Source organism: Podarcis liolepis (assembly GCF_965112155.1).
Source record: "Podarcis liolepis genome assembly, chromosome: 15".
Lineage (NCBI taxonomy): Eukaryota > Metazoa > Chordata > Lepidosauria > Squamata > Lacertidae > Podarcis > Podarcis liolepis.
In genome coordinates this window covers 4,841,338-4,957,905 of record NC_139566.1, presented here as the reverse complement: position 1 = coordinate 4,957,905, position 116,568 = coordinate 4,841,338, and the positions used below count along the sequence as shown (strand labels likewise).

General features: G+C 49.2%; 2 protein-coding genes, 2 long non-coding RNA genes and 1 pseudogene across 8 annotated transcripts; 2 read left to right on the top strand and 3 right to left on the bottom strand.

Annotated features, from left to right (window-relative positions):
- Positions 1-1,306: 1,306 nt before the first annotated feature.
- Positions 1,307-4,077, bottom strand: LOC310694401. Its single transcript, XR_014519664.1, has 2 exons — positions 2,518-4,077; positions 1,307-2,187 (listed from the first exon to the last, which is right to left on the bottom strand). It is a non-coding gene; the product is annotated as an uncharacterized lncRNA (long non-coding RNA).
- A 3,417-nt stretch (positions 4,078-7,494) lies between these two features.
- PI4KB (phosphatidylinositol 4-kinase beta) lies at positions 7,495-58,488 on the top strand. Of its 2 annotated transcripts, XM_083477032.1 has the most exons (13): positions 7,578-7,911; positions 10,855-10,977; positions 23,331-24,313; positions 36,188-36,232; positions 43,422-43,649; positions 44,439-44,666; positions 45,737-45,846; positions 46,027-46,131; positions 46,356-46,479; positions 47,446-47,711; positions 50,164-50,296; positions 51,816-51,936; positions 54,532-58,488. In XM_083477032.1, exons 3-13 carry the CDS (start codon positions 23,360-23,362, stop codon positions 54,711-54,713), a joined length of 2,496 nt encoding a protein of 831 aa, XP_083333158.1. In that variant the 5' UTR covers positions 7,578-7,911; positions 10,855-10,977; positions 23,331-23,359; the 3' UTR covers positions 54,714-58,488. The 2 variants fall into 2 exon arrangements, with proteins under 2 accessions (XP_083333159.1, XP_083333158.1); XM_083477033.1 differs by lacking the exon at positions 36,188-36,232 and having other exon boundaries at positions 7,495-7,911.
- On the bottom strand, positions 28,158-28,659 carry LOC310694312 (small ribosomal subunit protein uS19-like; annotated as a pseudogene). Its single transcript has one exon. The product of its transcript is annotated as a small ribosomal subunit protein uS19-like (transcript).
- Positions 32,926-35,283, bottom strand: LOC310694426. Its single transcript, XR_014519690.1, has 2 exons — positions 34,864-35,283; positions 32,926-34,450 (listed from the first exon to the last, which is right to left on the bottom strand). It is a non-coding gene; the product is annotated as an uncharacterized lncRNA (long non-coding RNA).
- Positions 58,489-61,668: 3,180 nt separating the features above from the next.
- Positions 61,669-114,626, top strand: LOC310694158 (unconventional myosin-Ie-like). 3 transcript variants are annotated; one of them, XM_083477006.1, is made up of 28 exons: positions 61,669-62,113; positions 76,749-76,886; positions 79,372-79,461; positions 81,946-82,040; positions 82,643-82,730; positions 84,021-84,110; positions 85,528-85,659; positions 86,713-86,847; positions 90,365-90,497; positions 91,280-91,476; positions 93,234-93,314; positions 93,747-93,833; positions 94,999-95,085; positions 95,971-96,138; positions 96,971-97,056; positions 97,383-97,464; positions 97,814-97,920; positions 99,867-99,965; positions 100,260-100,404; positions 101,286-101,400; positions 102,185-102,354; positions 103,462-103,607; positions 106,472-106,618; positions 108,807-108,964; positions 110,392-110,472; positions 111,645-111,837; positions 112,978-113,159; positions 114,038-114,626. In XM_083477006.1, the coding sequence occupies exons 1-28, from the start codon at positions 62,111-62,113 to the stop codon at positions 114,112-114,114; spliced, it is 3,312 nt and encodes a 1,103-aa protein (XP_083333132.1). In that variant the 5' UTR covers positions 61,669-62,110; the 3' UTR covers positions 114,115-114,626. The 3 variants fall into 3 exon arrangements, with proteins under 3 accessions (XP_083333132.1, XP_083333134.1, XP_083333133.1); XM_083477007.1 differs by lacking the exon at positions 61,669-62,113 and adding an exon at positions 72,039-72,478; XM_083477008.1 differs by lacking the exons at positions 110,392-110,472; positions 111,645-111,837; positions 112,978-113,159; positions 114,038-114,626 and adding an exon at positions 109,145-109,179 and having other exon boundaries at positions 61,794-62,113; positions 108,807-108,997.
- Positions 114,627-116,568: the final 1,942 nt, after the last annotated feature.

Sequence of the window (116,568 nt, the reverse complement as noted above, 5' to 3'; positions counted from 1 at the left end):
GGTGGGTGGTTTTGGTCCCCGAGGCCTGTGAACTTGCCTGAGACAAAGCCCAGATGGGGAAGGAGCTCTCGACCCGATCCACGCCACCCCGGCCAGTAAAACCCCGCCAGCTGTGGCAAAAAATGGCTGGTGGGTGGACCGGAACTCGGAGCCCTTGCAGTTCCACGCGCTCCCTTCCAGAGGGCAGCACTGAGTCTGACGCCTCCCAGCCATATTGGCTTTGCTCTAGTATTTCCTTAAGGAAGCGAAAAATATGCATTATTTTTTTTCCTCCTGAAAATATACAGTATTGGTGCTACTTTGGATTGTGGGGAAAGCTGATTAGCAGCCGAGCAAGACGGTTTCTACAATCTTGCCACTGTTTCCCAATTTACAGTAGGAAGGGGGGACCTGCAGACCCCCAAAGGTCACTGGACTCCAGCTCCCCGCAGCCAGCATGCCCAATGGTGATGGAAGTGGTCAAGCGACCAGCCTCAAACTCCCGCGGTCCAGAATGGACCTGGATTCCCTCGGTTTTGAGGAAACAACACAGAAGGGCAAACGCTTCTGTAGAAAGACGGATCAACTCGCAAGTCGCAGCTGGGTTTTCCACGCAGTTCTTGAGGTTGCCAACTTTTTCCTCCTCCCCGTGCTCCTCTGTCATCGACATCAATTCTGCTCCTCTCCATCCCTAGAGAGAAGCACAGCGGGTTTTTGTTTTTACACATCAAGGTGTCCCTTAAAGGCACAAGAGCTTTGGTTTTTGCTGAAGTTGGCAACCTTAGCACTCAGAGAGGTTTCCTTCCTCCTTCCTAGCCCGGGCGGTGTTGCCAAGTGACCAGAAAACCCAGCCCGGCCTGCTGTCGTGTTTCCAAGAGGAGCTTTGCCTGCAGAAATGTGGAAGCGAAGCTCCTCTTACAGCCTAGAGATATATTTTTTTTAAGCGGGTTGACGATGTCTGTAGATGACGCCGTGGCTGCTAAACGCACAGGCGCAGGTCTCAGTAAAACAGTTGGCAACCCTCACCTCTAGAAACAGGAATATATTGCCTCCCCTTCTTTGCAGCTCAAATCAACACACTTTTGTTTTTCTCTCTGGCCTTCCCCCTTCCGAGGGTAGCTTCTGTAAAGGGTTGCCAACTTATTTCTGGGCAGATTTCCTGCGTCGCTAACACTAAATCCAGTAGGAGCAGCCGTTGCCATGTCCATTCCTAGGAGGGGCCCGATCTGTTGGATTTCTGCCTGTCACTGAGCCATTGAATGCACAAGAACCCTGGCAGGGTGGAAGAAAAGTTTGGAGGGCACACAATCGTAGCAGGCATTCTGTAGCTGTGAACCCTTAAGGCTTTGTGATGGAGAGTGTGGGGTGAAGCTTAAGAAATCAACAAGGCCCTGCAGTTAATATTTGGACCTGGAGGCAGGGGCAGAGCAAGGTGGGGGCAGTGGGGGGGCAGACAGCCCCAGGTGTCATGTCCGGGGGGGGGGGGAGGAGCTGCGGAGCGCTAACCCTAACCTCCCCCCCCCCAAAATGCTCTACAACAACTGACAATGACAGTGATCACAGCCAGTCTTTTTATACTGTGAGTCGATCGCAGTCTCTTGGGATTCCAACTATATTTCAATGGGGGGCAAGAAATTTTCTGCCCCGGGTACCACCTGACCTTGCTACGCCACTGCAGGGAGGGCAGGTAGGGGGAGACACATTTCCGGGGGGGGGTTGGACTAGATGACCCCTGAGGTCCCTTCCAACGCTGCAATTCTGTGATTTTAGATTGACAGAATATCCTAAATCCCATAGTTGACACCTGGTGCTGAATTTGCTGCCCACACTAGCTTCTCACAGGCCCAGGTGACATCTGAGGACAGATGTCATCACCTTGAGTCCTTTGCCAGGGGCCTTTCTTAAATGACAGAAATTCAACAGGTGAAGAGGCATATTCCTCCCTGTAGCAGCAGCTGTGTCATGATGGGGGAAGTACCGTATTTTTCCGTGTATATCACGCCCCCGTGTATAAGACGTCCCCTATTTTGGGGGCCTCAAAATTAAGAAAAGTGGGGGGAGATTGCCCCTGTGTATAAGACCAACCCCCCCTTTTAGCATTATTTTTAGTTAAAAAAAACAACCTAGTCTTAATACCCGGAAAAGTATGGTACATCTCTCGAATTCCATCTTCCCATGCAACCATTATAAACATACATACAGTGGTGCCTCGCAAGACAAAATTAATCCATTCCGCGAGTCTCTTCGTCTAGCGGTTTTTTTGTCTTGCGAAGCAACCCTATTAGCGGATTAGCGCTATTAGCGGTTTAGCGGCTATTAAAGGCTTAGCGGATTAGCGGCTAAAAGGCTATTAGCGGCTTAGCGGCTTAGCAAAAGGGGGGGAAGCGGGAAAAAATCGCAAGACGTTTTCGTCTTGCAAAGCAAGCCCATAGGGAAAATCGTCTTGCGAAGCAGCTCAAAAACGGAAAACCCTTTCGTCTAGCGGGTTTTCCGTCTTGCAAGGCATTCGTCTTGCGGGGCACCACTGTACATGCGCACAGTGCCAGATTCACGTATAAGCTAAACAAGCTATAGCTTAGGGCCCCACTCTCTTGGGGCCCCCCAAAACATGTAAAGGAAAAAAAACACTGGATGTACATTTCCAAAATATTAATATACTTCTTCTTAATTGTATTTCAGTTCAACAATTACTTGGATAAGATACATATTTTGTCATGTGCAGATGGCTTTAGATACTTATTAGGTCCATAAATAAATAAATATAGCATATATTCAACACAAAAAAACGGCGACAATTTGTTGCTGACAAAGGACAGCTGGACATATAAAGGGTCCCATCACCTTCAGGAGCTGAGGGCCTCATCCAACCTCAGTCCGGCCCTGCATGCGCACATACATAATTTTATTTGTATGCCGCGTTTCAAACTTCCGACTCTACAATTCTATGAAACTTAGGCTCAAGGCAGCTTACAACATGGGGGGAAAATGCATAACTGCAACATTGCAAAAGTATAGTCGTACCTTGGTTTTCAAACAGCCTAGTTCTCGGACGTTTTGGCTCCCGAACGATCGAAACTCGGAAGTGATTGTTCCGGTTTTGGAACGTTCTTTTGGAAGCCGAACATCCGACGGGGCTTCTGATTGGCTGCAGGAGCTTCCTGCAGCCAATCGGAAGCCGCGCTTTGGTTGTCGAACGTTTTGGAAGTCGAACGGATTTCCGGAACGGATTCCGTTCGACTTCCGAAGTACGACTGTAGTCCTGTACGATAAATAGAACATTACAAAAACACACAGTCAAACTGAACAGTTTCCACATAAATTACAACAAGCCCTAAAACGAAGATACAAAAAAATACCGACAAATGACACAGGAGCCTTTCTGGAAGAAAAAGTTGGCAACGTCCTGTCTTTCTGGTAGGCCAGATGGTAGAATGAGCCACAAGGGAGGATATTGGGCAGTACCAATGTGCAACGGGCTCTTGTGCATCAGGAAGAGAGAAAAAACAAACCACCCTAAGTGGTTTCCCTGAAGCACACTGAGGAGAGGAAAGAAACAGCACCTGTTGAATTTCTTCCTACTACACCACTCTTAAAAGGTACAGGAGCCCTCTTGGAACCAGGCCTTGGCTTCCCACTGAATTGCAAATAGCTGCATCAGATTATAAGAAACGGACAAAAAAAAAGGAAAAGCATTTATAGGAAAGACTTTTTATAGAAACGGCTCAGAGTGCTCAGATTATATAAATATATATAAAATATATATATTATATATAAATCTCTATGATAAAGCTGAATGTATCTAGGTTTGGTTTGGTTCCCCCTCCCCCAACCCCCTTTTTTTTTCTTGGTCCAAATCTAATTTATTTTTTATTAAAGATTTATTTGAGGTTTTATGCCTGGAGTTTTCTCTTTATTTCTTTAGATGCACTTTTCTAAAAAAAAAACTTCACTGTTGTTGTTTTTCCTCTAATCCGCCGGCATCGCAACAGAAAACCAAGGGAACGGTATTCTTAAAAATGGGAGATTCCAACCCAAGTGAAAACAGTACTATGGATACAGGAATCTTGTAATCTGGAGAGCCAGTGTGACACAGAAATTAGTGCTGAACTAGGAAACCACCACCCCCCCCCCCGCTCCAAGTAAACCACAAGTAACCCCCCACCCCACCCCAATGATCTAAGTAATCTTACAGGCCTACACAGGGGTAGCTGATCGGCAGCCAGTGCTGCTGCCTCAGTCGACACAGCTGTAGAATGGGTGCATCCAGGCAATGTGGCCACAGAATCCTGCACCTGATGAAGCTTCCAGACCAGTCTCAAGGGAAGCCCCGAATCCAGTATATTACAGTAGTCTATCTGTGGGGTCACCAATGCATGGAGGGGCCAAAGTGCCAATTCCCACTCCCCACCCCACTTTTGCTTGTAAATAAAGGAAGGCACATGACCCATTTGACTACATCAAAACGGCGTTTTACTGATGTATTTGGGTGAGGCATGTACCAGACGCCTTTGCAGCGGAGTGCAAATTCATTCCAGGTATGGGAAGATTCCCCCTTAAATTGCACAAAAAATTGGAGTCCAAGAGGACTAGTAACTTGCATGGACCAATCTGCAAAGTGCAGTTGGAGTTTTCTGTCTGGGCTGCAGAGATCAGTTTGGTGTTGCTTCATGGAAAAAACCCCAAAACCTGCTACTAAGAGAAATCCCAGAGGATCTGCTGTGTTTTTTCTGCTGCAAGAGAGTCAACCAAGACACCACACAGTCGCTGCTTTAGGAAGTGAGATGAGAGGTGCAATTTTGCCTGGGCTCCCAATTTGCTTATATTCTAATATTATCCACCCTCCAGCAGAGGGCAGCGATGGCCTAGTTCAGCATTCCCTAAGGTCACAATTAGGATAGTTCCTCAAACAGCATTAAAAAAACACAAAACACCACCCAGAATTAAATGATAAAGGCTTTGAAGGGCTGGTGTTTTGTTTTGGGATTTTATTTTCCTTAAGGCTTTCTGTGTATGGAAAGCTGGGAGATTTATTTATGTGTTTATTGTTTCCATCAAAATTAATTCCAAAAATCTTGTACGTTGCCACCATAACTGATAATGCACCGAGCTTATCGCAGTCCCTCCAGCCATTAGGTGATGCAGAAGAGGACATTTTTGACATTTGCAATACAGTTGTACCTCGGGTTAAGAACTTAATTCGTTCTGGAGGTCCATTCTTAACCTGAAACTGTTCTTAACCTGAAGCACCACTTTGGCTAACTGTTCTTAACCTGAAGCACCACTTTGGCTTAACCTGAAGCACCACTTTGGCTGTTGCCACGCCGCGATTTCTGTTCTCATCCTGAAGTGAAGTTTTTAACCCGAGGTACTATTTCTGGGTTAGTGGATGTCTGTAACCTGAAGCATCTGTAACCCGAGGTACCACTGTACCATTTTTGACTGCAATACCATCTGCATAGTGATTGCAACCTGGTGGGTGTGGCTGGGTGTAATCCTGCGCTTTTTCTCAGCGCCTGACTCACCTGCAAGACAGCAACTGCCTGGGGCAAAGGCGTTGGCAGAGGGACGCTGAGGTTTCCTTCTTCCTAACTCTCTCTTCCCTGCCAGGACATCCTACCTGCCTATAATTGCCCCAAATCTGCCAGCTGCCCTCTTTCTCCTCCATAAACTGCACCCAGAACCAAAACAGCCGCATGGGGAGGGGACAAGCAAAGTTCAGTTCTGCAGCTGGCGAGCACTGCAAGGAATACCGTATTTTTCGCTCTATAAGACGCACCAGACCATAAGACGTACCTAGTTTTTGGAGGAGGAAAACAAGAAAAATATTCTGAATCCCAGAAGCCAGAACAGCAAGAGGGATCGTTGCGCAGCGAAAGCAGCGATCCCTCTTGCTGTTCTGGCTTCTGGGATAGCTGTGCAGCCTGCATTCGCTCCATAAGACGCACACATATTTCCCCTTACTTTTTAGGAGGGGAAAAATAAAAAAATTCCTTCCAGTAGCATCTTAAAGACCAACTAAGTTGGTATGAGCTTTCGTGTGCATGCACACTTCTTCAGATACACAGGAGGAGGGGAAAAGTGAGTCTTATAGAGCAAAAAATACGGTAATCATAGAATGGTAGGGTTGGAAATGAACCTCAAGGATTGTCTAGTCCAACCCCCAGAAATGCAGGAATCACAGCGTAAAAGATCCCTGACAAATGGCTATCCAATTTCTGTTTAAAAGAGAGTCCATCACCTTCCGAGGGAGCCCATTCCATTACTGCACAGCTCTTAATCTGAAGCTCCTTGTCATCTGAAACCACCGACTCGGGTCCTGCCGTCTGGAGCAGCAGAAAACAAGCTCGCTCCATCTTCCACCGGACGTCCCTTCAGATATTTGAAGAGGATTTTAATAAGGAATGGGGAGGGGGAATTATAATTTATCTTAAAAACCATTGCAAACAGTTAAAATCATTAGTAGGATTGGAATAGCACTTGCAGTGAATTTTGCAATGGTGAATTTTGGATATACAGTAGTGGCAATGTAAAAAAGAGTTGATTATAAAAGATGCAGGAGGAAATGATTAACAAGAGGACCTGAAGAAGGGAAGTCTAGGAGATTCTTTGGAATCTTGCTTTTATGTTGTATGTTGGATATCTGATTGCAAAACATTAATCTGAAAAACCAAACGAATAAATTTATTTAAAAAGAACAAGAAGAGGATGTCACCTCTCTCTGTCTCTTTCGCGCTAAACAGCTGACCCAAAAACTGTATGCTTTGCATTAAGTCTCAGGTTGCATCCCCACTGACTGGCGTCTCCAGGTACTCCTCTGAAATTCTGACCTGTAGAGAGCCGTGGTCTGCCTCCATGCAAGGCAGCTTAAGGTCAATGGGTCTCCTCTGAACAGCTGCAAACAGATTCGATTTTGGAGATTGGGAAATGTGGGCTATAAATATTATTATTTATTAAATTTGCATGCCGCCCTCTACCCACAGATCTCAGGGCAGTTAAAACCCAAAATCCCAATATAAAAACATTCAATGCATAATACAAAATTAAAAACAACCCAATAACACCCCCAGTTAATAATAATAATAATAATAATAATAATTCTTTATTTATACCCCGCCCTTCCCGGTTCAGAAAACAGGGCTCAGGGCGGCTAACAACAAATTTAAAACACTTAACTGATGCAACAAAAAACAGCGTAAAGTGCAGTATAAAACGTGAATAACAATAAATTCAGAATTCATACTAATACATAATGCTATTTAAAAATAATAAATTGTATAAAACCAATTGCAAGCCACTTAATACTGCTTTTAAAGGAAAGAAGTAGAAGGGCCGCTTTACTCGGGAATGGCCCGCAATGACGATCGGGCTTGCAAGGGCAGCCCCGATCCCTGACACCTCCACGCAGCCACTGACGGCACCGCACGCGACTCACAGCGGGGAAACCCGCTGCGCATGCGTGCGTCCCCGGAGCGCCGGCCCCGCCTTCTTTTTCCTCCTCCTCCTCCTTCCCAATCAGGCGCTGGCATAGCCACCTACGGCCCTTCTCTCCATTGCCGCCAACGGGCCCTGACTTGGGGTCCTTCGCCTTCTCCGGGGAGAGAGGGAGGGGGTCGGTTAAATGAATAAAAAATAAAACGAACCCCTCCCCATTAGCGTGTGAGGAGAAAGTTAATCTGAGGTGGGGGCGGGAGTTTTTAAAAAAATGTATTTATTTACCTCACGGCGGGGCGGATAGGGAGAAGAAAGAGGCCCCCTCAGGCGGCGGCGAGGGCAGCCCCGGAGCTGGGCCCGGCGACGGCGGCGGCTGGAAGAGGCTGAGGCGGCCGGAGGGAGAGAGACTGAAAGACTGAGAGAGAGAGAGGCCGCGGCGGGGCGCCGGCTCCTGCCTCCCTCTCTCCCGCCGCCGCCTCTCTCCCATGGACACGGCGTGAGGTGAGTGCGGGCAAGGCAGGCAGGCACCTCCGAGGGCACCCCTGGGGGGTCCTCCGTCCCCTCCCCCCTCAACGCCCCCTCCCTCCAGGGCCCCTGCCCCTCTCTCCTGCCCCAGGGGCCCATGGGAGATTTCGCGCCCCCTCCCCTTCACGCCCCCCCCCGCACAAGGCCAGGAACTGCCCCCCCGTCTTTTGCCCCAGGGGGGCTCAAAGGCTCTCCCCCCCTTCCAACCCCTGCCCCACTGACTCCTTGGGTCTGCCCGCCCTCTCCCCTCTCCTGCCCCAGGGGCCCATGGGAGATTTCGCGCCCCCTCCCCTTCACGCCCCCCCCCCGCACAAGGCCAGGAACTGCCCCCCCGTCTTTTGCCCCAGGGGGGCTCAAAGGCTCTCCCCCCCTTCCAACCCCTGCCCCACTGACTCCTTGGGTCTGCCCGCCCTCTCCCCTCTCCTGCCCCAGGGGCCCATGGGAGATTTCGCGCCCCCTCCCCTTCACGCCCCCCCCCCGCACAAGGCCAGGAACTGCCCCCCCGTCTTTTGCCCCAGGGGGGCTCAAAGGCTCTCCCCCCCTTCCAACCCCTGCCCCACTGACTCCTTGGGTCTGCCCGCCCTCTCCCCTCTCCTGCCCCAGGGGCCCATGGGAGATTTCGCGCCCCCTCCCCTTCACGCCCCCCCCCGCACAAGGCCAGGAACTGCCCCCCCCCGTCTTTTGCCCCAGGGGGGCTCAAAGGCTCTCCCCCCCTTCCAACCCCTGCCCCACTGACTCCTTGGGTCTGCCCGCCCTCTCCCCTCTCCTGCCCCAGGGGCCCATGGGAGATTTCGCGCCCCCTCCCCTTCACACCCCCCCCCGCACAAGGCCAGGAACTGCCCCCCGTCTTTTGTCCCAGGGGGGCCCAAAGGCTCTTCCCCCCCTTCCAACCCCTGCCCCACTGACTCCTTGGGTCTCCCCTCTCCTGCCCCAGGGGCCCATGGGAGATTTCGCGCCCCCTCCCCTTCACGCCCCCCCGAACACAGCCAGGAACTGCCCCCCCCGTCTTTTGCCCCAGGGGGGCTCAAGGGCCCTTCTCCCTCCCCTTCCAACCCCTGCCCCACTGACTCCTTGGGTCTCCCCTCTCCTGCCCCAGGGGCCCATGGGAGATTTCGCGCCCCCTCCCCTTCACGCCCCCCCCCCGCACAAGGCCAGGAACTGCCCCCCTGTCATTTGCCCCAGGGGGGCTCAAGGGCCCTTCTCCCCCCCTTCCAAACCCTGCCCCACTGACTCCTTGGGTCTCCCCTCTCCTGCCCCAGGGGCCCATGGGAGATTTCACGCCCCCTCCCCTTCACGCCCCTCCCCCGCACAAGGCCAGGAACTGCCCCCCTGTCATTTGCCCCAGGGGGGATCAAGGACCCTTCTCCCCCCCCTTCCAACCCCTGCCCCACTGACTCCTTGGGTCTGCCCACCCCCCCACCCCACTGCCAGGCTGCCTCTGGATCCGGCCCTCCTTGCCCCCGCCCCAGTTCCTCCTCCTCTTCCCCCTTTCTTCTGACACGTAAGAGCTCCCACCGTTCAGGTCTCCCTGTTCTCCCCCAAAACTGCCCCACTGGCTCCTGGGGTTTCTTTCCTCGGCCCCCTTTCACCCCCTTCTCAGTGTCCTCAAGCGGATCCCACCAGCCTTGATTTCCTCTCCCCTCCCCCCCCCCGCACCCCACTTCCACCTACCCTCTCGCCCCATTGGTTTCTGGGAGCCTTTGGCTTCCCAACACCCCCCTCCAAAATATTATTTCCCTTATACCCCCTTGTTTTGCATCTCTCCCCACACCCCAGCCTCCACTTTCTTGTCCCCCTCTCTTTGCCCCACTGATTCCTGGGATTTAGTGGCCTCTGTCCATCCCACCCCCCTTTCTGCAAATTAATACTGGCCCCTTTTCTGCTACCCCCTCACTTCGACTCTTTCCACTCCATTCCCTGACCCCCGTTTTCCTTTCTCCCGTCCTTGGATATGAGACACCTTCCTCACCATTGCTCCTCTATTACCTCTGACCCATTTATCTGTAACGTTAATGTCATGCAGCGGCTTCTAGGGTTTAAATCAGACGACTTCTTCTAAAACAAAACATATTTGGGAGGCTAGTAACTTTTTGCAGGCGTATTTCCACACCGGTTGTATCCCACAACTCCTCAAGACTGCCATTTTTTGTTCTTAATGTTAAGGAATGCTGGGGTTTTAATACCTCGCCTTTTCCCTCTTCCCCACCCCACTTCCTCCGGGATTTTTCAGAGTCCTTTTCACCCTCCTCTTCGCTGAGTTGCCAAGGAGCAAGTTTCTCTTTTAAAAGCTCTTTTAATTATACACTTGCTTCCTTGTAGGGACGGGAAGATGCGGCTTTGCCTGTGGTGTGGGGAAAGGAGAGTCAGAGCAAGTTTGCCAGCAGTCCTCAGAGCATTTCTGAGTCCTTGCTGGTTTTGCAGCTGAGTGGGTTTTTCTAAGCTTCAGAGACATCCGATTCCATTACATTCTTACTTTGCAGTTTCTCTGCCTCTTCCACCTCTCCTCTTCCGAGCATTTCCACTTCAGATTGTATTATAAACCTACCCACCAAGTTTATGATGGTTTTGACATCCCTATATCCCTGCCCACCTTTCCCCCTTCTGAAAACAAAGTATAGGGTTTGAGCCAGGCTTTGCGCTTGAACCATAGTGTCCCGAATGTGTATACCAGCTTCCGTTCTGACATTTCAGTCTTCGAGGATGAACGCTACCCTTCACCCCTTCAGAAATGGAATATGCTTTTGAACATGAAGGGATGCGTGGCATCCCTCCAGATTTCTGCAAACACCTTCCTGGTATTTCAGTGTTTGAGAGAGAGGCTGTGTTTAAAAAGCAGACCAAAAACCCTTGCAACTGAAAGGTTGAGCGAGACGCTTCCTCCATTTCCCCTCCCAACACACCTCGCTTTTCTTCCTACAGCTGTGAAGGATCATCGCAGAGAATCCCTTTGAGTCCCCATCTCCAAAGATGGCTGACTCGGCTGGCATTGTGGGCGAGCGTCTCAGCAGGGGCAAGCTGCCTGGTTGGATGGGCACGAGAGAGGTGAGTGGTGGATGGGCCTCCTTCTCTGGGCATGTGTGATGGGCCTCCTTTGTGGTGTATTGGGCTGTTGTTGTTGTTTAGTTGTTTAGTCGTGTCCGACTCTTCGTGACCCCCTGGACCAGGGCATGCCAGGCGCTCCTGTCTTCCACTGCCTCCCGCAGTTTGGTCAAACTCATGCTGGTAGCTTCGAGAACACTGTCCAACCATCTCGTCCTCTGTCGTCTCCTTCTCCTTGTGCCCTCCATCTTTCCCAACATCAGGGTCTTTTCCAGGGAGTCTTCTCTTCTCATGAGGTGGCCAAAGTCTTGGAGCCTCAGCTTCAGGATCTGTCCTTCCAGTGAGCACTCAGGGCTGATTTCCTTCAGAATGGAGAGGTTGGATCTTCTTGCAGTCCATGGGACTCTCAAGAGTCTCCTCCAGCACCAGAATTCAATATCGGGCTGGTACTTCCCAATTCTTGGATTTCCAAGAAGAGGAGGAGGGAATCATGATTAACTGCAAGTGTGGGGAACCTCTGGCCCTCCAGTTGTTGCTGCACTACCGCTACCCTCATTGCTCAGTTGGTTAGAGCATGGTGCTGATAATGCCACAGTTGCAAGTTCAATCCCTGTATGGGACAACTTCATATTCCTGCATTGCTGGGAGTTGGACTAGATGATGCTCAGGATCTCTTCCAACTCTACAATTCTATGATCCCTGACCGTTGCCCATTCTTGCTGGGCTAATGGGGGTTGTAATGCAGCAACATCTGGAAGGCCAGAGATTGCCCCGCATCCGATTTCCTTCTTTCTTACCTCTCAAGTCTGGGCTGTTTCCTTCCCTTTTTATCCGGTGCTCCAATCCGAAGCAGACACACACTCCTACCTCTTTCAGCCAATGATTCAATGAGCCTGTTTTGCCAGTAAGAAACGGGGGGCCCTCAGAAGCCTGTTTATTTACAGACCGGTAACACACGAAAAGGCTTCTTAAAATGTTTAAATAGCAGTTCTATTGAATGGGAATAGTTCAGGGCTAGGAGGCTCCTGATGGAGCTGGTCTTTCTGCGGAGGCGACAGAACGAGCGCTGCTTTCTAACCTGGCTGGCTGAGGCTCCTTCCAGGTGGGTGTTGAGGGGAGAGGAGGCACGATGGAGCTGGTCTCCCAGCAGAGCTGAAGGGCTCCCCTGAGGTTCCCATGAAACACCCTGCCTGGGTGCCTGTTGTGTCCTGTGCTGGTACTGCTGTTCCCTTCTCACTGTTTAGTTACTTTCGTCATCCTTTCCAGAGGGTGCAGCTATCTCTTGCATTAAGAAGGACGGAGCCTTGCAGCACCTTAAAGGGCTAACAAACTTCTTGTGGCAGGAGCAGAGAGGGCTCTTGTTCTTGGATCCTGCTTATGGGTTTCCCACAGGCATATGGCTGGCTGCTGTGAGAAAAGGATACAGGATGAGATGGGCTCCTGCAGCGCCCATCTTCCGTTCTTAGGTCCATGTTACCACCATCGGTCCTCTGCATTTCATTTGCCTCTGACCTTGCCGCTTACAATTCTCCCCCACTCCTGAAACTGCATACAGTCATACCTCGGGTTACAGACGCTTCAGGTTGTGCATTTTCGGGTTGCGCACTGCACCGAACCCGAAAGTACCGGAATGGGTTACTTCCGGGTTTCGGCACATGCGCAGAAGCACCAAATTGTGTGTGTGCAGACGCAGCGCTGTGGGTTGCAAACATGCCTCCCGCATGGATCACGTTCGCAGCCTGAGTGTCCACTGTATAGCTTAATATAACACTTTGTATTGCCTGCCGTACTTTGCAAGAGTTTATGTCACACACAAAAACCATTCATCTTTTAAAGTTGCCAAAATACTTTGCTCTTGTTTTTAAATTGGAGCAGCAGTGGTTTGTGTTAGGCATTCAGTTTTAAACACCCAGAGGACTCTGTGCATGTGAGCCTTCCCCACCCTGATGCCCCCCAGATATTGTTGGATTACTGTACCATATTCCCCGAAAGGAGGAACACAGGAAGCTATCAAGTTAGGGGTGGGGGGCGCTGCTTTGCAGTGGTTACATTCCTACTTGGGTGGTTGTTTCCAGAGGGTGATGCTTGGGGAGGGCTCTTTGGCACCACGGAGCCTTCAGTGTGGAGTTCCTCCGGGTTCAGTTTTATCCCCCATGCTGTTTTAACATCTACATGAAACCGCTGAGTAGGGTCATCCAGAATTTTGGAGTACGTTGTCAGCAATATGCTGATGCCACATAGCTCTTCTTCTCCTTTACATCTGCAGGTGTGGCAGTGGATGAGCTGAGCCGTTGTCTTGCCTCAGTAGTAGTAGTAGTAGTAGTAGTAGTAGTAGTAATAATAATAATAATAATAATAATAATAATAATAATAATTTATTATTTGTACCCCGCCCATCTGGCTGGGCTTCCCCAGCCACTCTGGGCAGCTTCCAACAAAGAATAAAAATACATTATGCGCTGGATGAGAGCCAACAAATTGAAGCTCAGTCCAAATAAGACTGAGGCTCTGTTAGGGGGTTACACTCCCCCTGAAGGAGCAGGTACGCAGCTTGGGGGTGCTCAGCTGGCCTCAATGGCATGGAATGCCTTCCATCAGCTTTGGCTGGTTGCCCAGCTGTGCCCCTATCTGGACAGGGCTAGCCTAATTTCTGTCACCTGTACTCTGGTCACCTCTAGCTTAGATTACTGCAACACATTCTACATGGGCCTGCCTCTGAAGGCGGTTCGGAAACTTCAGCTGGTGCAGATTTCAGCGGCCAGGTTGCTCGATGGGGCAAGGCGGTTTGAGCATATTACACTGGTCCTGGTCCAACTGCACTGACTGCCAGTTAGCTTTGGGGCCCCATTCAAAGTGCTGGCTTTGACTTAAGAAGTCTTGAACAGCCCAGGACCATAAGAGCTCAAGGACTGCCTATCCCTATATGAACCAACTTTTAGATCGTGCGGCTGTCATTTGAGGGCCTTCTTTGTGTGCCTTCTCCACATGAAAATGAGCCTTTTCTCCGATGGCTCCCTGTTTATGGAATGGTCTCCCCAGAAAGGTTTGACTGCCACCTTCGTTACATATCGCTAGTTAAAAACATCCCTCTTAAGTCTTTGGCCTATATGTTGCTTAATTGGCTAAAGAGTTACGAGGAATGTTTTTGCCTGGCGGCTAAAGATATGTAATGGGAGGAGAGGTATTATTATTATTAATAATAACATATATTACCAAGTCAGACCCTTGGACTGTTTAGCTCCATATTGTCTACACTGACCGGCAGCAGCTCTCCTCTCTCAGCCCTACCTCCAAATGCCTGGGACCTTCTGCTTGTAAAGCGGGTGCCCTATGTCACTAGCTTTAAAATTAATACTAAGATTCTAGTCCTCATGGTCATGATCCAAGATTTGACTTTATACTCAGACCCTTAGTTTAGGTAGCTCTGTATTGTCTATGCTGGCAGACAGCATCTCTCTGGGTTTCAGACAGAGTCCCTCCCAGTCCTGCCTGAAGATGGCAGGGATTGAACCCAGGACCTTCTGCATGGAAAGCAGGTGCTCTACCACTGAGCTACCACCTTTCCCCAGGTTAGATCAGTTAGGCAAATGATAGACACATAGAACTGTAGAGTTGGAAGGGACCCCAGGGGTCATCTAGTCCAACCCCCTTTCATTGCTCACAGTGATCCTGTCAGGCACGGGTGAGGAGACTGTGGCCCTCCAGCTCTTGCTGGACTACATCTCCCGCCATCCTCCCTGACCTTTGGGCATGCTGGGAATTGGAGTCTAGCGAAAGACTTCCGATATGCCCCGCCCTTCCTGTAAGGTAGACCAGCCTCATTCATCGCCCAGCGCAGGCAGGTGGTTGTGAACCGGGTGAGTCAACTGCGACAGAATGGTGTGGGATGGCGAAGTGGTTTTCCAGCGCTCGTGGCCCTCTGTGTGTATGTGAGCACATGGCTGTGATATTCCAGCCTGCAAGAACTCTGGGAGCAATGACTCTTGTCGCCGCTGCTTCAGAAGCAAAACCCCGGCAGTTGCCACCATCTCCGTGTGACTCAGTGGCTTGGTTCAGACTTGCCTCTTTGTGTGTGTACATTAAAAAAAAAAAGTATACTCATCCTGCTAAATTGCCCTTGCACAAGTTCAGCTGTCTGCTCTTCCCCGCCCCCTGTTGATGCTGCAAAATTCCCTGGGATCACCGCCTTCTTGGGTAGAAATCTAGGGCCTCCTTTTCAGCCGTATTCATTTCAATCACTATCATACCACTTTGTTCTGTCCAAAGAATCATGGGAGCTGTAGTGTGTTCAGGGTGCTTAAAGCTGTTAGGAGCAGGCCTCAGTTCCCCTTACAGCCGACAGAGTAGTTTAACCACTCCTCACTAGCAAGACATGGAAGGGTCCCCCCCCCCCTTCTGTCTTATCGTTTGCATCATTTTTCAGTTTGCAAAACCTGGTTTAAAACTTGTTTGCGCAAACCCGTTTGGAGGTGGTTTGCAAAAGCCCATTTCCCTGCTGCTGCGGCCCCCCAAGGCATCCTGGGAATGTTAGTTCTTTGGAGGAGCTAGGAGTGACTGACAGCAAGAGCCCTGGTTCCCTCAGGAAACTACAGGTTCCAGGATCCCTTGCTGCAGCTATATTTTCCAATCCCCAGAGAGAGGGATGGATTGTTAAACCGCTCTATTAATTGCCGCTCTGTGAGGGGGAACAAGCGTCTCCTGCTAATAATTTTCAGCACCCTGAACAAACTACAGTTTGCAGTGTGTTTTGGGGAAAGCCACGGCTGTTTAATGTGGAATTATAGTGCATATGGGGCCCTACCTATTGCAAAAGCCCTCTCCAGCCTCTGGCATTTCAAAGGCAGACTGCCTCTGCAAGTGGAGGTTGCATGTAGCACCGTGACTATTAGCCTCTCCAGGATTACAGGCTTCCAAATTATTTTCCTGGCCTAGTTCAAGGTCTGGGCTTTGAGCTTTTTAAAGCAGGGGTGTGGGGACCTGTGGCTCTCCACATCCTGTGGTTGGGCTCTCAGCTCCCATCAGCCCTAAGAGCCAGTGTGGTCAGGGGGGATGATGATGATTATGATAGCTGGAATGCTGCAACACCTGACGCGCCACAGGATCTCCACCCCTGTATTAAAGCCCCAAAACAGCCCAGAGGTCACACCAGAGACGCACCACCTCCAATCATGTCCTTTTGTGTCCTTTAAGGCCCTCTGCAGATACCCTGCTCTCTGCCGTTGGTGGCAGCTTCCAAGAGCAGAGCCTTCTCTGCAGTGACCCCCCCCCCACCAGCAGCACCCTTGTAGAATTCCTGTCCGAAGGAAGAGGGGACAGCAGCCAAGGAGAGAGATGTAAGAAATTATTGACTTATTGAAGACTAGAGGGAGAAGGGAGGGGAGGAGATTACAGGCAAGGACCTTGAACAATGAGGACTAGAATCTTTATATTTATGCAAAGCATCAGCACAAGGGGCCTGGGGTTGATTCAGAGGACTGAGAGACCCTTCCTGCAGCTACCAGAATCTGTCAGAGTGCGCAAGTTTCTGACGCGTCCAAAGTGCTTTGGGCTGACCGGACAGGAGACTTTTAATTTATTTATTTTTTAGCCTTCCCTGGCTCGGCCTCTGTGGAAAAAGCCTAATTCCCGTCCAGCGAGTCTTTCCTCTACGCCAAGAAGAGTCCCATGCTTGAAACATGGTGGGGTTTTTCCCAACTGCCCTGTTTAATTTAGGTCTTGGATTGGTGCTGGCTTCATAGACAGGTGTAATCCTGTTCTTCACCTGCCCTCCCACCCCAAAGTCCCTGCTTTTCTTGTTGTCGACTTCAGGCATTCCTTGACCTTTGAAGCGATTTCTTGACATGGAGTCGGAGAAGGGATGGGGGCTGAGGGGAGGTTGCGGTGTTTAACGTAGGCCTCGTAAGCGAAACTTCAACGAGAGCCACGTGTTCTGTCCTTGGGAGGTGGGTGGGCAGCAAATTCTGCAAAACGCTCAGCCTTGGGGAGGAAAGTAACACCGTTTAATAGCCACCAGATGTCTGGAGCTTATCCTGGCGCTATCTGGGCTGGTTCCACAATCCCAGCTTCCATCTTTCATGCAAAGCGTAATTAACTTGGAGAGATCGCTAATCCTCTGCCACGGGGTGCAGCCATTGCCTAGGACAGCTCTTTAAAGCAATATAATAATATTTATTTTTCAGTTTAGCTCTCCTGGATGGCTGTAAAAGAGCTTTGGACGAATACAGGAGAAGGCCACGAGTCACAATGGCTGTGCGCTGCCTCCACGGTCGGATGCAGTAATGCTTCTGAATACCAGTTGCTGGAAGCCACGGGAGGAGAAAGGGTTCTTGCACCCGGGTCCTGCTTGTGAGTTTCCCACAGGCCCCTCCCTGGGTGGCCACCGCTGGGATGGGCCGTTGGCCAGCAGGGCTATCCTTGCGGAGGTCTGTTGTGACAGCAGAACCTCCAAGCCCAAGGATAATCTGCCTCTGAATACCAGATATTGTGGAATGGCAATTGGAGAATACCGGGGCAGTCCGATCTCACTTGGGGGCTTCCTATTGGGGCATCCGGTTGGCCACTGTGAGAATAGGTTCCTGGGCTAGATGGGCCCCCTTTGGCCTGATCCAGAAGGCAGCTCTTAGAATCCTAGAGTTGGAAGAGACCACAAGGGCCATCGAGTCCAACCCCCTGCCAAGCAGGAAACACCATCAGAGCACTCCTGACATATGGTTGTCAAGCCTCTGCTTAAAGACCTCCAAAGAAGGAGACTCCACCACACTCATTGGCAGCAAGTTCCACTGTCGAGCAGCTCTTACTGTCAGGAAGTTCTTCCTAATGTTTAGGTGGAATCTTCTTTCTTGTAGTTTGGATCCATTGCTCCGTGTCCGCTTCTCTGGAGCAGCAGAAAACAACCTTTCTCCCTCCTCTATGTGACATCCTTTTATATATTTGAACATGGCTATCATATCACCCCTTAACCTCCTCTTCTCCAGGCTAAACATTCCCAGCTCCCTTAGCCGTTCCTCATAAGGCATCGTTTCCAGGCCTTTGACCATTTTGGATGCCATCTTCTGATGTTCCTAACTCCTTTTGGATGGTTTCACAACCTTAACTTTGTGTTTTGCATCAGGTTGCCTCCGATGCAAAGACCCGTCAAAATGAAGGTGTGTGACTAAGCTAGGATGATTAATTTCAGTGTGTCTACTTGGAGAAAAATTTAGCTGGGTACAGCCCATTGACTATGCTGTCACCTCCCCCTTCATATATATACAATGGTACCTCGGGTTACATACGCTTCAGGTTACAGACTCCGCTAACCCAGAAATAGTACCTCGGGTTAAGAACTTTGCTTCAGGATGAGAACAGAAACCGTGCTCTAGCGGCGGCGGCGCAGCAGCAGAAAGCCCCATTAGCTAAAGTGGTGCCTCAGGGTAAGAACAGTTTCAGCTTAAGAACGGACCTCCGGAACGAATTAAGTACTTAACCCGAGGTACCACTGTACAGTCATACCTCGGGTTACAGCCGCTTCAGGTTGTGTTTTTTCCAGGTTATGGACCGCCGAAACCCGGAAGTACCGGAACAGGTTACTTCTGGGTTTCTGTGGTTGCGCATGCGCAGAGGCGCTGAATCGCAACCCGTGCGTGCACAGACGCGGGTTGCGAACACGTATCCCGCACGGATCACGTTCCCAACCCGAGCGTCCACTGTATATATTTAAAGCACAATCTGCTTTGGAGACTCAGATGAGCAAGGTGAAGAAAAATGTGGTTAAATGTGACAGGAGGAGGGCCTGTGTGGGAATCCCCTGAGAGATCTTGAGCTGCCTCATCCTCTGGCAGTGGAGAGCTAATTGGCTCTTGGCCTCAGGCTGAGCTCCCTGTTGGAATTCCCCTCCCCGTCCTCTCCTGCTTCCTACCAAACAGGAGCTGGGAATTTGGGGAGCGACCATGGGCAAACTGCTTCTCTTCCTCGCCAAATCCCCCCCAAAACGTGGGGATGATCCTGGCCAGCCTTGTAAGGCTGTTGTAAAGATTTGCAAGAGAGCCCTTGAGGGAACGGATATACAGTGGTGCCTCGCAAGACAAAATTAATTCGTTCCGCAAGTTTTTTCTTCTTGCGAGTTTTTTGTCTTGCGAAGCACGGTTTCCCATAGGAATGCATTGAAAATCAAGCAATGCGTTCCTATGGAGACCGTCCGGGGACAGAGGGGAAGCGCCGCGCGCCTTCCCCTCTGTTCCCGGACCTGTTTAAAGAAAGGGGCGGCGGGGAGAAGATTGCTTCTCCCCGTTGCCTGCCCTGCAATCTCCGGGGAGAGAGGGGAAGGCGCGCATGCCTTCCCCTCTGTCCCCGGAGATTGCGGGGCTGGCAACGGGGAGAAGTGATCTTCTCCCCGCCGCCCCTTGCTTCAAAAGAGGTCCGGGGACAGCGGGGAAGACGCGCTGCGCTTCCCCGCTATCCCCGGAGCTTGCGGGGCAAGCTTCGTTTTGTGAAGCAAGCCCAGAGGGAAATGCGTCTTGCGAAGTGGCTAAGAAAACGAAAAACTCCTTCGTCTAGCGAGTTTTTCGTCTTCCGAGGCATTCGTCTTGCGGGGTACCACTGTATAAATATTATATAGCAGGGGGGCTGGGTAAGGCTGCTCTGCAGGGTTCTATGGTAGAAGTTGCTGTGGGAAGGGTTCTCTGATTCTCTTTGGGCTTGTTTACTATGGAAAGCTGCTGCAGTCGTGGATCCTGGACTACAAATCCCCTGGTGCTAGTCCCTGGATTAACCTGAGTCTGCTGAAAGCAGCAGCTCTTCCACATTTATTTTAAGCATTGGTGTGGGAGAGGGGGAGAGGGACAAAAGATCATAGAAGGCAAAATTCCTCTGGGGCTTTTGATGAGAGAAGCCGGCCGTGCCCAGGGCCCCACCTTCCAGTGGTTACATCACACGCTAAGCAGATAAAACTGGGTATTCATTCCATCCTTTAATTAGTAGGGAGTCATTTAATTTCGGACCCTGTGACCTGCTAGCGTGTTCTTCGCAGGCTGCAAATCCTCTCTTGTGTGGCGCTTTGAATTTGGGAGTGTTATTGGCAGGAAACTCCTCTAAGTGAAAGCTTCCCTTTTTGGAAAGAAGGGATTAATTCTCCAGCGCTGTGTGTGTGTGTGTGTGTTAATCTCTGGGTGCGTGAGGAAGCATAGCTCTGCTGCCGTGACTCTTAACATTTGAAGATCACAAGGGAAGGGATGACGCTCGGGGCCAGAGCATCTGCTCAGCGTGCAGAAAGTTCAGCCCCCGCCATCTCCAGGACAGGCTCCTTACCTGAAGCCCTGGAGAACCACTGCCAGTCCGTGTAGACAATACTCAGCCAGGGCGACCAAGGGGCTGACACTGTGAAAAGCATCTTCCTGTGTTTTCCTGTTAAATCAGCCCTTTATTCGCAACCATGAGGACTACAGCCTTGAATTATCTTTTGGGGAAGGACAGCAGTCAGCACCTGCACCGAATGCAGAAGGCCCTGGATTCAAAGCCCTGTGACTCCCTCTTTAAACCCCCGGAGAGACTCTGCCACTGAGTGTCAGCAGCACTGAGCTTAGTTGGACTCTAGGGTCTGAGTTGGTGCCGGGAGCTTTCTGCATCCCAGGGACTCGCAGGTTCTGGCTTCAGTCAGTAGCCAGCTGTTGACTTCTGCTTGCCACAGACCCTTTCATTTTCCTGATAGATTTGTGGCTGTCAGGTGGGGCCTCTCCGTCCTCTCCTCTGGGCTTACTGCCATCCTGCCCAGATCTCCCCACTTTCTTCACCTGCGTTCGGTTCACCTGGCTCTACATTTGCACCTGTCCTTTGGCGCTCTTGACACTTCTCCACGTGTTGCCCAAGTTCATTTTTTCCCTTCAAAATATAATCCGGCCCCCCAAAAGGTCTGAGGGACAGTGGACCGGCCCCCTGCTGAAAAAGCTTGCTGACCCCAGACCTAACCTGTTGCTGTAATTTCGTTTAGAACTTTTTAAATGCTGCGTTTCAAAGTGTTGCAACCTGCCCTGGAACCTTAGCTTGAAGGGTGGGCAATAAATCAAATTATTATTAATTATAATATTTATTTATTCATTGCATTCATATCTCACCTTTTTTTTTTATCCAAGGAGCTTGAGGTGGTGTATGTGGTTCTCCCGTGCCCATCTCATTTAATCCCTGCCACAACCCTTTGAGGCAGGTTAGGCTGAGGGAGGTAGCATCCTGCCCCCAAAGACACACCCAGTGAGCTTCATGAGGCGGGGGGGGGGGTTTTTGAACCTTGCTGTCTCCCAGGTCCTGGTCTGACACTAACCACTATGCTGCCACCAGAGGCTCTTGCGGACGGGGCTGGGGTTTCGGCTGGGTCCAGTCAGTAACGCAGCTCCCACCAGGAAATCAAAATGGCAGGCCGTTAGACTACAGATCCCTTAGACACTTGCAGCGAACAGAGACTGCTGCCTGTCAACCTACATGCTGTTCCCGTTCTAGTACCATTAAACTAATCCTGTTAACGACTTCTCGGTCCGGTACGACCTGTGCTGGATCTACGGAGCGGTGGAGATTTTAGTATTTTAACAGCACCTTCTTGCTGCACAGTCAACATTCTTAGTTCTGGGACAACCACAAGTTGAGTCACCAGATTCCAAAACGGCACAGCTGCTTTCGTAAGGCTGCTCTGGGACCAATATTACTACGTTCATTTTTTTACATCCCACCATTTCCCCATACTGAGACTGCAGGCAGCTCACACAGAAATTAAAACAATACAGATAAAATACACTGAAAACATATTTAAAAATTGTAAAAATAAATTAAAGCATAATAGAATTAACACAACATCAAAACAGATATGTTAAAATATAGATAGTAAATTCATCACAGCACTATTTAAAATCCAGTCAGTTCCCAAAGACCTGTTGGAATAAAACAGTATTCACCTGTTGGCTGAAGGACAGCAAAGAGGGTGTCTGTCTGGCTTCTCTAGGGAAGGAGTTTCAGAGTCAGGGAGCCACCACCAAAAAGGCCTGCCTTCTCCCACCAAATGTGCTTCTGACGGTGGCAGGATGGAAAGAAGGATACAGTGGTACCTCTGGTTACGAACTTAATTTGTTCCGGAGGTTCATTCCTAAGCTGAAACCGTTCTTATCCTGGGGCGCGCTTTCACTAATGGGGCCTCCCGTTGCGCACATGCCTCTGGTGTGCAATTTCCATTTGCATCCTGGGTCAAAGTTCACAACCAGGAGCAGCTACTTCCAGGTGAGCAGAGCTCGTAACCTGAAGCATTCGTAACCAGAGGGACCACTGTATGTTATGAAGAGGTAGCAGCCCGCAGCCTCTGCCCACATCGTGAGAGAAGTATTCCCACTCTCTCCCTGCCTTCCACACTCCAGGAGTCTCCGGCAGTTTCCCAGAGGTTAGAGAAGCTTTAAGCGCACATATGTGGCCAGCGGTAAAAAAAAGGAGGGCAGCCTCTTTATGCTCTACAGTTAATTTTTTAAGAAGCTTCTGCCGTCTTCTGCTGTGGCGTCAGGACTGGAGGTCACAAGCAGGCCTTGGAACTGGTGACTCCGGGGATCTTGGGCCGGGGTCAGCCCAAGGTGACCACCTCTGGCCAAAGGAGGGAGCCGCAGTGAAAACTCAGGAAACCAATAGTATCAATAGCGTTGATACTGCATGGGAGCAGGGTTGGTTTCTACCTTCAGAATGGGTGTCAAAAGTGGGATTTGAATCCTAGCCGCGCTCTGTACATTGGGCCACAATCTCTCTCGTCAAGTGGGAAAGCAAATCTGCTTTAGGCAGCCTTGTCAAAACGCTGGTCACCTGTGGTGAGTCAGAAATTGTTTCTGGTGACCAAGGAGGAGGAACGTTGGCACTCATCCCACCCCCCTTTTTAGTCTACAGATGACTGGCATAGCTCTATGCCCTAGCAATCTTGTGGCCTTTTCCCAGCCTGTATTTGCTGCAAAAGAATCCTCTTTCTATGAATAACCAAGGTCTTGGTGGTGGAATGTGAAACGGGATCGTCCGTTTGTTTGTTTTTAAGCACTGAAATACAGGCTGTATTTAGCAGGGCCACAGCTCAATGATAATCTGCTTTGTGTGCACAAGGTCCCGGGTTCAATCCCTTGCAGCGTTTCCAGGCAAGGCTGGAAATGTTCCCTGCCAGTCAGCGTAGTCAATACTGAGCCAGGTGTACCTATTAAACCAGGCTGTTATTTGCAACCATGAGGACTAGAGTCTTAGTTTGCCTTTTGGGGAAGGACGCAAGTTCCTCGAGAGAACACCTGCGTTGCTGCGTAAGGCCAGCACTCTGTGCTCCCAGGCCGCCTGATGAGCGCACCTTCTCTTTTAATTCCCTCTCCCGGTTTGCTTTCCAGCTTTGAAAGAGCACAGACCCGCCTTGGATATGAGTGACTCAGACGCAGACGTGCCGCCGCCAGGGGAGGAGGAAGAGGAGGAGGCGGCCCTGGCTGCAGCGGTGCTGCCGCCCCCAGGAAATGGCGGGGTGGCGGCCCTGGGGGTCATCACGGAAGGCGTGGGCGAGCTGGCGGTCATTGACCCCGAGGTGGCCAAGAAGGCCTGCGAGGAGGTGCTGGAGAAGGTCAAGCTGATGCACTGCATCTCTCCCGACGGGTCCATCCAGCTGAAGGACGGCAGCGCAGGCGCGGCTCGCCGGCCCGGCCTGGCCCTGCTGAACGGCAGCCCCGGCGAGTGCTGCGAGATCAAGTGCCTGGACGACCCTCCGGACAAGATCCAGGAGGAGGAGCAGCAACACGCGGCCAACTCGGTCAAGAGCGCCCGGCGACGCCAGAAGAACAACTCGGCCAAGCAGTCGTGGCTGCTGCGCCTGTTCGAGTCGAAGCTCTTCGACATCTCCATGGCGATCTCGTACCTGTACAACTCGAAGGAGCCCGGCGTGCAGGCGTACATCGGCAACCGGCTCTTCTGCTTCCGCAACGAGGACGTGGACTTCTACCTGCCGCAGCTGCTGAACATGTACATCCACATGGACGAGGACGTGGGCGACGCCATCAAGCCCTACATCGTCCACCGCTGCCGGCAGAGCATCAACTTCTCCCTGCAGTGCGCCCTCCTGCTGGGCGCCTACTCCTCGGACATGCACATCTCCACCCAGCGCCACTCCCGCGGGACCAAGCTGCGGAAGCTCATCCTCTCCGACGAGCTCAAGCCGGCCCACCGGAAGAGGGAGCTGCCGGCCCTCGGCCCGGCCCCCGAGGCGGGGCTCTCCCCCTCCAAAAGGACTCACCAGAGGTCCAAGTCGGACGCCACCGTCGGCATCCACCTCAGCAGCAACCTGAAGAGAACCGCCAGCAACCCCAAAGTGGAGAACGACGACGAGGTAAGGTGGGGCGAGGGGGGTCCCTGGATTCACAGGGCAGGGGGATAGGTTACTGGGGTATTCAGCTTTTAATCCTTGTGAAAACATACGTATCAGGAGAGGGGAAATTCTGCCTAGGGTGGGCTTCCAGCTCTGTGGCAAGTTGGTAGGCAGAGGCCATTCTCATGCCACAGAGCTGGGCATAAGGTAAGACATGTGCCAACCAGGTTGTGGCTGCTTTCCTGGCTCAGCTTTGTCCTCCTCCTTTTGGAGTCCGGCCTGATTTTGCTGCCAGCTTTCATGCGGATCCAACGTGGGACAGGGCGGTTCCATTTCTGCTGCTTATCAAGGGACCGCTTGATCTCGAGCATCTCTTGGGACGATGTAATCGGGCGTTGCCAACCAGTCCCCCCAATAGCGGTAGAGGAAAAGAGAAAGGCCAGGGGGCACATGTGTGTTGCCCTGATTGCCCACCATGGCCTCCAATCCCATGTTTACAATTTTTATATATGTACCCTGTTCCTCAAGGGTCTTACGGTCGAAAATCCACACGTATCGGGGCAGCCTTGGGAAAGGGCTGTGGGCCTGGGGTGGAACACCTGATGGGCATGCAGAGTGTCCCAGTTTCCATCCCTGGCATCTCCAGGTAGGGCTGGGAACGTCCCCTGCTTGAAAACCCTGGAGAGCTGCTGCCATTCAGCATGCTGGCAGGACTATGGGTATAACTCCTTCTAAGGCAGCTTCTTGTGTTCCTTCCCCACCACGACACCTTCCAGATGTTTCAGGCTCCCAGCCGTATTGTTTGCTCCAGGCCAGTGGTGCCGGCTGGGTTGATGGGAGCTGTGAGCCTGAAACATCTGGGGAAGGCCGTGCTAGATAAGGAGATGCTTACAGGAGTCGGCGTGATTAATATGACATATTGGGAATATGTGGGCGAGGTTCTAGGCCTCCCGCTCTGAGGAATGGGGTAAGTGGACCTGGGGGTGGGTGATGGGGAAGATGGCAATCCCAGGGGGCAGCCGCGCTCACCATCCGGAGAGTCTTCTAGCCCCTGGCTAGCCACTGATTGACAGTGCCATGGGACAGTGGGCAGGACCTAGTTTTAGCTCCGCCTCTACAGTCGATAAAGCCGTCTTGGCTCCAGTATTTTGTTCTCTCCATGAATTCTCTCTTCCACCCGGTGGTGTTGGCGGTGTGATTTCTCTCTTTCAGGAAACAAACAAAAAAATGTGCAGAAAAGAAACTTTGAAACCCAGAGTATTAATTTGCTTGGATTTCCTTGCCAAAAGTGGTGATAGATCTTGACTGAGATAGAGAGAGGGAACATAAGGTCCTGTGTGTTCCATGGGGAAATCCCGCCACAAATCCTCTTGGGTTTTTACGGAGACAGGGATGGCGGGCATCTGTGGCCTTCCAGGTGTTCCTGGACTGCCACTCCCACCGTCCCTCATGGTTGGCTATGCTGGCAGCTGGGGCTGAAGGGAATTGGGGGTCCCAGCCACACCTGAAGGTTCCCCAGTCTTGCAGTAGAGGGGAACAAATGTATCCAGGGGTATTCATGGAATTATGATCTAGTTTTGCATGTTGTGGTTTTTAATCCCAAGCTGCTTCCAAGGAGCTTGGGGGGGGGTATGTGGCTCCTCCCTATCCTTTCATGTGGATCCTCACAACAACCCTGTGAGGTAAGCTAGGCCTAAGAGGTCCTCCAGGGAGCTTACTGGCCAGGCAGGGGTATAAACCCACGTCTTGCTGGTCCAACGCTCTCGAGCAGCTGATGTGGTGCCTTTCAGATGTTGTTCGGCTACAACTCCCATCATTCCTCACCCTCATTTATTTTAATTAATAAAACGGGCTCCCAGCCCGACCCAGAGCAAGATCCTTTCCGCCGTCTGCCTTTATTAAAGAAGAAAAACTGGTGGAAGAATTAAAAAGTGGTGGAAAGAGATTGTGGTGGGGGTGGATACCCAATGCTACACCAGCTGCTGAATCTCAATGGGTGTGGACATAGTGAAAGACCTTGGGGATTCCCATGCTTGTGGGGCGGGGGAACAAAAATTGGAGAGCTTTAAATCATGGGTGGGGAACCCTTTTTTGGCTCCGCGGACCAGATCCTTATCAGGATCAGCCTCCAGGGGCCAAATTTGGTGTCAAATACGTGACATCATTTTGGCGTCATGTGATTGACAAATGGGAGCTGCAATGCATCAGGCCTGTACGGTGCTGCTGGATGTGCCTGTTCTGGCGTCCAGATGTGCTGCTGTGGTTGTCTCTGCCAGACCGCAATCTCTCTTTCTTTCCAGCCCTCGATCTGGCAAAACATTGGTCCGTGAACTCAGCCACCAGAGGCGAGCCAAGAGGTCTACTTTCACTCTCCCTTTCTTTCTTTCTCTCTCTCCTACCCCCTTGGCGCACGTTGTTGGAGATCATCCGAGCAGAAACTCTGGGGTGGAATTTCAGTATCGCCAGAGCAGCCAATGAATACTTAATGCGCCAGAACTTTCCCTGTCTCTCCGTAGACTCGGGCTTGCGTCAGACGCGGTTGCCGAGTGCTCTTGGCGCAGCTGTTCTTTGGGCGTGGGGCATTTGAGAGATGTGGGGGTCCCATGATAAAGCCTAGGGGGAAGTAAGGGGATAGGTTCGCTGGGGTTTTGTGACAGAACTGGGAAACTGTGCGGTATCTACTTAGGACCTCGTGGTTCCATAAGAACATCAGAAGGGCCTGGCTGCTGGATCAGGCCAAAGGGGGCCTATCCTGTCCAGCCTCCTTCTCTCACAGTGGCCAAGCAGATGCCCCAAAGGTGCAGCAGCAGCAACTCTCCCCGCCTGCGAATCCCAGTTACTTTTTGTTAATCCTCATCCCGGAGTGGGGCGTACACAGCCATCGTGATCAGCAGCCTTTGATAGCCTTATTCTCCATGAATTTGTCTAATCTGCTTTTAAAGATGGGGAACGTGCTTGAAATGCCGAGTTAGCAGGAGCCGGCCTCAAGTTTTTTAGCGTGTGCAGTGAATAAAAGAAATTCCAGAAATTTCTTTTTCAGGCGTTGAGCTGCATGGAATTCTTCTGAGCCTATGCATGTGGAGAAACCGGGCTTCTTTCCTCCCCTCTTCTCGAATGCATAGGCCTCTTCTCTCATTTTGTAAAATCATGTTTCCACCCATGAAATCTCAGTTGCGTGCATGGGAGAGGTATAGCTGATCCTGCCCACACAACAACCTTGCGAGGTAGGCGGGTATGAGAGATGCGCAGCCGATTGGCTTCGCCTTCGGAAGCCGGCACTCTGCCCGGTGCTGCATGCTGACTTGGGGCGCGAAGGCGATCTTCCCCAGACCGTCCCGGCCAAGCCAGAACAATTGACCACCCTATACGCTCTCGATTCCCAGGCTTGTCTTCCAGATGGCTCCAAAGGCCGCTCGCAGAGCCCTTCCCACTCCCTGCCGCTTCATTGTTCACAGGGGAACAATGGGCTGATAGAAAGCCAGGAGCTCGGAGGCCGCCGGTTGCCCAGGATGATCCCAGCCACTCGCCAACTGGAAACCGGAGCCCGGAATGCTTATTAATTCACGCAGGGCTGGATTTCTCCTGGCGACGTGTGGAGAGTCTTCTGGGCCCGAAGTGCCGCAAGGGATGTTCCGAGGAAAATGTGGGAAATGCTTTGGCTGAGGCTGAGCACTTCTTAAAATCGCAGTTCTGGTTGCCTCACCTCAAAAGGGATATTGTAGAGTTGGAAGAGGGAGAGGAGGGAGCAACTCCCCTATAGAGAGAGGTTGCAGTTTGGGGACTTCTGAGTTTAGAGAAAAGGCGAGTAAGGGGCAACATGATAGAAGTTTATAAAACTATGCATAGCATGGAGAGAGAGAGAAATTTGTTTTGTGTTTTGTTTTGTTTTGTTGGGAAACCCTTTTATTTACACGCGAGACACAAGCCTTCCCAAATCCCCTTACTTCAGAGGAATGAACTGAGAGGAGTGGGTGGCCCCGATTCCAGGTCAGCCGTGCTTAACGGGCTTGTAAGTGATGGAGAACTCTCCCAAATTGTGGCCAATCACTTCAGGCTTGATTTCCACCTGGTTGAAGGTCTTCCCATTGTACACGCCTACCATGCTGCCCACCATTTCCGGAAGGATAATCATGTCTCGCAGGTGGGTTTTGACCACCTCAGGCTTCTCCATGGGCCTTGCGCAGCCGCTTGAGGAGGGAGTGCTGCTTGCGGTTGAGCCGCCGGCGGTGGCGGGCGCTGTACAGCTGCATCAGCTGCTCATAGGACATGTCGAGGAGCTGGTCCAGGTCAAGACCCCGATAAGTGAACTTCCAGAAAGTACGCTTCTTCTTCTTCTGCTTCACTTCCGCCATCTTGTCCACAGTCTCCTCCAGGAAAAAAAAAGTGTGTGAGAGAAATATTTTACCTCTCCCATGACACTAGAACTCAGTGACACCCTGAATGCTGGAAGAGTCAGGATACTTAAAGGACTTCTTCACGCAGCACTGAGTTAAACGGTGGAACTCCCTGCCACAGGAGGGAGTGATGGCCACCAACCTAGATGGCTTTAAAAGAGCATTGGACAAATTTGTGGAGGAGGAGAGGGCTATTGATGGCTACCAGCCATGGTGGCTGTGCTCTGCCTCCAGTCGGAGGAAGCAGCGCTTCTCCATACCAGTGACTGGAGGCCAAAGGAGAGGAGAGGGCTCTTGCGATTGGATCCTGCTTCTGAGTTGTCTATTGAGGCATCTGTTTGGTCACTGTGGGAACAGGATGCTGTGCTAGAGGGTGTGGGAATGTTGAGGGTGGCAGGAGAGGATATATTGATTATTAATATCCGTCCTAATTCACACTGGCAAGTTACTTTATATAGCAGAGTGCGTTCCCCTTCTTACGCAGCAGAAAGCTGGTTGCAAACTTGTGTGAGTCTCTTAAGACAACAAACAATTCAATCTGGCTTGCCCAGATTGAGATATGTTCTGTTATTCCTGGTAAGACCCCTTTGATCCCTCCTAAAAGAATAAAATGGGATGTGGGTGGCGCTGTGGGTTAAACCACTGTGCCACTTGGGCTTGCCGGTCGAAAGGTCGGCGGTTTGAATCCCCACGACGGGGTGAGTTCTCGTTGCTCGGTCCCAGCTCCTGCCAACCTAGCAGTTCAAAAGCACGCAGCGCAAGTAGATAAATAGGTATCGCTCCAGCAGGAAGGTAAACGGCGTTTCCGTGTGCTGCTCTGGTTTTGCCAGAAGCGGCTTAGTCATGCTGGCCACATGACCCGGAGAAACTGTCTGTGGAAGCGGACAAACGCTGGCTCCCTCGGCCTGTAAAGCGAGAAGAGCGCCACAACCCCAGAGTCGTTCGCGACTGGACTTGTCAGGGGTCCCTTTACGTTTACCTAAAAGAATAAAGACACAACAGTCTTATTTATAAGTAACAAAAAAAGTAGTTTTACTCGTGATCAGGCAGAGCACAGTGTGATCCCTGAAGCAAAGCTTTAGGCTTAAAGTTACAAACATGTACAAACAGGTTTACCCCATATGGGAGATAACCTGGGGGACTGCTGGAGGCCAGCAGTCCAGTCCAGGTGAATTAGGAAGTTCGCAGGACGAAAAAGAAGATCAAAGAGAGGGAGGTGGCTGTGTGACTTGGCCTTTTACAAGGTCTGAAACGTCCCGCCCACCTACTAGTCACACGCAAGGAAGGATGCTCCAGGCCAGGAGGAACAGGAAGTTTTGACTGGCTGGACCAACTCTAGCATGACCACTCTAGCAAAACAGGTAATGTTGCACTTGACTGCTCCCAGTGGATTACAACCCACAGATGGGACATTCGCCTGATCCAGCCGCCTCTTCTTACGTTCTTATGCTTTGGCTGGTCTGAGCGCCTCTTAATATTACCCCTTAGTCTCATCGCCTCTTAAAATGCACATTTTAGCACGCAGATTGCTAACTCCATTAGCATTGACTACTTTGGCAAGAGTCTGCCTCTCGCTTGAGCTGGACCTGGTGGATCTGGAGGCTTCCTTTTTCCTAATAATCTACCATTGTGGCAAGGGATCCTCATATGACTTGCTTCGGTTTATGACAGGGAGGGAATCCCTGCCCACTGTACTGGCTCTTCTGTTACATATATGTGTGTCTGTCTTGCCCCTACGAATGCACCCTTCCCCTCCTCTGACAACTTTCCACCCAGCTAGTGAAACCCTTAGCCAGAAAGCAGTAGGCTTGCCGTGATTTAATTCAGTGGCCGGACCTCTGGGCGCGTCATTCCCCTCTCTCCAGCCCTTGGACCTCTCCCCGGCCCCCCACTCTTCTCGCTGGCACTGCTGTGGGTCGCCCTTGAGTGCCTTCACTTAGCTGGAACATGTCCTTGAACTACGATATTTGGGTGGAGAGGTGCGTCTGCATGCAGGGGAAGTAGGAAAGCCTCTTAACTTTTTGCACAGCTGGGGTGTAGGCCTACTGTGCAGAGGTAAGAGCTGCCTCTGTCGCCCTGCCTCCTTTCTCCTCTGGCCCCCGCCCACCACTGGCACACGGCCTCCCAAAGCTTGCCAAGAAGGAAATGCGGCCCTCGTGACTGAAAAGGCTTCTTCAGTCCCTCTCAGCCAGGAGCAAAAGGCAGATGAAGAGTCTACCAGGAGATCTCTGGGCAGTTGGCAGCTGAAAAGCTCCTGCTTCAGTTGTGAGCGAATACCAGGCGTGGGGTTTTCCTTCCACGGAAGGGCTTGCATGCCAGGCTCTGGGCTCAAAAGGCATGCTCTGCCCCTCAGCGCCAGCGGTGCATGTGCCCATCTGAGCCACAGTTTTGAAATCTGCTTCTCGGCAGCAACAGATCCTGCAATCCTGATGTCTGCCCACTTTAAAGTACAGCAGTACCTCAGGTTACATACGCTTCAGGTTACATACGCTTCAGGTTACAGACTCCACTAACCCAGAAATAGTGCTTCAGGTTAAGAACTTTGCTTCAGGATGAGAACAGAAACCGTGCTCCTGCGGCGCGGCAGCAGCAGGAGGCCCCATTAGCTAAAGTGGTGCTTCAGGTTAAGAACAGTTTCAGCTTAAGAACGGACCTCCGAAACGAATTAAGTACTTAACCCAAGGTACCACTGTATTGCAGAGTTACCAAATGAGAACGGTCTATTTTTCTTCACTTTTTAAAAAAAGCCTTAAAAACAGAAACTTGAGCTTCTCTTTCTTTCTCTCTCTCTCTCTCTCTCTCTCTCTCTCTCTCTCTCTCTCTCTCTGTCTCTGTCAGTCTCGCTGTGGCATTTGCACCTGGGCAGGTAATCTTGCAGGGGGTGCTGGAGGAGGAGCCAGTTGTGTCCTGCCAGGAAATCCTTGCTGTGTAACATGAGAGCGCTTCGGAACCTGCTTTGTGGTGACACAGCAGGCAGGCGTTTTGTGTGTGTGTGTGTTTGGCAGAGCTGGGCAACCTTTGTGCAAGGAGCGCTCCCCTTGCTCTGAGGTCTCTGTGGCAACTGGGTGAGAGTGACTCAGGATGATTCAGACACTGACAAGTGGAGACCGGGGGAATATCGACATCACTGCAGAGGTTTCCTGTTTGGGTTTGGAAACCAGGTGAAATCGGACAAGGGCTTCTGCCGTCTCTGATCCCTTGTGAAGAGGGCTTTTTAATGTCAAGATGGGCAGGCCTGCAGCCAATCAGCTCAGCAGGGAGGGATATACACCTCCAATCTGTTCAATCAGAGAATCATAGAATTGTAGATTCCTGATGAGCATTCTTTAACACACATTTTCTTACAGATAGGTAGCCGTGTTGGTCTGCCATAGTCAAAATAAAAAATTCCTTCCAGTAGCACCTTAAAGACCAACTAAGTTAGTTCTTGGTATGAGCTTTCGTGTGCATGCACACTTCTTCAGATACACTGAAACAGAAGTTGCCAGATCCTTCTATATAGTGAGAAGGTGGGGAGGGGTATTACTCAGAAGGGTGGTGGGAATGGGTGATTGGCAGATAGCTGAGATGAGCCTGTTTCTTACACATTTTCTTACGCATTCATTCATTCTTTCACATGCAACAGCATTAATCCAAGGGAAGAAATGGAAGTGATAAAAAATGGTTTAATAATGGAAACTTGATAGTACATATTGCTTTCCTGATATACATAAAGCCTCCATATCATTATACAAGAAGGCATTATGCTATGCCTAATCAAGTGTGTGGGTTTGCATTTTCCTGTCCTTTATTACACCAGTTCAAGATAAAAAGCTTTTTTCTTTTTAACCATACTGGTGTGTTTATTTATTTGTTTATTTTATTTCAGGACATTTATACACTGCTCGATTGTAAAAACAAAAACCCTCGCAGTGGTTTGCCGTTACGAATGCATTTGCCTCCTGGGTTCCTTCAGGAGGAACGGTGGGATTTATTATTATTTTAAGGGGTTGGACTAGATGATCCTCAGGGTCACCTTCCAACTCTGATTCTGTGACATAAAGCTGCTATCTATGAGAGGTCTCAAAGTCCTCTGTGGGGTGTCATACACTGTGTGGGCTTTGTGTGTCTGTGAAGGAAGCACAGTGTTCCCTCCCCCCCCCCCTTTTTAAAGTCTGATCATTTTACATTTTTCTAATGGGCCCAACAGCTACTCCTTTCTCCTGGCCTCGTTCAATTTAAAAAAAGAATTAAAATAAATTGGCCCTTTGAACATAAAAGAAGAATTCCAACCATTTCTGTCCCCTCGGTGACTTGGCCAGACTTCCTCCGTCTGGCTTCTATGCCTGCTTCTGTTTTCCATAAACTGGGGGGGAGCGGTCCTCATCGCGTGATTTGGCCCAGTTTTTGGTACTCTTGGAAATAACACCATCTTCCTTGCGCACGCATAACAAAGCCTATCCCTGTGCTGGGGAGAAAAGCATCGTCAGCGAACCTAGAGCCACGATGGGGGGAGCAGTCGGCCATTCATCTCCTCTCGACTCGCCCCCACAAGGACTGCAAGCGGAAAACCATCATTAATAGAGGGCCGTAAATGTGGGCCGAAGTCCATCCAGCCATTGCTGCGTCAGTTCTGCAGGAGATAATCTTAATACATAGGCCAGGCTTCCTCAAACTCAGCCCTCTGGATGTTTTTGGCCTACAACTCCCATGATCCCTAGCTAGCAGGACCAGTGGTCAGGGATGATGGGAATTGTAGTCTCAAAACATCTGGAGGGCTGAAGTTGAGGAAGCCTGACATAGGCTCTTTGGATGAGAGAACGATGGATATTGTGGCCGGTCCATATGAACAGGATGGACTGTCCCATCCACAGAATGGGTCCCTTCCAACCGTTCAGTGATTCTATGAATTTATTAGCTGTGGATGGAGAGAAATCCTGTCTTCTGTGATTTCTGCATTGGACTAGAGCAGGCATAGGCAAACTCTGGCCCTCCAGATGTTTGGGACTACAATTCCCATCATCCCTGATCACTGGTCCTGTTAGCTAGGGATGATGGGAATTGTAGTCCCAAACATCTGGAAGGCCAGAGTTTGCCTATGCCTGGACTAGAGGACCTTTGGGGGTCCCTTCCAACTCTACAATTCTATATATATAAACACACCTTTCCTCTTGGCATCAACACTGTCTTTTCCTCTCCCTTTTCCCTATGCTGGCTTGCTTCTTACTCTCCTCACCATTTCCCGCATTTGGAAATAGCCGTGCTTAGACGTAGCATAGTTTCCCCCAGCCGTCTCAAATAAAAAGGTAATGGCGAGCTTAAAGGGATGCAGAAAAACACGCGCATGTATGTGGAATGCCTCCCCAGTGAGGAAAGGTCACAGTTTCTCCCCTGCATGCTCAGGTTGGGAAGGGAGGAAGCGACTGGAAGATTGGAGAACACAACAGAGGTGTACAAAATTATGCCTAGTGAGGAAAGCGTGCAAAGCCCTTCTGTGTTGGATTGCCTGGAGGCCTTTGAGAGTCGCCCCAGGTGACCAGGCGGGCCTGACTGTTTGAAGCCTGTGCTAGATAGCCCCTGGTGTTGGTTTCAGCCGAATGACTCTGGGTTCAGAGGTGGGGAACATTTCTGGCCCTCCAGATGTTGCTCAGCTCCCAATTCCGATCAGCCCTGGCAGCCAGCATGACCAGTGGTTGGGGATGGGAGCTGCAGTCCAGCAACAGTTTCCACACATCTGCTGTAGGCTGGCAGAGAGACAGAGTCCTTTCCAGGGTGGTTCATCCTACTGGGGAAAAAAGAAGTGATGTGATTAAGGGAAAGTTGTCAAAACAACCACTCTGCCCACTTTTGGTTTCACTTTGGCTTTCTTAAGGTGAGTTCTCTCTCTCCTCCTCTTGTTTTTATTGTTATTACTGGTTTTACATCTTAGTAAGCTTTGGCTCGGATGAAACCCTGGCCTCTTTTCGTAAAAAAAAAAGTGACTTGCCCTAAAAGGCTTTTAAAACTCCCTTTTTTGCAAAATGGGAGGGGGTGTGAGATTTACGATGGGGAGGATATAACACAGCCTGAGAATCTCCCACATCTCTTTGTCTGATTTTGTAGAACTCCCCCCCCCCATCCTCCTGCTAACAGAATTTCTCCCTGTTCAGCACCGACCTGTTCCACCTGTTGCAAACGGGTTATTTTATAGTTTATTACCTTGCTGTCCATCCAGGGTGTTGCCTGTGTTTTCCTCCCCGAAACCCACCATTCTGTTCTCACAAGCGACTGTCCCAAGGACACCCGGTGGGCTCTGCGCCCTGCCTTGTATTAAGCTGAAGGATCTGTCCCAAAAGAGATCCTGGGAGCTGGTGTTCCAGAGTGGATCTGGGTATCTAGTCTCTAAAATCCTCAGCGCCTCTGCCAAGCCTCCAGTTTCCAGAGGCGTTTTGGAAAGCAGGCAACCTCTGGAGAGAGAAAAATTACAAGTTCAACCTGTAGGCATTAAGCCAGACCTCTGCCTGCTGCCTTCCATGGCATCCAAGTGTCTTAATTATTCCGCATTAACTTAAAGAATTTGTGGGCTCCAGGGAGCACTTCTAGCTCTGATAATAATAATAATAATAATAATAATAATAATAATAATAATAATAATAATAATAATAATAATATATTATTATTATTTGATCCCCAGCCACTCTGGGCGGCTTCCACAGAAACGAAAAATACACTAAAATGTCACACATTAAAAACTTCCCTGAACAGGGCTGCCTTAAGATGTCTTCTGAATGTCAGGTAGTTGTTTATTGCTTTGACATCTGATGGGAGGGCGTTCCACAGGGCGGGCGCCACCACCAAGAAGACCCTCTGCCTGGTTCCCTGTAGCTTTGCTTCTCGCAATGAGGGAACCGCCAGAAGGCCCTCGGAGCTGGACCTCAGCGTCCGGGCAGAACGATGGGGGTGGAGACACTCCTTCAGGTATACTGGACTGAGGCCGTTGATAATCTTCAAATAAGATCATAGGACAGGTTTGCCAACTGCTTGTAGACCGGATGGCTAAAATCAGGGATGGGGAGCTTGTGGCCTTTCCCAGATGTTGTTAGTCGGAGAGACGCAGCTCTGCAGCATGCAGAAGACCACGCAGTTGCACTGGCTTCCAGAATGTACCTCTGAATACCAGGTGCTGGAGGAAGCAGCAGGAAGAGGAGTTGGCTTCCTCTGGCTCTCCTGCGTCGGAAGCAAAGCGCTGTTTCTCTGAACCTCTTCCTCTCCTGAGCAGGAGGACAGAATATTCCGTCACTGAGTTGTTTCACCTGTGGGGGGGGGGTTGTTGTGCCGTGCATAGCGCCTGCAGTTTGTTCTCTGTGTTGAGATGGGGCAGGTGGGGAGGGAATGTGCAGAACTGGTTTTTTAAAAAACAAAAAACTTGCCTTTTCTCTCCTCGACTTTCTCCCTCCCTCTCCCTTCCTTTTTTACATTTTTAAAAAAATGAAAACAAAACCCCACCCCACCCCTTTCCCCCTCCCTCTCATTCATTTCTCAGGAATTGTCATCGAGTACGGAGAGCCTTGATAGATCATTTTGCTCCGTAAGTGGCCTGCGTTTCAGCTTTTTTTGTTTTTCTCCCCCACCTCTTCCAACTGGGCTGCCTGCTTCCCTTCCCGTGATTTATCAAAAATCAACAACAAATAATTTCTTTCGCAGCAGCATTTCCTCTCTGTTGTCATCTTAAGCCACTTTGCTAAGCCCGCCAATCACCCTTGGCAAATGCATCTTGCAGAGCATCAAAGGCAAAATCCATTCCTCTCTTCTCTTCCACCACTTTGGGAAAAAATGAAATAAAATCACCCCAGCGAGCCCAATACCACACTGCTGTTAGCCATTTTTGACTGAGCCTCTTTGGCTAACCGACTTCCTTGGCTGTCATGCCTCTCTCTCTCTCTCTCTTCCATCACTCATGCGCCACCCGCGTGCATGTTGAGCTTGGGAAGGGGGTTGTGGAGCTCTGCATGGTATGAGGCTCCCCAGCAGGTTTGTCTTGTTTATACTAAAGTCGTGTCAAGTGCAGATTGGCAGCCAGCGGTCTCTATGGCACATAACGCTTAACCATAGTTAATAGAGGCACAGTTGGAGCCACGCCATTGTTTAAAAAGCCTTGGTTTACTGTGTCACCGAATACAGTGGTACCTTGGTTTACGAACTTAATCCGCTCTGGAAGTCCTTTCTTAAATGAAGGCGTTCTTAAACCAAGGCGTGCTTTCCCATAGCAGCGGGGAACTCAATTTACAATCAACAGGAAGCAGAACATGTTCTTAATCCAAGCAAAGTTCACAAACCAAAACACCTACTTCCAGGTTTGCAGCGTTCTTAATCCACGTTGTTCATAAACTAAGCTGTTCTTAAACCAAGGTACCACTGTAGTTAAAAAGTGTTAAATAATACAGGCAGATTCCAGGCAGAAAAGCTCTGATAACACTTCACAGAGCAAAGCTGAACAAAACCACTGTATAATTTGAGGAGCTAGGAACACAAAGGCTTTTTCTTCCTTGGTTTAAGCCCTTGTACAGAGCAGCGAGATGGTGGACCCCATATACAGAGGGGGAAAACTCGATCACAATGACACAGCCAATCAGGGCGTGTGCTGCCTTAGTGAATGCCATGCCATTCTATTTCGTTGCTATGCAAAACCTCCACCCCATCCCCCTTTGGGCCAGTTAACTTGAACGCTTGACAGATTTAACCCTTAAGGTACAAACTAAATGAGCCTTCTGTTAACTCATCCAACAAAATGTACCAGCCAGTAGCTGCTGAACCTTGAAGCAATTTGGACTTTTAGCTACTCTTCACTCGTAAAGCTTTGGGGCAGCAACAGCTCCTAACCACAGTTGAGGTGGTCTCTGTTCACACGTAATGCTCACCTATGCTTAACAGTAAGTTTAATAAATCATTTCCCTTAACGAGCAGCCTCTAACCATAGTTAAGCTGCTGGGCAGCATTCACGCATAGCAGTAATCCCTGGTTTGACAAACCCTGGTTTGGTAAACCATGGTTTAGTGCTCACATGGGTGGGGGGCAGTGATCCAGACAGACAGTGGAACGGGGAAGAGATATTTCGGAGTTTTGATGGCCCCACAGAGATCTATACAGTGGACCCTCTGGATACGAACGTAATTCGTACTGGGGGGTCCGTACCTACCCCAAAAAGTCTGTATCCGGAAGCGCCGCTTCTGTACACTCGCGCAGTGCGATAGAGCGCTCCTGCGCATGCGTGAAGCGAAATCTGGAAGTATACACTTCCGGGTTTGCCGCGTTCGTAACTCAAAATTACGTTACCCAAAGGTAACGTAACTCGAGGTACCACTGTACTCCCAAACAGGCAGTGATGTTTCACAACCATAGTGTATCCCAGTAGTCCCTTTTTATATGTTTCCAGCCCTTGCCCTGTGCCATTCTCCCAGGTCTAGCAACACACACACACCTCATAACCCTCAAGCAGGTATTTCAGGCTCTGTAAATTGTGAGAAGCAAACCCGTTTCTACAAGTGCACCCAGTTTGATTTTCCTGAAATGTTTATAAGTGGAAGGAAGCCTAGCTGCTGCTGCTACTGCACTATTACATTTTATCCTCTTACAGCTAGAGTTCTAGGCCTCCTACAAAGCAAGTACAGTAGTTAATCTCGTGGCCTTTCTTCGTGGTCTTACACGTGGCATTTTATAAGCCCAAAGGGCCTTTTATACATAGGACAGCCCATTGTTAATTCATATCACTCATGAAGAGTTCAGCATTCCAAGAGCTTTGTTTGCTTAGCATTGCATTTGCAGTGACTTACCATTTTATAATATATATGAAGCATCTGAACCCAAACACACAAACATTTAAAAAAACAAGATAATCTTTACTTCCTGTTGGCTTGCATTCTAATATACACAGCACCAAAGGAAAATGAATGGGGAGGGGAGAGGAAGCTGAGCAATTTCAGATGCTAATTTTTGATGAAACAAGAATTGACTCCTCCCTTGGGCTCACGGAGATGGAGTCGGCTTTTCAAATTGGATTACACTGCGGAATATTTCATTCTGAATTACGCACTCTCTTCTTATTTTGGGAGCAAAGGGATTTTTGTGTTTCATTTTTCAAAGTCACGTTCAGCGTATCCACAGCACTACCTCGGGCTGCACAAGGCTGGTGGTGGTGGAAGTCTTGCGGCAAGTGACCTGCCTGCTTTGAAGATACGGCCTGAATAAGGAAAACATTTGGAAGCACCATTGAATTGTTCGTCGCAGGCCTTCCGTATTCATATTTTGTTTCTCTTTGCTCAGATGAGCAATTAAAAGAGGAAATGCTGTTCTCTCTGCTGCCCTTCAATTATTACATATATTTTTAATTTGGCGCGCCTTGTGTTGAGTAGAAATTTTCATTTGCTTGTCTTCTTTCTTCCCTCATCTGTCTACAAATAATTTCTCCCCTCTTTTTGTTGAAATTTTTGCTTTTAGCAGTTATACCTGATTCTTCTTCTCCCCTAAGAATACCCGACCCTCTTCTTGATAATGGGTGGAATCAACGTATGAGCTCGTGATGAGAACATAGGCTTGGACTTTGGGGAAGATCCTTCAGTTCCTCCAATCGAAAACTCCTCCCTGTCTTTAAATCCATTCTGTCTTGTGTCAATCAACCCAGCCTTTCTCTTCTCTCAAATCCATCCCACCTCCCTCTTGCTTCAATACGGGACAAGGGGAGGGGAGGGGATATCAATTTTGGTTCATGTTTAATGCTTCCCAAAACCCAGTACACAGACACCCCACAGTTCTGGGTTTTGCAGTGCAATTCTCCAAAGTTGAATTTATTTATTTTTGTAAAATAAAATAAAAAGTAATGCATGTGCATATTAGGGGAAAGTGTTTACAAAAACAATTCATTTAGAAAACAAGCATGCAGGAAATGTGTATGTTTGGGGGGAGATCGCATCCGAAAATCAGTGTATTAGGAATTTGTGAGTGCTTTAAAACTATCATCATTCAAAGACTGGCGCGGAAATGTGGCAGGCAGAATTTCAGGTGGAAAAGAGGTTGAGAAATTGAAAGAAAGTGGAACGGAAAGATTTGCCTTGCTTCATTGGACACCATCTTGCTTGCTTGTCAATCTGTTTGGCCACTTCCAAATGTAAGCAGTGCCTTCCCCCCCCCCCTTCCTTGGTTGGCCCTCCCCAGCTCAGGAATAGCTGTAGGAATAGCTGTAAGGCTTTGCTATAATGTGGGTGTGAGGGTGAGGGACTCCGACTCCCATCAGCCCCTGCCAGCATGGCTAAGAGCCAGGGATGATGGGAGCTGAAGTCCAACGACTTCCAGAGGAGCTGTAGGTTCCTACAGTGTTGGTTTTTTTAGGGGTGGGGGAAGAAGAACGGATCTTCACCTGCTTCCTCTTTGGGTTGTGGCTTATGGTGCTATCTAAGCACTAGCACTTAACAACAGGCATAGGCAGACTCTGCCCTCCAGATGTTGTGGGACTACAACTCCCGTCATCCCTAGGTAACAGGTCAGGGATGATGGGAGTTGTAGTCCCAAAACATCTGGAGGGCCGAGTTTGCCTATGCCTCCTTAACAAAGTTAAGTGCCAGCCCCAAGGAGCCTACAGTCTGAATTTAGAAAGGAGACGAGAAGGGATGATTGTGAGCAAACCATAGCTATACATTTGGCCTGGCCTGCATGTAACACTAAACCGTGGTTTATTTCATGGAGGGCAGGAGCAGGAGCCTGACTGCAGAAGGCGGCTGAAGCCAGCCCACCCTGATCAGACACTTTCAGGCCTTAGTTTTTTTCCAGGATCTCAGGCGGTTGATCTTTTCCAGCTCCCACAAACCATACAGATCCTCTCTACGGGCTGGCCTACAACTCTGCTTCGGACCCTTGCCTTTTCCCCTCCCCTTTGCTGGAAAAACTCTGGAATCTGGAAACCCAGAGTTCTTTGTTCCAAAATCTTTTTACAGAAACATTAAGAGATTTCCTATGTTGTTCTTGGCTGCGGTCCTATAATTCCGATTAGGCCAGGGGCAAGTCTCAGCGGGGCCAGGGCTTCTTGGTAAACAGCGCTGCTGAGAACTGAATCCCAGCTACCCTAATTTGCTGCTTTGTGGGGCTCTGTAGCAACCCAAGGTGGGGTATTACCTGTTCTGGTGGGGAGACCCCAACAGGGAATCCTGGTGGCTCCTTAAGGCGTCTTAACGTGGCAAAAGTTCCAGTTGCATCAGGTGTGACCTGATTCCCCCAGTGTGGGAGAGATGGGAAACTTTGTGTTGGCAACACAGCAGCCCCAAAGTCCCCCCTTTTTTCCCACACACCCCAAAGCTGTCAGGGAATCCCTTCCTCCCTCCAACCAGGGCAGTCTCTCTCCTCTGTGCTCAGTGCCTTCATTCCCCCTCTTAACATTCTCTCTCCCCCCCAAAAAAAAACCCTTTCCCCCCTCTTTTTTGCGTGCTCTCTGCTTCATCACCAGCTTCATACAGTTAACACCCTTCTCTTGCTCCCCTCCCCTTTATTGCATGTCTCTTTGACCAGCGCTTGGTTTTGGTGGTGGCAGGAATGGCTTATTAATTTCAAATTATCCTTTTTTTAAAAAATAATAATAATCCTTCCCTGTGACGGGAGAGTAAACTGCTGAAGTGAAGCTGGTTATTTTTGAAGAAGGGAGGTGGGCAGGGAGCAGTTATTTAGGAAATGGATTTTTCTCCCCACTGCGGTGTTAATAATCACCATCATCAGTGGAAATAATTAGCTGCATATAGTTTCCAGTGCCTAAATCGGTCCAGCGTCTCAGCATCCCGATGGCCCTGAAAGATAGTCCAATGTGGCTTTATTGCGAGGGTGACGGGGTCCGAATGCCTTTCTGGAGTGCACCCAAGAGGTGGGCTGACTTCTGGTGCCCTTTGGGTTCAGCCTTCTGTGGTTTTAACCCCAAGGGTGATGGAGGCATCTGTGTCCGTCCAGGTGTTTCTTGGACCACGCAACACCCTTCCCTAACCATTGGCCATGCTGGCCGCTGGGACGGGTGGGAGTTGGAGGCACAGCTGTGGGACTCTGCAAGTGTTCCTCATCCTCTTTTCACAGGTGACGGTTCCTGTGGGTGTCTTCTTGACATTCCTAAGCATTTAATCTCTTAACAATTATAAATCATATAAATTCCTTGCTTAAAAAGCAAACAGGAAAACACAGTCTCTTCTCTTCCTTGCTAGGTCGGTTTCATATATAAATACTGTACAGTCGTACCTCGGAAGCCTTGCGAGTCAAACGTTTTGGCTCCCGAACGCCGCAAACCCGGAAGTGAGTGTTCTGGTTTGCGAACGTTCTTTGGAACCCGAACGCTGGGTCCGATTGGCTGCAGGAGCTTCCTGCAGCCAATCAGAAGCTGCGCCTTGGTTTCCGAACGTTTTGAAAGTCGAATGGACTCTCGGAACGGATTTCGTTCAAATTCCAAGGTACGACTGTATATATAAAGCTGGCGTTGCTCACAAACGCTTGTCAACAATTTGGACTTTTTAGCAGCGAGGGCAGCAGCTTCTGTGCAGCACTGCTTGGTGTTCTTTCAAAGGATTCCTAGCTTTTCGCACCCTCTGCTGGCTATTTGAGAAAGAGCAGCCTCTCTGTATTTTTTTTGGAGAGGGAAAGCTGGTGTCAATCAAGAGTAAAAGGTTAAATGTTTTGCTGGGGTTTGAGGTGGGTGGCTTCAGGTTTCAAGACATCTGCAAGAAAATGAGAATGCTGCAAGAGGTGGTGGTGGTTAAAGAAGACTTAAATGTGGATTTGTTGCCTTTTTGCAGTCTTAATCACATCCCCACCATCGTTTTAAAGCACATGGCTTGCCACCAAAGAACTCTTAAGTAGTATAGCGTGTTTAGGATGCTGGGAATTATAGTTCCATGGGGATAAACTACAGTTCCTGCTTCTCAAATGTTTAGTGTGGATGTGACCCAATAGTGGGCAGGGAGCCTATGTTGTTTAGGCAGCCCGTGTCACATTGAACCCTCATTGCCGTTACTAACCTGTGTAAAAAGGGGGGGAAAGATAATCTTTCAAAGTGAACTCAAAGAATTGTGGCTCTGTGCAGAGAAGGCAGTAGGGTGTCTTCTAACCACTCCCAGTGCCCTTACAGTTCCCAGAATTCTTTGGGGATTCCATGACTGTTTAAAGCGATAATCCTATTGCCCCACCTGCGCTTTCTATTTAAAGCAACTTCATGCTGCTTTAAAGTGTCATGGCTTCCCACCTACCAAAAAGAATCTTGGGAACTGTAGTTTGTTCAGGGTGTGGAGTGTTGTTGGGAGGCAGCATAGGAGGGGGAGAGAGCTACAGTCCCAGAGCTCCCTTTTAAACCACTTTGGGAACTATAGCTCTGTGCGTGGAATAGGGGATCTCCGAACAACCCCCCGTGCCCTTAAACTACAGTTCCCAGAATTCTTTGGAGGGGGAGCCATGATTGTTTAAGGCTGTATCATAGTGCTTTAAATGTATGGTGCGAATGTGGCCTGGGTTAGACGTGAGCTGGATCCCACCCCCAGAAGGCTGGACTAGGCATCCTCTCAGCCCGGCCTAATCCTGGTCATTCAGACGGCTTTAATCAGAATAGGAACCTTTCTCTCATTTGTCAGGCAAAAATTGGCAACCTCCTGTAACTCTTGAGGGTACTGAAGGCAGGCACCCTCTGTGCAAAAACCGCTTCCAACTTCTGTCTCCTTCTCTCCCTCCCTCTAAAATTGGGGGCGGGGGAGCCCCACAACCCTGCGCAGCCCGTCCGCCTGGCCCCGGAGCGAGAGTTCATCAAGTCTCTGATGGCCATCGGGAAGCGCCTGACGACGCTGCCGACCAAAGAGCAGAAGACGCAGCGCCTCATCTCCGAGCTCTCCCTGCTCAACCACAAGCTGCCGGCCCGTGTCTGGCTCCCCACCGCTGGGTTTGACCACCACGTGGTGCGGGTCCCACACACCCAGGCCGTCGTGCTGAACTCCAAGGACAAGGTAAGAGGGCTGAGGAAGGTACGGGGGCAAGAGCTCCAGTGGAATCGGGTTGCGCCCAACTAAATTATACTCAGAAGTAGATCCCAAGGCTGAAAACACATCAGCTGTGTGCGGGAGAAATTGTAAGGTCACCGGCTCATGGATCCGCCTGTGGTGGCAGTGTCCGAAGTCTTTTTGTTTTGGGCAGAAACGGGGAACGGCACTTCTGTCCTACTGCTGGAAAACTGCTTGACATCTTTCCCATAAGGATCTCATTTATCACCTGGTGACTGCAGCACACCTTGCTACTGCAGGGCATTAGAGGACTGAACACAGACCTGCTTGAAATCTGAAACTCAAAAATCTGGGACTTAGTATTAACGGACAAACCAACAACCCACACATGAGTCAAACAGACAAGAAAAGCACTGCATTTCTCAAATGCATGGCTGATCAGTTTTTAGTCGTTTCGCTCAGTAATGGTAGATATGTATACCATTGATGCGTAACTTTGAATGCATTTTTCTGGATCCATGCTGAAACAGTTTGAAGGGAGCTTTTCCCAGGGACATTTCCAGATTCCCCTCCGAAAGTTAATGATGATGGAGGCAGAGGCAAACTTTGCAATTAGCAGTAGGAGCCAAGTGTTAGGAAGACCAGTGCACTGAGCCTTCCTTCGCCCAGAGTAGAAATAAGCTGCCTGTCCCCAAAACATCACCACAAATCTCCCGTCCTGTTTTGTCAGACGTTGTAAACTTGTCCAGTCAGAGTCCTTCTTTCTCTTTCTCCCTCCCTCCTCCCCGTCTCCAGGCTCCTTACCTAATCTATGTGGAAGTACTTGAATGTGAAAACTTCGACACCACTAACGTCCCGGCCCGGATCCCAGAGAACCGTATCCGTAGCACGCGGTCCGTGGAAAACCTCCCAGAGTGCGGGATCACGCATGAGCAGCGGGCCAGCAGCTTCACCACTGTCCCCAACTACGACAATGATGACGAGGCTTGGTCTGTGGACGACATCGGGGAGCTGCAGGTGGAGGTATTTCGATGAAATTATTAACATTTAGCTTTGCTTTGCAAATATGAAAAGGTTGACTTTTTAACATTTTGGTGGAATATTTCCAGTCACTTTAAACTTGTCTTATTAAAACCTTCTGTGCGAAAAAAGGGGGGAAATGCATAAAAATCATTAAGAATTATCGGAGCACATCAGATTAGCTTGCCAAATCTCCTTTATGCATAACAGGCATGTAAAAAAGGAGGAGGAGCAAGAAGACAAGAGAAGAAGGGTTGATAAATATAAGCAGAGAAGTCAGCAAGGGGCTTCAGTGCCGTCCAGTGAAATAATTTTCTCTGCTGATGAAAACGAAGGACAAATAGCTGGTGCCTAAGATGAAAATGGGGACGCGGGTGGTGCTGTGGGTTAAAATGCAGAGGTTAGGACTTGCCGATCAGAAGGTCGGCGGTTTGAATCCCCGCAGCGGGGTGAGCTCCCGTTGCTCTGTCCCTGCTCCTGCCAACCTAGCAGTTCGAAAGCACCTCAAAGTGCAAGTAGATGAATAGGTACCGCTCTGGCGGGAAGGTAAACGGCGTTTCCGTGTGCTGCTTTGGTTCGCCAGAAGCGGCTTAGTCATGCTGGCCACATGACCCGGAAGCTGTACGCCAGCTCCCTCAGCCAGTAAAGCGAGATGAGCGCCGCAACCCCAGAGTCGGTCACAACTGGACCTAATGGTCAGGGGTCCCTTTACCTTTAAGATGAAAATGATGGAAGTTATGAATTGGCATTAATTACACCAAGTACGTACCGCTGCTGCTGTCACCACTTTTATGTGTGCTGACGTGATCACTGATGAAGATAAGAGGCTTATAGTTGGTCACAATAAAGCCAAAAAGGCCCAAGAAAAATCCCTGGATCAGGAATACGATTACTTTTGTCAAAAGGGTGAAATGGGCTGCATCTCTTTTTTTTATGGTCTTGAAGGTACAGCTAAAGCGATGCTGAAAGCAGGGCTTTTCCTTCAACGATGTGCCACAGAAACGGATGAAACCTCTCTGCTTCCACTGAGCTCTTCCTTCCTTCCTTCCTTCCTTCCTTCCTTTGTTCTCCAGCTTCCAGAGATTCACACCAATAGCTGTGACAACATCTCCCAGTTCTCTGTGGACAGCATCACCAGCCAGGAGAGCAAAGAGCCCGTCTTCATAGCTGCTGGAGATATCAGGTGAGTGGGAGTCTAGAAGAAATGTCCGCTGCTTGGCAATGAGGGGTTCAGGTCTAGGAATATCACATCCCTAATAAAAACCCCAAGAACCTGAAAATAGTATAATCCAGTTCCGCTTCCGTGTGTAGCAAAATCCCACCCCCACCCCCCAAAAATTAACATTTCTCTTCCCTCTTGCAGGAGGCGCCTCTCGGAACAGCTTGCCCACACTCCAACGTCCTTCAAGAGGGACCCCGAAGACCCTTCTGCCGTCGCCCTGAAGGAGCCGTGGCAGGAGAAAGTCAGGTGAGGGCACTGCGGGGTCAGAGCAGAGGGTGGCGGGGCCCCAGTTGTGTCTCCACGGCCTGACGTGCTAAGAAGCCAGGCATTGGCTGCAGATGGCGAGGCTCTCCCCATCTCTTGCGTGGGGCAACGGGGCTGTTTGGGTTCCTCAGGGCTCGGCAAGGGTGGCCTGAGTCTCCCGCGCCAGGCCAGGGCGGAACCAACTTCTTCTTGCTGCTTTTTTGCAGGCGGATCCGGGAGGGCTCTCCGTACGGCCACCTCCCAAACTGGCGCCTCCTCTCTGTGATCGTGAAATGTGGCGATGATCTCCGGCAAGAGCTGCTGGCCTTCCAGGTGCTCAAACAGCTTCAGGTAGGGAATACCACACAGCAGTGGCTCAAGGTGCTCTTTCTCTTTCTCTTTCTCCATTCTCTTTCCTCCCTCAAGGGCTTCTGAGTTTGCTCAAGTTGGATGCAGTGCTGGTGTAGTGTTTAGAGTGTCAGGCTAGCACCTGGGAGAGTTGTTGTTGTTTAGTCGTTTAGTTGTGTCCGCCTCTTTGTGACCCCCTGGACCAGAGCACGCCAGGCACTCCTGTCTTCCACTGCCTCACGCAGTTTGGTTAAACTCATGCTGGTAGCTTTGAGAACACTGTCCCACCATCTCGTCCTCTGTCGTCCCCTTCTCCTTGTGCCCTCCATCTTTCCCAACATCAGGGTCTTTTCCAGGGAGTCTTGTCTTCTCATGAGGAGGCCAAAGTCTTGGAGCCTCAGCTTCAGGATCTGTCCTTCCAGTGAGCACTCAGGGCTGATTTCCTTCAGAATGGAGAGGGTTGATCTTCTTGCAGTCCATGGGACTCTCCAGAGTCTCCTCCAACACCAGAATTCACAAGCATCCATTCTTCGGCGATCAGCCTTCTTTACGGTCCAGCTCTCACTTCCATACATCACGACTGGGAAAACCATAGCTTTAACTATGTGGGCCTTTGCTGGCAAGGTGATGTCTCTGCTTGGGTTCAAATTCCTGCTCAGCTCTTGGGGGCCTAACCTCCCTTGCAGGGTTGTTGTGAGGATAAAATGGGGTGGACGAGAATTAGGTGCGCCACGTTGAACTCCCTGGAGGAAAAAGGTGGGATATAAAGTTGAATAAAAATCATAATACAGTGGAACCCCGGTTTTCAAGCGTCTCCTCCTGTTTGGGACATCCCTGTAGTCTGTAGATGCCCGTTAAAATTCTGCAAGGGACATTTTGCGTGCTGGACTTCTCCCCCACCCCACCTCCGAAAAACACAAGGGTTTCCTGTTGCAAAATGCCTTTATTTTGTTTTCTTTCCTCCTCCAGTCCATCTGGGAGCAGGAGCGCGTCCCCCTGTGGATCAAGCCATACAAAATCCTCGTCATCTCTGCCGACAGTGGCATGATCGAGCCGGTGGTCAACGCCGTCTCCATCCACCAGGTCAAGAAGCAGTCGCAGCTCTCCCTGCTGGACTACTTCCTGCAGGAACATGGGAACTACACCACCGAGGCCTTCCTGACCGCCCAGCGCAACTTCGTGCAGAGCTGTGCCGGCTACTGCCTGGTCTGCTACCTGCTGCAAGTCAAAGACAGGTGAGGGGGCGCTGGGGGAAGCTGGGGGGACACAGTGGGCAGAGAAGGAGTGCTCAGCACATTGCAGAGAGAAGCCTCGCTGCTGCCAGTTTCAGAGCAAGAGGGAGCAGCCCCATAGTGCATCAGTGACAGGGGATGGAGGTGGAAAGAAAGGGGAAAGCCACTTTCTGACAATTAAGCCTAGAGCCTAATTAGTCTCCACAATCCCTCAAGTTAAACGCCAATGGTTCCCAAACTTTTTCAGGCAGCGCCAACCTTTCAGTTCCAGAAATTCACCCCCAGTGCACCCTAGGTAAAGGTACCCCTGCCCGTACGGGCCAGTCGTGTCCGACTCAGGGGTTGCGTGCCCATCTCAGGCAGTGCTGTCCGAAGACACTTCCGGGTCACGTGGCCAGCGTGACAAGCTGCATCTGGCGAGCCAGCGCAACACATGGAAACGCCGTTTACCTTCCCGCTAGTAAGCGGTCCCTATTTATCTACTTGCACCCGAGGGTGCTTTCGAACTGCTAGGTTGGCAGGCGCTGGGACCGAGCAACGGGAGCTCACCCCGCCGCAGGGATTCAAACCGCCGACCTGACGATCGGCAAGTCTTAGGCTCTATGGTTTAACCCACAGCGCCACCCGCATCCCCCAGTGCAGCCTACCCTGCCCTATAAGAAACATGGTTTGGAATAGCGGTTTGCACAACCCACTAAGGAAGGTAACAGCACAATAAAAGTCAAAATGGCAATGATTACAGTGGTACCTCGCAAGACGAACGCCTCGCAAGACGGAAAACCCACTAGACGAAAGGGTTTTCCGTTTTGGAGGCGCTTTGCAAGACGAATTTCCCTATGGGCTTGCTTCGCAAGACGACAGCGCATAGGGAAATATCCGGGACAGCGGGGAAGCGCAGCTCCGAAGCCGGGCGGCGGGGCGGGAACACCTTCTGAAGGCGGGCGGGGGCGAAAGTCTTTGTCCCCCCTGCCTGCCTTCCCAGGGGCTTTTAAATCGCCCCGGACAGCGGAGAAGTCCTCCGCTGTCCCGGGGCGATTTTAAAATGCCGCCCGCCAGCATTTTAAGATCGCCCGGACAGCGGAGAAGCCCTCCGCTGTCCCGGGGTTTTTTAAAATGCTGGGGGTGGGAAGAAAAGCCCTTGTCCCCCCCCCCCCCAGCCTTCAGAAGAGGTCCGGGGACAGACTGTCCCCGGACCTGGTCTGAAGGCGGTTTCCCTAGGAACGCATTAATTGATTTTCAATGCATTCCTATGGGAAACCGTGCATCGCAAGACAAAAAACTCGCAAGAAGAAAAAACTTGCGGAACGAATTAATTTCGTCTTGCGAGGCACCACTGTAATTGCACATTCATTCAAAGCCCAGTTGAAATTATTTAGCTTAGTGAATTCAGCATAGTGGATGAACTCCATCCAGCGATCTCGGCTTTTCGAAGTCTGAGGATCATTGACAGCTCCAGTGCCAGCCCCTTGCCTCTTAGTGACCCCCCAGGGAATCCCATCAGGCCCCAGTGGGTGGCACCACTGGGGTAAGTTAAATATCCCCCTGTACCCTGGACCTCCACTAGGGTGGGCCAACTCACAACAGACGTAAAAGCCCACGAACCCGCTCAGTAAAGCTGCCTTCTACCTGGGTGCCAGAAGTGGGTTCAGGCATAATAATAATAATAATAATAATAATAATAATAATAATAATAATAATTTTTTATTTATACCCCGCCCTCCCCAGCCAGAGCCAGGCTCAGGGTGGCTAACACCAATAAAATTACAATAAAACATAATGGGGGGGGGGGGACAAACAAACAAACAAACAAAAAACCAGTTTGTTAAAATACAATTTAAATTGCAGCCTCATTTTAATAGTAGCCCATAAATCGGAAACATAAGGGTCAGACTGAGTCCAAACCAAAGGACAGGCAGAACACCTCTGTCTTGCAGGCCCTGCGGAAAGATGTCAAGTTCCGCAGGGCCCTAGTCTCTTGTGACAGAGCGTTCCACCAAGTCGGGGCCAGTACTGAAAAGGCCCTGGCCCTAGTTGAGACCAATCTAACCACCTTGCGACTTGGGACCTCCAAAGTGTTGTTATTTGTGGACCTTAAGGTCCTCCGCGGGGCAGACCAGGAGAGGCGGTCCTGTAGAACAACGTGGGTGTCCCTACCTTCATGGTCTCCCTCCTCCCAGGAAAGGATGGTCACAATAAATCTGGTGCTCCCTGAATCACGTCCGCTCCGGGCAGTTGCCTGGGTCCTGCTTTGCTGCCACGTAATCTGTGAGAAGGGGAAAGTGTTTGGAAAATTTACAAAAAGCCATGCGGTAGATAGTTGACCTTTTCCAAACAAGGAGGAGGAAAACCACGTACTCCTCCTTGAGCTGCTTGTAGAAAATGGCAAGATATGAATGCAATAAATAATGTTTTTTTCTGTCCCTTCTCCTCCCACCCTGCAACACCCCCCCAAAAGGCACAATGGCAATATCTTGCTGGATGCAGACGGACACATAATCCACATAGATTTCGGGTTCATCCTCTCCAGCTCACCCCGGAATCTTGGCTTTGAGACATCAGCCTTCAAACTCACCTCTGAGTTTGTCGATGTAAGTTGGCGGTGGGTGGAAGGGAGAGAGAACTCCTGCCTTGTTTTTTGTCTGCAGTTCTTTGCGAGAAGTTTCTTGGATCAAGCAGTTTTTGAATATTCTAAAGAAGGGGCAGGGAGGACAGGAAGAAGCAGCCTGTGGCCAAGAGGTCTAGTTAAGGTGTATTTCTTATTTATGCTTCTTTGAAGCCGAGGAGGCTGGTCAACCCACACGCTGTCTCAGGCGCAGGCAGCCTTTTGCTGAAGCAATCCCATTGAAAGAAATGAATCTCCTCAAGGAGGAGAGGGCTATCGATGGCTGCTAGCCATGATGTCTGATGCTTCAGAACCCCATTTGCTAGAAACGGCAGGAAGGGAGAGTCGCCCTTGTGCTCATTTCCTGCTTGCAGGATTCGCACGGGTATCTGGTCGGCCACTGTGAGGATAGGCTGCTGGACTAGTGGGCCATTGGCCTGATCCAGCAGACTCTTCTGGTGCTATTTGTGGGGTCCTATTGCGGTTGCTCGAGAGCAAGCAGGCAGGACTCTGACCTGTCTTTTACAGGCTTTATTTTGATGCAAACTATTTACAGTGAAGGGACGCGGGTGGCGCTGTGGGTTAAACCACAGAGCCTAGGACTTGCCGATCCCCGTGACGGGGTGAGCTCCCGTTGCTCGGTCCCTGCTCCTGCCAACCTAGCAGTTCGAAAGCACATCAAAGTGCAAGTAGATAAATAGGTACCGCTCCGGCGGGAAGGTAAACGGCATTTCCGTGCACTGCTCTGGTTCACCAGAAGCGGCTTAGTCCTGCTGGCCACATGACCCGGAAGCTGTACGCCGGCTCCCTCGGCCAATAAAGCGAGATGAGTGCCGCAACCCCAGAGTCGGCCACGACTGGACCTAATGGTCAGGCGTCCCTTTACCTTTACCTATTTACAGTGAAGAGCGTCATAAGTTCATGTCTGGCTCAATCGCTAGCAGAATCCAGGAGTGGTCGGATTTTGTACCTCCCCCAGCATAAAAGTCATGTCACCCCCCAGCCTTTTCCACCCCTCCCTGCGCCAAAGACTACTGCGCAGAATGGGCGACGGCAAGGGCGTGCCTCCCCCCTCTCCGGCTTGCTCAGGTGCGATGTTAAGGCTCTCCCTAGCATCCTCTGGTCCTTGCACCTCTTCTCCACTGGAGGTGGGGCTTTCCTCCTCCCCGGAAGAGGAACTGCTTCGCAAGATTTTTGGAGGCTTCCTGTAACACAACTGCCCCTCCATCTCTTGTCTCTGAGCCGATGGCAGTTCCCTGACAGCTATTATTATTATTAATAATAATAATTTATTATTTATACCCCACCCATCTGGCTGGGTTTCCCCAGCCACTCTGGGCGGCTCCCAACAGAATATTTCTAGGCTTTGCCAGAGTTTTTTGCATGCATGAAAGCTTTGAGCCTCCCAGTCCTTAGGGAGGTCTCTGCAATCTCCTCCCTGTTCCTCCAGCCCTTCTTTGGACGCCCATCTTGAACTTTCCTCCTTCCCCCTCGCCCCCTTTCAGGTCATGGGAGGCTTGGATGGCGACATGTTCAACTATTACAAGATGCTGATGCTGCAAGGCCTCATCGCCGCTCGGAAGCACATGGATAAAGTCGTCCAGATTGTGGAGATAATGCAACAAGGTAAGCTTTTGTGGGTTTGGGGGTACCTGGGCAGCTTTGGGGTTTCATTTTTTTTAATGATATTTATTGGAATTTTACAGACAATAAAAGGTTACAAGATTAAAAATTAAAAATAATAATAAAAGAAAATGAGATACAACAATACAAAAACAAAACACATAATAAGTAAGAAAAAATTAAAAAAGAAATCAATATTTTCATGTCTTATATTTCACTTACTTGTTTCCTGACCTCCTCACACCCCCCTTTTTTGTATTCCAGTTCACATAGTTAATTCAGCAAATCCTTACCCTCTATCATTTATCTTTACTCAATATCTTAACCTATTAAAACTATATATTTTAAACCATTGTCAATCCGTATTCACATATTCTTGTTAATCTTTTTACCAAAACCGCTTATTTTCAATCCAACATCCCTTTAACATTCATTAATTTTACAGTATTTCTGCAAGTAGTCTTTAAATTTCTTCCTGTCTTCTTCCACCACCTCTTCTCCCTGATCTCTGATTCTGCCAGTCATTTCTGCGGTTTCAGGCCAGGCCGCCAGGTCCCAAACAGTCCCACCCCAAGCCAGTAGAGTGTCTCTTCCACCACATATGAGAGGCTCCCGGTCCACCCATCCACAAAGGGGCACCTGCACTGCCAGGCCCAGGATTGCTGGGACGCTGCAAAGGGTTCTGGGAACACCGGTCTCCAAACCCACCTGGGTAGTTTTCTCCCAGCGCACACACACAAACTCAGGTTGTCGTCTGATTTCAAAGAACCGCCTTAGCTGCTGAGCCCGCCACCCGGTCACGTGGTCCTAAATAACCCCGTAACACAGGCGCCCTCTTGACAGAAGTGCAAGGAAACTTGCAAGCCGCTTTAATCAGCGGCCTAAAGGAGGCACAGGCCTTTTAGAAAGGACAGGGCTTTTTTTGTTTCTCTTAAAAAAAGTAACCAGAGCGCTTGTTATCAGTTTGTCCTGCAGGTTGCCAGTGTTGCTTGGGCGAAACGCAGGAGAGTCATGCCCCCGCAGTAGCTCAGGTCATCAGTGAGTGTCGAGAGCAGCGTATTCGGATAAGTTGCTAGTCCATAAGAAAGTAACACAACTGCCTTGCTTGATCAGGTCCGCCTGGTCTGGTGTTCTTTTTGCCGCAAGAGGCTGGCACCCCTCTCTGGAAGTAGTTCCCAGAGACAGTGGCGGCCAGCCCCTTTATTTATACCCGACCTCTGCAGCACCTGGCATTTGGAGGTAGACTGCTCCTGAGCTTTCAGGCTTCCCTTTAGCTACCTACTGCAAACAGCAGCTGTTGGTACTTTTATCCTCCATGAATTGCGTAATTCCCGCAGGGTGTTTCTCCCCCTTTTTTAAAAGCTTACCCCTTCCCCAGAAGATTTCAGTGGCCTGTTGGAGCAAGGCAGTACAAGGCTTCCAAAAAAGGGCACCGCCGGCACATCCTTCCCGCCCCCCTCTACGAAAAATGGGCTGCAATTGGGCAGAAGAGCAGGGTCGCGAGAGTGCCTGTTTGGCATAGTTCTGCGGGGTATCGTTTGGCATTTACCATGAATGAGCCAGTTTTAAAGCCCACGACACAGCCTTCGCTTTCCAGGCAGTAACCCACGCCATCGAGTCGAATGGTGGCTACAGAGGGGCCTTCACAGTGGTGGCGCCACCCTTTATGGGTGGACACAGTGGGAGGCAATCTGTTGCCCCTCCCTCCCCAATCATAACAATACTCAGATATAGAAACTCAGATATATATGCTAGGTCAGGCACCCCCAACCTACGGCCCTCCAGTTGTCCTACAACTCCCATGATCCCTAGCTAACAGGACCAGTGGTCAGGGATGATGGGAATTGTAGTCCAAAACTTCTGGAGGGCCCGAAGGTTGGGGTTGCCTGTGCTAGGTGCTAAACGACAGCTTACCGTATTTTTCGCTCTATAAGACACACTTTTTCTCTCCTAAAAAGTAAGGGGGAATGTGTGTGCGTCTTATGGCGCGAGTGCAGGCTGTGCGGCTAAGCCAGAAGCCAGAACAACAAGAGGGATCGCTGCGCAGCGACCCCTCTTGCTGTTCTGGCTTCTGGGATTCAGAATTTTTTTTTTCTTGTTTTCCTCCTCCAAAAACTAGGCACGTCTTATGGTCTGGTGCGTCTTATAGAGAGAAAAATATGGTGAACCGTGGTTGCCATCATGGAGTAATAATAATAATAATAATTTTATCATTATTTCTGTGCCATCCATCTGGCTGGGGTGCCTGAGCCACTCTGTCTATTCTCCCGGGGGTTGGACTGGATGCTCTCTGGGGTCCCTCCCAACTCGACCATTCATTGAGTCTTTGTTGAGATTCCTGTGCGTGAGGGGCTCGGAACGTATTCCCTGCGTAAGGGGGCGGGGACACCTGCAGTTTTATCATTTCGTTCTCTTTGTAAAGCGCTTGGAGGGTTCAGGCAGTGCGCAAACCTTGCGAGATTAAATAAGACAAACACTTCCCAGCCTTCCCGGCAGACAGAGGATAGCTGGATCGTGTCCTCTCCACAGTGGCGCTACGCTCCTTGGGCCAACTTGGGGCTCCAGAAGGCGCTGACTCTCCTCTCTCTCTCTCCGCAGGCTCCCAGCTGCCCTGTTTCCACGGCTCCAGCACCATCCGCAACCTGAAGGAGCGATTCCACATGAACATGACAGAGGAGCAACTCCAGCTCTTGATCGAGCAGATGGTGGACGGCAGCATGCGCTCCATCACCACCAAGCTCTACGACGGCTTCCAGTACCTCACCAACGGCATCATGTGACCGCCTGCCGCGCTCCCCAGACATGCCGGCGCAACCGCCCGGCCCCCCCATCCACCCCCACCACAGCCAGAGACCCTCACAAAGTCCTTGTCGGAGGGAGCTGGATGGCGGAAGTAGGGAAGGAACCGAGGAGTTGCCTTCCTCCCGAGGCGTCTCTCGAACGCAGCGCCCCTTTTTGCCGGATTCTTTTAGACACTGATGGGGGTCGGGGTGTAGGTTGGGGGCTTCGGAGTGGGGGAGAAGGACCTCTCGAACTAAGCCAGAGACGCTTTACTCTCTTCCCATGCGAAATTTTGAAGGATCATGTAGGAAAGAAAATCTTGAGATCTTTGCTTTTCTTCCCCCAAGAAAAGCAACGAGCAAAAGGACGGAGCCTTTGTTCTCTGGACGTCAGAAAGTCACACACGAAGAAGAACCATGTTTTGCCCTTGTCCTCATCATCGCCATCCTTCCTCTTCCCCGGCCCCCGAAACTCGAAAATCATTTATTTCAGTATTATACCTCGTCTTTGTCCTCTGAACTGTCACTCTCTCGCAACAATCCCGCAAATGTTTTATGGGCCCAGGGAAGAACAGGAGTGGGTTGGATGGGGTTTTTTGGGGGGTGAATGGGGAATGGAGAGAGAGAGAGAGAGATGGACCTTTGCAACAGCTCCGGGAAATCATGCATTTCTGAGCCTCCCGTTTCCAAGACCCCCTTTTCTTCCTCACTTCTCAAATGTCCCCCTCCCCTTCCACCCCACTTCCCAACCCATGCATGTTTCTTTCCGTTGGTGTGCGTGTGCGTTTCTGTCGAGACAATTAAACTCCCCGCCATCACCAAACCCCTGTATTATTTCCTGCACAAGTTTCATGCAAAGGCGCCACCGTTTGCGAGTTGCACAAAGGCCGGTGTTTTCATGATTCCACACCGCTTCTCGTCTAGAGCACAGTTTTGGGGGTGGGAATTGGCTGCCGGTGGGGCAGGAGAGCACTCAGCCTTTGCCACCACCCCCCCCCACCCTGTCCCCACAGTGGGAGTTCTGTCTTGCACCTCTTTCTACTTTCAATATATATATATATATATTTTCTTACACCATCCATGGCATGGGAAGCATCTGCTGAGCATTTGGCAATACTAGTTGCAGTTTTTTTAACTGTTCCCTTAGTTCGTGTTGCGTTGAAATCTCCTTAGCACTGCTGCAGAAAACCTCTTGCCGCTGTACGTCCTGCCACAACCTCCTTCGAGAACGAAAACATTTCTTTTCTTCCTGGGTGTATTTAGTTCACTTATTTCCCACTGGGCAGCCAATCTCTCTCTCTCTCTCTCTCTCTCTCTCTCTCTCTCTCTCTCTCTCTCTCTCTCATAGCCATTTAGAGTATTCCTCTCCCCCAAGTATCTTCTTCTCTCCTCCCTCTTTCCCCCCTCTTTAACAAGTTGCCCCAGTTTACAGCTCCCAGCATAGTGCAGCCGAGACGGGGCCTGCTCCCAGGGAGCCCCACGCCTCTAGGGTTCCCAAGGGTCAACGTTCCCTTCTTTGGCCGAGTTTTGCCCTCCTGCCCAGTCCTCTGGGTCTTAGTCAGTGCCTTCTCCTCCATCTCTCGCGATCGCAAACACGCTGGGATCTGGCACCTCTTCAAAGCGGCCATCATTGAGCCTGGGAGGTGTCGCAAATGATCGCTGGGACACAGCTCCCTGGAGACATGAATGTGTGTTTTGTTTTTTTTGCAATATTAATTTTAGAAACGTGTGTGTGTGTGTGTGTGTAGAGTGGAGCTGTCCTTTGCCCCCTTCCCCCTTTAAAAAAAGAAAAGTTACGTGGTTCTGTTGCGGGAGGAAAGGGAGCCCATTTCCATGTATTCAAATATGAAATTCTGGTTTTTTTTGGGGGGGGAGGCAATGCCATGTGAATGTGCATTTGTGTGTCCGATACCTCATTGCGTGAGGTTTTTGTGTTGTTGGGGTTTTTTTTTTGCTTTTCCTTCCCTGTCCAATCTTTTGGCTGGCCTCTTCCCCCAAATCTCCTTTCCCGCATATGATTTCCCCATGCTATAACCAAGTGTGTGTACATAGCACTTAAAATCATGCCGTACTTAAAAAAAAAAAAGCAAAGAAATATTTTTTATTTTTTACAAGAGACCCTATATTGAGTGGAAGGGAGCTTGGAAATTGCTGCATAAAATGCGAAGAGGTGGTAGCAGACATTCCTTTTCTCTGTATAAAAAATGTGTGCGCTGTTTTTAAATGTGCAGGTTCACCTGGCCCTTTTTTAATTTAAAAAAATAAAAAGGTTAAAAGGGGGTGGGCGGGGGGAGGTGTCAGTCTTGATGCAGCAAACTGCGTTATCGCAGGCATCTGTTCAGAAACATCTGGACAGGGGCGGGGGGAGATGGCAGCATCAGGTCTGCAAGGGGCGGGTGATTTAACAAGTCTCTTCCCCCACCCCAATAAGCCCATGCTCAGGTGTGTGTTTGCGTGTGAATTCCTCCCCCCCAGCGGCAAATTCTATTTACACCTTCTGTTTACAAAGTTTTTGGTGGTCTTCGCAGCAGAGCAGCTTGTCATTCTCTCGCCCCCCCCCCCCCATTTTAAAAATCTGAACTAAGGTAACGAGAAACACAATCTCAAAAAGATTCTTTCGCGGTGGGTGCTGTCAGCTTTCATCTGTCGCATCTGTCAGTTCCTTCTTGTTAGATAACCCCTTTTTTTAGGTAGGGGGCTTCACAGTCATCCTCAGCCACTGTCTGGAAGGGGGAGAACACCGGGGGGGGGAGAGAGAGGGCAAGGAACTGTGCACCTTTTTAAAAACCTGCATCCACACGCAAAAGCAGAAATGGGGAGGAATTATTATTTTTTGGTACCCTCCTAACCTTACAATTGTACAGGTTTTGGGCAGCGTTGACTGAATCTGGTAGAAAAGTGATGCGTTATGAATGCCTTTGTGAAAAGCACGGTTTTAAAGGAGGGAGAAATTTAGCAGTGTTTTGTCGTAACAACGGCTACATAAATCCCTCTTCCCCTTGCCAGTTCCCGCGAGGAACTTAGGCGCCGCCGCGCCTTTTCTGTGCCTGGAAGCCTCCGAGTGACTGTAGCAGCTTTGCTTCCTGCTCTCTTTCTGTGACGGTGCCTGCTGCGTGCAGCGCCTTTTTCGGAGCCTCGTGGATGACTTCCTGCAGCAACAGAGAAGGCGACGAGCATGCAGGGAAACGGATAGCAAGTGGGTCGGGAGCAGCTGTCAAAAGCAGCCACTACTACAGTCACCAGGAGACTTCCGGGCACCCAGTGGCTAACGGGTGCTTGCGCGAACCAGTTTATTGAGATCCCAAATAGGTGGCTGTTTCTCCCAGCACCCTCTTGATTTGAATTATCTGAACGAGGTCTTTTAGGGCAGGTAGCAGGAAGTCACAGGTCTGAATTATAGCTGAACTGGGCTGTCAGCAAATGAGACAGGCTTCTCTGCCAGCAAGGGTCGAGAGGCTTATCACTGTTCATAACACCAACCCTACAAAAGTGGGGGAGAGCTGTAGGAAGAGGGTAAGCCATTAACAAGCGAGGAAGCAAGCAGTCTCTCTTAAAATGCGTTACAGGTTTCATTTTACACATGCGCGCCCCGCCAGCCCCGTTAAAAGTCCTCCCCCATTTTCAGGAGAGTTGCTGATGGCTTCCAAAAAGTTTGTGCATGACCATTTCGTGTGTGTGTGCGTGCGTTTTTCTTTTTCTTTTCCTTCCTTCATTCTTTCTTTCCCTAGTTGGTAAGGATGGGCCAAAACTCCAAAATAAAAATCTATGAAATGAACTTACATTTCTAATAAAAATGTCCTTTTTTATAAATATATATATACATATGTAAAGAAGAAGAAGAAAAAAATGCAAGCCGAATATTTGCAGAGAAGTTGTTGACCTCTGTCTCATTTCTTTGGGGGATGAATACAATCTTTGTGAACAAAGGGTGTGTTTGCGGGGAGGTAATTCCGTGGCTGCGGTGCTAGTGATAGTGGCTCTGGTGGCGATTGGCTGAGCTGCCCTGATGTCACCAAAAGGAAGAAGCAGGTGCGGTCACTGGTTCTGAAGTGCCTGTGGTGGTTCTCCATCGCTCCACACTCTGGGAGATTTCCCATGGGTTTTAAGAGCAGAATCGACCCTCTTCTAAAAGGGGCGAGCGGCTGGCAGAGTCTTGCCATGGGCATCTAAAGGGGATTGCAGGAGGGCCCCAGAAAGCAGAGTCTGTAGCGGTCAAGTGGTCAAAGTCTCAGAGCATAGCCTTACGAAAATGTCGCAGGAATGAGCCAAGAAGGTCCTGGCCGGATTGGAGAGGGAAAGAAAGGCTTGGTGTTTTGTACTGCTTTTAAATGAATGGCTCAGCCATTTGCCTTCCATCTGCAGACTTTATTTTGTCATTTGGTAAAGCCATACTTTTTTAACTGGAGAGAGGGTAGTCATTAATTTTAAAAACATAAATAGATAGGTGGGGTTCTTGGGGAGGCCAAAAACACTTTGTGGGGCTGGATACAGTCTGTGCAGCACAGGTTAGCCATCCCAATCTAGGGGCCTATCCCTTCCAAACATCAAAGTTGTTCATCCAGCTGAAATCTTGCCGTCGCACTGTAACTTAAAACTGCAGCCCTTAAAACAAGGCTGCCGCAAAAATATTAGTCCTCCATTTAACTGCATTGAACTAAACCACAGCCTTTGGCATTTCAATCAAGAAATGCTGACCCCTTTGCAAAGACGTGCATCTATTTAAGCTGCTACTTATGAAGTAGGAACTCCATCAAAGAAAAGGAAAGATGTATCTAGCCTTTGCGTTTGGTTCGTTCCCCTCTTTGCCTGACTTCCTCTGAGCTAATCAGTACCAGACAAACTTGAAAGCCATGATATCACCTCATTCCCTTCCTAGAGCAAGTAGGGGGTCCATCCTTTGCCATGGGGCTCTGGGAAATGATGCCATTGCTCCTATGGGAAAAAAAAGTATTGGAGCTGTGCTGTGGTGTGTTTTCCCTCCAGCACACCACACAACATCTCCCACACACTGCCAGGGAAAAGATATTCTCCTGTGAGTCCATCAGTGCTTGGGACACAAAGTCAGCCATGCTGACGTAATTAACACTTATTCAAAAAGGTGAAATGTCTCATGCGATGAAGGAAGAGTTCCTCCTAAAAGCTGTTCTGACCTTGACTGGCAAAAGTGGGGGCTTAACGGGACCCCTTTTCAGGGTATCTGGAGCCTAGTGAGGTCTGTGGAAGGCAAACGCAATTTCCCAGCAATTCTTCCACATTCTCTCAAGATCCACACATGCAGCAATGTCATTGCCTTATTCCAGGAGTAGGCAAACTAAGGCCAGGGGGGCCGGATCCGGCCCAATCGCTTTCTAAATCTGGCCCACAGACAGTCTGGGAATCAGTGGTTTTTTACATGAGTAGAATGTGCCCTTTTATGTAAAATGCATTTCTGGGTTATTTGTGGGGCACAGGAATTCATTTTTACCCCCAAAATATAGTCTGGCCCCCTGCTGAAAAAGTTTGCTGACCCCTGCCTTATTCTGATGGGGAGTCTAGGGATATACTGAATATTTAAATAGGAACATAGAAAATTGCCGGCTGGGATTGTGGCGGAGCCAGTGACCTGGACTAACATTGATGCATCAAAATAATCCCATGGATGTCTTAAGAGAGAATTTTCTAAAAATGCAACATTGATGGTATCTAACACCTTGGAAACTGTCGTGAAGATGTACAAAAGTGTTCCAAGCAACTGCTGGATGTGTGGAGACAAATTGGGCACTTTCTATCACATGCGGTGGCTATGTAAGAAAATCCAGGCATTTTGGGCGAGTATCCACTTAGAATTACAAAAAAATGATAAAGATTTCCTTTAAGAGGAAACCAGAAGCTTATCTTCTGGGGACTACAGATTCGGATATCCCGCAAAAAATGAAAGGTATCTTTTATACACTACAGTGGCAGCAAGAGTTCTTATCGCTACAAAATGGAAGAGTGATGAAATTAATGAATGGATCCAAAAGCTAACAGATTATGCGGAGTTAAACAGTTTATCAGAAAGAATAAAGAACAAACCAAAACAGGAATTCGTCTCAAAATGGGAAGTTTTCAAAGTTTATTTGAAAAACAATTACAGCAGTTTAAACTCTGTCGCAGCATTTGAATAATTTCAGTAGTATCTTTAAGAAAGATATGAGACCTAAGATAAACCAGTAATTATTTAATTTAAGAAAAAAGTGTGTACTGGCAACAAATAATATATAATTGAAATAAGGAATAGGGACGCAGGTGGCGCTGTGGGTTAAACCACAGAGCCTAGGACTTGCTGATCAGAAGGTTGGTGGTTCGAATCCCCGCGACGGGGTGAGCTCCCGTTGCTCGGTCCCAGCTCCTGCCAACCTAGCAGTTTGAAAGCACATCAAAGTGCAAGTAGATAAATAGGTACCGCTCCGGCGGGAAGGTAAACGGCATTTCCATGCGCTGCTCTGGTTCGCCAGAAGCAGCTTAGCCATGCTGGCCACATGACCCGGAAGCTGTACACCGGCTCCCTTGGCCAATAAAGCGAGATGAGCGCCGCAACCCCAGAGTCGGTCACGACTGGACCTGATGGTCAGGGGTCCCTTTACCTTTACCTTTAAGGAATAGGTGGGAGGTCGGGTCTATAGTCCAAGGGCCATTTTTTGCTTTATTGATTTGTAATTAAATGATTATCACTGTTTTTTTGGTGTATCAGAAAACAAAACAAAAGCCCTATGCAGTTAAACGTTCACAGGACTGCGTGCCCTCCCCGCCTTCCATTATTTCACAGTTCACATAATTACCGTTTTTTGCCCCTCCGTGGTGAGTCTCCTAACCCGCCGCCGCGATTCCTCCTTCGCCCAGGAGAGGGCAGCCTTGCATAAGCGCCTCGCCCGCAGCTGCGCGCCTTCGCCTTTCTGCTCCACCAGGGGGCGCCTGCGAAACTCACCGCCACCACCTTTCCTTGCCATTTCAATGCAAAACCTCAACCACTCCACCCCTTAGCCAGCCTTGCAAAAAAAAAAAAAAGCAAACCTCAATTTCACAGCTTACCTGTCTCTGCCTGCCTGCCTTCCTCCTCCTCCTCCTTCTCCTGGCCCAACCCATCTTGCAGAGGAAGAGGGCGATCAGGTCAGGAATGTTTTGAAGGGAGCAGTTGATTTCGCTCGCTCGCTCGCTCTCTTCCCTCCCCTCCCCCTCCTCCAGCCCATCCACTTTGGGAGCACTTTCGCTTTGCTGGGGAGAAAGTGCCCCCAACTCCCGAGGAGAACTTTCCCTGCGCCTGGGAAAAGGAGTTTGCAACGCCGCCGCGGTGAGTTTCTGATGGGCGCCACCTGCAAGACGCAGTAAGAATCAGGAATTGCCTGCGCGGGTGAAGATCTTGCAGACAAGATTCCACCATGGTGAGTGTTTTCGCTTTTCCTTAGAAACAGATTCTGGATCTCTGCCTTTCCACCCCCCCCCTTCCTCGTTTTCCTCCCTCCTCCTTTCGTTGGGTCAAGTTGAGCGCCCAGCCAATTTCCCTCCAGCCCCCCCCCCCGAAAAAGTCGGATCAAGTTTCTTTTTCCTCTCTTTCCGCAGCAAATCCTGAACTTCTTTTAATTTTCTTTCCCGCCTCCCTATTTAAAAAAAATAGGCCCCGATTCTCATGTTCAACTTGTTTGCAGGACGTTCCGGTCCTAAAATGCGCGCCTGAATTAAATTAATGGGCATCTTGACAGTAGATCTTAGGGACACTTCTAGAAAGAATGTTGAAATGGGCCGATTTCGATTTAGCCTCCGATTTAGCAACAGGTGACCCTCAGAATTGGGGTTCTTTAAAAATCACAGCCAGCGTAGAACGAATGCAGTTATATTTTACAGCACAATCCTATGTACTGTCTACACAGAAGCAAGTCCCACTACATTCAATGGAGTTTACTCCTAAATAAGAATGTGTATTCTTATTCAAATCATTGACGGTAGATCTTAGCTGTTGGGGGGAAATGTTTCTATTGTTTCAAAAAGGTATTGTTTGGAAATGGAAATAATCTTTGCAATTTAAGAGAGGGGACAGTATGGAGGCAACTGCTTTCAAGTCCCCTGGATGCACTTTTGATATAATTTTAATTGATAGGTGCTTAAATTTCATTGGAATGCCTTCTGTCTCAAAGTCTGTCTTTAGATTTCCCCAACAAATTCAGACTCCATGGCATATCCTTCAGATGATATTTTTGGGCTGCATTTATACCATACATTTAAAGCTAGCAGAGAGAGAGAGAGTGAAATAATCCTGGGAACTATACTTTACTCCTTACTGCTCTATAGTTCCCAGCATCCTTTACGAGCTACATTTCCTTGGATTTTTAAGAGTAGGAAAATGTGCTTTCATTAATTAATAATAATAATAATAATAATAATAATAATAATAATATTTTTTTATTTATATCCCGCCCTCCCCAGCCGAAGCCGGGCTCAGAATGAAGAGTTCTCCAGAACCTTAAAATAAAAAACTTGCTCTTTTGTCACATTTTAGTTGGCCTAATCATCTTCCTCTTTCCCCGGGGGCTTCCTTAAACTGAGGCTGAATCACCTTCCGAATTGCAGCTTAGAGAAACTTCAGATCAGAAATAGCTGAAGAAGAAGGCTTTAGGTTTCCTATCGGAGCAGTTCTTGGAAGCAGTGGCACTGGGGCGGGAAGTTTCCCTCTTGCAGTCAGCCCGAGAGAGGTGATAATCCAGAAAGGACCATCTCCCTCCTGGCTTTTCTTGTGGGCTAGCGAACTGCCCATCAAATTGATGGCTGGCAGACTTCTGCCCTCCAGTTTCCCCTATTTACCAGGAAGAGTTCCTGTTTTCTGAGCCCTGTTCCTGGTAAATCTCTGTTTATTTTTGGTGGCGGCTTTTTAGAACAAAGTTGTGAATGCTTAACCCATCACCCCTCCGCTTAATAACTTAACCCACACCCCTATAACCCAATAACTGCCTATCTACAACGTTGTTGCTGAAATAATAATGTTTCAAAGCTTCCAGAACCCCAGCATATGAGAGTATGTATTCCACAGAGTGCTGCCTTTGACTGAATCAGATCACTGATTCTTGAATTGCATGGGGTTGGACTAGATCCCTTGGGATCCCTCCCAACTCTACATTCCTATGATTGGTCCATGCAAAATCAGTGTTACTTACAATGGCTGGCAGCTGATCTCCTGAGTTTCTGACAGGGGTCTTTCCTAGGGAAATGCTTGTCATTGAACCTGCCCTACCATTGAGTTGCAGTCATTTCCCTAAAAATAAAGCGAGAGGCTAGTCCTCATTGTTCTGAAGAAAGGACTGATTTAAACAGGAACAGAGGGAACTGCTTTACAGTCATACCTCAGGTTGAACATGCTTCAGGTTGAGCGCTTTTGGGTTGCGCTCCGCGGCGACCTGGAAGTAACGGAACGCATTACTTCCGGGTTTTGCCACTCGCACATGCGCAGACAGTCAAAATGACGTCACACCCATGCACAGAAGCGGTGAATCACGACCCGCGCATGCGTAGATGCGCAGTTGCAGGTTGTGTTCGCTTCAGGATGCGAACAGGGCTCTGAAACGGATCCCGTTCGCATCCTGAGGTACCACTGTATTAGGGTGTGGAACTTTATTTTTTCAGTTTTTTTCAGTGAGGAGTCTTAAAAATATGTTTTTGGTTGTGAGGGATTCAAATTATTATTTTTGCGAATGGACAACATTTAGCTTGGCAAATCTACATTTGATGAAGAAGCACATAATTTGCTTTCGGGAAGCCAAAGAATTTTCATTTTACCTTTTGAAAATGTCAGGTAATGCTAAATAACAAGAAGAGGAGGAGAACTTCAGTCGTTTTCAATAATTTCTGTGCAATTCTGCACACATATTACTTTTGAAGCAAAACTAAATTATATCAATTCAACCAAAATTTCTTGAATTCCCAAGTCATGCTACAGCTTTTTAGCAGCGTTCATTTTTGGAAGTTGAAAGCTAAAAAATCCAACACACCCTCCTGCTGTCGTCGCTCACTACTGTCAACACTGACAGGCAGCGTTTCCTGGGGAGACAAGGAGCCTCTCTCTCTGCCCTACCTAGGGATGCCAGTAGGGACTGAAGCTGGGAGAGCAGAGATCCTCACCAATAGGGGCAGGTCTGTAGCTCCGTGGAAGAGCCTCTGCTTTGCATACATCTCCAGGTGAGATGCTGGGGCGCGGGTGGCGCTGGGGGTTAAACCACAGAGCCTAGGACTTGCCGATCAGAAGGTCGGCGGTTCGAATCCCTGCGACGGGGTGAGCTCCCGTTGCTCGGTCCCTGCTCCTGCCAACCTAGCAGTTCGAAAAAACGTCAAAGTGCAAGTAGATAAATAGGTACCGCTCCGGCGGGAAGGTAAACGGTGTTTCTGTGCACTGCTCTGGTTCGCCAGAAGCGGCTTAGTCATGCTGGCCACATGACCCGGAAGCTGTACGTCGGCTCCCTCGGCCAATAAAATGAGATGAGTGCCGCAACCCCAGAGTCGGTCACGACTGGACCTAACGGTCAGGGGTCCCTTTACCTTATACCAGGTGAGATGGGGAGGGGCATGAAAAAGACTCCCTGTCTGAAACGCTGGAGAGCTGCTGCCAGTCAGTGTGAACAGTATTGTGCTAGATGGGCCCCAGTGGTCTGACTCCGTAGAAGGCGGCCTCCTGCGTTTGTACACAATTCAGCCCTCTGTTCAGAACCATGAGGACTAGAATCTTGCTTAGTTTTTAGGGGATTGGCTGGAGCACCTGGGAATGTCCCTGGCCTGAAACCCCGGAGAGCCGCTGGCAGTCTGTGCAGACAATACTGTGCTAGATGGGCTGGTGGCCTGACAAGGCAACTTCCTGGGAATTTGTGGGCATCCCTGTGGGTTTGCCGCAAGGATTTGCGTACCGGAGGCGACACAATCTTGCGTGCGGATGCATCAGCAAGTGAAGGAGCCACTGGGACCGATGGCAAGCCGTGTGTGCGCCCCACCAAGTCTCAGTTTCCGGCCACATGGTGCGTGGTTTGGGAGCTGCACAGTCAGGGAAAAAACAATGCTGTCCAGGGTTGTATAGACTGCGGAGAGAATAATTGGGTGCACTCTTCCCACCTTGGATCAAATCGATGCTTCCAGGCACCATAAGAAAGCTGCAGAGATAGCGCAGGATAGTGCGCACCCCGGAAATGATCTCTTTCAGCTTCTGCCTTCTGGAAGAAAGTACAGGGTTATAAAGACTAGGACTAGCTGCCTGGGAAACAGTTTCCATCCAAATGCGATTTTGGTTTTAAATGGAGTCTCTATGGGAGTATATTGTATTTAATTATGGGGTATCAGGACGTGGGTGGCACTGTGGGTTAAACCACAGAGCCTAGGACTTGCCGATCAGAAGGTCGGTGGTTCGAATCCCCGCGATGGGGTGAGCTCCCGTTGCTCAGTCCCTGCTCCTGCCAACCTGCCAGCTTGAAAGCACGTCAAAGTGCAAGTAGATAAATAGGTTCCGCTCCGGCGGGAAGGTAAACGGCGTTTCCATGCGCTGCTCTGGTTCGCCAGAAGCGGCCACATGACCCGGAAGCTGTACGCTGGCTCCCTCGGCCAATTAAGCGAGATGAGCGCCGCAACCCCAGAGTCGGCCACGCCTGGACCTAATGGTCAGGGGTCCCTTTACCTTTATCTTAACCAGGCTGGGATAGCTCGGATAGCAGGCTTGTTGGTTTTTGAATGTTGTTTTTTTCTTTTCAATTTCGTTGTTCTGTATGGGACAATGACAATCAAGATTCTCGTATCGTATGGGTGGGAGGCAACTATGAGGAAGCGAAATTGTACTATGCCCTTGCGACTCTGTTTCGCTCCCTTTCCCCTTGAGTGAAGCAAACCCCTCGTAGCCATGCCAGCGGGGTTAATGGTTAACTTCTTCTGCGGGGGTGTGATTCTGACACCCTACCTGGGTGTGTTTAGAAGTGGGTGGGGAAATCCCTCGTGCCACCCTGCCCAGCGGAGCCCTTGCAGGAAAAATTAGGCAGGACCAGGCTTGATGGAGAAGCCTTTGGAATGCCCTCCCCGGGGGGGCACTGAATCAGCCTCTTTGGTTCCTCCTCTCTCCCCCCCCCCCACGTGCTTCATTTATTCCTTCCCCCACAACTAGGTGACCATGCACGATGCCAGCCCAGGTCTGATTCAGCGGGGCGAGGCCTTCTCGATACCGGTGGGTGATGTCAGCTTGTTTGAGGTTGCCTTCTACGCTGCCTGTTTCCCGAGAGGTGATACTCTGGGTGACCCATAGGCAATTTGGCCTCCTTGGATCAGGGATTGTGCCCACGCTTGTTTGGGGTTTTTTTAACGCAAAGAAAGAAAAACTACATTTTGATTCTGTTGTAAACAAAATCTGCCCTTTTGGGGTATCCAAAAGCCCGTATAGAGTCCTTACTTCTTTTTACTTCTGTGCTTAAACAGGTAAATCTACTCCTGAGTAAGCTTCCTTTAACAAGGAAACTGCAAAGGGGGGTGTTTGCTAAAGGTACCCCCCCCATCTCACTTTCCTATGTGTGGTTATTTTAATTCCTAAAATAGGCTTAATATCCCTATTCAAGTACAGTGGTACCTGTAGTTTACAGACGCTTCAGGTTACAGACTCCGCTAGCCCAGAAATAGTGCTCCAGGTTAAGAACTTTGCTTCAGGATGAGAACTGAAATTGTGCAGCAACGACAAGGCAGCAGCAGGAGGCTCCATTAGCTAAAGCAGTACCTCATGTTAAGAACAGTTTCAGGTTAAGAACGGACCTCCAGAACGAATTAAGTTCTTAACCCGAGGTACCACTGTACAAAAAAATTGTTCACTTTTGTATTCCTTTTAAATCACTTCTTTTCTGGGAAAGGTCCCCGAAAGAGATTGGGTGGGCCCACGCTCCATCCCATACCCTGGAATCCCAACTCCCACATTTAAAGCATCCCAAACCATCTTGGGAACTGTAGTTTGTTTGCCATGCTGGCAGCTGAGAATTGGACGCCAGCAATATCTGGGGGGCCACGAATGTTCCTCTTGAGGGCCATGGGGCTATCCTCCCGAGGCCTGACAAGGAAGGAAAAGAGCTGGTCACATGTAGATGTTTCAGTAGGGGGTTCCTGTCCAGAGGGGGCAACGAGGAATATTGGGCATAGGGGCCGAGAGTCTTCCAGTGTCCTGGAGTTTCGCAGGCAAATGTGATGGGGAGAATGCCAGCGATAAAGGCAGAAAGGTGATTGTTACCCACATTTGTTAAGCATAACCTCCATGTCCTCCCGCAGTATACCAGATGACATATCAGCCCGCGTGGAAGTAGGTTGTGCAGGCGCTGGGTGTTAAATCATTGCAGTCTACAGATGTCGTCAGGGTGGAGCTGTGTTTGCACGGCAAATAACGCCTTACATTCCTTCCACGCAGGCCTGGAATTTGGAGGGAAGGACACTTCAGACTCTGAATTCCTCTGCCGTGGTTCGGAAACGGTTTTCGTGGCACAAGTTTGCAGTCTCCACCTGGAGACGGGGTCTCGTGTCCCGGAATGCTCTTCTGCCGCAAGAAGAGCAGGCGGTCGAGTTTGGTTTGGTGTTTCACCCCATCGGTATCGCTGCCAAACTCTTTCACCTGGGAGTTTTCCCCCTGAGGCGGAAAGGGAATCTTGGAGACTCCCAAACTGAGTTAATGAGCGAGAGAGAGAGCTGACGGAGGAGCAGGTTTCGCAACCGAGACAGAGAGTTCCGCGCCCAAGTTGCGCGGAAGGAAATAAGGGGTTGCAGGCGATCGCTCGAAAGGCAAGAAACTATGGAGGCCCAGTGTGCTTTGGGAAGGGAAAAAGACTTGATGATCATATTGTTACACATTCACAGTGGTACCTCGGTTTAAGAACAGCCCGGTTTACGAACTACAGTCATACCTTCGGTTACAGACCCTTCGGGTTGCGCACTGCGCCGAACCCAGAAGTACTGGAATGGGTTCCGGGTTCTGGTGCTTGTGCATGTGCAGAAGCGCTAAATTGCACTTTGCACATGCGCAGAAGCGCCTAATCGCAACCCGCGTGTGCACAGACATGGCGCTGTGGGTTGCGGACGCTGCGGGTTGTGAATGTGCTTCCTGCACGGATCTCGTTCGCAACCCCGAGCGTCCACAGTATTCGGTTTACAAACTCTGCAAAACCGGAAGTGGTGTCCCAGTTTGTGAACTTTACCTCGCTCTAAGAACAGAAGCCGAACGGTGGAAGGGCACCGGTGGCGGGAGGCCTCATTAGGGAAAGTGCGCCTCAGCTAAAGAACGGTTTTGGTTCAAGAACGGACTTCTGGAATGGATTAAGCTTTTCCATTAGGATCCAGTACAGATCAAGCATGTCTCTGTGTCTCCTGCTTCCAACCTGCTTCCAGCTCGGCTGTCACTCACTAGAGACACTTCAGTGGAGACCTATGGTCATTGCCTTACAAATAAACTTGTCTGACTAGTTCAGCGGTAGAATCCTCTGTTGATAAACCTCACTGTGGAGAGGACCCCAAGAATTGGGAGGAACTCAGGGCATCATCCAGACTCCCCCCTCCCAAAACCCCACCACCATCCCTGTAACAATCTGTACATTTACTCAGAAATACGTCCTGTTGAGTTCAATGGGGCAGGCTTACTCCCAAGCGAGTGCTGCATAGGATTTTATCCTGAATTTCCAAATGGAAAAGTTTGGGAGCTAAAGGGAGTCTCGGTCTGTTGTTCTTTAGTTGTTTAGTCGTGTCCGACTCTTCGTGACCCCCTGGACCAGAGCACGCCAGGCACTCCTGTTTTCCTCTGTCTCCCGCAGTTTGGTCAAACTCATGCTGGTGGCTTTGAGAACACTGTCCCACCATCTCGTCCTCTGTCGTCCCCTTCTCCTTGTGCCCTCCATCTTTCCCAACATCAGGGTCTTTTCCAGGGAGTCTTCTCTTCTCGTGAGATGGCCAAAGTCTTGGAGCCTCAGCTTCAGGATCTGTCCTTCCAGTGAGCACTCAGGGCTGATTTCCTTCAGAATGGAGAGGTTTGATCTTCTTGCAGTCCGTGGGACTCTCAAGAGTCTCCTCCAGCACCAGAATTCAAAAGCATCCATTCTTCGGCAACAGTGGCGTAGCGTGGGGGGTGCAGGGGGGGCCGGCCGCACTGGGCGCAACATCTGGGGGTTAGGTTTAGGGGGTGCAAATCCACGGGTTAGGGGGTGCAAATTACTTGCCTTGCCCTGACAACCCACGCTACGCCACTGTTCGGCAATCAGCCTTCTTTATGGTCCAGCTTTATGGAGTCTCAGTCATGCTGCCTTAAAGCCCCAGAGGTAGCTGGATGGAGTGTGGGATCTTAGCAAGGATGGCGCATGTAGCAAATGAATTGTAGTGTCATGTCGGGGTTTGTGTGTGTGTGTGTGTGTATGTGTGTGTGTGTGTGTGTTTGTTCCAAACTTATCACAGCTGACATGCATGCAGACAGCGCTTTATTTCATCTCCCCGACATAACCTTACCTGTTAATTGCTGCGTTTCTATGCGATCTTCCACGCGGCGTGAAAAAAATCCCCTACTGGAAATCTAGCAGAAAGCCCTAGCGCTCATTTCCGTGTTGATCGTTTCCAGACAAGATCTCTTTGTGAACCTGGAATATTGCAGGGGTTTTGTGTGGTATGTTTTCTGCAGTTTTTTTCCATGGCTCCCCCCTGCTGTTCACATGATAAAATTTCGGGCGAATTGCGGCGGAAGAGAAGTGGGCCTGTGCAGAAAGGGTGGGAGAGCGGCGGCATAGTTAGACTGTGGAACTCCCTTCCACAGTAGGCAACGATGGCCGTCCTCTTGGATGGTTTTGAAGGACGATTGGGCGAATTCACGGACGAGAGCAGCTAATGATGGCTGCTTCTCTGTCTGGAGACAGCTGGAGGCACCGATGCTTCTGAAAACCTGTGGCTGGAATGCGCAGGAGGGGAGTGCACTCTGGTGTTCGAATCCTGATTGTGGGTTTCCCAAAAGAGGCATCTGGTTTGGCCAATGTGAGTACTGTATATACACAAAGCATCAAATGTGGTGACAGTAATAATAATGCAACAAAACACCACCACCACAAACTGGCTTATAAGTATAAAACCAAATTTACTAGAATAATAACTAGAATAGACTTGTAACCATTCAAGCAACAAACATACTAAGGTGCCATGTGCAAGACAAAGCGTGGAGATACTGTAAACAGGGAGTGGATAAATGTACAACTGTTACATGTGCAATAAATGTTATAAATGTTCTGCCCGGACACTGAGGTCCAGCTCCGAGGGCCTTCTGGCGGTTCCCTCGCTGCGAGAAGCCAAGTTACAGGGAACCAGGCAGAGGGCCTTCTCGGTGGTGGCGCCCGCCCTGTGGAACGCCCTCCCACCAGATGTCAAAGAGAAAAATAACTACCTGACATTTAGAAGACATCTGAAGGCAGCCCTGTTTAGGGAAGCTTTTAATGTTTAATAGGTTATTGTATTTTAGTGTTTTGTTGGAAGCCGCCCAGAGTGGCTGGGGGGACCTAGCCAGATGGGCGGGGTATAAATAATAAATAAATGGATAAATGAACCTTTCAACAAGTAGTCCACTTGCTTTGTGTTTCCAACTCAAGACCTATTGAAGAACATCTCATCCAGTTCAAGCTTTGAAAAACAGCTTTGAAAAACTTCTCCATATTCTCCAGTGTGCTACCCTTGCCATTGTGGCGGCATGGGATTGCCGTTCTGTGATTGGACTTGCGCTACTTGTTGAACGGTTCATTCATCCAATCTGTATAATGTTTATTGCACATGTAACTTGTTAAGATACAGTTGTACATTTATCCACCCCATGTTTACAGTATCTCCAGGCTTTCTTTTGCACATGGCACCTTAGTTTGGTCAATGTGAGGACAGGATGCTGGACAAGATGGGCCTGATCCGGCAGGCCTGCTTGTGCGAAGGAAATTTAGCGCGAGAGAGGCCTACAGTTCCATAAGCCTACAGATAAAGGTAAAGGGACCCCTGACCATTAGGTCCTGTTGCGGCGCTCATCTCGCTTTATTGGCCGAGGGAGCCGGCGTACAACTTCCAGGTCAGTGACCAGCATGACTAAGCCGCTTCTGGCGAACCAGAGCAGCGCACGGAAACGCCTTTTACCTTCCCGCCAGAGTGGTACCTATTTATCTACTTGCACTGGTGTGCTTTTGAACTGCTTAGGTGGGCAGGAGCAGGGACCGAGCAATGGGAGCTCACCCCGTTGCGGGGATTCGAACCGCCGACCTTCTGATCAGCAAGTCCTAGGCTCTGTGGTTTAACCCACAACGCCACCTGCGTCCCAACCCTACAGATACCTTGGGGCAAAAGGACAGAAGCTGTGGCAGAATCCCCAGGCAAACAAATGCAATTAAAGCTCATGTCAGAAGGCAGCCTTGGGTTTGTGGCAATGGCGGCTGCCAGGCAGCGTGGGCACCACAACCACCGCGCGGCAAGCAAGTCTCTGGGCTGCCCCAAGTGAAGATGGCAGGCCTGTGTGCCACAGAAAAGGAGGCCCCTGCCAGCGCCAGCCTTGCCAAGGCCTTTGTCCCCTTCTCAAGCACCGCCGGGCCTACGCCGTCGCCCATGGCAACCAAGCCTGGACCCGGCAACTCCGGTCCTGTTTTGTGATTAAAAAGGCACCCATCCTGCGCCCTTTAGTGGCGGCGATGACGGGAGATGTCAACCCTCGTCTTCCTTCGGCTGTAGACTGTTTCGAGCACAGCGGTTATTAAAAGGGAAAAGGGAAAAAACAGGTTTGAAACCAGATGTGGCACAATCCTGAGAACACGGCAAAAAGGGAGGGGGGAAGGGAGGGGAGATCTTTCTCCAAAGAGCCGCAAGTCAGAGGTGCACTCGGCACATGCTCGGGTGAACCCTCCATTTATGCTGGATGCTGATTCTGGAAGAATGAAGCCAGGGTGCATCCACACAGCCTGCACCCTGGGAACGTTAGTTTGTTAAAAAACACTGGAAATTGTGGCGCTGCGAGGGGAAAACTATAGTTCCCAGGATCCTCTGTAGGAAGCCATGCGCTTTAAATGTATGGAGTTGAATGTATCCGCAGAACGGTGGCAGGCTCCCTAGAGAGGGCCAAACTGCGGAGGTCTTTTTTTTTTTGCTGTTAATTCTGCAGCTCCAGCGATATCCTTGTGGTAGACATTGTTGCAGGTTATGGAAATGGGGGCAGGGGGTGCATTGCAAATTTAAATGGGGACTTTCCCCCCTTTTTTTAAAAAAAAGGAAACTTAAAACTTCTTAGGTTTAAGTTTAGGGCATCCCTGAGAGAAGTTTGCATGGTGAAGCCCAGCCCTCGTGGTCAAATTCCGGTCAAATTCCACTCGCTGTGTGACTGAGGCCAAGCGGTGGAATTCGAACTCGGTTCTGGAGTTTATTATGCCTGCTCCCCCTCCATCTCTCCTTCCTTTGGGGGGGGTTGTTGTTGATAATAATTGCACCCCCTTTTTCTTCTACAGCTGCCTCGCTTCATTTTGGGGTGTGGCCGTGGGAGAATTGCCCCCCCCTTTTTGAGTGCTGCATGGGGCTGTATTTTTCTCTCTCTTGCTTCCAGACTGCCCATCCTTTCTCCACTCTGAGATGGCGACTGTGCCCCTTGCTTTTCTCTTCCCCTCAATCCCGGCACGTCGCCTGGCAACCGCCATTGTCTCAGCCAGCTTGGGAGGAAAGAAGCCTTAGCAACGGGCCTTTTCTAAAGTTTGCAAAAATTTGCACACACACTCACAGAAAAAGACCACCCAAGTTTGGTGGTGCAAAAGAAATTTGTAGTCCCTGATTTTATTTTTTTGGTGGGGGCAAGGGCTAGCCAATGCAGTTTTGAAGACATTAGTAGGACCCGATGGCCTGGTATATTTAACACAAAAACAAAAAGCTTTCAATGAGTGTAAGAAGAAGGCGAAATGTCCAAGCTCCCTTCACTTCAAAGTTTAGTTCCCTTTATTTCTCCTAGAGGTCAGTTGATGGGCCTCAACAAAGTCCATTTCTCTGCTGCCTGTTTATTAATTTATGCAAAAGGTTTTTAAAAGTGGTTTTCTGTGTTCCTGTTCCTGTTATGTTTATGTTAGCCCTTTATTCAGAAAAACAAACAAACAAGAGAAAGTGTTCCCTGATCTGTTCCAATAAAGGCCAAAAAATAATAATGAAGTTAAAAAGCAAAGTTGGTAGCCTGTGATTAAATTACAAATCTATAATTTCTAATTTAAAATGCAATTATATAAAAACTATCTCATACCCAAACAAGCCAGGAAATTTGCGTGTAATGATATTCCAGTGTCAACGAGTTGAAAAAATATATGAGACAAGTATCTTCTGAAACATATCAAAACCAGACACACTTCGATTATGAAGTCTTCAGATAAATGTGGGAGCACATTGACTTGAGTACAGAGCTATGGAAATGTTTGCAATCCACTTCAATGAAAAATTCTCTTACCAACTGAAAAATATAGACCTTTTCGTCTTCCTAAATACATCATTTGGCCAGACCCCCTAAATATATTTTTCTCCAAACAATGAATATTTTTCTACAGACAAGTTGCTCCGCTTAGAACTATGAGGACTACAATCTTTCAATTATTTTTTAAGGGAGTGTCCACATCTCAGTGGTAGAGCCCGCTGGTTGGACACAGAAGTTCCCTGGTTCAGCATCTCCAGGCTGGGACGGACTCCATCTCCAAAACCCTGAAAAGCTGATGTCAGTCAATGTAGTCAGGACCAAGCTAGATGGATCAGTAGTCTGACATGATAAAAAGCATCTTCCTGTCTTCCTTTTTTTAAAAATAACTTTTATTCAAAATTAAAACAAAACATATGATCCAGAAACATATCATCCTTATTTTCCCCCCCCCATTTCCCCTCCCTCCCCTACAGAACCCACCCACCCCCACCCCCTGACTTCCCTCAGTTCCAGTCTTTGATTTCTCTAAAAATGCTGTTTTCTGCATGTTACACAGTTGTATAAATCCTCAAACTATTTAGCTGATTATTATCAATAAAAAGTTTGTGAATGTTTATTCAAAACCAGCCAAGGAGTCCAGTTCGCTTTGTTGCGTCTTCAAATACTTTGCAAAGGGTTCCCATTCATGTTTAAAGTCACAGTTATCCTTGTCCCGTAGCTTGTATGTCAGTTTTGCCAGTTCTGCATAGTCCATCAATTTTTCTTGCCATGATTCTTTAGTTGGGGCTTCTTCAGTCTTCCATCCTTGTGCTATTAAAACTCTCGCGGCCATTGTCTGATAGATGAAGATGTTTTTCAGCTTTTTTGGCAGATCTTTCCCTACATTCCCTAATGAAAATGCTTCAGGTTTTTTAACAAATGTTAAATGGAACATTTTCTTCAATTCATTGTATATCATTTCCCAATTTTTTTTAATTACAATAAAATCCCACCAGATATGATAAAATGTCCCCTCCTTTTCCTCATCTTCCTGTCTTCCTATTCTTTCAGCCCTTTATTTACAGTGATGAGGACTAGAACAGGGGTCAGTAACCTATGGCCCATGGGCCAGAAGTGGCCTGCAAAGGTCGTTTGACCGGCCCACGAGCTGCCCCTGAACTGAGTTGCCTGCTTGCGCTCTGCGCTAAAACAGCGCAGCGCAGTGTGGGGACTTGCTTCCGCAGTGTTGGAAATCACATCTGCGCATGCGCAGACGCTGAAAATCGTGTCTGCGCATACACAGATGCCAAAAATCGCAGGCAGGCCCGCAATCTGGCCCACGAAAGGATCTCTGCGGAACCGATCCAGCCCAGGAAAGATAAACCTTGCTGACCGCTGGACTAAAAGCTTACTTACAATACTGAGCTAGATGAACCAGCAGTCTGGCTCGGTTTAAGGTGGATTCCTCTGTTTTTGTTATGTACTGAATTTTTGAGGCTGGACATTTGTGGTTTATTTTCACTGGCTGTTAAACAACTTGATTATTCTTATGCTATGTTGTATTTAATCGTTTACCGCCTCAGGAATATTTGTCCCCTTTCAAGACAGCTGTCAGAGCTGCTCCCAGATCCTAGCTCCCAGAGGATCACGCTAGCCAGCGATCATTAAGTAAAAGTCTTTATTGAGTTACAGTTTCCATTCTCAAGCTGCTGCGTGCAACTCTACGTCTTATGGTTAGATCGGCGAAGCTCCGTCTGAGTCTCCGCCCCTTGTGCACCAACTTAATATCCTAGCCCTGCTCCACCTTTTCCGCCTGACTGTTCTCCTCTGGGTCCCTCTGCCCCCCGGGGTCTCTTCCCTCCGGGATTCCTCTGACGCCGACCCCCCGGACCCTCCTGTCTCCTTGCGCCGGGCTTTAGGACCTGGCTCCCTCTCCGGGCTGCCTACTGCGTCACTTTCCTGTGCATTTGAACTTGGCGCGCGCGCCCAACCTTCCACTTTCCGTCTGACCGTTTCTTCGCTCCCCGATGGAGGTGTGGCCACTCCTGACTCGTGCCCTCCCTCCTGTTGTGAGCTGCCAGCGCTTGATCCCTGGCGCCCTTCCTCTTCCCTGCTCTCTGGCGGTGACGCTGGTCCCGATTTCCAACTGCTCTCCTCTGAGTCCCCTCTGGCTCTATCTTCCTGGGGTGTCCCCCTAGGCTCCCCCCTTGCCCTGGCCACTGGTGCTCCTTTCTGTGAATCTTCTGATTCACTGGAAAGACTCGGAGATCTCGGGTCGTCGTCATCACTCATCTTTTCTTCTGCCTCCTCCCCCTCGCTCTCTGTTTCCTCCCTTGCCCTTGCCTCTGCTCCTGAACCCCTGACAACAGCGTAAAAATATTTTTACTGCTACTAATAATAATGTTTTAGATAACATTAAATTACAACATCATCCTTTGGAATTCTTTCCCTCTGTGTTCTTTTTGGCACCAGCAAGATTTCTTAAAGATCTTTCTTGATTTGCACCTTTGCTGGTATTGTTTTTAAGGTGTCCTGATCGCTAGTGTGCTTGCTGTCCTGGACTCCTTTTGGGGGAAAGGATGCCTGGATATAATTCAATAAACACAGCTGTTAATAATACTCTGCTTCCCCAGGTCAGCAAAGAGCGGTATCACTGGCAGACCCAGAATGTCAAGCAGACTGGCGTGGACGACATGGTCCTGCTGTCGAAGATCAGTGAGGATGCCATCGTGGAGAACCTCAAGAAGCGGTTCATGGACGACTATATATTTGTATCGCTTTACACGTGTTGGGTTTTTTTGTGGGGAGGGCCCTAGTCAGCCTTGAGTAAAGGCTCTGACCAATTTCTTTGGGGGGAAGAATTGAGGTGAGGACCCTCTTTTTCCTTTTAAATGTAATCAGCAAGTCCAGGGCAGTTATGACAGGATTGCGGCATAAATGTCTGCAGAAATTTGCCGATATCTGCTTATTTGTGTCCGGAATGGAAATTGATCCAGAGAATGCGATGGGCGTTTGCTGCAGTTAACAGATTGTGGTTGAATCCTGACAAGACAGAAGTACAGTGGTACCCCGCAAGATGAATGCCTCGCAAGACGGAAAACCCGCAAGACGAAAGGGTTTTCTGTTTTGGAGGCGCTTCGCAAGACGAATTTCCCTATGGGCTTGCTTCGCAAGACGAAAGCCCATAGGGAAATCTCCGGGGACCTGTTTTAAATTGCTGGCGGTCGGGAGCAAAGACTTTCGCCCACAGCCGGCCTTCAGAAGAGGTCCTGGACCTCTTCTGAAGGCCGGCGGGGGGCAAAAGTCTTTGCTCCCCCCCGCCTGCCTTCCCGGGACAGTGGAGACTTCTCCGCTGCCCCGGGCGAACTTAAAATGCTGGCGGGCGGGAGCGAAGCGTTCGCTGCCGACCCCCAGCATTTTAAAATCTCCCCGGGACAGCAGAGAAGCAGCCCCCTGCGACCCTCTCCTGGCTGGAGAGGTGACGTGCGCCTATGACAGGAGCCTCCATAGGCGCGCGTCACCTCTCCAGCTGGGAGAGGGCGCGCGGGGCTAAAGCAGCCCCCTGCAACCCTCTCCTGGCTGGAGAGGTGACGCGCGCCTATGGCAGGAGCCCGCCAGCATTTTAAAATCTCCCCGGGACAGCAGAGACTTCTCTGCTGTCCCGGGGAGATTTTAAAATGCTGGGGGTCGGCAGCGAAGCGTTCGCTCCCGACCCCCAGCATTTTAAAATCTCCCCGGGACAGCAGAGACTTCGCTCCCACCCGCCAGCATTTTAAAATCGCCCCGGGACAGCAGGGGCTTTTAAAATGCTGGCGGTCGGCAGCAAAGCCCTCCTGTCCCCAGAGCTTGCGGGGCGGGAGGTGGGAAGAAGGGCTTTTCTTCCCACCACCAGCCTTCAGAACAGCCTTCTGAAGGCTGGGGGTGGGAAGAAAAGCCCTTGTTCCCCCCCCCCCAGCCTTCAGAAGAGGTCGGGGGACAGACTGTCCCCAGACCTGGTCTGAAGGCGGTTTCCCTAGGAACGCATTAATTGATTTTCAATGCATTCCTATGGGAAACCGTGCTTCGCAAGACGAAAAACTCGCAAGAAGAAAAAACTTGCGGAACGAATTAATTTCGTCTTGCGAGGCACCACTGTACTGTTTTTGGGGAGACAGGGGGCGGGCAGGTGTGGAGGACTCCCTGGTCCTGAATGGGGTAACTTAGCCCCTGAAGGACCAAGTGCGCAGCCTGGGAGTCATTTTGGACTCAGCTGTCCATGGAGGTGCAGGTCAGTTCTATGTCCAGGGCAGCTGTCTACCAGCTCCATCTGGTACGCAGGATGCGGCCCTCCCTGCCCGCAGACTGTCTTTCCAGAGAGACACATGCTCTGGTTATCTCCCGCTTGGACTACTGCAATGTGCTCTACATGGGGCTACCTTTGAAGGTGACTCGGAAATAACTAATCCAGAATGCGGCTGCCAGATTTGGTGACTGGAAGTGGCTGCCGGGACCACATAACACCGGTCCTGAAAGACCTACATGGCTTCCAGTATGTTTCCAAGCACAATTCAAAGTGTTGGTGCTGACCTTGAAAGCCCTAAACGGCCTCGGCCCTGTATACCTGAAAGAGCATCTTCACTCCAGTCGTTCAGCCCAGACACTTAGGTCCAGCTCTGAGGGCCTTCTGGCGGTTCCCTCATTGCGAGAAGCCAAGTTACAGGGAACCAGGCAGAGGGCCTTCTCAGTAAGTGGCGCCCGCCCTGTGGAACGCCCTCCTGTCAGCTGTCAAGGAAATAAACATCTGACTTTTAAATGGCATCTGAATGCAGCCCTGTACAGGGAGGTTTTTAATGCTTGAGGTTTTAATATTTTGTTGGAAGCCGCCCAGATTGGCTGGGGCAACCCCGTCAGATGGGCGGCATATATATAATATAATTAATGTTGTTGTTATTATTTATGGCATTAAATACTGCCCTATACCCGGAGGTATATTATTCCATCTGCAAATGATATTTCATCGGTCGGGTTTCCGGCCCTCCCACCAATTGCATTGCAATGAACGAGTAGAATAATGCATCATAATTAGTTCTGTAGATTACGTCATTTCACCACAGCGGGTCAAATCATGGAGAAGGTCCGGATTGTCCTTTGGCCTGATCCAGCTTCAAGGCTCTGGCTGTTTCAGCTGGGAGGGAACCTGCTGGATTTGACTGCTCACTGAATTGCTTGCCCATCCTTGCCTTGTTCCTTGACCCTTGACTTTCAAAACATAAAAAGACCTACATTGGTCCTGTCCTGATTTCCGTGAACCCCTTCAAACAACTGCCGTACTTCACCGACCGCGAGATCGACATGTACCAGGGGGCGGTAAGTGACTAGGTTTGCCTTCCTTTTGTTTATGCAGCTGCTGTGGTGGAGAGTGCCCCTGAGCATGTGCAGAGTCCCGCTCCCCCTTCCGGTGACACTGGCTTCCCCAGCCTCCCTCAAAGGAACTATCGGGATCTGCCATTTGTAGGAATTCCATTTTTCTGAGTCTTGCGCTGACAATTAAATGAGAAGCGTACATGGGCTCCCAGTACATTTCGGAGCACAATTCAAAGTGTTGGTGCTGGCCTTGAAAGCCCTAAACGGCCTCGGTCCAGTAGACCTGAAGGAGCGTCTCCACCCCCATCATTCTGCCCAGACACTGAGGTCCAGCGCCGAGGGCCTTCTGGCAGTTCCCTCACTGTGAGAAGCCAAGTTACAGGGAACCAGGCAGAGGGCCTTCTTGGTAGTGGCACCCGCCCTGTGGAATGCCCACCAGATGTCAAAGAGACTTTTAGAAGACATCTGAAGGCAGCCATGTTCAGGGAAGTTTTTAATGTGTGACATTTTAATGTATTTTTAATCTTTGTTGGAAACCGCCAAGAGTGGCTGGGGAAACCCAGCCAGATGGGCAGGATACAAATAATAATAATAATATAATAATAATAATAATAATAATAATAATAATAATAATAATAATAATAATAATAATATTGTCGAGGCACTCTTGGATTAGAACAGGGCAGGGGAATATCTGTGCCTTTGCCCCACCCCGATAGTGACTCCCCCTCAGATCACTCCCAGAAGCCAGCATGACCCAACAAGGAGGGAGGAGGATGGGAGTTATAGTTCAGCAGCGCCCAGAGGGCTATAGGTTCCCCAGACCCATCTCAGAGTCTCGGCTAACCCAGGAAAGCTCTTTTGAATACCAAAGCAACAAAAAGATACTCTGTGTCCCGCGCCAGGCAGTCAGGTGGTCAGCTTCACCTGTTGTATTCCTGCCTGCTGTGCTGCTCCTACCTTCCAGAACGGGAAGGCGAGGAAGGCGGGAGCTGGCCTGAAACTCTGCTGGAGCCTGGGAATGGCTTCCTCTTCTCCAGTGACGCTGCGAAAGCCGTGAGTCAAAGGAGGAGCGTGGCCGCACTCACAGAGTTGTGCAACTGGAACCTCGGCGCCCAGTCAGAAGTGCCATTGATTTGCCTTGCCCATCTGACCCACATGGAGGTCTGCTTTGCTCTGACACTGCCATCTAGTGGTCAGTGGGCAGACCATCCCCTTTAACAGCCAGCTGTAGGGAGGGAGATTGATGGATGGATAGTAAAGGTAAAGGGACCCCTGACAATTAGGTCCAGTCGTGGCCGACTCTGGGGCTGCGGCACTCATCTCGCTTTACTGGCCGAGGGAGCCGGCGTACAGCATCCGGGTCATGTGGCCAGCATGACTAAGCCGCTTCTGGCGAACCAGAGCAGCACACGGAAACGCTGTTTACCTTCCCACCGGAGCAGTACCTATTTATCTACTTGCACTTTGACATGCTTTCGAACTGCTAGGTTGGCAGGAGCAGGGACCGAGCAACGGGAGCTCACTCCGTCGCGGGGATTCGAACCGCCAACCTTCTGATCAGCAAGTCCTAGGCTCTGTGGTTTAACCCACAGCGCCACCCGCATGGATGGATAGATAGATATTAAAAATGTTTCACAGAATCATGGAATTGTAGGAAGGGACCCCTTAGGATAGCAATCCTTACCTAAGGAGCCATGTGGCTGCTTTTCAAAAAGCTCTGTTTTGTTTTGCTTTTCTTTTCTTTTCTTTTTCAGGTTTTAATTTGCTCTTGCTGTTTTTCTGCCTTACTCTGTTCCGCTATAACTATTTGTCAGGCTCAAGTTGTATTTATATTTCATGCACGAATTAGTTTTTTTAATTCGCACATTTGCATACGCACCCAAAAACGCTTTGGCGGCAGAGGAATTAACAAATATTTTAAACGGACCGCCACTAATCGGCAGAGCTGTGCAAATAACTTATTATTATTTGGTGGGATCTGGCCAAGTTTTGCTTAGAGAAGACGCAATGAAATGCAGGGACCTAAGTTTGTTCTGTTGATTTTTGCGCTTTCCAAAAAAGCATGTATAAATAAATGAATGATTGCTGGTAGTGATGTTGAAATTCCTCTAAATCAGGCATAGGCAAACTCGGCCCTCCAGATGTTTTGGGACTACAACTTCCATCATCCCTAGCTAACAGGACCAGTGGTCAGGGATGATGGGAATTGTAGTCTCAAAACATCTGGAGGGCCGAGTTTGCCTATGCCTGCTCTGAATGGGTGTGTACATTTGCAATATGTGTGTCCCTTGAGATATAAAAGCAATAAATAAATAAATTCTCTAGGTAGTCATTTTCATGCCTGTGCCATTGCCATGATGGGGGATTCCCCACCCACTCACCCAAGGCCCTTTGTGACCTAGATCTTAAAATACCTTGGAAAGTAAAGGTTTTCTGGAAAATAGGATAATCAAAGGTCTTACGTGGACCATTTCTTCCTCACAGGCGCAGTATGAAAATCCTCCCCATATTTATGCTCTGGCTGATAACATGTACCGGAACATGTTGATCGACGGGGAGAATCAGTGCGTCATTATCAGGTAATGTTACAGGGACAGAAAGGGCGGCGTTGATACGGAGAAAGGTTGCGTTGTTTGGGGGCTTTTAGATTAGAAAAAAGGGCGACATAAGCAGTGGGGGGGGGGATACATGATATCTGTAAAATCCTGCACAGTATAGAGAACTGGGTAGGGAAATTTGGGGGGACGGGTTGGTAAAGATTTTTTATCTCATTTTAGAAATTAAATATATAAAACAAAGAGATGACAGACTGGCAGAAATGGAAAGATTAAAAAAACAAAATAGGCACATATAATCTTTGCTGCTGCAGAGAGGTTAAAATGACAAAGTCCAAGTCACGAAAGCAAAAAGCGAGACTAAATGTTGTCTACAGATGAAGAATATTAGCATTATCTATCTGATGATGGTTTGAAAATGATAGTTCTCTTGCATATGTAAGAAAGGAATGCCAAATCATATAAAATGTGCCTGCAGGTTGTAGTCCTTGTCAAAATCTTTATTTCTCCACAATAGCTATATTCCAGTGTGATTGGTACCAAGTGTCTGGTGTGTGGTTTTAGTACCTCTCTTTGCAGCTAAACCCTTCTTTGTTCTTTGATATCTTCCTCTCTTTGTGTTGCAGTGGGGAGAGTGGCGCCGGCAAGACTGTAGCAGCCAAATACATCATGGGCTACATCTCCAAGGTGTCTGGTGGAGGTCCCAAAGTGCAGGTATTAAACCACATTGGCTAAATTTCCCCACCCTTGTTTCCAAACAGTCGTGCTTAACATGAGCCAGTTGCATGATGCAGCAGCAAAAAAAGCTAATGCTATTCTGGGCTGTATCAACAGAAGTCTAGTGTCCAGATCAAGGGAAGTCATAGTCCCGCTCTCTTCTGCCTTGGTCAGAGCACACCTGGAATCCTGTGTCCAGTTCTGGGCGCCACAATTTAAGAAGGATGTTGACAAGCTGGAACATGCGCAGAGAAGGGCGACCAAGGTGGTTAAGGATCTGGGAACCAAACCTTATGAGGAATGGTTGAGGGAGCTGGGTATGTTTGTCCTGGGGGTAAAGGAGACTGAGAGGAGATGTGATAGCCATCTTCAAATATCTGAAGGGCCGTGTCACGTGGAAGATTGAGCAAGCGAGTTTCCTGCTGCTGTTGCTGCAGAGCGTAGGGCCCAAACCACTGGATTTAAGTGACAACAGAAAAAGAATCAGATTAAACCTTGGGAAGGACTTTCAGAGGGTAAGGGGACAGATTCCCTCGGAAGGTGGTGGACTCTCCTATATTGGAGATCTTTAAGCAAAGGTTGGGTGGCCATCTGTCAGGACCGGGGGCAAGATGGCGGGGTTGGAGCAGCAACGAGAGTCCAGAAGCCAGGGGTCCGAGGGTCAGGAAGCAAGGAGTCACAAAGTCCAGGGTCCGAGGGTCAGGAAGCAAGGAGTCACAAAGTCAGGGGTCCAAGGATCAAGAAGCAGGGAGGCACGAAGTCCAGGGTCTGAGGGTCGAGAAGCAGGGAGTCACGAAGCCAAGGAGCAAGGAGTCACGAAGTCCAGGGTCCAAGGGTCGAGAAGCAGGGAGTCAGGAAGCCGAGGTCCAAGGATCAGGAAGCAAGAAGCCAAACTCAGCAAGGCAGGAAATGAGTTGCTGTGGCCAAGAGCCGAAGGGAAATGCTGACCTTATATCCCTTCCCAGCTCTTGCCACCAGGTGCAGCGAGTTACTAGCCAGCCTCACCTGTGCGGCCGTGCCTTGCCTCTTCAGAACAAACTTAGGAAGGCCCCAGTCCTGCGAAGCCCTACTGGTCCCAGGGCCCGGCTCCTGCACGCACTCCTGACATCGATGTTTTAGTTGAGATTCCTGCATTTCAGTGGGTTGGATTAGATGCCTCTTAGGGTCCCTTCCAAGTCTATGGTTCTGTGATGTTAATTGAGAGGGGCTCTTGCGTGCCTCAGGCAATTGTAAGCAGAGGAGCTGTACCAGATTTAACGTCACCCCCCAACCCCATTTCCACCTCAGCACGTGAAGGAAATCATCCTGAAATCCAACCCTCTCCTGGAGGCATTCGGGAACGCCAAGACGGTTCGGAACAACAACTCGAGCCGATTTGTAAGTGTCTGTGAAGCCGAGGCGGGAGATCTGTTTGCGACATGTGGGCTCTCACTGGGAGGTTTGGCTTTCCTGGCCGCTGACACCGACTCCATGAGGCCTAGAAACTCAGCAGTGTCGTTTCAAAAGCGGAAACGCAAAACACAAATGGGCATTCTGTGGAAGCTGAATTTTTAGGCCCCCAGTAAGATGAGAAGGAATTGTGGCTTACAGCCCTGTCTTATTTCTGTGACATATAAACACGAAGTATCAAATGTGGTGACAGTAATAATAATGCAACAAAACACCACCACCACAAACTGGCTTATAAGTATAAAACCAAATTTCTAGAATAATAACTAGAATAGACTTGTAACCATTCAAGCAACAAACATACTAAGGTGCCATGTGCAAGACAAAGCCTGGAGATACTGTTAACATGGAGTGGATAAATGAACAACTGTATCTTAACAAGTTACATGTGCAATAAACGTTATACAGACTGGATAAATGAACCGTTTTATCTGCTGGGAGGGTGTTCCACAGGGCAGGTGCCACCACCGAGAAGGCCCTCTGCCTGGTTCCCTGTAACTTGGCTTCTTGGAATGAGGGAACCGCCAGAAGGCCCTCGGAGCTGGACCTCAGTGTCTGGGCAGAACGATGGGGGTGGAGACACTCCTTCAGGCATATTGAGAAGGTGCCCTGGTATTCTGTTTCAAATTCCCTGCAAACTTCTAACTGGGGTTAAAATGAGTCGAATGAACCCATTTCAACATGGCAGGAGTCACCAACGTGGTGCCAGTGGGTGTTTCCTGGGAGCCACAAAGCTCCCTTTGCTCCCCACACAACACACACTCATTGCTCCCTTGGTTGGGAGGGGATGGGGCAGGATTCGTCTTGCGAAAATTTCACGGAATGGAAGGAGGAAGTGGGGGGGAAGGGGCACTCTGTCCCGCGTTCTCTCTCCCCTCTATGGTCTTTCCAAGGCGAATTCTTTGACCCAGATCTTTTGGAGTAGCAAAGGACAGGAGTGTGCCATCCCTCTGTGGGTGGGTGGGTGCTAAGTCGGGGGGGGGTGGAAGAGAAGCAATTGGGTGGGTGGGTGCCCACACAGCACATGCTGAAATACCCCTCTGTGCTCAGTTTGAGGATGATGAGAAGCTTATTCAATATAATAGCTTTTAAAAGAACCTCCATGTCCAAGAGCACTATACCCCTGAATGTCACAGACAGTAGTGATGAAGGAGAGCTTCTTAATTCCCTGTTTCCCATGAAACAAGGTCCTGGGTGAGACAGACCTTCACTCAGATCCAGCCAGAGGTCTAAAAAATGGTTGGTGACCCCTCGGCAGGATTTATTTTGTTTGCCAGTGCAAAAGTGATTGGGGGCAGTCAGGAAGCATAATTCTAACGGCGTCCCCTTCCTGTTTGCCCCCCAGGGCAAGTATTTTGAGATCCAGTTCAGCCGGGGCGGGGAGCCCGATGGAGGAAAGATCTCCAACTTCCTGCTGGAGAAGTCTCGTGTCGTCAGCCAGAACCCAGGAGAAAGGAGCTTCCATATCTACTATCAGGTGATGCATCAGGCCCGAATTATCTTACGGGAAGAGGCCAGAGGGGTACATGTGTGTGTTTCCGTGTCCTTTGGAGCTAAAACTGGTATCCCCAAACATCAGGGGTGGCACTTGGTGGCCTCAATGTCATCCCAGAGCCACCCCCCTTGCCCACTCTGCTTCGTGGCCTCAAGCGGTTTTTCCTGGAAAACATAGCTGTCAACGTTTCCCCTTTTTTAAGGGAAATTCCCATATTCTGAATAGGATTCCTCGCAAGAAAATGGAAAAGTTATGCTGGAAAGGGGGGACAATGCCACTGTTCCACCTTAGAATGTCACTGGAGGTTTGCAGAGTTTTTTGAACTCTTTTTCAATTTTATTTTTATTTATACTTTTCAGATTTATACGTTTCACTGGATTGCAATCGTTTTGACATTTCGAAACTTGACTTCCTTCCCCCTCTTTCTGCAGTTCCTTAAGTTTATTTTCAATATCTTCTGCATATCCAAATTAACTTGATTTGTTCATTTATTCATCTACTTTAAATATATACTCTTATGAAACCGCAGGTTATTACAAGAATCCTGCCAGTTTTGTTATCGGTTTACAATTTATCTGTAAATATACAATAAACCATTCCCATTCTTTTGTGAAAAGTTTGTTATCTTGATCTCTTATTCTTCTGGTAAGTTTCGCCATTTCTGCATATTCCATAAGTTTTTGTATCCATTCTTCGTTTGCCAGGACTTCTTCCTCTTTCCATTTTTGGGCAAGTAACATTTTTGTCACTGTAGTAGCATACACGAATAAGCTTCTATACAGTGGTTCTGTCCCTATAATTCCCAAGAGAAAAGCTTCTGTGGTTTTTTTTAAAACGAACATTATTTTAAGCATCCTTTTCATTTAATTATGTATCATTTTTTGAACTCTTAAGACATTTGTGCTGTTCTCCGTTGTAAGGTCGTTATAAAGGGTTTGCAGAGAGGTTTCTTAAGCTCTTAACACGTTTTGCATAGAAACAGTCTCATTTTGTTTATTAATTACCTCTTCCCTTTCCCTTCCCCTCTCACTGCAGCTGCTGGAAGGAGCCAGCACAGAGCAGCGGGAAAATTTGGGTATCACCACTCCAGATTATTACTACTACCTCAACCAGTCGGCAGCTTACAAAGTGGAAGACGTCAACGACCACCAGGAGTTTCAGGAGACGTTGGTATGAAACCAAGGCTTTAAAATCATCACCCTCATTTCATAAAATTTATAGACCTCTTGTTCGTAAAGTGGGGTGGGGGGGAGCCCTTCAAAACAGAAAATATTATCCGTTAAAAACAACTATTTAAAACATTCGAAAGATTATTTAAAGCTGTTCCAAACCAGATTAAGAGACATGTCAACATGGGTCTGGAGAGAGTTGCCTGAACAAAATGGTTTCTAGCTGGTGCCGAAAAGAGTTCACTGAAGGCCTGATTTCAAGAGGCAAGGAGTTCCATAGTGTGGATGCTGGCACACTAAACAATCAATTTCTTGCAACATGGAATGAGTATCATGGCGCCAGTTCTATACTTTCTGTGTTTGATGACCTGTGTGTTTTCTGAGGTCACTCAGCTAGAATCCAGGCGCTGAGCGCTCAAGAAACTGTGGTCAGTCTACTTAGAGGACAAGAATTTCAGGGGCGGAGCAGGGTGGGGGCGGACCGCCCCAGGTGTCCTCTCTGAGAGGGGTGACATTCAGCGTGCTGCCCGCCCACGACTCCTGCCTACTGCGAGCCGTCGGTGGAGGGGGGGTTAGTTTTGCCACTTTTTGCCACTTCATTTTGACAGCCACGCGATCCTGGGCTGCTGAAGAAGTAATGCAGTACAGTGGTACCTCGGGTTAAGTACTTAATTTGTTCCGGAGGTCCGTTCTTAACCTGAAACTGTTCTTAACCTGAAGCACCACTTTAGCTAATGGGGCCTCCCGCTGCTGCCGCACGATTTCTGTTTTCATCCTGAAGCAAAGTTCTTAACTCGAGGTACTATTTCTGGGTTAGCGGAGTCTGTAACCTGAAGCATATGTAACCCGAGGTACCACTGTAATATCCAAGGCAACACGATGACCAAATACAATGATACGATATCAATATACACTCTTTATATAATATGAAAGATATGAAATCACATAAACAGAAAACTTAGGAATTTCTGAGGATCACAAAATATGCACTCTTAATGGATTCTCTTGGAATCATAAAACCAAATAAACATAAGTCTTATAAGTCTCTGAAAGTCTTTGAAGACTATGCAAGTCTCTGAAAGAAGCAATGTATCAGATTCTTATCTGGTGAAAACAGGCTGTAAACCTTATTTTATGGCGTCCAACACTGCCGAAGTAGTTCACAAACAGACGTAGTGAACAGTGATTCAGGATATACCCACTGTTTCGTGGAATTCTTCTTCAGCACAGCAGAAGGATACAGAAATGCTTCATAAACTATAAAGGAATATTAAAACAATGACCTGCATGTGTACGGTAGCTACAAGAAACTCAAAATATTATGAACTATAAGCATAAACTATAATATCAAAATAACGTGAAATAAAACCAAAGGTACATACCCCATCTTCGACAGTGGAATTTGCTGCCCAGGAGTGTGGTGGAGTCTCCTACTTTGGAGGTCTTTAAGCAGAGGCTTGACAACCATATGTCAGGAGTGCTCTGATGGTGTTTCCTGCTTGGCAGGGGGTTGGACTCAATGGCCCTTGTGGTCTCTTCCAACTCTAGGATTCTATGATTCTATGATCTTTATGGTGAATGGAAAAGTATAAACAACAATTGCTGTGGAGCAGTGGTCAAAAAGTTATGTAGTCACTGCTTCTGACCAGATGTGAGCAAAGAGATTAAAAGCTGAGCCGAGGTGCAGCTCATAGCAGGGAGGTTGAGTTTAAAGGTACAGTGCAGGAACGGACAGAATATAAAGAATCAAATGGAACAACTGAGATCCAATTCAGAATTTGCAACACAGGCGTTAAATTGTTTGGAGAAGTAATGCAGCTCAACAACTTCGGTCCATCCTTCCTCCTGGCAATGACAATGAATAGATCACAGCCGGTCTTTTTATACTGTGAGTTGATCGTATAGTTCAAGCTATGGTTTTCCCAGTAGTGATGTGTGGAAGTGAGAGCTGGACCATAAAGAAGGCTGATCGCCGAAGAATGGGTGCTTTTGAATTCTGGTGCTGGAGGAGACTTGAGAGTCCCATGGACTGCAAGAAGATCCAACCTCTCCATTCTGAAGGAAATCAGCCCTGAGTGCTCACTGGAAGGACAGATCGTGAAGCTGAGGCTCCAAGACTTTGGCCACCTCATGAGAAGAGAAGACTCCCTGGAAAAGACCCTGACGTTGGGAAAGATGGAGGGCACAAGGAGAAGGGGACAACAGAGGACAATATGGTGGGACAGTGTTCTTGAAGCTACCAGCATGAGTTTGACCAAACTGCGGGAGCCAGTGGAAGACAGGAGTGCCTGGCATGCAATGGTTCATGGGGTCACGAAGAGTCGGACACGACTAAACAACAACAAGAACAAAGATCGCAGTCTCTTGGGAGTCCAACTAGATTTCAATGTGTGTAGGGGGCGGTGACAAGAAATTTTCTGCACCGGGTACCACCTTACCTTGCTACGCCACTGCCTAGACCCCCCCCCCAACCAGCGTGTCTTCAGGGGGTTACCCACTTTCCGGGTTGAAAGACATCTTCCTCACTCTCTCCTAATAATTGAGCCCAAAGGAGTTACCTGGTGGAGTTACCGGAAAGCTGAGAAATTTAGGACCTCTTCCATTCATTGAGTCAGTTGCATTCTTCCAGCCTAACCAACCTCGCGGAATTGTTGTGAAGATAAAATGGAGACTGGTGGGGAGAAGAACCACATATAGTCAGGGCCAGATTTAGGTTTGATGAGGTCCTAAGCTGCTGAAGGTAATGGGACCCTTCATATGTCCAGCTGTCCTTAGCCAACGACAAATTGTCGCTGTTTTTTTGTGTTGAACATATGCTATGTGGTAATTTATGGACCTCATAGGTATCTCAAGCCATTTGCCCTGCAACCAGTCCATGCAGAATGTAGGCACCCTATATATTGTTGTTGTTGTTTAGTCGTTTAGTCATGTCCGACTCTTCGTCTATATATAGAAAGGAGCAAACCAGTGATATTTTAGGGAGCAAGCAGGGCCCATGACTTACATCACAGGAGCCTACACAACACAAAACGCTGTTGCTGTGTGTAGGTTTTATTTTATTTGTTTTTTATCTTTCATTTTGGAAATGTACATCCAGGGGTTTTTTCCCCTTTAAATTTTTTGGGGGCCCCAAGAGAGCGGGGCCCTAGGCTATAGCTTGTTTAGCTTATACATAAATCTGGCACTGCTTACACTGAGCTCCTTGAAGGAAATGCAGAGCGCAATTTTTCAAAGCACAAGCCAGTAAAATTAATGAAAATACAACCAAGAGAATATTTTTTCCTAGAGGGGGAGAAAAAGTTGCATGTGTATCCCATGAAGGAAAGGGAATTGCCTCATGACCAGAGACCCATAGCCCAGAATTTTGACAAGTCGCCTGGTCCCCGTTTTTCTTCTTTAGAGGTTCCCCTTTGGTACGGACTCCTTTTCACAGAATTGCAGAGTCGGAAGGGGAACCCAAATGCCATCTAGCCCAACCCCACTGCAATGACATCCCTTTCTCTCCCTCCCGTCTTCAGACAGCCATGGATGTGGTGGGCCTCTCGGGGGAAGAGCAAGCCTTGGTGCTCCAGATCGTGGCCGGGATCCTGCACCTGGGCAACATCACTTTCCGGGAGTCGGGCAATTACGCCATGGTGGAGAGCGAGGACTGTGAGTTGCGGGGCTGGCTGAGGGGTTTCAGCGGCGGCTGGTTCCCCTTGGGACTGGTAGGGTAGAAGACAGGGAGTCCAACAGTAGGGGGCGCCAGAGCCAGAGATTTGTGGTGGCACCTAATTCGATGCCTAGAAAGTCCCGGCAGACGCCTTTCTCACACTCCTAACAACTTTTTACACAGCAGAGTTAATAATAATAATAATAATAACTTTTTATTTATACCCTGCCCTTCCCGGTTCAGAAAACCGGACTCAACAAATTTAAAACACTTAATTGATGCTACAAAAACAGCGTAAAATACCATATAAAACGTGAATAACAATAAATTCAGAATTCAAAAATCAATTTAGGGGGGAAATCCATCCAATAAACATTAGATAATTCCCAAGGCTAGCTGGCTAAATGAGTCCTATTTGGGCCAGTGAGGAGACCAGGGGAGAATTAGCTGTGGGATCCTTTTTTTAAAAAAAAAATCAAAATTATAACAAGACATATTATCCAAAAACATATCATCCTTGTCCCCACCCCATTTTTCCTCCCTCCCCCCTCCCACACAACCCCCCACCCCCACCCCACCCCGACTTCCCTCAGTTCCAGTCTTTGGTTTCTCTAAGAATGCTGTTTTCTGCATGTTACACAGTTGTATAGATCCTCAATCTATTTAGCTGATTATTATCAACAAAGGTGTTGGTGTATTTGAAACGAAAACTTAATAAAAAGCATTTTTTTAAAAATGAAATGAAAACAACCGTGGCAGCCAAGTCCCCTCTCTCCCTCAGTCCTGGCTTTCCCATCGTACCTCTTGGCCATTGACCAGCAACGCCTCAAGGAGAAACTGACCAGCCGGAAGATGGACAGCAAGTGGGGCGGGCAGCAGGAGGTGATTGACGTGACGCTGAACGTGGAGCAGGCCAGCTTCACGCGGGACGCCCTCTCCAAGGCCCTCTATGCCCGCCTCTTCGACTTCCTGGTGGACGTGAGTTTCTGGGCTGGGCACCCAACAGGGCAGTGGGGTGGCTGGGTGGATATTTTGAGAAGGTCCTGTTCCAAAGACCCAATTGGGTGACCGTATTTGCCACCTGGGCCTCCAGCCTGCAGCGATTTGACTTCTGTCCAAACACGCGGTAAAACATATGTTCAAAAAATACAGGAAAGGTTCGCTATCTATGCTAGCGTTTGATTGACGTTGGAGTGAGACCGAGTTGAGAAATAAGACTAAGAGCACATACAGTGGTACCTCTGGATGTGAACGGGATCTGTTCCGGAGCCCCGTTCGCATCCAGAAGCGAACGCAACCCGCGTCCGCGCATGCACAGGTCGCGATTTGCGGCTTCCGCGCATGCGCGTGACACCATTTTGACCGTCTGCGCAAGCGGCGAAACCTGGAAGTATTGCGCTCCGTTACTTCCGGGTTGCCGCAGCGCACAATCCGAAAATACTTATCCCGAAGCTACTTCAACCTGAGGTATGACTGTATTGATATAGGAATGTATTTGATAATATGTAAAGAAATATATAATAATAAGAGTACATTCATTTGTAAAAAAAGGGATATACAACGGGAAAGACAGGAAGTCTAGTGTGTTGGTATATATATGATTTGGGGGGGTGTTGTTTTTTCTCTTCTTCTTTTTTGTTTCATTTTCTTTCTCGATATATAAAAATTGTATATAATTTTTGTATACATGTTGGAAATTATATTATAGTAAGCCCTGTAATGTAATATGACAACGTTTACTGGTGTAATATAAGAATGTTAACAAATAATTAAAATGCAAATTAAAAAAACAACCAACACGTGAGTGTCTGCATCTTTTAAAACCATCTTGTGTGGCTTTAAAAGAAGATTGGACACGATTCACGGCGGCTAAGGCTGCCGGGGACCACTAGCCGCAATGGCTGTATTTTGCTCCATTGACGGAGGCAGGATTCCTCCTAATAATACCAGGTGCTGAGAATCCGCTTTGGCTCTCTGGCCCTGCTTACAATTTTCCCTTTGGAGGCATCTGGTTAGCCACTGCGAGAGCAAAAGCAGGGCTGGATAGGCCCCGCTTTGGGCCTGATCCAGCCGACTCGTCTTATGTTCTTAGTCTACTGCTTCTGTTTTCGAACGCTTCCTTTTTCAAGTCCTCCCTGCAAGTAGAAAACAAACATGGCAAGGCATTAGAAGGATTCATCCTGACACGTGAGATTTCTACATGCAGGGATTTTTAAAATTATTATCATTATTCATTCAAAAAAATGGACGCCTCTTACCTGCCAGGTGAGGTGTTGCCACAAACTGTGCTGCCTCATTTGGCTAAAAGTTCAGACCAGTACAGCTTGGTGCCGGGTGCAAAATGTCGTCCTGGTCTCCCAGACCCTAGCCTGGCACTCTTAACCACTGCACCGCACTGAGTGTGATGTAGCCTTTTACACAAACACACCATCAGCACCATCAAACTTTACCTCTGGCTGCAATATCCAGCCACTTGCAATATTATTATTATTTTTTCAAAAAAGAGAAGATCCCCATTTTCCAACTCCTGAATGGTTGGATCGTAGGTGATGCCTGAAAACAAAACCATGTTTGTGCAAAACACAACTCTCTGCAGCACAAAAAGCTGCAGGCAGAGGAGCCCTGCATGCTAAATCCTGGTTATTTAGATTTGATTGTGAAAACTTGGCTTATTTCATGAGATCTGCCCTCCTCCTCCCTCTTCCCTTCTGTCCCCTGCTCTTATTTGCTCTCAGGCTGTCAACAAGGCCATACAGAAAGACCGTCTGGAGTACAGCATTGGGGTTCTCGATATCTACGGCTTTGAGATCTTCCAGGTAATATAAACAAAGGAAGTAGCAGATTCCCCTGAAATGTGGGGCACAGCCCTCCTCCCCACTCGGGGCGGCTTCCAAGAAAGATTAAAAATACATTAGAATGCTGTGCACCCAGCATTAATTTCAGTGGTTTCTGCTTGAGAAACTGTTCTGCCTTCCTGGCTGCCCATTTCCCCCCAGGAAAGGAACCAGCAACTATAATAACTAAATAATATATATGCATATTGATGCACATTTTTTCTACAAGCTGGAGGCAGGCGCAGAGACCCAGGGATTGTTCCAACTGAGTCTCGTTGGTGGAGGGTTGAGAAGCTGAGGTCAGGGCAGTGATGCCCAACATGTCTGTCCCCCCGCCGCAACCCAAATCTCCGACTTCCCCTCCTGCGACTCTTGAGTTCTTCCTGACAGCCCCTTCTTTCTTCCTCGCTGCAGAAAAACGGATTTGAACAGTTTTGCATCAACTTTGTGAATGAGAAGCTGCAGCAGATTTTCATTGAGCTGACACTGAAGGCCGAACAGGTGAGAGAGAGCGGCGGTTGTGTTTTCCGAGCCACTTGGTTATCATTTGGTGTAGGAAACGAAACGGACAAGAGATCTCCTTAATTGATTGGATCACACCCCCTTAAATAGATTGTGGTTCTTTTGAGTGGGTCCTGTGGCTCGTTTTTCAATGGTACGCAGGATGAGACCCTCCCTGCCCACAGACTGTCTCGCCAGAGTGACGCATGCTCTGGTTATCTCCCACTTGGACTACTGCAATTCGCTCTACGTGGGGCTACCTTTGAAGGTGACCCGGAAACTACAACTAATCCAGAATGCGGCAGCTAGACTGGTGACTGGGAGCGGCCACAGAGACCACATAACACCATTTTTGAAAGACCTACATTGGCTCCCAGTACGTTTCCGAGTACAATTCAAAGTGTTGGTGCTGACCTTGAAAGCCCTTAACAGCCTCGGTCCTGTATACCTGAAGGAGCATTTCCACCTCCATCATTTTGCCCAGACACTGAGGTCCAGCGCCGAGGGCCTTCTGGCGGTTCCCTCACTGTGAAAAGTGAGTTTACGGGGAACCAGGCAGAGGGCCTTCTCGGTGGTGGCCCCCGGCCTGTGGAACGCCCTCCCACCAGATGTCAAAGAGAAAAATAACTACCAAACTTTTAGAAGACATCTGAAGGTAGCCCTGTTTAGGGAAGCTTTTAATGTTTAATAGGTTCTTGTATTTTAGCGTTTTGTTGGAAGCCGCCCAAAGTGGCTGGGGAAACCCAGCCAGATGGGCGGGGTATAAATAATAAATTGTGATGATGATGATGATGATGATGTTGCATAGCGGCTCATTTCCAGATGACTGTTATATGCCCTACAAGGAATGTCCACATTACGGCGATCATTGACAGATGTTGTCAGCCTCCACCTCCCATCAGTTCCAGCCAGTGTGGGGATGATGGGAGTTGTAGTTCGGCAGTATCTGGAGGGCCATCCCTCCTTTAGATAGTGCCTATTGGCCAGTGTCCGTGATGTCATTCGCACATGGTCCCAGGAGCAGTTTAGTGCTGATGGAAAGAGAGAGAGAGAGAGTGTGTGTGTCTTTTGTGCAAGTGTAGCCCGTTGTCCAGCTGCTCATTTGTTCTATCCCTTTCCCTGTTCCTCTTCTCCCCTCCCACAATCCCCCTGTTCCGGCCCACAGGAGGAATACGTCCAGGAGGGCATCCGCTGGAACGCCATCGACTACTTCAACAACAAGGTCGTGTGCGACCTAATCGAGAACAAAGTGGTGAGTGGGAAAAATATCGGGACGATATTGGGATTGGGAGGGGCAACTCCCATCTCTTGCGGGGACACAATTAGTGCCAGCACCATCCGTTAAGAGTTTGGGTGTAATCTTCGACACCTCCCTTTCCATGGAGGCGCAGATTGCAGCTATAACAAAGGCGGCATTTTTTCATCTCTGCCAAGCTAAGCAGTTGGCTCCTTACCTCTCTCACCCTGGTCATGTCCACTGTGATCCACGCTACGGTTACCTCCAGACTGGATTATTGTAACTCGCTCTACGTGGGGCTGCCCTTGAGACTGACCCAGAAACTCCAGCGGGTGCAGAATGCCGCAGCAAGACGCCTTACGGGGTCCCTGCCATGGGATCACATTCACCCGGTGCTATACCAGCTGCACTGGCTCCCGGTGGAGTACAGGGTCAGGTTCAAGGTGCTGGTTTTAACCTTTAAAGCCCTATACGGCCCAGGACCCTTGTACATACGAGACCACCTCTCCCGATATGCCCCACGGAGGACCTTACGGTCTTCAAACAAAAACGTCTGGGAGGTCCCGGGCCACAGGGAGGTTAGGCTGGCCTCAACCAGAGCCAGGGCCTTTTCAGTACTGGCCCCAACTTGGTGGAACGCTCTGTCCCAAGAGACTAGGGCCCTGCGGAACTTGACATCTTTCCGCAGGGCCTGCAAGACGGAGCTGTTCTGCCAGGCCTTTGGCCAAGGCACAGTCTGACCCACTCCTTTGGTAATCCTCATAGAACTCTATCCCAATGGTTGCCATTAATTTGATTGTGAATTCCCCAATTAATTCAGCTCCTAGCCTACTCTTATTTATTTATTTTCTCTTTCCCTCCTCTTTCCACCCCCCCCCCCATTGCTGCGCCCACTCCCAGAATCCTCCGGGGCTGATGAGCATCCTGGACGACGTCTGCGCCACGATGCACGCTAAGGGCGAGGGGGCTGATCACACCCTCTTGCAGAAGCTCCAGACAGCCCTGGGAACCCACCCTCACTTCAACAGTTGGAACCAGGGCTTCGTCATCCACCATTATGCCGGGAAGGTCAGTGCCCCCCAAGGAGGGGAATCAATGGCTGGGTCTCCCCTTCTCCCTCATCCACGGAGCTGTGCATCTTTTTTGAAGTGAGGTTGAATCCTGACAAGACAGAAGTACTGTTTTTGGGGGACAGGAGGGGGGCAGGTGTGGAGGACTCCCTGCTCCTGAATGGGGTAACTGTGCCCCTGAAGGACCAGGTGCGCAGCCTGGGAGTCATTTTGGACTCACAGCTGTCCATGGAGGCGCAGGTCAATTCTGTATCCAGGGCAGCTGTCTACCAGCTCCACCTGGTACGCAGGATGAGACCCTACCTGCCCGCGGACTGTCTGGCCAGAGTGGTGCATGCTCTGGTTATCTCCCGCTTGGACTACTGCAATGCGCTCCATGTGGGGCTACCTTTGAAGGTGACCCGGAAACTACAACTAATCCACATTGTGGCAGCTAGACTGGGAGCGGCCGCCGGGACCACATAACACCGGTCTTGAAAGACCTACATTGGCTCCCAGTACGTTTCCGAGCACAATTCAAAGTGTTGGTGCTGACCTTGAAAGCCCTAAAGGGCCTTGGTCCAGTAGACCTGAAGGAGCGCCTGCATGACAAGCAGCTGCACTAACCACTGAGTTTTGTCTGCCCTTCTGCTAAAAGTAAAGCAAGATCCTGGTCCTCATGGTTCTGAATAAATCAGGAGGATGGGAAGCTGCCGCCTCCTGAGTCAGATCCTTGGTCCATCCAGTTCAGCATTTTGGAGGGCGGGCAGGGAAACCCCCCCCCCCACCAGTAATCTGCCTGTAACTGCAAAGTCCAGCAACCTGAGCCGCTTTCTTCCCGGGTGCCGCAGGTATCGTATGACGTGAACGGCTTCTGCGAACGGAACCGCGATGTGCTCTTTACGGACCTCATTGAGCTGATGCAGAGCAGTGAGATGTGAGTTGGGCAGGGTGGGGAGAAAGGCAATAAATAAAATAAAATAAAATAAAAATTCCTTCCTGAAACTCATCTCCGCCCTGCTAGCATGTCCCTTTCGGATGGTGTTTCACACCTGGAAGCTGCAGGTTTGAATCCCAGCTGAGTTAAATGTCTCCTGGGCGATCCTCAGTCTTCCCCGTCTGTAAAATGGGAAGATGTAAGCGATGTCAGCAGACGATGATCGAAAGTGGTACAAAAGCGAAGACCTTTCTTTGGGGCCGTGTGAGCCGTTTCCTACAAGGAAAAGGATGGTCCTTAATGGTTTTTTTTCTTGTTGTCCAAAGCCCATTCATCCGAGATCTCTTTCCTGAAAACCTCAACGCAGAGAAGAAAGGGCGTCCCACCACAGCTGGCAGCAAGATCAAGGTAGTGTGGCTTGGCAGCGTATGTGGAGACAAGGAAAGTGTGTGTGTCTTTGTATATCCATAAGGGCTAGGATTCTCTGCTTTAAGAAATGCAGTTGGGTAGCTGCTGCTACGTCAAACTGCAGCAGGAAAGGGAACAGAAAGGAAGCAAGCAAGCATTGGCTCCACTTCCTCTGTCTTTAGGACCTGTCCCTGAGAAAATCATTTGCGAGCTTGCTTATTTTTTCCTCCCTCCTCCCCATCCCTTTTCCTTTTGTGCTGTGACTCAAAAAAAAAAAAAAAAAGGAATTAAACAGAACAAAATATTTTCTTTTCTTTTCACCTCCTCCCCTCCTGGGAAAAAATTAAAGAGACAAGCCAACGACCTGGTCGGCACGTTGATGAAATGCACGCCGCAGTACATCAGGTGCATCAAGCCGAACGAGACCAAGAGGCCCCGCGACTGGGAGGAGAGCAGGTGGGGCAGCTGTGGGGCACATGGGGCCTATGGGGTGGGGGTCTTCAAATCAGTTCCGGTTCTAGAGATGAAGGGGGGAATGAGGGGAGACTGTACGACCCCTCCAAAATAACACATGAAGAATAACCAGTGTAGCTGCAGGCAAGGATGGATTTTAAAGGGGATTTAATTAAATTTGAGGAGTCTTGGATTCCAGGCAGTTCAGGGGTGATGATGGGACTTGTGTTCACCAACATCTGGAGAGCTGCTCCAGTTCCCAGTTCTCTGCTTAAACTGCCATAATAACAAGGACAGTGGTGTGATAAAAGGGATACTTAATCCCCCCTACACTAATAAGTAATAATAATTTATTATTTCTACCCCGCCCATCTGGCTGGGTTTCCCTAGCCACTCTTGGCTGCTTATTATTTATTATTATTAATAATAATAAAGTGATAAAACATCAAACATTAAAAACTTCCCTAAACAGGGCTGCCTTCAGATGTCTTCTAAAAGTCAGATAGTTATTTATTTCCTTGACATGTGCTGGGAGGGTGTTGCACAGGACGGGCGCCACCACCGAGAAGGCCCTCTGCCTGGTTCCCTGTAACTTCGCTTCTCGCAGTGAGGGAACTGCTAGAAGGCCCTCGGCGCTGGACCTCAATGTCTGGGCAGAACAATAGGGATGGAGACGCTCCTTCAGGCATATTGAGAAGGTGCCCTGGTATTCTGTTTCAAATCCCCTGCAAACTTCTAACTGGGGTTAAAATGAGTCGAATGAACCCATTTCAACATGGCAGGAGTCACAAACGTGGTGCCAGTGGGTGTTTCCTGGGAGCCAGAAAGCTCCCTTTGCTCCCCACACAACACACACTCGTTGCTCCCTTGGTTGGGAGGGGATGAGGCCGGATTCGCCTTGCGAAAATTTCACGGAATGGAAGGAGGAAGGGGGGGAGGGGCACTCTGTCCCGCTTTCTCTCTCCCCTCTATGGTCTTTCCGAGGCGAATTCTTTGACCCAGATCTTTTGGAGTAGCAAAGGACAGGAGTGTGGTGTCTCTGTGGGTGGGGGCTAAGTCGGGGGGAAGAGAAGCAATTGGGCGGGTGGGTGCCCACACCACTTGCTCAAATACCCCTCTAGGCTCAGTTTGAGGAGGATGAGAAGCTTATTCAATATAATAGCTTTTTAAAAGAACCTCCATGTCCAAGAGCACTATATCCCTGAATGTCAAAGACAGTAGTGACAAAGGAGAGCTTCTTAATTTCCTGTTGCCCGTGAAACAAGGTCCTGGACGAGACACACCTTCCCTCGGATCCAGCCAAGGGGCTTTTTGCCTCTTCTGATATTTCTCCCATAAATTGGGAGGGGAACCCCACTTTCTTCCTTGTGACATAGCCCAATCAGTTGTAACGAACAGCTCAAGGGAACTTCTGTGCCCAGGCGCAGTCTGTCTTTGAACAGCTGTTGCCAGAAGGTCCGGCAGTCTCTCCCCCCCCCCATTCCCCCAACGTCCCATTTGATCCAAAAAACTCTCAACATAGACGTCTACTCTGCCTCATCCACAGTTTATACGAAAACACTCGGGTCCGGGTTAGGTGCGACCGACAGGGTCACTTACCCAAGGAAATCCAAACCTACCATAGTGTTAAACAAGGCTGCGTCCTTGCACCTACTTTATTCAACCTCTATATTAATTCCTTAGTAGGAAATATGGGGAAAGAAAATGCCCACCCCCCTCAATTGGCTGGTACACCCCTCCTGGTTCTCTTATATGTGGATTAAGTAGTTCTAATTTCCTTCTCCTATGTAGGCCTCAGAAAACTTCTAAGATCTCTCACTGTTTATTGTAATGCCGAACAATTAACAATTAACTATAGCAAATCCAAAGTTATGGTGTTCTCTATGGGAAGGGCAATAAGAGGCTGCTTCCGTTGTTCTTGTGGCCCTCAATTTCTGCTCCTCCTCCAGGGTGAAGCACCAGGTGGAATATTTGGGCCTGCGGGAGAATATCCGGGTGCGCCGAGCCGGCTACGCCTACCGAAGGGTCTTTCACAAGTTCCTCCATAGGTGAGGCTTTGTGTGCTGATCTGTGTCCTTTCTGGGGTTGCCAACTGACCAGAGGAAAAGCCCACCCTACTCTGCTCCTGCGCCTTTCGACGGAAGCACGGTCTTTATGGACCATCAGATCAGGGAAAGCTTCCCCTATTGATGGGGACGAAGCCTTGGACTATGCAGAAGCAGCCGAGGGGAAGGAGGCGCCGGTCAGAAAGGGCCGGACCGTTCCCAAAATGTGTTTCCATCCTCCCCACTTTCACATGTACAAACCCCCGTAGGCACATTCTCTCTCTCTCTCTCTCCCAGGTACGCCATCCTGACCCCAGAGACATGGCCACTGTGGCGAGGGGACGAGAAACAGGGCGTGGTGCACCTGATGAAATCTGTCAACATGGACCTGGACCAGTTTCAGCTGGGGCGGACGAAGGTCTTCATCAAAGCTCCAGAGTCGGTGAGGGCAGGAGGGAGCAGCAGAGGCTCCCAGGGGGAAGTCAGGGCGGAAGTGGCTGTGCTCAAGTTCCTCCTTCCCTCCATTCCTCCCTCCCTCCTTTTCTTCCTTCTTTCCTCCATCCTTCCCTCCCTTTCCTTCCTTCCTTCCTTCTTTCCTCCCTCTCTCCCTTTTCTTCATCCCTCCCTCCCTCCTTTTCTTCTTTCCTTCCTTCTTTCCTCCCTCCCTCCCTCCTTTTTTTCCTTCCTTCCTTCTTTCCTCCCTCCCTCCCTCCCTCCCTCCCTCCCTCATCTTTCAGCCTCCCTCCTTTTCTTCTTTCCTTCCTTCTTTCCCCCCTCCCTCCTTTTTTTCCTTCTTTCCTTCTTTCCTTCTTTCCTTCTTTCCTCCCTCCCTCCCTCCCTCCCTCCCTCATCTTTCAGCCTCCCTCCTTTTCTTCTTTCCTTCCTTCTTTCCCCCCTCCCTCCTTTTTTTCCTTCCTTCCTTCTTTCCTTCTTTCCTCCCTCCCTCATCTTTCAGCCTTAATATAAGAGCAGCCTTGTCGCTTGATAAGGCCAAAGGCCGCCTGCTGCAGCCCCCTGTTCTCCCAGTGGCAGACCAAACACCCCAGTGGGAAGCTGAGATGGCTCATAAGTTCCAGCTTCCAAACATTCTCACACCCTTAAGTCTAAAAACTGCCTGTTCCAGATTGGAGCTCATTTCATTTACATTTTCATTTCCATTTTTCCAACTCTGCAATTCTGTGAAGGATCCCTGTGGGAGGCAAGAAAATGGCAGCTCCTTCTGGAGTCTGCTGACTCCTTCCTGTCCCTGGCAATGCCGCCCCGATTGATCTCCCTCTCTCCTTCCTTCCTTCCCTCCTTCTCCTGCCCTCTCTCTTTCTCCAGCTTTTCCTCCTGGAGGAGATGCGCGAGCGCCGTTACGACGGCTACGCCCGCGTCATCCAACAGGCGTGGCGGAAACACGTGGCCGTCCGGAAGTACATTCAGATGAGGGAGGAAGGTGAGCTGCTTTCTCCTTCCCCCAGGTTGACCCAGTTGAGTTTGTGGAGCATTTTGGGGGGTGGGAAATCCCTCATTGCTCCACAAACATCCCAAAGGAGGAGCCGTGTGGCTAGTGGCACCAGCCCTTGAATTACGGAGGAGGGGGCAGAGAAGGCTTTTGTGACAGCACCCTTAACCATTATTTAAGCTCCGTTAGTAGAGCATGAGATATGTTAATCTAAGGGTCCTGGGTTCAAGCCCCGTGTTGGGCAAAAGACTCCTGCATCCCAGGGGGTTGGACTAGATGACTCAAGTGGTCTCTTCCCACTCTACAGTTCCATGATTCTAGGGGGGCACATATTTGTCCAAAATCAGATGGGGTGGCACAAGGGTTCCTAGCAATTTCTCTCCACAGTTTGAACGCTGTGTAGCGCCAAAAGTGCGCCTAAGGTGAAATATACTCAGAGTCCTATTGTGATTCCATGCTCTTTATTGCAGCTTGTAAAACAGTGATTTAAATGCCCCCCAAACCTCAGGCTTCTATATACATTATTTGCACAACGAGTCCCATCTGATTGGCTGATTCTGCTTCCCTCCTGGAGCCTGATTGGTCTTTTCCTGCAGGCCAATCAGTTGTTGCATTCTAGGATCCTACTTGCCTATTGTTCTAGGATCCAAGCTTAGTACATAACAGCAGGGCTTAGCCGCTGGGTTGTGTGACTGCTGGGAAACTGCCTCTGAGCCCGCACAGAGTGCCTGGCCGCAGCTGGGCCTAGCTTCTTTCTCGCTTCTGTCTTGCAAAGCGTCCAACATCGTTCTGAACAAGAAAGAGCGTCGCCGGAACAGCATCAACCGCAATTTCGTGGGCGACTACATCGGCTTGGAGACCCACCCTGAGCTGCGGCGCTTCGTGGGTCGGCGAGAGCGCGTGGATTTTGCTGACACGGTTGTCAAGTATGACCGGCGCTTCAAGGTGAGCCGGGACACTGCGAGAGTCCTTCTGTGTGGCCATCTTTCTGCATACATTTTCTGCAACATTTTACTCTTGTTAGCCACTCTGAGCCCAGCTTCGGCTGGGGAGGGTGGGATATAAATAAAAAAATATTATTATTATTATTATTATTATTATTACTATTATTATTATTATAGCCTCGTCTTTCTCTCTGAGTCCTGCCCTGTTGCCTGGGCTCTGCCTCCCCATCGGAGGCAGTAAATGCTGTTGAATATTGCTGCAAGCATGTGCCTGAACCCACATGTGTGTCCAGCACTCCTGCACACCCTACAAAGAAGTTTGGGATCCTCTGCTAGAGTTATGATGTGCATCTGTTTATGAATATGTGTTTACCCTTTATCCTTACATCCGCAAGAGGTTCTTACACAAAGGAATGCAGAAAGCTTGCAAGGACAGGAGGGCTGGACTAGGTGGGCCACTGGTCTGATCCAGCTAGCCTTTCTTAATTTCTTACAGAACCTCCAGGCCCAGTGGCAGTCTATCTAAGTTCCAAAACTCTTTGGGACGGTTGGCCGATGTGAGAACCGGGCTGGATGTTCTTGTTGTTGTTGCTTGGTCATTTAGTCGTGTCCGCCTCTTCGTGACCCCCTGGACCAGAGCACACCAGGCCCTCCTGTATTCCACTGCCTCCCGCAGTTTGGTCAAACTCATGCTGGTCTCTTCGAGAACACTGTCCCACCCTCTCATCCTCCGTCGTCCCCTTCTCCTTGTGTCCTCCATCTTTCCCAACATCAGGGTCTTTTCCAGGGAGTCTTCTCTTCTCATGAGGTGGCCAAAGTCTTGGAGCCTCAGCTTCAGGATCTGTCCTTCCAGTGAGCACTCAGGGCTGATTTCCTTAAGAATGGATAGGTTTGATCTTCTTGAAGTTCATGGGACTCTCAAGAGTCTCCTCCAGCACCAGAATTCAAAAGCATCCATTCTTCGGTGATCAGCCTTCTTGATAGTCCAGCTCTCACTTCCATACATCACAACTGGGAAAACCATAGCTTTAACTATACAGACCTTTGTTGGCAAGGTGATGTCTCTGCTGGATGTTCTTACGACCCCCTTTTCGTAATTTCCCTGCAGACAGTGAAGCGGGACCTGATCCTGACCCCCAAGTTCCTCTACCTGATCGGCCGCGAGAAGGTGAAGCAGGGCCCAGATAAAGGAGCCATCAGGGAGGTCCTGAAGAGGCAGATCGAGGTGGAGCGGGTCCAGTCAGTGTCCCTGAGGTGAGTGACAATGACAACGGGCTGGAGGGAGGTCAGGGAGTTGTAGGGAGGCTGGAGTATGGGCAGTGGCGTAGCGTGGGTTGTCAGCACCCGGGGCAAGGCAAGTAATTTGCGCCCCCTAACCCGTGGATTTGCGCCCCCTAACCCTAACCCCCAGATGTTACGCCCAGTGCGGCCGGCCCCCCCTGCACCCCCCACGCTACGCCACTGAGTATGGGAGCTCCTCCTTCCATACTGAACAGGGATGGCCCTCCAAGCATTCTGCCAGGCCCTCAAAATCCTCCCAGGTCACTTGTTTTGTGCCCCAAGGGTTCCAGCTGATGCTAGCCTTACTCAGAGTAGACCCACTGGAATGAATGGACACGTGGGCACGTTGATTATGTTTCTGGCCACATTCACACCACATATCGCAAGAGCTGTGATGCCCCCGCCAACAGCCGTGGCTTCCGCCAAAGGCTCCTGTAGTTTAAAGACGTAGCTTAAAGGTGATGAGAATTCTTAGGAGAGACTATGAGGAGAATTATTAGTTAATGATAATTTAAAGTAATAGAGAAATCAAGAAATGCAGAACAAGTGATAAAGAACGGAAAATCTTCAGAGGTTGTTGACGGAAGTCTAAAGTATTGTTAAGATAAGAAGTTATGTTAAATGACTGTTGGAAATGATATGTTAAAAAATTAATAAAAATGTATATTAAAAAAGAGAGAGTTGTTAGGAGACGCCCCCACTATTCTCCTCACAGAGCTACAATTCCCAGAGTGGTTCAACAACCAATCCCTCTTCCTGGGGGACTCCGGGAATTGTAGCTCCATGAGGTGCCCTTGACAAATGACAGCTCCCAGAATCCTTTGGCGAGAAGCCATGGCGGTTTAAAGTGGCTCCGTCGTGCTTTAAACGTGATGACTCTGGCCTGAATGCGCCCTTGACGTTTATAATATTCTTGAGGCTAATTTGTTTCCCACCCTTTCTTTTTTTAAAAAATATTTTTATTAGTAATTTCAACATAACGTCTTATCAAAAAACATATCCTTAAATTCCCGCCCCCCTATTTTCCCCCTCCTTCCTCCCCAAAATATAGCCCCCTCCCCTCCCCCCCTTGACTTCCCTCAGCTCCTCTCTCTGGTTTATCAACATATGTTATTTTCTGCATGTTACAAAACTGTACAGATCCTTAATTTATCTACCTAGATGCTATCAACAAGTAGTTTGTGAATGTTTATTCAAAACCTGCCAAGGAGTCCAGTTCATTTTGTTGTTTCTTTAAATATTTTGTAAAGGGTTCCCATTCATCTTTAAAATCACAGTTATCCTTGTCATGTAGTTTGTGTGTCAGTTTTGCCAATTCTGCGTAGTCCATCAGTTTCTCTTGCCACAGTTCTTTGGTTGGGATTTCCTTGTTCTTCCATCCTTGTGCTATTAAGACTCTTACCGCCGTTGTCGCGTACATAAATATGTTTTTCAATTTCCTTGGCAGGTCTTTTCCTACAATCCCTAACAAAAATGCTTCAGGTTTTTTGACAAATGTTAATTGGAACATTTTCTTCAACTCATTATATATCATTTCCCCAAAAAATTTAATTTTACTACAGTCCCACCACATATGATAAAAGGTCCCTTCTTTTTCTTTACGTTTCCAAGACATATTTGAACTGGTTTTGTACATTCTTCCTAGTTGTACAGGTGTTATATACCATCTATATATCATTTTCTTTCAACAAGGAGCAATTTGTAAATTTTGCTTCCCACCGTTTCTTAATGTTAATATTTAAAAATTAGTGTCACCCGCCGTGGGACATTATGGTGAAAGGCGGGTAAGAAACTGAAATAAGAATAAAAAAATTCCTTCCAGTAGCACCTTAAAGACCAACTAAGTTAGTTCTTGGTATGAGCTTTCGTGTGCATGCACACTTCTTCAGATACACTGAAACAGAAGTTGCCAGACCCTTCTATATAGTGAGAAGGTGGGGAGGGGTATTACTCATAAGGGTGGTGGGAATGGGTGATTGGCAGATAGCTGAGATGAGCCTGACATCAAGAATCACAAAACAGAGAAACCAGTAGGAGAACACTTCAATCTCCCAGGACATTCTATACAAGATCTCAAAGTAGGTGTTTTACTACAAAGGAATTTCAAAAATAGGCTGGAAAGAGAAGCTGCTGAATTGCAACTCATTACCAAACTTAAAACCATGGAGAGACGTGGTCTGAACAGAGACATTGGATTCTTGTCTCATTATACATGACTAAGCCATTTCTCACCTTCTCACCCCTTGCCTTTTCCTGTAAGACCCATTACAGTCATTAAGAGTCGTCAACAGGCTCATCTCAGCTATCTGCCAATCTCCCATTCCCACCACCCTTATGAGTAATACCCCTCCCCACCTTCTCACTATATAGAAGGATCTGGCAACTTCTGTTTCAGTGTATCTGAAGAAGTGTGCATGCACACGAAAGCTCATACCAAGAACTAACTTAGTTGGTCTTTAAGGTGCTACTGGAAGGAATTTTTTAATTTTGACTGTGGCAGACCAACACGGCTACCTATCTGTAACTGAAATAAGAATAATACAGTTCCAGGATTGGAGGCAATTTCCCATCAGTTGGTGGGAATCGCAAGTAGGGAGAGAGCTGCTGAGTTTGACCCCTGGGAGGGCAGAATTGCTCTTCTGATGTTATGATGGAACCTCCAGTCCAGTGGCAGTCTACCTCGATTCCTAGGTTCAGAGAGGTGTTTGGGACACTGTCAGAAGAGGATGCTGGACTAAATGGGTGTCTGGACCTGATCCAGCGGCAGCAGGCAAGGCTCTCCTTTGGCTTTTAAAAGTCCTTACTCTCTTTCTGTCTCCCATCTTCTCTCGCCCAAGCACCTTGCAGGACGACTTCATCATCATCCACGAGCCCCAATACGACAGCGTCCTGGAGTCAGTCTTCAAGACGGAACTGTTGAGCCTGCTCTACAAACGCTACGAGGAGAGGACCCAGAAGCAGCTGCCAGTCAAGTTCAGCAACCAGTGAGTAGCCGCGCTGCTCCCTTGAGAGTATTAGTTAATAATAATAATAATAATAAATTTATATCCTGCCCTCCGCAGCCGAAGCTGGGCTCAGAGCGGCTAACAATAATAAAAGTAACATAGCATTCTAAAATCAATTCATTCTAAAATCATTCAAAATCAAATTAATGGCAACCATTGGGCTAGAGTTCTGTGAGGATTACAGACTGTGCCTTGGCCCAAGGCCTGGTGGAACAGCTCCGTCTTGCAGGCCCTGCAGAAAGATGTCAAGTCCCGCAGGGCCCTGGTCTCTTGTGACAGAGCGTTCCACCAAGTCGGGGCCACAGCCGAAAAGGCCCTGGCTCTGGTTGAGGCCGGCCTAACCTCTCTGTGGCCTGGGACCTCCAAGATGTTTTTGTTTGAAGACCGTAAGGTCCTCCGTGGGACATACCAGGAGAGGCGGTCCCGTAGGTACGAGGGTCCTGGGCCGTATAGAGCTTTAAAGGTTAAAACCAGCACCTTGAACCTGATCCTGTACTCCACCGGGAGCCAGTGCAGCTGGTATAGCACCGGGTGAATGTGCTCTCGCAGCGAGGACCCCGTAAGGAGTCTCGCCACAGCATTCTGCACCCGCTGGAGTTTCTGGGTCAGTCTCAAGGGCAGCCCCACGTAGAGCGAGTTACAATAATCCAGTCTGGAGGTGACCGTCGCGTGGATCACAGTGGCCAGATCAGGGCGAGAGAGGTAAGGAGCCAACTGCTTAGCTTGGCGGAAATGGAAAAATGGCGCCTTTGTTATAGCTGCAATCTGCGCCTCCATGGAAAGGGAAGTGTCAAAGATTACACCCAAACTAATGGTCCTGTGGGTTCGTACAAGGTGGGGCCACGTCACCCGAGTCCCTGCTTCCAGTGGGGAGCCTCTGGGAATGAAGGCACGGAGGTGAGAGAGAGCCCTCTCCTGTGGGTTTTAGCTTATGGGGCTCTAAGATAGACTGTGCCTGGATGTGGAGGCTTCTGTGGAAATATGACAACCCACCACTGAACACCTGCAACTGCTTTTCTGGGTGATGCGGAAAGGGGGGGGGGTTACCTTTAACTCCTTGGAAGCAGGGAGGGTTGGATTAAAATACAAATATTCCACTTGATCCAGGAGAGGGATTGTTCGAAATAAGCCCCACAAATGGAATCTGGGCTATTGTTGCAACCATGACTGGTTGTATTCTTAGCCTGTGGTCTATGGTGATCCTAATCACAACTTTACCCTGAGAAGTAAATTCCATTGCAGTCAGACTTTCATATAAAATGATTAAGGAACAACAGACTGTAAGTCAGTTCCGTTAAAGTTTTATTCAATACAGTGGTACCTCGGGTTAAGTACTTAATTCGTTCTGGAGGTCCGTTCTTAACCGGAAACTGTTCTTAACCTGAAGCACCACTTTAGCTAATGGGGCCTCCCGCTGCCGCCGGAGCACGATTTCTGTTCTCATCCTGAAGCAAAGTTCTTAACCCGAGGTAATTGTGGGTTAGCTGAGTTTGTAACCTGAAGCGTATGTAACCTGAGGTACCACTGTATAAGACACTCCCATGTATACGCGCTACCCGTGTATAAGACGAGCCCCAATTTTAAACCTATTTTTTTGGTAAAAAAACCTCTAGTCTTATACATGGAAAATATAGTGTGTGTGTGTGTGTGTGTGTGTGTGTGTATACACATACACATACATATATACATATATACATACACATATTGCATTTATTTTTTAAAAAAACCAAAATCCTTGAAGTGGTTTACAATATACCATCAAATGCTACAATTTCAATAATACAAATACAGTGGTACCTCGGGTTACTTTACGCTTCAGGTTACAGACGCTTCAGGTTATAGACTCCGCTAACCCAGAAATATTACCTCGGGTTAAGAACTTTGCATCAGGATGAGAACTGTACATGGAAAAATATGATATATTGTAATAAACTAGCAAACTCAGGTTTTATTTATTTTACATTTTTAATCCCACCCTTTTCCGAAGGAATTCAGGGTGACGCGTGCGGTTCATGCAAAACCACCCCCAAGTTATCCTCACAGCAACCCTGTGAGATAGGTTAGGAAGAAATATAGCGGGTGCTCCGAGGTCACCCAGGGACTGCTATCTTTTAATAGATATCGTTTTCTCATCTCCCTCTCTCTATTTTTCTCTCCGCTGCCCCAGGCTGGAGTTCAAGGTAAAGAAAGACGGGTGGGGCCCCTGGGGGGCCGCCGGATCCCGCCAGATCCAGTTCCAGATCTGCCAGGGGGACTTGACTCTCCTGCGCAACAACGGCAAAGTGCTGGTGGTCAGCATCGGGCCTGGCTTGCCCCGCAACGCCCGTGAGTCTGGGGACATTTTGCAGGGGGGGGGGGGTGTGACGGTTATTGTTCCCTAGAGCAGTGTTCCCCAACCTTGAGCCTCCAGCTGTTTCTGGACTACAGTTCCCATCAGCCCTGACCACTGGTCTTGCTAGCTAGGGATTATGGGAGTTGTAGTCCAAAAACAGCTGGAGGCCCAAGTTTGGGGAACACTGCCCTAGAGTAGAGGACCTGTGGAGGGGGGGATATCCATAGACCCTGATCAAGATATTACTTAACGGATCCAAGTCAACAAGACAGTTCTTTAATGATTTTATTTGTGTCCTTAAATTTCCCCCGAGAACCCCAAAATACATTCTGGAAACCTGCATTCCCATACACCCCTCCCCACGCACAATTTATAGCCGCGTGCCTTTGCAAAAGACACTCTTATCAAGTGACCCACCAGAAACCTTTGGAACTGGTATTTCAAATTTGTTATTTCAACCCTGTATCTCCCATTTTGCATTGATGATATCGGGATGTAATGACTGTTGGCTCAAGGTCTTTGGGGGTGTGGATTGCCTTCCTACAGTGCCAGATTTACGTGTAAGCTAAACAAGCTATAGCTTAAGGCCCCACTCTCTTGGGGGCCCACCCAAAAAATTAAAGGGGAAACTGGGTATACATTTCCAATATAAGATAAATAAATATAAGATAAATAAAACCTACATACAGCAACAGTGTTTTGTGTTCTGTATGGACCTATTAGGTCCATAAATTACCATATAGCATAAATTCAACACAGAAAACAATGACAATTTGTTGTTGACAAAGGACATATAAAGGGCCCCATTACCTTCAGTAGCTTAGGGACTCATCAAACCTGACCTCCGGCGAGCTTTTGAGTCAGACGGCGCTGAGGGCACCTTTAATAATAATAATAATAATAATAATAATAATAATAATAATAATAATAATTTATTATTTATACCCCGCCCATCTGGCTGGGTTTCCCCAGCCACTCTGGGCGGCTTCCAACTGAATATTAAAAACAGTACAGCTTCAAACATTAAAAACTTCCCTAAAGAGGGCTGCCTTCAGATGACTTTTAAAAGTAAAATAGTTGTTTATCCCCTTGACATCTGATGGGAGGGCATTCCACAGGGCAGGCGCCACTACCGAGAAGGCCGTCTGCCTGGTTCCCTGCAACCTCACTTCTTGCAGTGAGGGACCCGCCAGAAGGCCCTCGGCGCTGGACCTCAGTGTCCGGGCTGAACGATGGGGGTGGAGACGCTCCTTCAGGTATACTGGACCGAGGCCATTTAGGGCTTTAAAGGTCAGCACCAACACTTTGAATTGTGCTTGGAAACGTACTTTAAGGGCTGCTGCCCCATGCTGGGTGGGTTCCCAGGGGTTCGGGGCCACCTCCCCTCAGAGAGCTGACGGTGGGACCCCCCTGATTTCAGGACCTACCCGGAAAGACACCAGGAAAAGTCGGAGCCTGGGCAGGGGAACCTCACGTGGCTGGAATGCCCCGAACACAACAGGTAAAAAATATTTTTCTTGCGGGTGTGTGTGTGTGTCTTGTCTAAGATGGGGGGGGGGCGTAGAGGCAGGATTGGAGGAATCCCATTCTGCCCCCCATGGGCATCCAAGAACATGCGAAGCTACCGGCGATAGGGGGTTAGGCTGGATGTCCTTTTAAGTTCCCATTCTCTGTCCTTGTACAAGGTTCATCCTGCCCTGTATTGTCTCCTCTTCCAGGGATCAGGCCAGGTGGGGAGGGGGATTCTCCCAGAGTCCCACTTGTGGCCTCTTCCCAGCCTTGGCGTGCTGGGTGTCCTGGGTTCGAATTCAGACATCTCCAGATTTTAAAAAGCCCAGGTTAGGAGAGCTGCCTGGATCCCAGAAGGGTTTGTCTCTTCCTGACAACCTCAGGAGAAGACACCTTTATTGCAGGTCAAGTTAGGACAGCCCGGGTCAACCTGCCGCTCCCTCCAGATTGGATTAAACGACGGCTTGCATCCTCATCTCTGACCATTGGTCCTGTTTGGGGAAGGCTGTGTTACAGGGGGTGGTTTGGCTGTTTGCTCTGAGGATATTCCACAGCAGATACTCAAGAATTCAGGAAGACGGGGAACAAGCTCAACTCCTAACACCCAAAATATTTGGGGTGGAGGGGGGGTGGTTAAAAAGGAGCAACCCAACTAGATAGGCGGGGTATAAATAATACAATACAGTGGTACCTCGGGTTACATACACTTCAGGTTACAAACACTTCAGGTTACAGACTCCGCTAACCCAGAAATAGTACCTCAGGTTAAGAACTTTGCGGCAGTAGCAGGAGGCCCCATTAGCTAAAGTGGTGCTTCAGGTTAAGAACAGTTTCAGGTTAAGAACGGAACTCCGGAACGAATTAAGTACTTAACTGGAGGTACCACTGTAATAATAATAATTAATGTGCTCAGGAACTGTGAAGAAGAATCTACCCAAGCCGCTGAGAACTTTGATCTGTTTTCAGTAGCTGTAACTTTCTGCATGTTTTAAAGCATCGTTGTACATCATTATTGATTTTATTGTTTTGCGAACCACTTTGATGCTTGTTTACAATCAAGCGGTGTGGGGATTTTATGAAATAACCAACCAGCCAAACGGCGACCCACGTTCCCCTCGCAAAGGGTCGGGCGTTGACTCTCTCTTATCTATCCCCCCCCGGCAGGGTCAAAGTGGGGCAACCGCGGGGGTGGCAATGCGGGGACCAGGCCCCCCTTCCAGCAGCGCCTTTCCATGACCAGGCAGGTCAGCATGGAGCAGCCCAGTTTGCCCCGCCAGGGGGCCAGCCCCAGAGCGAAAGCCCTACCGACTCAACTGAACCTGGATTTCATGAACGTCCCGGACCAAGGCGTGGCTGGGTGAGCGAGCTGAGGAGACGGTCGTTGGACGTCGCACTTTCCTGATGCTAGACTGAGATTTTGCTTCTCTCTTTCTCTCGCACTAAATCTTGCCTTCCTTCTCTGATTTTCATGCTCATTGCCTCCGACTCCTTTGACCTTTGCCCAAACCATTTGATTGACAGTTTTAAGGTGACCAGTAGGCTGCAAAAAAACACCACCACCCCAAAACCAGAAAAACATTGCCTTACAACTCAGGTCTTTGGCAAGATCAGCAGTTTGCCACTTTGCCGTGTATCTCAGGTCTTTTCTGTGTGTTTCCTTACTCTCTGGGCCAGGAAAGGAACCAGCTTGTGGGGACGCGGGTGGCGCTGTGGGTTAAACCACAGAGCCTAGGACTTGCCGATCAGAAGGTCGGCGGTTTGAATCCCCACGACGGGGTGAGCTCCCGTTACTCGGTCCCTGCTCCTGCCCACCTAGCAGTTCGAAAGCACACCAGTGCAAGTAGATAAATAGGTACCGTTCCGGCGGGAAGGTAAACGGCATTTCCGTGCGCTGCTCTGGTTCGCCAGAAGCGGCTTAGTCATGCTGGCCACATGACCTAGAAGCTGTACGCCGGCTCCCTCGGCCAATAAAGTGAGATGAGCGCCACAACCCCAGAGTCAGCCACGACTGGACCTAATTGTCAGGGGTCCCTTTACCTTTTAACTTGCATATTTCGTTGTTTTAAGGACTCTCGTTTAGGCCAGGAAACCTGCAGCTGTCCCATAATGGTCACTCACCGTTGGCCATGCTCGCTGATGGGTCTGAAGGGGGTTGGACTAGATGGGGCCTGATCCAGATTGCCAGGCTGCTCTTACGTCCTTGTGGAACCTCCAGGTCCAAAAGCAGTCTATTGAGAGTCCTAAGTTCCAAAGGGCATTTGACCACTGTGAGGACAAGATGGTGGCCTGATCCGGAAGGCTCTTCTTAAGTTCTCAGGAGTTGTCATGCAGACCCGTCTGGAGGGCCAAAGGCTCTCCCCGCACCCCAAGAGCTTTGGAGAGGGCCTTCCTTTCTGGCCAATGTTGGGATGTGGTGGATCATTTCAGCAGAATTAGGTGGGAAAGGAGGAGAGCTTCCGTTTGCTCCAGTCCCGACGCTGACCTCTCTTTTCTCCAGCCTCCAGAGGCGCCTGTCCAAGGAAGCCAAGCCCATCCCAGGAGGAGGCCGAGCCAAGCCCAAGCCCAAACCGAAACCTCAGCCATGCCTCCCCCAGTGCAGGGCCCTGTACGCCTACGACGCCCAAGACACAGACGAGCTCAGCTTCAATGCCAACGAGTTCATTGAAATAATCAAGGAAGGTAAGCTTTTGGTGGTCTTTTCTTGGCGAGGTGCGTGTGTTGAATGGACCCCGTTTCCCGGCCCAACCTTGAGTTCAGTGGCTGTTGTCCATGATAGCTACTGGAGCCTCCAGGTTCAGGGGCGGTCTAGCTCAGAGTCACATCCAGAAATGAGATGGCAGATGAGACGGACCCATTATGGCCTGCTCTAGCGAAACCACTCCTGTAATTTTTAAATAAGGTCTACCCATTTTTCTTAGACATCTGCAGGGCACCACATTAGCCAGCCCTGGCTTATTCGTTTATTTCAACAATTTGTATGCCACTTAATTGCCGGGAGTTGGAATAGATGAACCTTTGCGTCCCTTCCAGCTCTACATTTCTAAGGAATTACAGGTGTTGTACAATAAACAGAGAAAATCAGAAATGGTTTTAAATGCCTGCTGAAAATTTTTAAAAGGCGGCTTTTCAAGACAGTGGGGGTGGTTTAATCTCAAACAGAAGGTCCACAAAATGTGGTTTCTGCAGTAATGAATGCCTGGTACCTGGCTGGATCTATCAGTTGTAGATAATGACTGACTACCGTTTCTATGATCCCTGCCCCTGTGTTAAGTGGAGGTGATGGGAGCTATGGCCCCAAAACACCTGGAGCTCCCCATGTTCGTAATCTCCGTCGTAAGCTCTCGGAGGCAGGTGGAACCTCGATGTGCAGGGGCAGTCTAGCTGAGCACGAGGTGCAGCAAGTGGCAGGTGGGAGTGCGAATGTTCTGCTTCTGGTGTCCTCTGATCTGCTGGCTCCTTCTGGGAAATTCGGGAGCTGTATGGGACTGACTTCTGGTGTGATCCAGCAGAGCTCTCCCGATATCTGAGCTCCTGACTCTTATTCCGCCTGTTTGCAGACCATTCCGGCTGGTGGCAGGGCCGCATCCGTGGCAAAGAAGGTTTGTTCCCGTGGAACTACGTAGAGAAAATCTGAGGCGGGCAGACGACTCTCAGCGTTCTCTTCCTAGACTGCCCCCCTCCACCAGCTGCTGTGGACTTTGCAGGCTAGAGAAGGAACTTTGGCCAGCAGAAAGAGCTGCTTCGTGGCTTGGGAGACAAGCCTGCCTTTCCCTGTTCCATTGCACAAGGACAAGGGGGGGGGGTTATTTTTTATATATAAAAATGGCTGCCTTTGAAAGCCATGACAATGCCAGCATGGCTGAACTTTGAAATCAAGAACAGGGTGGGAAAGCACAGGCCTCCTTTTTTACCCCTCCAGTGGAAGGCGTTTTGTCCGTGAAAACGGGCAGGTTTTTGTTTTTAAGCTTCCAAGCAAGAAAGCCTGTTGTCGCAGGGTGAGCGGTTTGCATTCTGCATATGCACCATGACCGTACGGGAGTCACAGGAGCTCCCTGCAGAATCCTGCTGAGGCCAAGCAAGCACTAGCATTTAAGCAGGAGCGGGACCACAGAACCTGCGTGCAAAATAAATTATGTGCATCAGGAACCCTTTTCTGTAAATGGGTTTTATTTGATGAAAATGTGGGTCGCTGAATCCTGCCTAATTTCTCAGCAAAGGCCCTGCCCTACCCCCCTGCAGTGCAGTCCCCACACATTTCCCAAACGGGGGCGGGGGGGGGAAAGTGTGTGGAATGGGGGGGGGGCATTTCATTGCTTCTACTTTGGGAACCAGAGCAGGTAATCTGGGATTACAAATTCCAAGAAGCTTTGGAGGAGAAATTGTGAAAGCTTCTTGGAAAGACACGTTGCCAAAGGGCTCCTGCACCTTTTAACAGCCGAGGAAGGAATTTTCAGCAGGTGTGGCGTGAAGCGGGGACTGCACAGGCTGGAATTACCTGTTCTAAAAGTGCAGGAATGCCGTCATGTTTTTGTTCCCATCTGGCTACCTTCGAAGGATCTTAGAATTGGGAGTTGCAAGGTCTGGAATGGCTTTGTGGTTGCAGTTTGCAGTGCTCAAAGTTGTAGAGAAAGGAAGTCTAGGAGTTACATTTATTCGTTTATCTACATTAATGTTTGCTCTCTTTGGCCAAAATGGCTCCCGGGGCAGCTTACGTATGATCCATAAAAGCAAGGCAGCTATGCATGAAGGGGTCTACTACCTGGGACTTCTGTTTTCAGAGGCTGTGTGTGGAGGATCCTGGAGTGTGTGTGTGTGTCTGCAGTTGCCCTCCTGATGGGCACATGACGGGGGTTTCTCTAGCCACTGTGGCAAACAGGGAAGTGCACTTGATGGAGGTTTGATGTGATCCAGAAGGACTCCCTTAAGTGGAAAAAGAGAGGGGGTGCATACTGGGAGCAAATACCTTCACTGGGACCATCATTGGGTCACCCCAAATTCACCATCAGATCACATAGCATGTCCATGGCTGCAGCCTGCACCAAAAAAAAAATCACGCATCCACTGTTGCGTGGGGCCGCAATGGCGCAAAAACGTGGTTACAAAGCACGGATCCACATGAATTCTCAGGATTTTTGCATTGGGCTACCCCAAACTCACCGTCAAACCACATGTCTGTGGTCACAGCATGAACCACAAAAATCATACATCCACTGTTTCGTTCAGAATATTTCTTTTCGTGTTTCCCTCCTCTAAAAACTAGGTGTGTCTTATGGTCAGGTGCATCTTATAGAGCAAAAAATACAGTAATCGCAGACAGGACAAAATCATGGATTGGAGGGAGCAAGGGGGGCCCCTCTTGAGATATTTTGCCCACTAAGACGTCGCTTGGCTCTGTTTCTCCCTTGTTGGAAAATAAAGCCATTAGTTTGAGTGAGCCTTAAATAATAAAAAACTTCCTACCCCAGACAGGAGGACACACTCAGAGGCGACAGGCCCACTAATGGTGCCGCATGTTGAAAGCCCTCCGCAAAGCCCGCTTGGGTGCCACACGGACGTTCTCGGTGAGCCAGGTTTAGCTCCAAATTACACGTTTCCTTTTTGAGACTTCCTTCGACGTCAGGACGGGGTTTATTACTCAGCCGAAGCCACAAAAGATGAGCTGAGTTGGTTCACAGAGGGAAGCAGGTGGTGAGGAGGTATCGTTTTTCAGTCCTGGCCCATTCGCAGCCGCCCTGGGATGGCGAAGGAGTGTATTGCCTCTGAACCACCACTTCCAGATTTGCAAATTTTATTGCTTGCAAATTTTTGCTGAGACGCGGGGACTTTAACGAAAGCTCTTTTGCAAAACTGTAGCTGGCACCACAGCCTCATGGAAAGCAATGGCAGGATATTTCTTTCTTGCCCCCACTCCCTCTGTGGAAGGAAAGGAGCAAAGGTAAAATCAAAGCACCAGGGATTAATTTCAATTAAGACCAGGCCTGGAGAGGGGTTAAACCACTAGAAGTTTTTAATTGCATTATCAGTACAGTGAAAGGAGTTAACCTGAGAGACTTTTTCAGTGACCAAATTTTTTTTTAATGTAGCATAA

Excerpts from the sequence above, each read along its gene's own strand:
- PI4KB (XM_083477032.1), top strand. The coding sequence starts at position 23,360 with ATGAGTGACTCAGACGCAGACGTGCCGCCGCCAGGGGAGGAGGAAGAG. Across the intron at positions 44,667-45,736 it reads TCGGGGAGCTGCAGGTGGAG|CTTCCAGAGATTCACACCAA; the intron begins GTATTTCGATGA and ends TTTGTTCTCCAG. Across the intron at positions 46,480-47,445 it reads AGGTGCTCAAACAGCTTCAG|TCCATCTGGGAGCAGGAGCG; the intron begins GTAGGGAATACC and ends TTCCTCCTCCAG.
- LOC310694158 (XM_083477006.1), top strand. Across the intron at positions 97,465-97,813 it reads CAGCTGGCAGCAAGATCAAG|AGACAAGCCAACGACCTGGT; the intron begins GTAGTGTGGCTT and ends AAAAAATTAAAG. Across the intron at positions 99,966-100,259 it reads TTTCACAAGTTCCTCCATAG|GTACGCCATCCTGACCCCAG; the intron begins GTGAGGCTTTGT and ends TCTCTCTCCCAG.